Genomic DNA, 144,179 nt, shown 5'->3' with positions numbered 1-144,179 from the left:
GAATTGTGATGAGTCTGACTTTACCCAAAGCACAAGCTATCCACCCTGCACAGATGCATTGGTGGTGGCAGAAAACACATGACTCCTTGGTAACTGTCAAAGTACTTTTATTACTGACAATAACAGCAATGATCCAAAATATAAACTTATTTTGTTATGGTCATCTCCAAAGTCCCACTTCCCAGGCATAGCACTATACAGCATCTTGTTCTTCTCCCATAAGTAAAGGGTTAAAGAAAGCAAAGGGCTAGGTTTACTTACGAGGAAGTGTCATTATCAACAGTGAAGCAAGAAAAGTGGCCAGAGGGAATAAGACCAATTCAAGGAGACCAGAGTAACTTCCTACTTTACTAGAGCCATGACATCCAGCAAGAAATAAACAAATTTTTCAACCATCTTTTCAGTCTACCACTGGGCCTAAGTAAGATCAAACCACTACAGGAAGACACCTAGATTTAGTTCTAGCAACACTCAGGAAGATTATCATAAAAGTAGGAACACAGGTCATTAAGCAGAGCAATCCTGCCAGGGAAATTAAAACTCTTACATCCATCATTAGTAACATACCACATCCCCAAACCACAAGTTCAACTCTATACTCTCAGCTAAGGGAAACAAACAAAGGATAAATTCTTCTTGCTGGGGAAAGCTAGTTCCCTGGTGTTCTGAGTTCAGTGATGCAAATCATGGCCCTGCTGAGAATGAGCACAACCGTCATAATCAAGCATTTCTCTGGAAAAGTACTTACAAACTTGTTGGGGAATTTCAAGCATGTTTGAACCCCAAAAGCACCCTAATTACTTGAGCATGTGTGTTTTATGGTTCACTAGGGAAGTTATCATCTCTAGATACAGGTTTATAAATTTAGGGCAATGCAAAAACCTTACCTTGTTGCAAAATATGATCTCTATGGAGATTTAAATAGCACTTTTAAAGAAATGAATGGTTGGGAGAAAGAGAATCTAATTGTAGTTCATAAAACTATATTACATGTATATTAACTCATGTGAATAGGTATGTATTCATGCATATATTATTTCATGTGGTTATCTGTATTTAATGATATAAATTATATGTTTCATTAAACTATATTATAGATATGCAAAAAAATAAAAAAAACATTTTGATTCATTTTACACAAAAGAATGATATAAAAGAGCTCACCCAGAGTGGCAAATATGCTGTAAAAGAACTGAACTGGCCACACAAAACAATTTTTACTATAGTTCCTATCTCCCCAAACATCAACTATGAGATTTTTTTTTTAACACATAAGATTCTCCTGAGATACTTTCATGCTCACACGTCATAATATATTTAGTTTTCTCTCAAACCTGCCCTGGCATCACAACTCATTCTCCACTCCCACCTGAAAAAAGCCTGTCTCTCTTTCCAAGAATTACTTGAGCTCTATTGATCCCATAGTCGTGTATGGTAATTTGTTTGCTCAAGCATTTGCCTTCCCAACAGTTTCCCCAGCAGACTGGGACTGTCTTATCTATCTTTGAAGGAAATGGGAGAGTAAGTGCAGAATCAATTCCAAACCTAATAAGACCAGTGAAGAAAATCCCATGAAAAAGAGCACATCATCAGAAAGAAAGCTTTTAATGAGGTTTTCCTTCTAATAGTCGTTATTGCTGCCTTTTATACTGCCTTCCTCCTTCTAAATCAGTTTTGTTGCTGTTTTTCGTTTGAGGGAGATTGGCTGTATCTCCTAAATGCTAAGCAAATAAGCAAGCATTCAATACTGTAGCTGGATCCCAAGAGAAATATCTTAAAACCTCAGATACAGAACCAGCTACTTGACAAATACTGTGGAACCATCAATTAAGTGCTATGCACTCCTGGACATTGTGTGCCACAGAATAAGTAGCCAGTCCAGGCCACCCCAGAATCAGGGAGGATGGTGTCCTGTGTGCCTCAATGCAGTTTCGGAGATTTTGTAAACAGGCTGGAAAACCCCACGGCTGACAGCAGGACTGGTGGAAGTTGTCAACAGCCTGGAAACAAAAACAGAAAAATCTTGGAAGCCATTAAGATCTTTGTTCATCCCTCAATAAAGAACTTTGGTTGAATGTTTTGTATGATTCCTTATTGGTCATTTGATTTCCATAAACATATCGATTCTTACCAAACATTCTTAAAAGTGGGTGAGCCAAACCAGGCAGTGCGCAGGAGCAACTCCTGGCTCTGTGCTCTGAAATGACCCTGATGTTGCTCAAGGAACTAGCACCATCAGGTGTGCTGGGGATTCAAAACAGGGACAGTGGAAAATTCCTACTAATTGTTCTTTTGGATACTGCTGTGAAAAAAAAAAGAAAGGAAGGAAAAGTCAAAGTCAGAATGCTCGCTAAAAGGGGGAGTTAAAGAGTAAGACAGGCTTTAAATGTGAAGCCAAGTGGAAGTCCCTGCAGACCAGAAGCAGTACTAATGCTGAAGAGCCAGCAAACACAGAGGATGCCCGTCTGTCCCACTTAGCCAGAACTGTGCAGGTTCAGGTCTTGTGCTCCTACTTTCATGATACATGGCTCAGTCCACTATTGTTGAAGATTTTTCCTGCCTGAAGGAATGACGCATATTGTCAATTCCTTGTCAGTTTTTTACTAGGTTAGAAGAAGGAAGCCATATTTTCTTTCTTTCTTTCTTTCTTTCTTTGTTTCTTTCTTTCTTTGTTTCTTTCTTTCTTTCTTTCTTTCTTTCTTTCTTCCTTCCTTTCTTTCTTTCTTCCTTTCTTTTCTTTCTTTCTCTCTCTCTTTCTTTCCTTATTTTCTTTCTCTCTTTCCTTCTTTCTTTCCTTCTCTCTTTCTTTCTTTCTTTCTTTCTTTCTTTCTTTCTTTCTTTCTTTCTTTCTTTCTTTCTTTCTTTCTTTCTTTCTTTTCTTTTCCTTTTTTTTTTTTTGGTGAGTGAGAAGGGATTTGGGCCACACTCAGCAGTGTCTGGAATTACCCCTAACTCTGTGCTTAGGGAGCACTCCTGTTGTGGCTCAGGGGATCATACTGGACGGGGCCCACATCAGCAGCATGTAAGGCAAATGTCCTATTTTCCTGTCTGCTGTACTGTCTCTCCAGCCTGAACCATCATTTTCTGCTTATAGCCCTGACACAGAGAATGCCAATTAAGGGCATTTTCCTCTCTGAGCTTTTTGTTTTGCTTTGCTTTGTGGCTGTTTTTCTGCTATAAGATCTTCTGACTGTTTTCTAAATACAATCCAGTCTTCTAAAGTCATCAGAGACAATCTTTGTCAATATTCACATTTCTCACACTTAAAAAAGACCAAAAATTCTCTGAGCAAAAGTGGCAAGGAAAAAAAGATTTTTCATTTAGTTTGTTCTTTTATTTAATGTCTTGATTTCTTTCCCATGTGACTATATGACCTCTGTGGAAAAATAATGTTTACTTTTGTATAACTATTATTTTTAAATAAAAATACTTAACTAGGGGCCCAAGAGATAAAGGAATTGAAACCTAAGCTTTGTATGTGAAAGCTCCAGGATTAGTCTTCAAGTACTACCCCCAGCCCCTAACTCGAGCACCAATGACCGTTGCTGGGTGTGGCTCCCAAATAAAACCAAAGCAAAAATTTCTCAAAGAAAAGAAAGTAAGGAATATTTTCCATACAAATAACAACTTGCTGTTGACATTGTATTTACATTAGAAACCCCATGTCCACATAAGAAACTCTACATCCACATGAAAAGCCTAATAGGCTTGTAGCAATATTTAAAGGGTCCGACAAACCTGTTGTCATATCCCAGACAAGGCCACATGTGCTACCGGAGTGGAAATATTTTTATGGGCTGTTTGTTGTTGTTTTACATTCACTTTACAACTCTAAGGAAAACAGAGGGAGAGATTAAAGGTTCGTAATAAATTTTACAAGCATGGGCAGTGAAGAAAAACTCTAGAATGTTATGAGGTGTTGAATAAATTGAATTTGAATTGACTCAACTTTCTTCCCCATTGTCAGGATGGCCTTTCCACTTCTCGAAATGTGGAGACAATTAGGTGTTAGCCTGGCTTGGTAAGATAAATGTCCAGCTTCCAGACAAGAGTGTTGATTTAGCATGTGTTTGGTGGGCTACACAGTTCTTAATCTAATTGATTCTGGCTTTAATGCTTGCCAGAATGTGTGTAAGAATAAAGAAGAGGATGAATTAAAATGGTGGAAAATTTTAATTTGAAATGCAAATATTTTCATTTCCTTTCTCATTATTGACATTTTCCTGGAGGGATGCTCATAAAAGGACCCTAGAAGCAGAATAGAACTGATGTAGCTGTTTTCAAATACTACTAAAAGGATGGCCTTTTGTGTATATGTGTATATCAAATTACTGCATAATTTTAGTGCAAAATTCTTTTTCCAAAGGAATTCTTTCCTATTCATTATATAGTCTCCTTATCACCATATAAATGTATGTGTTATGGAGAAGTTTACAGCAATAACTGAAACAGCAGTCACCTTTCATGCATAGAATTATTCCAATTCCATCCAAATCATAAAGAACCTGAGAGTAAAGACTTTTGGTGGAAGAGAGTATAGTGAATACATCCTCACTCTGAGTATCAATTCATACACACAAATACAGGTAGTTCAGAGTGTTCCAAACAGGATAAACACAAACAGAAGAACATTAAGACATGTAATTTCTAAAACAGCAAGAGTCAAGTCTAAACCAGAGAGAGATAGTACTGGATATAAAGCACTTGCCTCACGTGTCTGACCCTGGTTCTAACCACGGGACTGCACAGTCCCCAAGCACTGCCAGTAGTCAATCCTGAGCACAAGCAGGAATAGACTCCCTGGTCATCACTAGATTTGGCCCAATGTCCCCCTAAATAATTAAATAAATAGTGGAAAGAATAAAAGATAGAGATACAGGGCTGGAGAGATAGCACAGCGGGTAGGGCTTTTGCCTTCAACGTGGCCGACCCAGGTTCAATTCCCACCATCCCATATAGTCCCCCAAGCACCACCAGGAGTAATTCCTGAGTGCAAGGCCAGGAGCAATCCCTGAGCATTGCCAGGTGTTACCCAAAAAGCAAAAAAAAAAAAAAAAAAATAGAGATACAATCCCAAGACCAGCAAGAGCAAAGCAAAAAAAAAAAAAAAAAAGCTTTTAAGGAATTCATAATGTTCATAGAAGATCTTTTAATCACCTGTGAACTAGAAATAGTAGTACTATGCATGATAGGCACCCCAAGAAAAGTACTTTTTATTCAACCAGGTTATCATTACAATTCAAATGAGCAACATAAAACTTCAACTGACAAGTGACAACTAAAGAAGTTCTTGGGCTGCAAGATGCACTAAATGTCTCATATAAAGGTAGACATGGGAGGATAGCTAGAGGGGAATTGAGAACATTGGTGATGGGAAATGTAAACTGGTAAAGGGAGGAGTGTTGGAACATTGTATGACTGAAACCCAATCATGAACAACTTTGTGACTATGTATCTTATAGTGATTCAAATAGATAGATAGATAGATAGATAGATAGATAGATAGATAGATAGATAGTAGGATAACATTGGGTTTGTCCTTTCAGACTTGCCGCAGAGAACTTAGTTTACCTTAAAGCAATGTCCTTTGTGTATGGACACAGGAAGACAGTTAATATTATACTTTGTAACTTGGAATTGATTGACTCCAATAATATTTACTCCCGGGCATCTGTTTTCTCAACTCAGTTGTCCTTAGTTCCTAGCACCTGAAAAGCAGGGTCCTGACAAAGGACGGAATGGACCCAGGGCAAGTTGTGAGCTACCCTAGCATTGAAATGGGCCAGGCCAAAGCGCCACAATACTCAACTATAAGTTGAGAACATGGTCATAGACAAATGCTGTCATGATCCAAAAGTAACAACGAGACTAGGACCCTGCTGGGGTTAGGAAGACTAACCTGGCCTGAGGACTGTGATCTGGAATATATAGTGAATGTCCCCGGGAAGAACCAAACTTTAAGTTTGATATATCTCTTACTGTGCTCATACAGAATAACATTGCTAGAAATATTAGAAGTAAATTTACTATAACTATTTAAGTGGATTACTAGCTGAGGAAAGAAGAAAGCGACATGCCCTGGATGGGATCCCACCCTTGAGTGGATCTCCTAGTAATCCGGAGTAATCTCCTTAGATGAGATCTTGTTAATCTCCTGGAGGAATGGTCTTACCGCTCTTTGTTGATTGTTAATGTTCAACTCACCTTTGTGTCACCACCCTATGTGATTGCTATATAAACTAAGACTGTAAGAGAAGTAGGGGAGAAGACACAGAAGCAGAGCACAAGGTGAAAGAGAAACAGGGAATCATCAAAGCCAGAAGCAGGGGGAAAAAGAGCACAAAGCGAGTGAGAGACAGAGTCAGAAGTAAGGAACAGAATCAGAAGTGAGAGTAAGAATCAGAATAAGGGTCAGAGTCAGAAGTAAGAGTCAGAGTCAGAAGTGAAAGCGAGTGCAGCTCCAGAGAGAGAAGCAGAGGGCTCCTGAGAGAGAGATCCGGAAGAGAGATTGGTAGAGAGATCCAGAAGACCAAAGGAGAGACCACAGAGACAGAGAGAGGTCAGAAGAGATCAGAGGAGAGACTACAGAGACAGAGTGAGAGATTGGAAGATAGAAGAGAGCACAGCTGCACACACAGAAGCAAAAGCACAAAGGAGGAGTCATCCCGATCTGGTCCATACACAGCGGCTCAATAGCACCAAATGTGAGCAGCGAGGAAGAGAGAGCACCCTCAGAGAGCCTGTGAACAACACACACATCGTCCCTTCTGTGCGCACGCATTTGTATTTTATACAATAGATAAAAGTGAAAAGGGGGCCAGAGCAATACTGCACTGGTAAGGAGTTTGCCTTGCACATTGTCAGCACAGGTTTAACCCCAGGCACCACATATGGTCTTCAGAACCCACCAGGAGTGATTCCTGAGCACAGAGTCAGGCATAAGCCCTAAGCCCGTACTCTGATGAGGCCAAAATAAATAAAAAGCAAATAAAAAGGGAACAAAGTCTATTTACAGAAACATCTGGAACCCACACAGAAAGCTGATTTTTAATCCCATTATTTTAATTATTTTATTTTATGACCTAAAATCACAATCAAAAGACAGGGAGTGACTAGATGGATCAGAAAACTGAACTTAACCTGCTACTTACAAAAAAAAACAAATTTGAAATGTCAAACACAAAGTCAAAGTAAAGGACTAGAAGACAATCATACAGGCAAATAGTAGCCTAAAATGGCTGGATTTGATCATACTTACATTACACAAAATAGATCTCAAATTAAAGAAAAGGAAAGGAGAAAATTTGGACTTTATATAATGATCAACGGATCTATATACTAAGAAGACTTATTACTCATTAACATATATGCACCAAGTAAAGGTTCAAAGCATAAAAATATGTAAACAGTATTAACAGGCCTGAAGGTAAAAGTCAACAGCAATACAATTATAGTAAAAGATTTCAATGCCACTCTCTGATCACTGAATAAAACAGAGACTCAATAAAGAGAGTCTTTAAAGAAAGAAATAAAGGACCTGGACTTAAAAACCATTTGTAGAGCTCTCCATCCCCAGAAGTTCAGTATATGTTTTTACTCTAGCACTCATGGTACATTCTGTGGGGTAGACTCTATGCTGGGACATAAAACAAGCCTCCATAAGAGTCAGTAAAATGGAAATCATATCAAATATCCTCTAGGATCACAATGTTTTTATGATGGAATTAAATGACAGACAAAAATCTAGGAAAAACTCAAACACTTGGAAGTGAAACAACATATTATTATTGTTAGATCAAAGAGGAAATCAAAGAATAAAAAGATTCTTGCCTACAAATGAGAATGAAGATATAAACTACCAAATTATATAGTGGCCCAGCTAAGTTGCATTAAGACGTAAATTCATTGTAGCATAGGATGTCATCAAGAAAAAAAATAGGAATGAATAAATGACCTAACATCAGTACAAGAAAGGAATTAACAAAAATCCAAGTGTAAATAAAAGCACAATGCAAAAATTTAATCAAATCCAGGGCTGGAGCTATAGTACAGTGGGTAGGGCGTTTGCCTTGCACGTGGCCAACCCGGGTTCGATTCCCAGCATCCCGTATGGTTCCCCAAGCACCGCCAGGAGTAAACCCTTGAGTGCAGAGCCAGGAGTAACCCCTGTGCATCGCCGGGTGTGACCCAAAGAGAAAAAAAAAATTAATCAAATCCAAGAACTTCTTTCTTGTATGAATTAAGATTTACAAACTCTTGCCTAGAATCATGAGAAAAAGAAAGAAAACACTGATAGATTGTAAATTACAGGGAAGAAGCTAAAACAGATAACTCAGTAATATAAACAAACAAATTGATGCCACTAAATTAGAGAATCTGAAGAAATAAATTAATTGCTAAGGTTTTATAACCCTCCCAAGTTGAGTTGAGAGGAAGTAGACAATCTGAACAGACTTTTACTATTACTGAAGTTAAGACAATAATTAGAAAAACTTAACTCTCAAGATAAAAGCCCTGGCTCAGATGGGTTATACTAGAAAGTTTTTCCAAACCTTCAAAGAGGATCCACTATCCATTCTTCTCAGGCTCTTCCAGAAAATGCAAAAAACAGGAATCCTCCTAAATAATTTCTGTAAGATCAGTTACCGTGATATCAAAAACAAACAGATATCACTAAAATAAATAAAACTACAAACCAGTTACTATTATAAATGTAGATGTAAAGGTCTTCAATAAAATCCTAGTAAATCAAATAAAACAATACATTAAATGGATCATACACCACAATCAAGTTGAATTTTTTCCAGGAATAAAAGGATGTTTCAATATATGCAAAGCAAGTAACATTAAAAAACAAATTAATGAAAAGGAAAGATTAAAAACCATATGATTATTTCTACAGAGGCAGAAAATGTATTCAATGAGCTTCGATACCTATTCATTCATGACAAAAAAAAATCCAATCTTCAACAAAATGAACATTGAAGGAACTTACCTCAGTATAGTAAAGTTTATGTGCAATAAACCCACAGGGAGTATCATACTTAGAAAAAACTGAAAGACTTTCCTCTAAGATCAAGCATAATTCAAGGATACCCACTTTAAAAACTCTAATAATAATGCTGGAAGTCTTAGCCACAGCAGTATGGCAACCTAATGGCAAGAAGATAAATAAAAGGGATTCAAATTAGTAAAGAAATCAGGCTACCACTATTCATAGATGACATGATACTGTACATAGAAAACCCTAAAGACTCCACTAGAAAATCCTAGAAACAATAAATCTATATAGCAAATTCACAGGCTACAAAATTATTGCATAGGAAATAGAAATCTTGTGAATTCTTTTTTTTTTTTTTGAACACAGAGAAAGTTTCTTTGATTTATTTATGCCCAAAGAAAAACAGTGCAGGGGCTGGAGCAATAGCAGAGTGGGTAGGGTGTTTGCCTTGCACGCGGCCAACCCGGGTTCAACTCCCAGCATCCCATATGGTCCCCTGAGCACTGCCAGGGGTAATTCCTGAGTGCATCGCCGGGTGTGACCCAAAAAGAAAAAAAAAAAGGAAAAAAATAAAAAGCAATGCAAAAAAACATTTGGAATTTCAACTATATTGCCACATATTTGCTTGTATTATGGTTTGGGGGCCACTCTCACTGGTGCTTAGTTGTCACTCTCCATGGTACCCAGAGAACCAGGATATTAAACCTGGGCCCATGCAACATCTTGTGCTTTGGTCCTTTGAGCCATCTCTGTGGTGTCACCATTATTTTAATCGATTCATTTGATTTATTTAGTCAACATTCTCTTTTTGAGTGACAGTGTTTCCCCATTATCTCTGAACTGACCTCTACTAATATCAGGAATGGGAAAGATATATGAATTGCCAGGGAAGGTTATTTCCACCTAGGGTTTCACCTGGTGCCACTAATGAAGACCCCTTTGGGGGCTAATGAAACAGGCTTGTTGGGGATGATACAGAGAATGTAACTGTATATGGCCTTAAATTAATATCTGTTCACCTTCATGTTTGATTTTGATGTAACCTAATGTCATCCACATACGCAAAAGGCAGGAGGTGGTCTTAAATCATTATCTGAAAACACTATGTAAGAAAAAGTCTAGCTTTAAGCTCATTAAAGATACTGCTGAATACTCTAGGTTATCAAATTAACCATTAAAAATCTTTGAAAGTTGAGTCAAAAACTAGAACAGTTTTTTAAATCTTTTGATATTTGGTTTTTGATATATAAAGCTTAGACCTTTTTAGTTTCCCCAGCCATGAAGAGAACATTAAAGGGTGTTTGCTTAAACTACTTACATCAAGTCTTGGACAGGAGTTTAGAGAGAGAACTTCTTTGGCAGTGAAGTTATTTTTTGAAGAAATTGTATGTGTGGTCCAGATGAAGTTCACAGATTCAGTTGTGCGAGTTTCAAAGGAAAGCGTGGAGGCACACCAGGGACTCTAGTGTTTGGTGACCAAGACCCGCCTCCTCAGGCTGGCCCACGGTGACAGATAAAGGACCAGAGGAACAGAGAAACAGGAACTGCCTCCCAGGCTGGTTGGTAGTCAATTTATTTCTCTCTCCTTCCCAGTGTAGTCTGATATTTCCCTTACAGCACAATCACACTTGTAGTTTTGGTCAGTGTCCCAGTCATCATAGTTGTCATCATTCTAGTCTCCTCATAGTCCTGTCTTCCTTATGTTTCTAGTCTTCAATGTCCCCCTCTTTCCCCTTACAGTATAGAAATTATGAAGGGTTGGGGTACACATAGGTGGGGTTGAACATTGTCATAACAACAAACAGAGGTAAAGACACTCCTTCAGGGGAAGTTCTAAGGGATTAACTCCAGAATAAAATCTCATCTGAGGGTTCAGCACTCCAGATTACTAGGAGATCCATTCAAGGGTGGGATTCCATGTAGGGTGTATTGCTTTCTCCTTTCCTCAGCTAGTAATCAATTTAACCAATCATGGTAAGTTTACTTCTCTTTTTTTAAAAAATAATTTATTTGTTTTTTAATTAGTGAGTCACAGTGAGGGTACAGTTACAGATTCACACCTTTCCGTGCTTGTGTTTCCCTCATGCAATGTTCGAGAGCCCATCCCTCCACCAGTGTCCATTCTCCACCACCAATGAACCCAGTATCCCTCCCACCCCTTGATCCCATCTCCCCTACCCCACCCCGCCTCTGTGGCAGGGCATTCTAATTTGTTCTCTCTCTCTCCTTTTGGGTGTTGTGGTTTGCGACAGGGGTATTGAGTGACCATCGTGTTCAGTCTCTAGTCTACTTTCTGCACACATCTTCCTCCCTGCGCAGGATCTCCAATCACATTTTACTTGGTATTCCCTTCTCTATCTGAGATGACTTTCCCCCAACATGTGAATTCTTATATGCAAACATAGAAATAGAAAAAATAAATTTTACAAACTACCCCATTTATAATTCTGTTCAAAAACTAAAGTATCTAAGAACAAGTAATGGGGTTAAATATCTATTGATGGAGAGTATGACCCACTACTGAAAGAAATAAAATAAGACACATGTTCATTGAAGGATTGGAAGAATCAATATTGTTACCAAAGTTTAAATATTCAGCACAGTCCCCATCAAAACCCACATGACATCCTGCAAAGACACAAAAGAAAATCTTTTAAAATTTACATAGAACCATAAAACTCCCAGAATACACAAAGCAATAGTAATAAAAAGAAAGATGGGTCAGGCCGGGGCGATAGTGGTGCGCGCTCTGCCAAGATGCGACTCGAGTGGCCACATGTTCATTTGTGCGGCCGCTCTGCTGCTGATGACCACAATCCAGAGGCCAGCTAAACTACTTTTGGTACCAGCAACTGCTCCCACCAATGTCTCTAGACTGTGAACTAAGCCAGAGCCCCATGCTGCCCCAGGAAGGGAAATGATGCAATTTCTAACATAAATCTCACTGGACTTAACTACTAAACTCCTAAAATGCAGAAATCCTAAACCGCGTGGCCACGATAGTGGCCGCGCGACTTCATATCTCTTCATTCTCAGTAATGGAAAACTATCAAATGCTTCCTTGTCAGCAGGGCTTTTTTTTTTTGGAGGGGAAACTCCAACAACAATAGTGAATATTATGTTGAAATATGGAATGTAATCAAGGTAAAGAGAAAATGAAGTGAAATTTACCAGCTATGCAAGCGGGGGTGGGGGGTGGGGGGGTGGGAGGTATACTGGGGTTTTTGGTGGTGGAATATGGGCACTGGTGAAGGGATGGGTGTTCGAGCAGTGTATAACCGAGATAAGCCTGGAAACTGTAACTTTCCACATGGTGATTTAATAAAAAAAAATAAAAAAAAAAAGATGGAAGACATTTCACTTCCTGATTGCAGAGCCAGAGAGACAGTACAGGGGAAGAGGCACTTTCCTTTCCTTGCCCCCAGCTGACCAATCATTCATACGATCCCCAGAGAGCACTGTCAGGAGTGAGCACAGAGCATAGGAGTAAGCTGTGGGCACCAGCAGGTATGCCCCAAACCTCCCTTCCTCCAAGAAATAAAGATCCATATCAAACAAGAACTAAGATGCACGCCTCCATCCCCAGTACTCTCCTCCATTATTTCTGCTGAGTGTCCCCGAGGTTAACAATTTATCACATCTTCATTTTGAGCACTCAGCAGTTTCTACGATTCACCACTTCACCATGTACAGTGCAAATCGTCAGGCCCTCCGATGGAGAAACTAGTTAGAAAATGCAAATGCATTTTTAAAGAAACATTCACCATTTGGGGTTGGGACTGTGGTTCATTGCTAGAGTGTATGCGTTGCATGTGGAGGATCTTGGTCCAGCTCAGCATAGAAAAGGGGGGAAAGGAGTAAGGCTTTCAGTGTCTAAGCCTTATGAGAATTGTTTTCTCTCTTAAAACCTGCTAGCAATGGCCACTATGGTCAGGAACTTGGATTCCAGGCATTGCCACCCATTTAGGAGGGGAGTTGGAGGGAGTAGGAAAGTGGGAAGCTTAGACCACTCAAAAAAATAAAAGAAATAGATAATTTCCGTGCCCTCTCTTTAGACCCCCACTCTCTCTTTGCTTGAAGGAGTACCTTTGTTAGTTTCTCTTTTCCTTAACTAAAAACTTCATATCCTCGGGGCACAGCAGGTAGGGCGTTTGCCTTGCACGTGGCCGACCTGGGTTCAATTCCCAGCATCCCATATGGTCCCCTGAGCACCGCCAGGAATTTCCTGAGTGCAAAGCCAGGAGCAATCCCTGAGCATCGCCATGTATGACCCAAAAAGAAAAAAAAAAAGAAAAGAAACCTGCTACAGAATCTCTCTACTCTAAATTTAAATCCCTGTTCTAAAATCTTTGGGGAATGTGGTGGCTGACAGGTGGAGGGGCTACTCCTGGCTCTGTGCTCTGTGCTCCAGAATGATTGCTCAGCAATGTATTCATCACAGGGGATTCAAACCAGAGTGGCTGCCAGTGGCCACCTTACCTCCCACACTACATCTCTGCCTCTGAGGCCTTTTCAAACATAAATAAAATGCATTTTCTTCCATATCCTGCTTGACAGGAATCTAAGTCAAATTTAAGTCAAATGATAATCAGTACAATGAGAAGCATTTTAATGTTTCAGGTTTCAGAGCAACTCAGAATAGCTGCAACAAAAATTCATCTCAAACCTAATTCAGGGAAATGGCAGGATAGTAAATAAAGCTCTCCAGGCACCTAACTTTCTATGAAATGGTTTTCATTGCTGGTGAGAATGCTAACTAAATTTATTTTTGTTTTTGTTTTTATTTGTTTTTTGTTTTTTTCTGAATTTATTTTAATAAAAATATATATATGACTTTAGTAAATATGTGACTTCAGTAAAAAAGCATTATTTTCAGTAGATGAATTTTACCTGTTTGCGAATCTAGAATACAGGATTAGAAGAACAATATCTAGAATATACTGGATCTTTGTGACCTTCGCACTTCTGAAGTAAGTGTTACAGAGAAAAACATGACAGGATTAATATGGGCATATAGAAGTGTGACCCAAGGCATAAAATTAATGTTTTTGAATCAGTATTGAAAAAATTAAGTAAATAAATGAGGGAAGAAAAGATGGATCTCACAGGCAAAATTCTAAACAATTCAGTTAAAAAAAAAATTTAGAGACACACACAGAAATCTCGGACCCAAGCAGCTTGCGGCAGAGATGGCCCGGGACTTTGCAATAGGCCTTCTCCCCTGGGCCACTCCAGACAGGGCAGGCGCCGTCCCACCACCTGCCCTCTAAGAGCTCCAGCGGCGCCATTTTCTAGAAGCCAGCAAGAAGCACCGGCTCCCACATGGCCACAATCTGGAGACACACACAGGAATCTCGGATCCGAGCAACCTGTGACAGCAATTTCTTCAGACTTAATAATTAAAATCTTAGAATTCGTAAAGTGACATTATATTATATCCATAACAAGCAATACAAAACACATTGTCTAGCAATTGTATTTTTGGCAGGTATGAGGGGAGGTAGGACTGGTCTTGAAATATCAAAGGTAACTAAAGTAGAGAAAGGATACCTTGCAAATTGTCTGCCACACAGGCAGGGGGAGGTGTGGAAAGGTGTGGGGGGGAATACTGGGGGGTTGGGTGGTGGAAAATGTGCGCTGGTGAAGGGATGGGTGATGGATGACCATATGATCAAAGTTCAAACATGAAATTTTGGGGGGCTGGAGCGATAGCACAGCGGGTAGGGCGTTTGCCTTGAACGCGGCAGACCCGGGTTCGATTCCCAGCATCCCATATGGTCCCCTGAGCACTGCCAGGGGTAATTCCTGAGTGCAGAGCCAGGAGTGACCCCTGTGCATCACCGGGTGTGACCAAGCAAAAAAAAAAGCAAACATGGAATTTTTGTCACTATATTTCATGGTGAATTAATTTTAAAAAAAAGAATTTTTTTAAAAATCTACCCTTAGCATAAGTTCCTTCCCCATAGATTTGGACAGACAAAGTAACCCCCCTTGCAGTGAGCAGTGCAGGGAGGAGGGTAGGGGGCAGCAGGCAGGGGGAGACACCTGATAAACACTCTTTCAACCAGGAAAGCAAAGTCAACAATAAGGCTGGTAATCCCCGTGGATAGTAAATATATTGGATAGGATGTGTTTAAAATCACTGTCGCACTGTAGCACTCTCGTCCCATTGTTCATAGATTTGCTTGAGCAGGCACCATTACGTCTCCATTGTGAGACTTGTTGTTACTGTTTTTGGCATATCCAATACGCCACAGATAGCTTGCCAGGCTCTGCCGTGCGGGCAGGATACTCTCAGTAGCTTGTCGGGCTTTCCGAGAGAGGCGGAGGAGGAATCGAACCTGGGTTGGCCACATGCAAGGCAAACACCTTACCCACTGCGCTATCGCTCCAGCCCGTGACTTATCAGATCTCGTCTGATTTAAAAAAAAAAAATGCTTTCCCTCTGTGCTCTTCTCGGCAAAATCCCATTACGTCTCTAAGTAAAAGAAAAACACCAGACAAATCATGAGTAAGCGACATTCTGCTTTACTGCCTTACCAGTAATCGTCAAAACTGAAGATCACCAGAAACATGTCAGTTGTGAAAACAGTCACAGTCAAGAGAGTTAGAGAACATGATGCCTTGATGTAATGTGCCTTCTGAGCTGGCATTCAAGGACATGAGAAAGATAGAAGGTAAAAACTAATGAAATCTGCATATGTGTCAATTTTGGTTTAAGATAATGCTTTACCATTGGTCTGTGTGTTGTGGCAAACGTCCTATCCCAAACTAGAGTGATATTACTAGGGCACACCAGTGTGGGCTAAAGGGAATTCTACACTGTGAAATGTTTTTAAATCTGAAAGCATTCTAAAAGTTAAAGTTTATTTTAAAACAACAAAAAGGAAATGCATTATGTCTTCTTCTCTGTTTCTTCAATAGCAGCAGCAGGTAAAATGATAAAATAGAAGCTTGGAACTTAGAAATTTAATATTCATTAGATAATCTAATATTCATTTCATTTAAAAAAACAGCTATGATTGTAGAATTTTACATTGCAAATTATTTCCCATCATACATTTGAAGACATTTCTCCATTGTCTTCTAGCTTCCAGCATATCTGTTATGACATTGATGTGATTCTAATTTCTAAACCTGTTTTTGTATCTCCTCTCTCTCCTCTCTCTCTCTCTAAAAAGTTTATAGCATTTGTATTGTTCCTGGTGTCCTGGGATTTTATAATTATGTGCCATTTGGTTAAGTTATAGTGATTCTTCATAGAAGAAATTCATGCCTTTCCATTTTGGACACTTCTATGTATGTGTGTTTCTTTGCATGTATTTCTTCATATATATAGGAAGAAGACATATATATACATATATACATACCCCCCAAATTTTCTCTGTTTCCTCCATCTAAGACTCCTTTTATTTTGTTGTGTTTTATTTGGGAGCTTCTTCCTTTTTCCCTTCCTTTATTATTGTAATTACCGGGAATCAAACATACATTCTTTTTTTTGAGGGAGGTTAAGGGTCCACACACAACTGTGCTCAGGATTTACTCCTGGCTCTGTGATTAAGGACGGCTTTTGGCGCATCTGAGGGGTCCACATGTGCTATGGGGGATGTGAACCACAGGCAGACATGTGCACTGTACCACTGTACTATCTCAGCGGCCCCACAAACATACTTGCACTCACATATTTACTTGTAGTGCTCAGGAGGGGTCACTGGTGCTCACACACAATTTCACCAGATGGAGCACTTGTAGCCATGATGCTCAGATGAAAATCACAGACTTTGGGGACGGGAAGGAGGGGTGTGGGAGAGAGGATTTGGTTCACACTCAGTCGTGCCCAGGTGCTATTCCTGGCTCTCTACTCAGGAGTGATCGGGTGCTATTCCCGGCTCTCAACTCAGGAGTGGCCCTTGGCAGGGCTCAAGGAACCGCATGTGGTAAAGGGGATTCAGCCCAGCATCTGCCCAAATGGCTGCATGCAAGGCAAGTGCCTTGCTTCCTGTACTATCCCTGTGGTTCGTGACCACACTTAAAATGCGGTGCTCACACACACCTGGCCAATGCAGTCCTCTCCTCATTGCATTACCCGTTGCAGCTGCAGAGGTCCCAGACAGCCAGATGCCGGGGCAGGACTGGTGCTGCCTTCCTCAGACCAAACTCCCAGCAGTCTCTTGCTTTCAGAGCCAGGTGCTGTACTGAGCCAACCCATGCTTTTGGATTTGGGGTTTTCTGACCTGCTGCCCTTAGTTCTCTGACTTTCCATCTGGCTTTCCTGTCATTGGGGGCTTTTTTCCTACTTTCTGAGCAAGTTTCTCAGCTAGTATTTCTATCTTGTTTTTGAGTTCTCCCAAGAAATCTTTTTGGAATTTTTTTGTTCCTTTTCTTCTCCTCTTTCCCTCCACCTCCCTTTATATCACTGTCACTGGAATGACCAGCAGCTGTGCACACACACTCCACTGTGGCACTCACACACTTACAATTGTGGTGCGTGCCGGGGGATGCACTTCAAGCTGCAGTGCTCATATAATCAACCAGGGTGCTCGCTGAGGTTTGCAGTCCTGTAGTCACTGTGCTTGCACAAATGCTGACCAGGACACACTGTTTGTTGAGGCACCCAGGTTAGAGTTGTAGTGTTTTCAGGGGTCTCCGCAGTGTTCACTAGTCCCACGGCTTGGCCCAGGCTATAACACTCACACATCTTAGTTACAGTGGTTGCCAGGCATTGCACATCTTTTTGTGGTATTATACTTACACATCTGACTGTCTTGTACCCAGAACACCCACATAAAAGTTCTGGTAGCTAACTACACAGGAGACGTTAGATCTACATCTGCCTGTACCTCTGATATACTAGTACATGGTCATAAAAATAGAATAACGGAATCAGTGTATAACAATGAGTCACATCAGTACTCAGATAACTGAAAACTCAAGTTTTACCACTGGCACCCACAAAACTCTTAGAAACCAAAGAGTTCAGCTGCACTAGCACACAGGCATGAAGTCCAGGTAAAATTTGAAGTTTTTGCCTGTATTTCAAAAACTTGAGTTGACTATAATACTAGGGTCTGGTTAAGAAGAACCTCAAACCAATACTCCTTACATGCAATAGCAATGGAAATTAAGCGATCACTGGAAAAGAAATTCAATCAACTCAAAAGAAGAATTGGAATTGTTCTGTTTGTGTCAATTTTGCTTGGATTCTTTGAGCCTTTTGAATATGTGCAGAAGCCTCCCTATGAAGGGTGAGAAAGTTCTGAGTTATTATTTCTTCCACATTTGTCCTTCATCTCTACCTTGTTCCTTTACTTACAGTTTTTTCTTTAGTTCAGAGATTATCCTTCCTGCTGTTTTCCATTAAGTATTTGATGTTCTTGTTCATTATTTTACTTATCTTTTCTTTTGCTACTTCATTGTTGCTATTGACTTTTATTTTGTCTTCAGACTCACTGATATGGCTCTTTGCATCAAGATTTCTTTACTGTGGCTTGTATTCTTTAGTTCCTTCAATTCCGTGCCTTGCCACAGATAGAATCCAGAGACCTCTCACAGGAAAAGCATGTGTATACCAGCCTGTTGAGTTACCTTCAAAACCCCTGAATTTTCGGGGCTGGAGCGATAGCACAGCGGGTAGGGCATTTGCCTTGCACCCGGCCGACACGGATTTGATTCCCAGCATCCCATATGGTCCCCCTGAGCACCGCCAGTAGTAATTCCTGAGTGCAGAGCCAGGAGTAACCCCTGTGTGTTACTCCTGGGCCAGGTGTGACCCAAAAAGAAAAAAAAACCTGAATTTTCTCTCTTGACTTATCTACATAAGCAATCATATATCATATAAATGAGGTCATTTTCTTCTTACTTTCCCATCCTATTATCTTTCTTTCTTACAGAATGTATTAACAGATGTCCCAGGCCAACATTTTGACGCCATTGTTATCTATTTTTGTAAGTTATTGGCAATGCTTCTGTCATGGATCTTTCCCATGTCTTTGTTGTTATTTACATATGGATAACATCTTTCATCAAGTGTATACATGACCAGATTTAAGGATGAGTTGAAGTTGAAATGCTCCAAAATGCAAGCAGCCTTTCTTTGTCTAAATGTCAAAACCAAGCCAAACAATGATACCTGGAAGTCCTTGAGTGAACTGTTTGACACCTAAGAATAAACTATTTGTAAAGCTCAGCTCGTCTGACGTGAACTGCAATCTATCATTCAGTATAAAAGTTTTCAAATACATAGTTCCTTGAGATACAAAAGAGAACATTCCCCCATCATCCTAAGTAAACTCCAAATAAACATGTCTCCAGAGCAGAGCAGTCTGTTTCCTATTCAAATGTGTCACCACTGTGCATGATGCTGGCTGTGAGTCTGACAGATGTTCTTTTTTTCATAGCTTTGCAATTACATTTTATCTAATGGTAATGTCTTTCACTCCTTGAAAAAATCAATTTAAGCGTGATGCAGTTGATCATGATAGGCACATGAGAATTTTATATGCGATAATTTTACATCTCTGTACCCAATTTTCTTTTCCTTTATTGTCCTTTTACCTTTTTCTTCATTTTGGAGACATATCCAGCTGTTCTCAAGACTTGCTGGCTCTTGGTTCAAGGATCACTTCTGGCAGGGCTCAAAGGACCAAATCAGGTGCCAGGGATCATACTGGGTCAGCTATGCAGAAGGCCGGCATCCTATCCACTGTACTATAGCTCTAACTCTAATACTCAGTCATTTTGGGGGATTTGTTTTGGGGGGTCACACACGGCATTGCACAGGGGTTATTCCAGGATCATGCACTCAGGAATCACTCCTGGTGGTGCTCGGGGGACCATGTGGGATGCTGGGAATCAAACTTGGGTCTGCTGCATGCAAGGCAAATGCCCTACCTGCTGTACTATTGATCCAGCTCCTTGGTCATATTTTAAAAGATAAAACTGTGCTTGAGAGAAAAAACATAGATGAATTATGGTAAGTGATATAATTAAGGAAGTGAAGGAATTACTGGATAATTTCATTAATAAGTAGAAATTCATTAAAATAAATGAAATGGCAAAAAAATGACCTACCCACTGTACTATCTCTCCAGCTCCTGTCCCCGAAAAACTATTTTTTATTATTATTAAATCACCTTAAGACACACAGTCACAAAGTTGTCATGAATAGGTTTCAGTCATATAATGTTCCAACAACAATCCCTTCACTAATGTACATTCCCCACCACCAATGTCCCCAATTTCTCTCCTGCCATACCTCAACCCCAGTCTGCCTCTATAGCAGGCACTTTTCCTCTCTCTCTCTCCCTCTCTCTCTCTCTCTCCCTCTCTCTCTCTATATATATATATGTACATATATATATATATATATATATCTTGCTTTCTCTCTCTCTCTCAACCATTCTTTCTCTCTTTCTCTTTCCTTTTGGGCATTATGGTCTGCAATGTGTACTGAAAGGTTGTTATGTATATACCTTAAACTACTTTCAGAACTCAATTCTTGCCCAGAGTTATCATTTCCAACTATCATTGTCACAGTGGTCCCTTTCTATCCTAAATGCCTTCTCCCAACACTCCCCATCTACTTGTGGCAAGGTTCCAACCATGGGCCCGTCTTCCTGGCTCTTGTTTCTATTGTCATTGGGTAATATTCTCATAATATAATTTTATATCCCACAAATGAATGCAATCATCCTATGCCTGTCACTCTTCTCCTGACTCATTTCACTCAGCATGATACTTTCCAGATACATTGATTTATAAGCAAATTTCATAACATTTTTTCCCAGTGGTTATATAGTATTCCATTGTATAGATGTACCATAGTTTCTTTATCCAGGTTTTGTCCAGGTTCTATCATAAATAGTGCTGCAATGAACATAGAAGACATAGATGGCATTCCTGCTGTGTGTTGTTGGACCCCCGGGGTATATTGCCAGAAGTTGTATTACTGGGTCATATAGAAGTTCGATTTCTCTGCTGGCAAAACTGGACAGCCATATGCAAAAAATAATGGGCTTAGACCTCCACCTATCACCATGTACAAAACTCAGATCAAAATGGATTAAAGACCTCAACATCAGACCAGAATCCCTAAGGTACATTGAAGATAAGGTCGGCAAAACCCTCCACGACATTGTAGCCAACAGTATCTTCAAAGCTGACAAGCCACTGGCCAACCAAGTGAAAACAGAGATAAATAAATGGGACTACCTTAAACTAAGAAGCTTCTGCACCTCAGTGACCAAAGAACAAAGATAGATAGAATGGGAAAGGATATTTGCCCAATACCCATCCAATAAAGGGTTGATATCAAGGATATACAAGGCACTGGTTGAACTCCACAAGAAGAAAACTGCCGACCCAATCAAAAAATGGGGTGATGAAATGAACAGAAACTTCCCCAAAGAAGAAATCCGAATGGCTAAGAGGCACATGAGAAAATGCTCGACATCACTAATCACCAAGGAGATGCAGATCAAAACAACAATGAGATATCATCTCACACCACAGAGACTGGCCCACATCCAAAAGAACAAAAGTGATCGGTGTTGCCGCGGATGTGGGGAGAAAGGGACACTTCTTCACTGCTGGTGGGAATGCCGACTTGTTCAGCCCTTTTGGAAAACAATATGACGATTCTCAAAAAATTAAAAATTGAGCTACCATTTCACTCAGCAATACCACTCCTGGGAATATACCCCGGAGAGGCAAAGAGGTATAGTAGAGATGGCATATGCAGTTCTCTGTTCATTGCAGCACTGTTTACAATAGCCACAATCTGGGGAAAAAAAAAACCAGAATGCCCAAAAACAGATGACTGGCTAAAGAAACTTTGGTACATCTACACAATGGAATACTATGTAGCTGTCAGAAAACATGAAGTCATGAAATTTGCATATAAGTGGATCAACATGGAAAGTATCATGTTGAGTGAAATGCGTCAGAAAGAAAGAGACAGACATAGAGGGACTGCTCTCATATGTAGAATATAAAGTAGCTGAAAGGTACGAGCTAGCAATGATGCAACTTCTGGCAGATATCCCCTGGACTTAGTTACTAAAATACTAAAATACAGAAATCCAGAACCTCACGGCCGCTATTGTGGCCACACAACCTCATATCTCTTCATTCTCAGCAACGGAAAACAAATTATCAAATGCTTTCTTTCCAGCATTTCCGACTCTGGGGTGGTGGGGAAACTCCAAAAAATAATAGTGAGTATTTTGTTTGTATGTAATCAAAGTAAAGAGAAAGTAAAGTGAAATTTATCAGCTACACAGGTGGGGTGGAGGGCTGGGAGGGTGGGGGGGAGGTTTACTGTGGTTCTTGGTGGTGGAATATGAGCACTGGTGAAGGATGGGTGTTCCAGCATTATGTAACTGAGACTTAAGCCTGAAAGCTTTGTAACATTCCACATGGTGATTCAATAAAAAAATAAATAAAAAAAGAAGCTCTTTTTTCCTCTGAGAACCTGCTCCCGGCTGAAGATCGCACCGATTTCCCCCACGTCTGCAGTTTGGGGACCAGAGCCCCCCAGCCTGTCTCGCACCTCTCAGTTTCCCTGCGGTGGCCCTGAAACCTCACTCCCCACCAGGTTGTTAGGGGCGTGTCCACACGTCAGGGGGCCTGGCCTCAAAAGGGGGCGTGGCCTCCTTCTGGAGCGGAAGATATTTTTTTCCCACTCAATGCATTGTGCTTTGGCCATAATCGATAGAATCTATCCCTCTGAAGAATACCCTGTTGATCTTAGTCACTATATGTTAATAGTCAACTGACCTAACCTATCCTCATTTCACAAAAACTGTCAATGAACTCATTAAGCCGTACATAAAGTCCTTTGTAAAAAGATCATAGCCCCAAGCTTTCTCTTAAGACCCCTCTCAAGCTAAGGAGAGCGCCTAATAGTAAAACCCATAACAACAAGAAGAAACAGCGAAAATCCTCACCACCAACAAAGATGGAAGGGAGAATCTCAGCAACCCCAACAATAACCTCCCAAAAATACAGTCTCCTCTCAGATAAAGAATTCAGAGAGGAAATCGTGAAGATGGTTGAAGAACTCAAAGCAACTATGGAGCGAACATCCAATAAGTTAAGGGAAGATATGGATGCAGCATTGGAACGATCCACCAAGATAATCCAGGAAGAAATGAGAGCAGAAATTTCAAAGCTACGAACAGAAGTCACACAACTAAAAGAATCAGTAGATGAAATAAAAAACTCGGTAGGAACCCTTAACAGTAGAATGACTACTGCCGAAGAAAGAATCAGTGATCTTGAAGACCAGCTGCAGAAAGCATATAGGCAACAACAAATAATGGCAAAAGACCTCAAAATGGCTCTAGAGCGAATTAGAGTCCTAGGAGATGATCTCAAGAGAAACAACATAAGAATCATTGGAGTACCAGAAGCACAGGGAGCCAATCTCAATGAAAAAAACACAATTAAAGACATCATCGCTAAGAAATTCCCAGAGCTAGAAAATATGGACATCCAGATCCAAGGAGTCCGAAGGGTGCCAGCTAAAAGGGACCCAAATAAAAAATCCCCAAGGCATATCATAGTCAGAATGATGGATGCTATGGATAGAGACACAATACTGCAAGCAGCAAGATCAAAGAAGGAGATCATATACAAAGGAGCACCCCTTAGATTCACAGCAGACCTATCAGAAGAAACCCTCCAAGCCCGAAGACAATGGTGGAATATAGTGAAAAAACTCAATGAAATGAATGCCTCACCAAGAATACTTTACCCGGCTAAACTCTCAATTAAACTTGAAGGAACCATACACTATTTAACGGAGAAACAACAGCTCAGGAACTTCATAAACTCAAGACCAAATTTAAAAGAAGGACTCAAAGGGCTACTATAAGACAAGGAAAAAAACCTATAAGAAAAACAAACCCTACAGAAAAATGGCACAAAATCCCATGACAATAATTTCTCTCAATGTTAACGTACTAAATGCACCAATCAAGAGGCACAGAGAGGCAAAATGGATTCAGAAACTAAACCCAACTTTCTGCTGCCTACAAGAAACACATCTGAATAGTCAGAACAAACACAGACTCAAAATCAAACAATGGAAAACAATCCTGGAAGCAAACAGCTCCCAAAAAAAAGCGGGGGTGGCCATACTAGTATCCGACAACATAGATTTCAGGCTGAAAAAGATTAGAAGGGACAGCGAAGGTCATTTCCTATTCATCAAGGGATATGTACAACAGGAAGAAATCACACTCTTAAATGTATACACACCTAATGAACGACCAGCTAAATACTTAAAAGAACTCCTAACAGAATTTAAGGAGGACATAACTAACACCACGATAGTAATAGGAAACTTCAACACTGCCTTATCACCTCTGGATAGATCGACAAGAACAACACTCAGTAAGGAAACAATGGCTCTGAAGGAAGAAATGGAAGAGACAGGGCTAATAGACCTATACAGGGCTATACACCCCAAAAGAAAGAATACACATTCTTTTTCAGCGCACATGGAACATTTTCCAAAATAGACCACGTTCTGGATCACAAATTATACCTTAATAGAATCAGGAAGATAGAAATTGTATCAACTATCTTCTCAGACCATGATGCACTGAAGATGGAAGTTAATCACGCACAGACGTGGAGAATCAAATCAGACACTTGGAAATTAAACAACTCACTATTGAACAATGAGTGGGTCATGAAGGAAATCAAGGAAGAAATCAAGAGATACCTCGAAATAAATGAGAATGAAGACACAAGCTACCAGAACCTATGGGACGCAGCTAAAGCTGTGATAAGGGGAAAATTTATAGCTCTGCAAGTTTTCCTCAGAAAGGAAGAAAGGGCCTATATAGATAGCTTGACTTTGCAGCTCAAGATCTTAGAAGAGGACCAGCAAAAGGAACCCAAACCAGATTGAAGGAAGGAAATAATAAAACTTAGAGCAGAAATTAATGATATGGAAACCCGAAAAACAATCCGAAAGATCAATGAAACAAAGAGCTGGTTCTTCGAGAAAATAAATAAGATTGATAAACCGCTAGCAAGACTCACAAAGAAAGAGAGAGAAAACCCTAATAAACCGAATCAGAAATGAAAAGGGGGGCATCACAACAGAAACCAAGGAGGTTCAAAAGATCATCAGAGACTACTTTGAAAGTCTGTATGCCACGAAACAAGAGAACCTAAAAAAAATGGACGAATTTCTTGATTCCTACAGTCTCCCAAGACTGAACCAAGAAGACTTGAAATACCTGATAGGCCCATAAATATCAAGGAAATCGAAACTGTAATCAAAAGCCTCCCCAACAACAAAAGCCCAGGTCCAGACGGATTCACTGGCGAATTCTTCCAAACATTTAAAGAAGACTTGTTGCCAGTTCTCCTCAAGCTTTTCCAGGAAATTGAAAAGACAGGAACCCTTCCGAACAGTTTCTACGAGGCGCATATCTCCCTAATACCAAAACCAAACAAAGACACCACTAACAAAGAAAACTATAGACCAATATCCTTAATGAACACGGATGCGAAGATCCTCAACAAAATACTAGCAAATAGAATCCAACAACTCATCAAAAAGATCATACACCATGACCAAGTGGGATTCATCCTGGGGATGCAAGGGTGGTTTAACATTCGGAAATCAATCAACATAATCCATCATATCAACAAAAGTAAAGATAAAAACCATATGATCATATCAATAGATGCAGAGAAAGCATTTGACAAGATCCAACACCCATTCATGATAAAAAAAAACTCTCACCAAAATGGGTTTTGGAGGAACTTTCCTCAAGATAGTCAAAGCCATTTACCACGAACCTATGGCAAGCATTATCATCAATGGAGAAAAACTAAGGGCCTTTCATCTAAGATCGGGGACAAGACAAGGGTACCCACTCTCACCACTTCTCTTTAATATAGTACTGGAAGTATTAGCAATAGCCATCAGGCAAGAAAAAGATATTAAGGGGATTCATATCGGAAAGGGAGAAATCAAGCTCTCACTATTCGCAGATGATATGATACGATACCTAGAGAAGCCTAAAAGCTCTAGTAAGAAACTCCTAGAAACAATTGATCTGTAAAGTAAAGTCGCAGGCTATAAAATCAATACCCAAAAATCCATGGCCTTCCTATACGCAAACAATGAGACAGAGGAAAGGGACATGGAAAAAAAAGCAATCCCATTCACAATCGTGCCCCAGAAAATCAAATACCTTGGAATCAGCTTAACTAAAGAAGTAAAGGACCTCTACAAAGAAAACTATAAAACTCTACTCCATGAAATAAAAGAGGACACGAGGAAATGGAAACATATCCCCTGCTCATGGATAGGGAGAATCAACATTGTCAAAATGGCAATACTCCCCAAAGCATTATACAGATTTAACGCGATCCCTATAAAGATACCCATGTCATTCTTCAAAGAAACAGATCAAGCAATCCTGAAATTCATATGGAAGAACAAACACCCACAGATAACTCAAACAATTCTTGGGACAAAGATGATGGGAGGCATCACCCTCCCCAACCTTAAACTCTACTACAAAGCGGTAACAATTAAAACAGCATGGTACTGGAACAAAGGCAGAGCCGAAGACCAATGGAACAGGGTGGAATATCCCCAAACACAACCTCAAATGTATGATCATCTAATCTTTGATAAGGGAGCAAGAGATGTGAAGTGGAGCAAGGAAAGCCTCTTTAACAAATGGTGCTGGCACAACTGAACAACCACATGCAAAAAAATGGGCTTAGACCTCGACCTGACACCATGCACAAAAGTCAGATCAAAATGGATTAAAGACGTCAACATCAGACCACAAACCATAAGGTACGTTGAAGACAGGGTCGGCAAAACCCTCCACGATATTGAAGATAAAGGTATCTTCAAAGATGACATGGAACTAAGCAATCTAGTAAAAACAGAGATCAACAAATGGGACTACATTAAACGAAAAAGCTTCTGCACCGCAAAAGATACAGTGACCAGAATACAAAGACTATCCAAAGAATGGGAAAGGATATTTACACAATACCCATCAGATAAGGGGTTGATATCAATGGTATATAAAGCACTGGTTGAACTCTACAAGAAGAAAACATCCAATCCCATCAGAAAATGGGGCGAAGAAATGAACAGAAACTTTACCAAGGAAGAGATACGAATGACCAAAAGGCACATGAAAAAGTGCTCTACATCACTAATCATCAGAGAGATCAAAACAACCACGAGATACCACCTCACACCACAGAGACTAGCACACATCCAAAAGAACAAAAGCAACCACTGTTGGAGAGGATGTGGGGAGAAAGGGACCCTTCTACACTGCTGGTGGGAATGCCGACTAGTTCAGCCCTTTTGGAAAAAAATATGGACAATTCTCAAAAAATTAGAGGTTGAGCTCCCATTTGACCCAGCAATACCACTGCTGGGAATATATCCCAGAGGAGCAAAAAAGTATAGTTGAAATGACATCTGCACTTATATGTTCATCGCAGCACTGTTTACAATAGCCAGAATCTGGAAAAACCCGAGTGCCCTAGAACAGATGACTGGTTGAAGAAACTCTGGTACAACTATACAATGGAATACTATGGAGCTGTTAGAAAAAATGAGGTCATGACCTTTTCATATAAGTGGATCAGCATGGAAAGTATCATGCTAAGTGAGTCAGAAAGAGAGAGACAGACATAGAAAGATTGCACTCATCTGTGGAATATAGAATAATAGACTATGAGACTAACACCCAAGATTAGTAGAAATAAGTACCAGGACGTTGTCTCCATGGCTTGGAGGCTGGTCTCTCATTCTGTGCAACTCAGAGAAGGGAACACCAAGTAAAATGTGGTCGGAGGTCATGCAGGGAAAGGGTGATGTGTTCCGAATATAGACTAGAGACTGAACACAATGGCCACTCAACACCTTTATTGCAAACCACAACACCTAATCAGAGAGAGAGATCAAAAGGGAATACCCTGCCATAGTGGCAGTGTGGGGTGGGGGGAGACGGGACTGAGGAGGGTGGGAGAGATGCTGGGTTTACTGGTGGTAGAGAATGGACACTGGTGAAGGGATGGGTTCTCGAACTTTGTATGGGGGAAACATGAGCACAAAAATCTATAAATCTGTAACTGTACCCTCATGTTGATTCACTAATTAAAAATAAATAAAATATTTTAAAAAAAGAAGCTCAATTTCTAGTTTTTTGAGGATTGTCCATATTGTTTTCCAGAAAAGCTGGAGCAGTCAGCATTCTATCAATAATGAAGGAGAGTCCCTTTCTCCCCACATCCATACCAGCACTGGTTGTTCTAGTTCTTTTGGATGTGTACCAGTCAGACCTCTTCCAAACACCAGGCACAAAAGTCATATCAAAATTAAAAGAACTCAATATCAGACCTAAATCCATAAGCTTTAAAGAGGAAAATATGGGAAGAACCCTCCATGACACTGAAACTAAAGTCATCTTCAAAGATGAAACGCCACTGACCAAGCAAGTGGAGGCAAATATCAACAAATGTGACTGCACTAAACTAAGTTTAAATATCCAAAAGCAAAGGGTAAACAGATGCCAGGAGGTCTGGTCAATGGTTGGGATCTGGAAGCTTGCCACAAGAGTGCGTGTGTGGGAGGGGGGTCACGGGTCATTTAGGATATAGAAGTGATCAGCATGACAATTAATAGTTGAAAATTATCATTTTGAATAGGAACTGAGTGTTGAAAGTAGGTAAAGGGATAAACCTGATAACCTTTCATTATTTATACTTCAAACCTGAAGTATAAGAAGTATAAGTATAAGGCTGAAAAGAAAAGACAAGAGAGAGAGAGACAGAGACAGAGAGTGCCTACCGTAGTGGCAGGTGACGGGGACAGAGGGTAGGAGGGAATTGGGGATGATCGGTGGTGGGAAAGTACACTGGTGAAGGGACAGATGTCAAAACATTATATAACTGAAATCCAATCAAGAACAACTGATTCAATTAAAAAACATTATTTTAAGAAAAATGTCTGAGTCCAATTTATTGGATGTTATTTCTCAGTTTTCCCAGAACTGCTAGTTGAAGAGGCTTTCCTTACTCCACTTGATATTTCTTACTCCTTTATCCAAGATTAAGTGATCATATAACTGAGCATCAATGTCAGAATATTTGACTCTGTTCCATTGGTCTGCAGGTCTGTCTCTATTCCAATACCATGCTGTTTTAATTACTACCACTTTGTTTTACAGCTTGAAGTTTGGGAAGACGATGCCTCCCATCTTCTTTTCCCCAAGGATTGCTTTAGCTATTCTTGGGTGTTTTTTGTTCCATATGAATTTCAGAAGTGTTTGATTTATTTGAAAAATGTCATAAGTATCCTTATAAGGACCACATTGAAGCTGTACAATGCTTTGGGGAGTATTGCCATTTTGACAATGTTAATCCTACCAATCCATGAGCAGAGGGTGTGTTTCCATTTTCTGGTGTCCTCTTTTATTTCTTCTAGTAGTGTTCTGTACTTTTCTTTGTATAGGTCCTTCACCTCTTTAGTTAAACTGATTCCAAGTTACTTCATTTTCTGAGTTACAATTGTGAACAAAAATGTTTTTCTAATATTTCTCTCTTCTCTTTCATTATTTGTGTATGGAAAGCCATGGACTATTGGGTACTGATTTTGTAACCTGCCACTTTACTATACAAATATATTGTTTCTAAGGGCTCTTTTGTAGATTCTTTGGGATTTTCTAAGTATAGTATCATGTCATTTGCAAATAGTGAAAGCTTGCTTTATTTCTTTCCTATCTGAATGCCCTTAATATCATTTCCTTGCCTAACTGCTATGGTAAGTACTTCCAGTACTATATCACTAAAAGTGGCAAGAATGAAAAAATTTGTCTTGTGTCTAATCTTAGGGAGAAAGCATAGTTTTTCCCCACTGAGAATAATGCTTGCTGTGGGCTTGTGGTAGATGACTTCAACTATATTGAGGAAAATTCCTTCAGCTCCCACCTTGTCTAGAGTTTTTATCATGAACAGGTGCTGGGTCTTGTCAAATGTTTTCTCTGCATATTTTGATATGAGCATGTTGTTTTTATTTTTCCTTTTATTGATATAGTGATATGGTGTATTATGTTGATTAACTTGTGAATGTTAAACCATCTTTGCATCCCCAGGATGAATCCTATTTGTCATGTTTTTTTATCTTTTTGATGAGTTGCTGGATTCTATTTGTTAGAATTGGTTGAGAATCTGTACATCTGTGTTCTTCAGAGATATTTTTCTGTAATTCTCCTTTTCTGTGGTCTCGGTCTGCTTTATGTATCAGGGTGATATTTGCCTCATAGAAACTGTTTGGTAGTGTTACTGTTTCTTCAATTTCCTGGAAAAACTTGAAAAGAATTGGCAGTAGGTCCTCTATAAAGATTTGAAAGAATTCACTAGTAAATCCATCTGGGCCAGGGGTTTTGTTTTGGGGGAGGGTTTTTTTTAATTTATTTATTTATTTATTTATTATTTTTGGGTCACACCCAGCAACGCTCAGGGGTTACTCCTGGAAGTGCTCGGGGCACCATATGGGATGCTGGGAATCGAACCCAGGTCAGCCACATTCAAGGCAAATGCCCTACCCACTGTGCTATTGCTCCAGCCCCTGGGGGAGAGTTTTAAATGCCATTTCAATTTCCTCGATGGGATATGTCTGTTTGGGTATTCCAAATCTTCTTGGGTAAGCCTTGGACAGTTATAGGTGTCCAGGAATTTATCCATTTCTTCTAGGTTCACTCGTTTTGTGGCATATAGTTTCTCAATGTAATCCTTGATGATCCTTTGAATTTCTGTGGTTTCTGTTTTGATGTCCCCTTTTTCTGATTTGGTTTATTAATGTTCTCTCTCTCTGTCTCTGTCTTTCTGTCTCTGTCTCTCTATCTCTCTGTCTCTGTCTCTCTGTTCTGTCTCTGTCTCTGTGTGTCTCTGTCTCTCTGTCTCTGTCTCTGTCTGTCTGCCTGTCTGTCTGTCTGTCTGTCTGTCTGTCTTTCTCTCTCTCCCTCTCTCTCTCTCTCTCTCTCTCTCTCTCTGTGATTCTTGTTCTTGGTTGCTGCATCCCGCATGGCTAAGTCAAACATGGTACCTGAGGCGGAGGGAGACGGACAACGGGATAAGGAGGGCTGACAAGCAATGCTCATGCGGCATCTTCATTGAACAAGCAACAGACTTTTATAGGTCTCTAGAAGGAAGCATACATTGGAAAAATATTCAGGAATGTTCAGGATACATACGTTTAGAATGTCCTGGACTTCTAAACATTCATGATGTTGTTCTATAGTTACATAGTTTCATGATATTTTCCTTGGTTATATATTGATGGCAGAGCCTGGCAAGCTCCCCGTGGCATATTCGATATGCCAAAAACAGTAACAATGATGGGTCTCATTTCCTGACCCTGAAAGAGCCTTCAACGCAGCACCGTTGAGAAGGACGAGTAAAGAGAGGTTGCTAAAATCTCAGGGCTAAGACGAATGGAGACATTACTGGAGCCCACTCGAGCAAATCCACAGGAAGACAGTGATATAGTGATACAGTGATATATATTGATTCACTTTAGCAACATGTTCTGCCATAAGAACCAGGAAAGAGCCAGCTAGAAAAACAATAAAATCAGCCCTTTAAATTGTGTAACCCCAAGACAATGGTTTCGACAAACCAGCCTTTAGACAACAGGTTTCGATAAACCAGGCTTTAAAGGTCAGCTTCCCAGCCGTGGAGCGATCCTCCTGGTCCTAATCTCTAATATCCTTGGGTGTTAGTTTCCCATTCTGTTTCTTTATATTCCACAAATGAGTGCAGTCCTTCTGTGTCTGTCCCTCTCTTTCTGACTCATTTCACTTAGCATGATACTTGCCATATTGATCCACTTATATGCAAATTTCATGGCATCATCTTTTCTAACAGCTTCATAGTATTCCATTGTGTAGATCTACCAAAGTTTCTTTATCCAGTCATCTGTTCTAGGGCACTCGGGTGTTTCCAGATTCTGGCTACTGTAAACAGTGCTACAATTAACATACAAGTGCAGATGTCATTTCTACTATACATTTTTGCATCTCTGAGATATGTTCCCAGAAGTGGTATTGCTGGGTCAAATGCACCCCAGCTTTTTTGAAGGAGTTGTTTGCTTGAAGAATTTATTTTACAGCCTTTGACTTTGAGTCTGTGTTTGCTCTTACTATTCAAAAATGTTTCCACTGTCCTTTCCACTGATTTTCCAAGCTCACTAAAAATCCTCACCAGGGGCTGGAGCTATACCACAGCGGGTAGGGTGTTTGTGTTACATATGGTTGACCCGGGTTTGATTCCCAGCATCCCTTATGGTCCCCCGAGCATGCCAGAAGTAATTCCTGAGTGCATGAGCCAGAAGAAACCCTTGTGCATCGCCAGGATGTGACCCAAAACAAACAAACAAACAAAACAATTCTCACCATTTTATCTCTGAATTCTTTATCAGAGAGATTATGTATGTGGGTATTCCTTGTTAAGGATTCAGGGTTCCTACCTTCATTCACCTCTTCTGGTAGGTTCCACAGTTTCCCCATGGTGCCTGTGCTTGTTTGGAGGTGGTTCCTTCCAATACACTATCAGCATTCCCCACGTCACTGCTGGAGAGGACTTCAGGAGAGCTCAGTGGTATTGGTTTCTTCTTTCTCCTTCAAACATATTCTCTTTCTCTTTGGTGTTCCTGTGTAATTGTGTGCAGCCTCTAGCACTGATTCAGAGAATATGTTCTTTGTCTGGAACTTGCTGTTAACCAATGATTAAGGTTGTTTTGTTTATTTTGTTTATTTTTTGTGAGTTTGGAGAGAATGTAGATTGGAGTAGGGGCTAATGAACTACATGGTTGGGGTAGCCAGCCTGCCCTATTCAGTACAGGAGGCCAAGAAATAGATCTTATGAGATACCAGGGAGGAGTGTAACTGCTGCCTTTGGGAAAGCCATGTCCAACCCTCATCTGACCTATGGAAAGAGCAGGGGTAGTGTTCCATCACTGTGTCCATTCAAATCCCCTGGGTGCTGTCTTGCTCTTATTAGAAAGAAAACTTTTTTCCCTAAAAGCATTTGTTCAAGGGCCTTCTATGGGGACTGCCCATACCTGTCCTGGAATTCCACATAAATTGTAAATCAATGATAAATTCATAAAGACCCCACAAAAGAACTTGGTGTTATAGTTTTACCCTATTTTAGAGGGTGGAGATAACATGGGAGCTTGGACCCAACAGTGCTTGAGGGCAACTCCCAGATCTATGCTTAAGGGTCATTCAAGGCTTTAAGGTCAAGATGTGGGCGTGCACTGTGTTCAGTGCTGGAGAACCACTCCACAGAATTCCCTAGCAAAGGAACAAAGACATGGGGAATCACGGACTGATGGTCTGTTTAATGCAGAGCTGTTAGCATACTTATAGCACATCTGTGGGGGTTCAAGGTATAGGACTGCACGTGTGATTGATCATTTACAAAGGTAAAGCATTTCTACAGAGGCAATTCTCTTGGGGGGTATTAACTCAAGGAGACCCTCTCTCTCTCCAAGGGCCTATATGTAGAGATTCGCCCGGGGCCAACAAGCTTTTCTCTCTCCCTAGCTACTAGTTAATATTAAACAATTAAGTTTACTTCTTATTAATGTTTGCAGCCATTTGGATAAACACAGTAAGAGACTGCCCTGGGCTCCAAGGGCAGTCTCTTGCCCACGCACCTGGCTGTCTTCCCCAGGGCCCCTCAGAGGGGGCGGGCTCCAGCTTCTCTCCCTGCTCCTAGCAGTGCTCCCGAGGCCTAAGACCTCCGGAGCCTTAGCCACAGCCATACTCAAGGCCCCTCTCCACACATTCAGACGAGCCTCATGCATGAAGGTACCAGCAGAGGAACCCAGGTGTGTGGGACTGGGGCTGAGACCTCCAAGCCTGCTCGGATCAGGACTGGGCCTCTTCCACCCAGATTTCCCATTTTCCAGTACCTAGACGGTCACACCCAGGGACTACCCCCCCCCCCCCGCCCCGCGCCGTGTAATCCCACCAATGGCCCACACCCAGAGACTTAATAGCAAGCTCCCAGAAGTGACATCTTATAGCCTACTTCTCCCTCTGGGAGAACCTGGCTAGCTACTGAGAGTTTCCTGCCCACATGGGAAAGTTTCACGAACTCCCCATGGTGTATTCATATGCCAAAACCAGTAACAATGCTGGGTCTCATTCCCCTGACCCTGAAAGAGCCTTCAATGTGGCATCGTTAGAAAGGATGAGTAAAGAGAGGCTTCTAAAATCTCAGGGCTAGGACGAATGGAGATGTTACTGAGACCGCTCGAGAAATTCGACGATCAACAGGATGATGATGATGATGATGATGATGATGATGATGATGATGATGATGATGATGATGATGATGGGCTCCAAGGACAAGCCCGCTGCCCTAGAGTAAATCTCAGATTAGGTCTTCAGGCTGGTTCAGCTTTTCCTTCCCCATGGGGATCCTGTCTCTTAAGTCATAACAGCATGCATCAAGATCAGACTTTTATACTTTCTAGATTGTCCCATTTTGATGCCAGGGTAGCTTTACCACTTGTCCCAGGTCCATCCAGGTGCCATGGTGGACCCCTCTTTTGGGGTTTTAAGAACTACAGCAACCAAAGCCTGAGTCAAGTAATTATGATGGATGCCCAGGAGAAGATATATTTCAATCAACTCCCAAATATTAAGAGCATAACATTAAAGGTTTTCCGTGTTCAAGCAAAAAACACTGCTCTATAGTAAAACATGAAAAGTTATAGGGACGATACAAAAGCAAGTAATTCACTTCATATACAGAGTCCAAAGTCACCTGTGTGAAAAAGGATTTGGGGAATTGTGACAATAAGAAGTAAAAACAAAAGAAAGATTAAAGAAAAATTCAGAAGATTCGAGGTGCTCACAAGAGCATTGTAAGTTTCTCTTTGGGGAGAGGAAAAGGGGCAATTCGCTCATGAAGCCTGAAACATTTAGGTCAATATCCAATACCAGGCAATGCTTGGAGGCGGGGGTGGGTAGCACAGATCAAATCTTATGGTTGCATGCAAGGAAAAGACCTTGACCTCTGGACAGTCTCTCTGGCGCAAATTTTGCCCTACTTTAAACACCATTACCTCATCTATCAAAAATTTAAAAGTATGCCATATGCTTTTGTACTCATAATTATTTGACTTTTAACTACATATTTACTAGTGCCTTTGTTTTTGTTGAACCTTACATTTAACACTTTTCTGAGTTTAATCTTAGTGAAATGTATCATTTATCAAAGGAGTATTCATGCAAATTCTTTTAAAATATTTTTGTAAAGTACAGAGAAATTCACTAAGATAAAGCCTGTTACTTTTGTTTTTCAGATTAGAAGTTCCTAAGCTTTATAGATGGTTTAGTTTCCAAACTATGTGTGGGAGGTTCATTTCCTAATATATTTTTTCTTCAAGCAGGCAAAGGAAAACAATCTTGTAATCATCTGGACTGATTGATGCCATCTCCTTGCATCCATTCTATGATAGAAAAGAAAAGCTTTGTAGGAGTGTGAATTCCAGTTCCCCACTTTGCATGGGTTTGATCTTCTCTTGTTCCATCCAGAGATTAAAATTTCAGTCTCTAACTATGACTCTTATGTCTGGGTCACCACCTTAGAGACACAGAATTCTCCTGCAAATTTACACTTGTTATTTTCAATTTTCTCTTTATTCCTTATTTGTGAGTTTTTGTCATAAATGGGCTACTATTTCAATTTACTACTTTCTACATGCAGAAATTCTCCTTAAATCTTTTTCAAAGTATGCCTGTATTTGTTGGTCTTTAACAACAGCAGTTAGCTGCAAGGGTTTTTTTTATAAGAACTGAAAATTCCAGAGAGAGAGTACGACTTCTCAAATAGCTCAATAACTATTTCACTGCTGCTTTTCTATGGTTTTTATCATGTGCTAGTTTTGAAATCAGCTCTCTTTCTCATTCAGGCAAGATGATTTACAGCAGTGACATAAGACCATTAGCATCAGTCCCCTATTGAAGAAAGAGATAAACCCCACCATTGCTCAACAGTACCGAGTTTCTTGATGTTTGGACCACCTCAGAAACAATCCCTTTGGCCTGCAAAATAAAACACTGGTTGGCTAAAGATTCCTGAACCAATGACAGAAGCAAATCAGATAGTGTGACCTCAATTGTATTAGGTACTACATCTGGATTTCTTCTAAATCAGACAACAGCTATGGGAGGGAAGAGAGATGCAATGAAAGTCAGACACAAGAATAAGATCTTTGTCACTCATTTCAAGTTACATCCCCCACCCCCGCAACCACCAGCCACCACACACACACATACACACACACACACACACACACATGCACAGAGACACACACACACATACGCACACACACACATGCACGTTACTTATACAGACTGTTCTGTGAACATCAAAACAGAAATTCACATTAAGTTCTGCTGAATTTCATCAAATTACTTGACCAAACTTAGGGGTCAATTATTGCTACTGTTTTGCTTCTTTTTCCTCCAGCAAATTTAGGGATTACTTATTTCTATTGCTTTGTTTTCATACATGAGTCCCTATTTTTGTTTTCCTACCATATAAGAAAATATTACCACATCTTCTAACATTACTATGTTAAACAAAAAAGATCCTAAGTAGACTCTTATTCAATTAAGTTATGTTTTGAATCACCTCAACATCAAAAATAAGCTCTATGTAAGGTGGGAAGGTGCTGCAGCATGTAGGGCATGTGCCACGCACAGAGCTAATCTGGGTTTGGTCCCTCGCATCCCATATGTTCCCTTCAACCAAGCCGTGAGTGATTCCTGAGCACAGAGCCAAAAGTAAGCCCTGAACAAAGCCAGGTATAACTCAAAAATAAAAATTTAAATATTCTGTATGGCCAGAGATGTGATTTAAGAAGTAGAGCTTGTAACCAGTATATGTGAGAATATAGGTTCAATCCCCCAAACCATATAGTACTCCTGTACTTCTGGGAATGAAACCAGAACCCCCAAGCGCTGCTGGTTAAGGTTAGACAATAATTTTTTTTAAAGTCAGTATGTAATATTCATTGCATGTGTTTGTAGAAAACCAAGAAAGCACACACAAAAATACAGACTATACCACATAGCTAAAATTGAAACATAGGCTAAAATTGAAACATAGGCTACTTGGTTGAATAATAACCTGAAAAACATTTTATACATGTTAGAATATTCTGAACAAAGAAAATAAATTATAACTTCTAACTTTGACCATAAATTAAAAGTCATAAAGGCAAATTGTATAAATAATTAAGCACTGGTTTGTGTCACGTAACCACACTATAAGTTGTGCTCTAAGATGTAACCACACACACACACAGCTGTGCTCTAAGATGATTAAAACAGGCATTTATTTATTTGGTGATTATTAAAGATGTCCCTCGTTGACATGAGTTAGTTAGAAAACACTAAAACACAGTTATTTTTCACTATTACATATTTTCTGAAATGCAGCTTTTCATTTTTCTAATCTTCAATGATCTATAGTGATATAATTAGTTATATCATATTATGTGCTAGTGCATAAATCACACATCAGTAGTTTATCCCTAGAGCCAAATTTTTTATTTTGCTATATTAAGTGTTAACATAAATTTTAGTGAAAATTATACTGCAATGTAAATTGCTCTGGTTAAAATTAATTATCATTTAATATCCATACTAATTAATATGAATGTAGAACCAACATGCTGCATTTCATTATAGTCAATATTTATTTTCTTCAAGACATGGGTTTTCTAACTAAAAGAATATGCGAAACAATTCAATAAAATGAGACTTCAAGGTATCAAAAACTGAATTAGTTGAACTAAATCAAAACAACTTCACAGAATGTACATACACATGCGCGCATGCACACACCCACATACACACATGCACACACACATATCAATATATCCCCCAAACATGTATTTTATATATATTTTATATTTGATTCATGTACTCAGGAATCAATTGCTATGTAAATAATAACACTGTCTACAAAGACCAATAGTGCTTTATGTTGTCTAGGGACATCAGGCAATAAATTCCATCTAGGCAAGATGCCATTAGTAAGTTTATTTTAAAGGAAATCAATAAGTTCCTTCCTACTAACTGTCTCTTCCACAGCAAGAAACAAAAATAGAAGCATGAAACAAAATAGATCTAGTTAATGTACAAAAGCTGTGCCTTGCTTTTAAATGTTACTGGTCCAGAAGAGAAACCGTTGTTATTTCAGCACTTTCAAGTCCTTAAAATAGTTCCTTGACCCACTCTGTATAGTAATTTATATTCCTCATATGTCAGAGGGGGTCTCATTATATAAACATATCCCAATTATTATTGTAAAAAGAAAAAGCAAAGCCTTCAACTCAGAATGCCTGGATTCAAGCACTACCTCAATCTTGGTCCATTTATTTAATTCCAAATGCTCTAGAATAAAGATAATTATATTCATCTCTAAAGACAATTATAGTATCTTTTTTCCTAGGTTCAATATTACAAACTGATGCAAACCAAATTGGTCATTCAGGCATCATCGGTTCTTTTGATAAATAGCAAAAGCCTTTTTGATTGACTTCACAGTTAGAAAAAAATCTTCTTCACCTTCACCAGTCTTCTTCTTAATGAACTATTATATCTATTTATCTAAACCACTGTTCCAACAACACTGAAAGCACAAGACCCAATATACAATAAACAAATTGTGCCCATCAGGGGCTATAGAGATAGTACAGCAGGTAAGGTGCTTCACCTGTACCTGGCCGACCTGGGTTCAATCCCTGGTACCTCATATGGTCCCCAGCGAGCTGAAGAGCCAAGAGAGCACTGAGCATACCAGTGTGACCAAAAAATCAGGAAAAAAATATTTAAATGTTCCTGTCAAAGAGGCAGGCTGGACAGTGGGTGGGGACCTAGGGACATTCATGAAAGGAAGTTAACCCTGGTGGTGGGATTGGTGTTGGAACATTGCATTCCTGAAACTCTATTATGAATAACTTTGTAGACAATCACAATGCCTCAACTAAAAATATAGGGGAAAATATGAGGCCAATTTTACCAAATGCAAAAAGAATTGCCAAAAAAACCCACATTTTTAAAAGTCCCAAATTTACATAAGGACATTGATTCCCAGCACCACTCTTTTATAGCCACGTATAATCACCAGCACTGCCATTATGATACCTGATGTCATCAACTCAAGCAACCTTAAGATATTCCTACAATGGGAAGGAAGGAGGAGGAGCCTCAAAATCTACTGAGTTTCTTTTTTAAATTTGGGGACAGTGTAGGGCCACTTCCAGTGGTACTTAGGGCAACTTCCAGCTTTGTGTTCAAGAATCATTTCCCATGGTGCGTAAGGGACCATGTAGTACTAGGGATTGAACCCAATCCTTCCACACAAAAAGCATGTGGTTAGCCCTTTGCACAATCTCTCTGGCTCAAATCTATAGGTTTTTCAAGTCTGAGAAAGGCCGATTCTGTGTTCAATCTCACTAAAAATTACCTAGCATGAAAAGCTCACTATCAGACCAATGCAAAACTCCTGACTACAGGATGCCAACCATCTGCTCAAGGGAAGCAATAAAGTCCTCCATAAGCAAAAGGACAAGGAACAAACTGGAAGGCAGAATATATAGGTAAGTCATCTGAGACAAGTATGTACTGGGTGAGAGTTAACTCTTATAGCAGCTCTTATAACACTGCTAAGAGAGCTGTTTATAAAATTTTAAATCATGGGATTAAAGCACAAATTAAGATAAATTAGCTTTGTAGTGGATTATCGAATGAATCTGTATAGAAGTCTCTATTGTTTTTCATGTAAATATCAAGTTAAGATCTAATTCTTTACATATTATTTACATTTTAAGCAGAAGTCTCTGAAAATTGGGGACCCCAAACGAGAACCTCCAAATGAAACATTCAAAAAATATTCCAAATGAGACTGTGAATATTTATTTGACATCACCAGGTATTTAGTATCCTGTTAAGTGTGATTGAAAATTCAAGTGAAACATAATCATTTTCCTACTTTCAGAAAGTTTGTAATTGAAATAGGGATGCAAGGAAGTCATAACAAATGAAGGTATAACAAAAAAACTAATATTGTATTTATGTAAATATAGATATAAAAGTTGTGCGCAAAATCCACAAGAGAGGAATATGCAGAGAAAAATCAAAGATGTTACCATCATCAGAGGAAATCTCAGTTCAGAAGCAAAACTTGAGTATGAACCTGGAAAAAAAAGCAGAATTAAGAGGAGCCAAAGAACAGACATCTCCTGTGATAGAGCCAATGCATACAGAGGTAGCAAAATTTAACTAAACCCAGCCAAGTGGAATCTTGTCATGAACAAGGTTAATTAGAGGGGAGAAAGGACTAAAAATAGAAAGAAGGGATGATCCCAAATATAGAACTCTTTAAAGAACTTTAAAGAAAAACTGGATTTATGAGAGTAAAAGCAGGAGGCCATTGAAGATGTCTGAAACAATTGAAGCATTTAAGTTTACTGTGAGCACGTAGGTGGTAAATTAGATAATGACCCAGAAAAGATGTCCCTCCCCTAATCCCGAGAACCTGTGTGTAAAAAACTAAAGCTCGCCAAGGGGCGTGAGCACTCGCGGGCTCTCCGGGCGGCTCTGTCTCACCGCCCAAGTCCGGTGCCCCGGAACCGCTGTGTGTGCTGTCGGTCAAGGGCAGGCGACGGAAGGAAGAAGGCCAGACTGGTTGCTCCATCAGTTTATTTCATTCTCTCTCCCTGCTTCTCTCCCGGCTCTCGGTCTCTCTCTGGATCTGTGGATCTGGCCCCCATGGATCTGGCCCGTGGATCTGGCCCCCGTGGATCTGGCCCCCGTGGATCTCGCCCCGTGGATCTGGCCCCCCAACCCACTCTTACAGCCTAGTTAAATCTCCACAGCATGAGGGGGTTGGGGCGTACACATAGGTGTGGTCACCATCAATAGGGTAAGGTTCCTTTCCCTTAGGGGATCCTTCTTCTAGGACTTAATTCTCTTTCAGCAGGAGGATCCACCCAAGGGCAGAGTCCCATGAATGTGTTTCTCTTCTCCTCAGCCAACAAACATATAAGAAATCATAATATTAATTATTTTGTATGGACACAATAAGAGATGCATTAAGGCTTATGGAATTGCTCTCCTGGGGCCATCTCAATCTCAGACTACAGTGCTCAGGCCAGATCAGTCTTTCCTATCCCTGGCAGGGTCCTAGTCTCATAATTACTATTGGATCATGACAGCATTTGTCTATGATCAAGCTCTTAACTTATAGTTAAGAATTAGGCACTTTGGCCAGGCCCATCTCGATGCCAGGGTAGCACATAAGTCACCGCTTGCCCTGGATCCTTCCTGTCCCACGTCGGGGACCCTGCTTTGGGGTGCTAGGAACTGAGAGCAACTGAGGCTTAAGTGGAGAAAGCAGAGGCCCGGGAGGGAATAATATTCGAGGCCAATTAATTCCCAAGTTATAAAAACATAATATTGTCTTCTTGTGTCTATACAAAACAGACATAGCTTTAAAGTAAATTATTCAAAAGGCACAAGAAGAGGAGAAAGGCAATATTAACTTATATAATATAAATTCAGTATCCTAGGAAGGTCTGACCTTGCAAATTAGCAGAGTCAGATTAAGGGAAAGCCGCGGATTAACTCTTTTGGGGAAGAGAGCATAGAGAAGTGATTATAACTAAACAAAGGGATGGGAGAGATTCGGGAACACCTTGATGGGTGAGACTGGGGTAAACCTAAACTCCGGGAAAAACCGGGACAAGCTACTTGTGGCAAGCAGGGAGAGGACAAAATAATGTCATCCTACACCTGTGAATACCTTAAGGAACTTGAGGTGGACAGATTATTGTAAATTTTTCAGCTCTTCCCAATGTAATCAAAGGGGTCCTTACAAGAGAGAGATGTAAGCAGGCCTGAGCCAGAGACACAGCTGACAAAGATAGCAGTGGTCAGAATGCTGGGGCACCACGGGTCATATCAATTCCTAAAGACAGAGGTCTCTAGAAACCGGACCGCATGGAGTCTCTGGGAAGAATCAAACTGTCAAGGTCTGGAGTTGAGCTTACTAAGGTTTTGTTTCTGATGGTTAGAACTCTAATACATCTGGACTGCTGTAAGCCACTAAGGAGGTAGTAATAAATAGTAAGAAATAATAAGAAGTTTAACAAGGTAGATATGGTGAAAACATGAACTCAGGAAGGTCAGATTTTGTGTGTGTGATGCAGAATACCCACCACCGTGGTTATGTGTGTCTAGCCTCTCTGTCAAGAAGTAAAATATGATTTCATCCTATTTCCATAGGAAATCTGCAATCTCAAGTTTACTTGTTGCCACAAAAATATATAAAACCTATTAAAAACTTCTTTTAAAACCCAAATTCATTTAGAATCCAAAATCTTGCTTACATGAACATGTTTGGGAAATTACAGATTGTTTTTGAGAATTCCAAAATGTCTAACACTAAGGAGAAATTATGCCTGCAGTCTGTAATCGAACATGTGAACTAAAAATTTAAGTCCAAAATTATAAAATGAAGGGATTTAATTTTTCTTTCAAGGATGCGCTAGCATGCTTTTAAAAGAATAAAAAAAATTACTTACACAAAACTACAAGAGTAGAACAGATTTTCATAACTGAGTCCAGAATTTTAAAAAGACACCAAATCATACATAAGATGTGAGCATGTTTGCAAATATATTTTAGATGAGCTGTCATATAATGTGACTTATTTTTTTGATCACCATATTGAGCGTAGGGAAGAAAAAACAAAACAAAATTCTGGTTCCAACTTCTAGAATCTAGACTGTTCATCTTACCTCTCCCTTGCTGTGTGTAAGCAAACTTTAATAGTACAAGTAAGGTGATAAATCTCTGCTCTAATTTGGCATCAACCCCACCAAGAAAAAAACTCAAATTTAAATTTGAAAAGGGTGATCTCAATCAGCATTACAGTAAGGACAACAGAAGACAAAGGGGTAGCCAGTTGTTTGGCAAAGTAGCTAACTTTGCTGCTTTACTAAAGGAGCTCAACTCTGATCTCACGAACCTCCAGGCCAAGATGAAATATTCTGAAGTTACAAGACATGGGTAAAAGTCAATGCTGATTAGAATGAGAATAAGATCTATTGTTAGTGAACAACAATATGATGCAATATGATTATCTCTAGTAGGATGACTGGGCATTGAATTGAACATTTTAATGCCTTTTTATACTTAACCTAAACATAATCTGAACCAACCCAAGAATATTAAAATGATAGCATAACATGGTAAATGTGAAATACTTTGCATACTTCTTGGTACTGAGTAAATATTCAATAAATAGTAACAATATGGGTTTTGATTGTGACAATTGTGACTAATAGCATAGAGAATAGAAGGTTCCACAGCCTGGAGCAGAGGTTCAAAGACTTATTTGGCCTTTTCAGAAAAATATCAGTATCACTCTGGAAGTCTACCTCTTTAAGTGAGCAGACACTGAATGGTCCAAATTGCACCTGAGGTTTCAGCATCCCCCAAGGGAGGTATTACTCACTTTGGAACACTAACCTTTTCCAGCAATCTACCCTCAGAAGGCATGAACTAAGCCCGAAGCAAAATTTTCATGGAAGTCATTGACCCCTACAATTCAACTTGGTCTGAGCTAATTTCCCACCCTAAATACCATAAAAGTTCAACTACAATTATCCCAGAACATGAGCTCTGGTCTAGGAGAAAGATCAGCAAAAGTCCTACCCTCTTTTCTTTATTTCATTCATCACCACCCAATGTATGTGGAAAACAAACAGACAAGGACTGAACCCTATTTAGCCCTGCTAATATCTCCTTCAGGGCTAGACATACAACAAGTATTGGGTATGTACTAAATGAAGGTATATATAAGCAAGTAAGACTAAGATAAGACAGCAACAAAACACCAAAGGGGAGGAAAAATAGAACATAACATTTAGCTTAAAGACAAAATAATATCTGTTCAAAAGACTTTTAGATACAGAAAAACTGATTATTTATTATAGATAGTAGAACAACTTAGAGATGTATATTTGAATCTTGTGTATTTTTCCATGAAAAAAAAACTGACAAATAAGCTGTCAAATAGACCAGTATAGTAAAGTGGCAGAATACAAAATCAACTTACAGAAATCAATATTAAAAAATCCTTTCTACATGCAAATAATTATAGAGAAGGGGCAAACTTAACAATCATAAAATACCTCTACAATTAAAACTATAAGGTACTGTTACAGTAATACGATACAAAAAATGGAAATATATTCTATATGTATGCACTGGAAGGATTAAGATTGATAAAATGACTGTCCTACCTAAAACAATGGAAAAGAAGGCAGCCTCTGTTTGCATTAAAGACTCCACCATAAAGTTCTTAAAAAAAAAAAAAAAGATTTATATAGCAAAGTAACAGGCTACAAAATAAATGCACAGAAATTCATGGTTTTTCTGTACGAAAATAATAAAACAGAAAAAAGAAAAATTTAAAAATTGTACCATTACAAATTATGCCTCAGAAAACCAAATACTTAGGAATTAGTTTAGCAAAGAATTGAAAGACGTACATAAAAAACTATAAATCACTTCCAAAAGAATTAAAGGAGGCCATGAGGAAATGGAAATACATCCCCTGCTCATGGACTGGAAGTATTAATATGTCAAAATGTCAGTCTTTCCCAAAGCACTTTGCAGATTTCTTTCTGCAAAGCACTATGCAGATTCAATGCAGTCCCTATAAATACCCAATGGCCTTTCGGGGGCGGGCACATCTAGCAGTGCTCAGGGCTTACTCCTGGCTCTGTGATCGGGGTGGTGCTCAGGAGACAGAGCAGTGCCAAGGACCAAACCCAGCCTTCCTGTATGCAAAACATGCTCTCAACCCGGTGAGGTATCTCTCTGGCCTGAGATTTGGAGTCTAGGAGTTTGGACTTTGGGAGTTGATATTTTTAGAGATATTACACTGGAAGTGAAACTATTTTACATGCAGTAAATAAATCTTTTAGGAATCCAGAAAGTGGACTGAGTAGGTAGCCAAACGGCACCTGAAATGGCCATCATAGTCCTCGAAACCTGTGAACATGTTAGATGGGGGCATAAGCCATTTTGTAGATGCAATAAAGTTAAGGATCTTGAGAGGGAGGAATTATCTAGATTATACGGATAAGTATTATTTCTGGTGGGGTTAGAGCAACACAAGAACTAATACAAGTACATAATTTTAAATACTGTAAGTCTGAGATCTTGGTGTTAAATTGTTGTATGGCATCAATTGTTTTCTAACTGTGAGTCCCATCTTTAAACAGAACTGACTTTAAGCAGTAAAGCCCTGAATTTATTTATTTTTATTCATGTACTAATTATTTGGGGGCCATACTTGCAAGCACTCAGGGATGAGTCTCAGCAAAGTGCTTGCAGTGACTCCTTATAGTGGGTGCTCTAGGAACTACACAGTGCCAGGGATGGCGCCTGGGGCTCCTGCATGCAAAAAATATATATATATATATATATATGTATATGTATACATATATACATATATATATATGCCAGCCCTTTGAACTATCTCCTCGCCCCCAAACATTCAAAATACACTATAACATCCTGGGTGCATTAATTAATTAATTAATTAATTAATTAATTAATTGTATTTAGATAGACAGCAAGTGTCTGTCTCACAGTGTAGTTTCTTACTGCAAACCCATTTTTGGCACGGTCCTCCCACAAGCAGGAGCCAAATTGCAAAGCTGGACGCCTATTTCAAGGGTTAAACTCTGTATCCAAAAGCAAAGGAAAATCAGAAGCCGGTTGAACATGGAGTCAATGTCAAGGATTCTAAGGAAAATAAAGCTGCAATTTATCTTCTCATATCCAGAATGCCAATCATCAAATGCAGGGGAGAGAAAAGTCTGCATAAAGCAACTTTACTCTTTCTTACAACACAGAAGAAAGCCCTGTCATTTGTTAGGGTTTTCCTTTCACTCTGAACATAAGGTCCTGGCAATAAACATCTGGAGTCTTGTCCACTGTAATTGTTTGCTTTTTACCCCTGTTTCATGACGCCAGGGTGATATTATACACGCTTCGAATTCCTTCTTTCATCTGTTTCCTTTTCACTGACAGTTCATAAAGGATGGTGCACATTGGGAATAAAGCTAGGCAGTTATTTTGTGAAATACCAAGAGAATTTCGGTTTTGTGTGTCTATAAGTGGAACCAGGGAGAATTTTTCCTAAGCTGCAGTAGTTTCAGTTTCCTGGGACTGCACCCAAATTCCCATGTGACCATGTAAGATCTGATCTAATGATTTGGGAAGCCCTGGGAAAGGTCCAATAGCAGCCAGATGTAGAAGTTGCATGTGAAACTGTTTCTACTTTTGTTATTTTTAATTAACAAATGGTTGGGTTTGTTGTTGTTGTTGTTGGTTTTATATAAGGGCAGAATCTCTTTGTGCATGCTCTCTATACATATTTTTATTTAATCATATCAAAATATTTTAGATATTACTTCTGCTTTGTACATAAGAAACTTAAGTTCAAAAATCTTAACAAATTAGTACCTGGTCACTACTAAAATGAAACACAGGCAGATAGGAACACTGGTATGTCTAGGCCTAGAACCCACATTCTTCTTGTTTTGTTTGGGATCACATCTGCTGATCAGGACTTATTCCTGGCGCTGTGCTCAGGAATCACTCCTGGCAGGTTCAGGGATGATATGGAGTGTCAGGGATTGAACTTGGGTGAGACAAGAGCCCTACCTGCTATACTATCTCTCCAAACCCAGAACTCACATTATTAACTATTTCCCTGGCCCATTTCTATATGACGAACATTTGGGTCCATTTACAATTAAAATTATTCAAGCAATATCACAAAGCAGCATATTTCAAGATATAATGTCGTACATCCACTCTATTCTCCCCAAAAAAGCCCGAGGAAAAGGCTCAAAGCACTGGTGAAGAATGAAAAGATGGGTTTTAAGTATTATCAAGATACTATTATCCCACCTAACAAAATTACACAATAGTTTCCAAGTGAAATCTCTAACTCCTGTTCACATTTACCTAGCTGTTCCTACGACATCTTTTAAGAATAGTTTGCTTGAATTAGGACCCAAAGATCTAAATGTTCTATTTAGATAATAAGTCTTTGGGGTCCCCTTTCATTTGTAACAGTTTTCCATCAGAAATATGTGGCTTTGGGGATGGAGCAATAGCACTGCTGGTAGAGTGTTTGCCTTACACGAGGCCGACCTGGGTTCGATTCCCAGCATCCCATATGGTCCCCTGAGCACCGCCAGGGGTGATTCCTGAGTGCAGAGCTAGGAGTGATTCCTGTGCATCGCCGGGTGTGACCCAAAAAGAAAAAAAAAGAAAGAAATATGTGGCTTTAAAATTTCAAATGCATTTGTAATCGTATCTGTGGACTAAGATGAGCAGTAATTTCACAAATTCACAAACTGACCTAAATGTGTGCTAGACAAAGAAGAATTCATCAGAAAGGCATCTGGCTCCCTCTAGTGTGCTTTCACAGTAACTGTCTCGTTTTCTCAAGTCAACAGGAAAACAGTCCTGATGTTAATGGCTAAGTTCTGTATGAGCTTGTAGCAATTGTTTACTTTTACATCGTTCAACAATGAGAAAAGAATAATTTTCTTCTCTTTAGTAACAGAAGACAACATACACCTGATGCATGTTAAGTACAGAGTCGATTCTTTGGGATGGAATGGAAGGTGTGTAGTCCAATATTTAAAGTAACTTTAGCATTCTTTGCTCCAGAATATCTTACTACAGTTTCAAGAATATCTCTGTTGTTCTAAATGCTCTTCTATTTCAAACTGCTACTGATTAATTTTATTAATAGCTGTATTGGGGAGATAAGATTTTTAAAAAGCGATTTAATGTCATAATTGCTTTTGTCGTTACATATAGAACTACAGAAGATAAAATAGAATGATAGACCAATGATACCTGATAGATAATGAAATAGGGAGAGAAAAGATGGAAGAAAAACATACACACAGATTACAACAATCCTTAACACTGGGGTATAAAAATCACAAGAGACAACAGTGTAAGCATGTAACCAAACCCCAAATAAAAGAAAATGTTAATTTTCAAAATTGTTTTAGTCGGGGCTGGAGCGATAGCAGAGCGGGTAGTGCATTTGCCTTGCACATGGCCGACCCGGGTTCGATTCCCAGCATCCCATATGGTCCCCCAGCACCGCCAGGAATAATTCCTGAGTGCAGAGCCAGGAGTAACCCCTGTACACTGTTGGGTGTGACCCAAAAAGCAAAAAAAAAAAAAATCGAGAAAAAAATTGTTTTAGTAATAAATTTTTAGTGAGTTTGATTTAGAAAGAAGGTAGGAGGAGGGCAAGAATCTTGGGTCACTGGTAGAAGGACACTGACACTGGTGGTAGGTTTGGAATTCGAGTGTTGAACGCCCAAAACTCATTTTTTGTAAATCACAGTGACTGACTAAGTAACAAATTTAAAAGACTGTTCAGGGAGCTGGAGTGATAGCACAGCAGGTGGGGCGTTTGCCTTGCATGCAGCTGACCCAGGTTTGATTCCAGCATCCCATATGGTCCTCTGAGTGCAGGGCCAGGAGTAACACTTGAGCATCGCGTGTGACCCCAAAAAGCAAAAAAAAAAAAAAAAAAATTGAAAAAAAAAGGACTGTTCATAGTACCAGGAGATAACAAAATAAAAACATAGTTTCTATCATGTATCATCAATATATGATAAATTAATATTTTGAAGCTAATAATTTATCACACAAAGCATAATTTATAACTAGTATAAAATTACAAAGTTATAAATCCAAGTTTTATATCTATTATAAGATTTTCATAAAACCATAATTTGTGGAAAATGAGAAAACATTAGTAAGAAAAATAGACACCTAATCTTGCAAAATAGGTTTATCTTTGATTATATTTTTGGTGGCAGGTGGTGAGTGAGGAAGGTATTCCCAGCAGAGCTTATGGCATTCCAGGGTCTCACCTAGTGATTCTTGGCCAATTGGACCAGCATTTGAATGACACGCAGGCCCTGTAGTACTGGGGACCACCTGGGCCATCCCAGCAGTGCTCTGGAGCCACCAGGATTATACCCAGTGGTGCCAAGAACGGGAATCGGTTCATGTGCTCTCCACTGCAAGGCATATGTTAGATCACTGAGTCACATCCCCACCCTTACCTAGAATAACTGTCACATCTATGAATATGGATATGAGTGCATTTTCTGCCAAAGCTTTAAACTTTAAAGCTATTTTTATTTGTTTCCTTAAAAAGTGTCATTATTCTGTCATGAGCCATATTTCCAAGTGCATTCCTTAAAGAAATAAAACTTTTTTAAAAGGCAGAGAATAAATTGTACCTATTGCTGGAATGCCTTAAGGGTCTTATTAAATATTTAGGACCCCTAATAGTAAGCACCCCTAAAAATCCCTCACAGAGAAATGCTCTTGGTAGCAATCATTCAGTTGTCTATGACCAGTCTCTTACACATGTAAGAAATCTTTTAAACTGTCAAAAAGAATGCTAAGTTTAGGAGAGCAGTGCCACCTTTGAATTTTCCCCTCATAGTTTAAGTACAACAATAAAATCCAACATAATTTTTGTTTAAAGGTGAATTCAATCTTCAGCCCAGCTGAAACCTGACCAGATTGTGTGCAGTGTTGATTTACTCCTCACTTACCGGTAAAGGATCGCGTCCACTCTGGGCATGATATAAACAGGACCCACAAATAATAGTGTTTGTATCGCTCTATCAAGATGACCTTGGCCGTAACTGAACAGCTCTGATTCTTGGGAAATGTACCAGTGTCAGATTGTTTTATATTTGCAATTACACATTGGGGGTATTAGTGCAAAACAGCATATAGTCCCACTATAAATTACAGTGAGTCCAAAATGAGGAACCTTCTGCACATGTGGATAAAGAATATAGGAATACAGGTGGCTTGAGAGAATCCCTCGAGTTGCCCACCAGATTGCACCGCACCACCTAGTGGCCATGGCCAGGATGGCAGTTCCTCTTGTAGAAGAACTCAAAAGTCAGGAATGACCATGTGGAAAATAGGCCTGTCTGGTCTTTCCTCAGGTGGACAGAAGGACAACTTCTAACTCTTTGTCCCTGCAGCAGCATAAGCACATCTTAGAGCAGTAACAGCCTATGTTGTTGATTCTCATTATTCATGGTAGTTATTCATACAAAGTGGTTGGAAACCCAGAATTAGCTAGTATGAGCCGCTGTTCCGAGAGGAAATCAGGCTTCGGTTCCCACGAGCCTCTGGTCACAGTATTTTCAGCAACCCATCGACATTTAGCCTTGGTTTATGCGTGCTTCTGCTTTAAAATGCCTTGGTTGCTATCTATTGTTGATTTACTAACATTGAGCTCGTGTCCAATGGCGCTGTAACTCATGGCTGAATAAACTTTTATCACCACATGTATTTTATTGATAAAGCACATCTCAACCTTTTCCATTAAGGAACTTTAGCACTCCACTTGGGGATCATTTTATGTTCCTTATTTATTTATTTTTTTTAAAAGCCACCATGATTTACAAAGTTGGTCATTAAAAAGTCATTTCAGGTAGTTAGTGTTCAAACACCACTTGTGTGACTTTCCTTCCACTAATGTCCCCATTTTCTTCCCATCCCCAGCCTACCCCCTTAGGCACATAACAATTTTACTTTATATTACTCATTCCAACAAAACCTTAAGAAATGGTGAATAGAATGATCAAAAAATAAATTAGTAAAAGCCAATTTGTGATTGCTATATGATGTTAACCTATGTAAATAAGAAAATTAAACTCTTTAATACAATATAATAAAATGCTTAGTCTCATTTACATAAGTAAGTTCTCAACTCTGGAATCTAAAGTATATTTGCATTGAATTTTAGTTTGTATTTGGATCTTACTATGATAATAATCATGCCCTATATGTCTTTAATAAAACTTTTTTTTATTTTATTAAGTCACCGTGAGATAGTTACAAGCTTCATGTTTGGGTTACAATCACACAATGATCAAACACCCATCCCTCCACCATTTAATAAAACTTTTAAAGAAATTCTGTGCTGATATATTTTTGGAGTTTACATGAATTTCTTAAACAGCAAAATCACCTCCCCCTCCTCAAACAAAAACACAGAAATGTGAAAAACAGGACACTGACTATCAAGAACAGAACACTTGCTCAGTGTGAGAAAATGGGGGGAAAATCAAAGGTCACCTATTCCATCTCAGCTGAGAAGTGTTGGTTGGATAATTCAATGATTTTTTTTTGGTGGGGAGAGGGGTGTTTTTTGGCTTGTTTTTGTCTTTGGCATACATTCAGGAATAGTTGTTAGCACTATCCTAGGCTGTCAACCAAGGAAGGTTTGGGCGGACAGGGGTGCTTTTCTAATGCTCTAACAGTTCTAATGTTCTAACAGTTCTAATGGTTCTAATAACCCGTTGTATACTGTTGTATAGTGATATGAAAAGCCCAGGCAGAAAAAACAAAAGGATCCTGGAATAAGTATCCATCATAGTCAAAGCATAGCTGTGACCATTCGAAGTGGTTATAGGAACACTATCATTCACTTTCCATACCTGTGGTGGACATCTTCCATGTACCTAGTTCCTATCAACTGTGGATAAGGCAGCTGTCTCAGCCAGGGAACATTTCAAACACATTTGGGAGATTGCTGATATGCATCAGCATGCCAAATCAGAGGCACGTGACTGTCGTGTATGTGGACCCACATGCGCACATCTGCCAAGCAGTATCCCACAGCCAACGTAGTCCAAACCTGAGCCAGAGCCTCAATCACATTACTATCCAGAGATTGGAGCTGCCATTTCCTTGAGATGTCACAGTTACTTGCTTTCTTCTTGGTGCCTTTTGTCATCAAATGTTCACCTAAGCTTCTTCTGCTTGAGGGGCATGAGCCAACCTGCCACCCCTGAGCGAAGCATTGGGGTAACTACGGTGTTAAGCCTCTGTGTGCAACCAACTTTCTGTGCTGATTAGCAGGCTTGGCTCATGCATTGTAACTAGCAACATAGCACAGTGCTCAGTGGCTACTCCTGTGTTTAACTGATTCCTACCACATACCTACAAAATATCTTCTGTATCAACCACTGTCCAGCATCGAGGAAGGGTCCCTTACAAGGGAAAGGGAGAGAATTCCCTGTATTGGACCCATCAGTTACTAGGCCATCCTGTTATATGCGACAAGCCTTCCATGTGGGAGCTACAGAGGAAAGGAACCAATTTCTCCTAAAAGGCTGGGGAGCAGAATCAACTACCTAAGTTACTGTGAATAGAATGATCAAAAAATAAATTAGTAAAAGCAGAATCGAGCATAACCTCTGTGGTAGGGAGCTGGCATTTAAAGCAACCCACTGCTCCAAATTTTACTTTGCCATAGTGGGGAGCTGGGCTTGCCCTGTGTGTGGTTTTGTAACCCAAGACTCAAGACCAGAGTCGAAGGTACTTCTATCCTTTGAGAGCCTGTTATGGCCTCACATGCTTGCAAAGCATGACGGGAAGCACCTAATTCTTACTCTATCTTGCTGTACCTAGTCTCGGAACCTTTCTCCGGTTGGGACCAAAAGCCAATGGACATCTTTCTTCCTTCATGGTGGTGCCATAGCCTCAGCACACAACCATCAGGGGCAACTGCAATGTCCAACAAAAATGGTGTGGAAGGGGACTGGAGAAATAGCATGGCTGACCTGAGTTCAATCACCAGCATATGGTCCCCTGTTTACCACTAGAGGTGATGCCTGAGTGCAGAGTCAGAAGTAACCTCTGAGCACTGCCAAAACACAAGCAACAAAATGAGCAAACAAAAATGGTGTGGAAGGTCTGCAACTTGCAAGATCTGTGCTTAAACAACAGATCATTGAGCCTGGGAAAAAAATCATTTCCTGCCCAGTCCCTGCATCCTGCGTGGAAAGAAAAGACACTTTTCTTTACTAACGGGGCAAACAACCGGTGCCATACAGTATAAACCATACACCACCTGTATCCCAATAAATCCAGAAAGAGTTATAAATATTTCATTGCTGCAAGGCAAGGATAAGCCTGAGATTTCTGGGAGGATCTTTGTCTTACTCAACCAAAGAATTTGAAAGACTAACCAGGTCCCTGGACCTTGTATCATTCATGACCTACACCCAAGTTGCAAGGACTTGTCACAGACTGGTTGCTGAGGTCTCTGAATTTGAAAAAGAACCACAGGTGAGCAGAATGGCATCCGTATAGGGGAAAAAAAACAGACTATGCAAGACAGGAACCAAGCAATCAGGTCCTGCACCAACCCAAGACAAATAGTAAGGTATATCCTCGGGATGACACTATAAAAGACCATTCCAAGTGTAGGCAAACTGCTCGTGGCTCCCAGAAGCAAGATCACTAGAAAAAAGGGAATTGGCAAAGCCAGAGAGATAGGACAGCAGGTAGGACGTTTGCCTTGCACTTGGTCAACCTGGGTTCAATCTCCGGCATCCCGTATGGTCCCCTGAGCACCACCAGAAATGATTCCTGAGTGCAGAGCCAGGAGTAACTCCTGAGCATTGCTGGTGTGACCCAAAAAGCCAAAAAAAAAAAAAAGAACTGGCTACATAATGATACATTCCAAGAGACAGTGAGTTGGTCCAACAAATTTGCTCTGGAGAGCACTGTTGAGACAAAGGTGTCTCATCTTGTTTAACTCCTGATAACCCACAGTCACACACCGGGTGCTTCCGGCTTGCAGACTAGCCAAATAGGGGAGTTACATGGACTCCATGCTGATTGCACTATTTCAGTCTTTCCAAATTGCTGAACTATTTGTCCCAGAATGGGACAAAACTCCGGGGAGCTGGTACTGCAGCACACATACCACCTGGTATGAGGCTGGAACATCACTTGTGAATGGTGGCATTGGGCCCAGATTATAGCCTTTATCACTGTTACTGAATGGCGAACTTCACCTTGAGACTAGAGTGAGACCGTGAGGCACATTAATGCCCAGGATACACTTCCCAATGCCAGGAATGTAGATGGTGTAATGGCAAGGGACAGTCGACCAATCCCCAAGTGACCATCATCTAGTGAAGATGCATTGCAGATCTTGTCACCCATTAATTAGGAATACTGGCTGGGAATTTTCCTGGATATATAAGAGGGAATACTTGACCCCGTCAACTAAGGCAAGGGTATGCTACACCTTCCTGGGAATACAGGAAATGACTATTTATTGGCATCTAATGCCTATATTTCCTGTTGGACACCTCCAATTCTGGATCTGTTAACTAAATGATGAGTAGGTCGTAACAAAACCCAACTGCATCATGACACTTGGAGAGAATTCAGCGTTGTCTACACAAACACTTGTAGTCTCTAAGGCACTGCCTCCACCCCTACTGCCATACCTGCCCATGGAGGTCACATGGCCATTTCAGTGTGTCTGGATAGTACCCTCTTGTACCTGACCTTGGGCTCCTCCCCCAGGAGCCAGAGTTTGGCCGTGCTCCCACTGCTGCTTGATGGTTGGTCTGGCCACCAGCATGGGAGAAGCTGTGACCATGAGAGACCATGTGACCATGTGACCATGGTTCTGCACAGCCAAAACACAGGCCACTGCATCTCCCAGGCCTCCGTTTCTTTTCCTAATTGGATTGAACTTCCTGTGATTGAACTTCCAATTCCTTCTGTTCCTGGGCTGGGCAGCTAAGACTCTCTTCGTGTTACCACTTTACCTGCTGAGTAACAGCGCACTTTACCCACTGCAGCCTGCTGTGGTAGAGAGGCGCCAGCCCCAATCCTTCCTCCGGGAACCACAACAGGACCATAGGCTACTTAACAGTCCACTGAACCCTTCTCCGGCATCTGCAGGAGCTGTTGGGCTACTCACTGCATCCTGTGACTATGACTATGCCAGCTACCAGCACCCTGTCCTGGGCTCTCAGCCAAAAAAGGTTCAGGTCAACTGAGGCTAGGGAAGAATACATGAGGAGCCATGAGCAATTAAGTCGTGTGGGAGCTCACTCACTCGCTCTCTCTGTGTCTTTCTCTGTGTCTTTCTCTGTCTCTCTATGTCTCTCTCTCTCCCTCCCACCCCCTCAATGCAGTGCCCCATGACTGTTAAAGTTCAGCAGAATGAAGGAGAGATTGCCAACCTCTCCTAAGCATGCAGTGTAACTCTTTTCCAATCAGAGGCATAGATGGGACTGCCGGCTGTGTCATACTGAGGAAAATGATCAGCTGAGGCAGGGGGCACAATCATCCCTCAGCACATGGCCTAGAGGCAGTGCCACTCCTCCCAGGGATGACCTGAGATTTCATGTTCATGCTGTTCATTTCCAAATAACCAAGTATCAAAGGCATTTCAACAAGTGTGTGTGGGGGGGAGGGGGGGCGGGATTCATAGACTTTCTCTAAGTAATGGCAACATTATCTCCAAGGAATGCCCATTGGTATGTTGTCAGGTGGAGCAAGAGGAAGCACGGGAGTACGGAGTGCGTGTAGGGGAAGGAGTAGCCATAAAAGAGAGGAAGTACCTGCCTCCTGCACTACCAGCCTCCTATTTGGCTCGCTTGTTGTGAACCGCCCAGGGAGGTGTGGGCTGTAAAGCCCTGCAGGAGCTCCAGTGAGGCCTGGGCACTGAGGCATCACCACAAAGGCAGACCTTAGGCTGCACTTGAGACCCACTTGCTGTACCTTCCCACGAAGATGATTCCCAGGAAGTAAGACATGGTAAGACTGAATAAGGCCAGTTCAAATGTAAAACAGGGCAGATTCCCTCAGAGGGGAGAAACTTTAGCAAGGACAAATCTGGAATGAAAACAACCAAAAGTTCAAAGTCCCTTTCCCCTGACATCCCTCTAGCAATGGGGAGAGGAAATGAACAGGCACCTCTCTGAGAAAACAGACACTTGCCAAATGGCACATGAAAACGTGCTCATCTTCTTGAAGTTCTTTTATTAGTTAACTCTAACTTCAAAAGCATCCAAAGTTTTGTGTGCTCATTTTACAGACAAAACTCAGGAATAAAACCAGTTTCTTTTCTCTTAACTTGATACTTACCATGTTGATCCAAGTATATGTAAATTTTATGACTTCATCTTTTCTAACTGCATAATATTCCATTTTGTAGATGTTAAGTGAAAAGAGTGAGAAAGAGAGGGATAGACATAGAAAGACTGTACTCATTTGTGGAATATAAAGTAACAGAATGGGAAACAAACATCCCAGAATAGTAGAGATGAGTGCCAGGAGGATTATTCCACAGCTTAGAAGCCGGCCTTGCATGCTGGGGGAAAAGGCAGCTCAGACAGAGAAGTGACCACCAAGTAAAAGGTGCTAGGAGATGCAGGCTGAGAGTAGACTATCGACCGAACATGATGTCCACTTACTACCTCTACTGCAAACCACAACACCCAAAAGGAGAGAGAGAGCAAAAGAGAATGCCCTGCCACAGAGGCGGGGTGGGGTGGGAGGAGGACGGGGTGGGGGTGGTAGGAGGGATGCTGGGACCATTGATGGTGGAAAATGGGCACTGGTGGAGAAATGGGCACTGGACCACTGTATAATTCAAATGCAAGCACGAAAGTTTGTAAGTCTGTAACTGTATCTCACAGTAATTCACTAATAAAAAAAATTTTTTTTGAAGTTTCTTGGTAATAAGATGATATGATAAGTTTGATGATAGCACTGTAGCACTGCCATTCCGTTGTTCACTCTCATCCTGTTGTAGCACTGTCATCCCGTTGGGCACGGTCATGCTCAATTTGCTCAGGTGGGTACCAGTAACATCTCTATTGTGAGAATTGTTGTTACTGTTTTTGGCATATTGAATATGCCACGGATAGCCTGCCAGGCTCTGCCATGCGGGCGAGATACTCTCGGTAGCTTGCCGGGCTCTCCGAGAGGGACGGAGGAATCGAACCCAGGTCGACCACATGCAAGGCAAACGCCCTACCCACTGTATTATTGTAGTAGGCTCAAGATATAGCACAGTGGGTAGGGAGCTTGCCTTGCATGAGCCAACACCAGTTGAATCCCTGGCACCCTGAATGGTCCCCTGAGCCTGCCAGGAGTGATCTCTGAGGACAAGAGGGTGTGACCCAAACCTCTCCCCTCAAAAAAAGTGTGATGAAATGACAGGCTTTATACTCAGGATGAGACACCATATTAAACAGAATGGGATCCATCACCATGTGTGCAGGTTGGCCCCGTTACTTTCCTTCAGGCCCGACCCTATTGCTGAGAAAGCATCCCTGGAATTTAGAATTCATGAGCGGGAACCCCAGAAAAAAGAAAGACTTTCTCAAAATAGGGAGAAAAATGTGATAGGAGTCAGTTAAATATTTAAATAGGATGCGATCTGAGCTTATACTCCAAGATGATAAAGCAAAACAGACAGGTTAAGGGGATTTAAAGCAATTTCCAGGCTGTATAGCATTATTTACAGCATATCTGCAGAAATACATCCCACTGTTTCATGAGTTCTTTGTCCTGGCAAAAATATCAATAGGGAAATTTGGAAACTGCAGGAATCTAATCTTCTCTGATCCAAGAGCCTGGAGGTGGAAATCTACATAAAATCAAGCCCTTAACCTAAACATCTAGGGTCCTACCCTCTTTTAGAGACTAAGAGGTGAGGTCACCAGCTGCAGAAACTACAAACTGCCTCTCCCTCATGCCTCAGGCATGAAAAGCACCAAAACTTCCTTCTCTAATGTACTCTCAATGTTATACTCTGAAACATAACTTACAAAGCCAAGTTATACTTGTGAGGCGGGTCTACCTTTGCTAGCCTGGGGAGGGCCATTGGAGACATTCTTCTTTATAAGCATCACGCTTTGTTTTATAGCATCAAGCTTTATTTCCTTTATCATGTGCTTCTTTTAGATAAATACCAGAAGCAAACACAAGTATAAGAAATTCTTTTCAATTTTAATAGAGTTACTCTGAACCTTGACAGCTCTCTCCAGTTACATCAATGACAAGAATTGCAGTCATTTTCTACAAGGAACTCAGACCAGACTGAGGATTATATCATTATATCATTACTCCAAAATTCTATGGCACATATTATTCCATTTTGTTCCTGTAGAAATTTAAGGTAAATGTTGCTAAAATTTCATCTTAGAGTGTCAGATTCTAAAATCTCCCTTCTCTGTCTCTATACTATCTATACTATATGAAGCATAGCATATGCAACCACGTAAAGGGTCACCAATAAGCAAATCATACTTTCTAACTTGAAAAAAGTAAGTACTTCAGAAAATCATTTATTCTCATCTAAAAATTGGACCCCAAAAAACTCAAAGCACACTAGTTAATATAGGATAAAATGCTAAAAATTTTTTATGAGCATGAGACAGCTGTACTGTTCAGAAAACATGTTGTAAATGTATCCATTTAAGCATGAGCATAAGATTAAATGTGCAGTAAAATTTCAGGATAGAATAATTAACACCAGCCAGCCAATTTAAGCTCTCAAATACCACTAATCATTTCAGACATGTTCATTTGGTAGTAGGTCACAGGATAAAATGCAGACATGGGGAAGGCCAGGTATGGGATTACTGTTATAATGGATATGAGCAATTTCGAAAACGAGTATATAGCCTGGACAAGAAAACATAACGCAAGGAATGGAGATAAAACTCAAAAATGTTTGGCAATCTCTAAATAAGAAAGAAAATCTGCACTCTGGCACCATGCAGAGAAAGAAGTGGATAAACTGTCTACTTTGGTTGATACTTTTAGTGAACTCTTGACAGCTAACCCATGAAAATCTAGACTTCACCAAGAGAATATTGTTTCTTCCAACTCTCTTACACATCAAAAATGTTGCCCTTTTACATTTTAGTTTTTATTTATCAGATAAAAAAAAGTGTTGTTATTGTATCTCATTCATGGCCTTCCTTCTCAAATCGCATTACTTTAACCATACAATTACTTTTTTAAAAAGAGAGAGAGAAATGAAGAAACAGAGCTGAAAAAAGCAATATATTTTCTTCATAATTCTTTATAATTCTAACAAAAGAACCAATGTTTGATGGACATAGTTGGTTAGATAACTAAGCAGCAGTACTAATATCCACTATGTCTAATAGGTTTCTCCCAATGTAATTTTGTAACCATTACCTGCACCAGGAATACTTTTTAACCTAAGTAACCTCTTTAGTGAGTTTTGCCAACATTCCAATTGTCTTTGCGGTAGATACCAATTTCACGAATGTTAAAGAAACTGCCAATGACTTAATAAGAATGTTCCAAACTTGTCATGTGCTAGAATTAAGGCTATTTCTTTTTCTAGGAATGTGGGATTCCAGGGAAAGTGAGATTTTCTTAGTTTAATATGAAGGTTCCTTGCACCACCAATAATACCCTCAATATTATCTTCCCAGTGAGAGTATGGGTTTAGCCCTTGTCCATTCCCTGCCAGCTGGGTAAACACAGCCAGTTGTTCTGATTTCTCCAAGTGTTCTTTCTGTCTAATAAGAAAGAGCAAAGGCTCTAACAGAAGAATTATATGAAGGACTTGAGTACGGCTGATCAGGCTCTTGCCTGGCACTGAGCCGACTCAGGTTCGATCCCTAGCTCCCCCCATATGGTCCCCTGAGCCCCCCAGGAGTGATTCCTGAGTGCAGATCCAGTAGTAACCCCTGACACTCCCAGGTGTGGCCCCAAAACCAAACAATATAGAAAACAAAATAGCGATTAAATAAGATCACGCATGTAAAGGTAGCATTGTGCAGACAATGCCCACTGCTCAGTAAGCAGAAGCAGCCACTGTGATCTTTAATTCTGCAGAGATTTTATGGTCTAACCCTGTGTCCTGTTAATTCTGAGACCTCTCTCTTAAATAAATAAGTGTCGGAAGAAGGCCCAATAATGTCAATGTGTGTTTCGTAACAATTAATCAGAACCTGAAGGTACTTAGGATGTAGTTTTTGACACGCCAAACAAATTTTTTTTCTCTCTCTATTTTCCTTTCCTGCCAAAACAAATGTCTCTTTTCTAAGTTCATCATGAAGACTATGTGAAAACTGCTCAAGGAGCTCTTTCACATGTTTTTCACTGTCTGGCTGAGTACCAGGTCCCCTGCTTTTTATATAAATTGTGGTAATTTCACCATCAACTCTCTCCTGACAGAGAACATGGAAATTTTTTACCGTATCTTCATAAATTTGGCACTTAGATTTCAGGTAAAGGAAAATATCGGTGTGGAGCACAAGCGTTTCTCCTCGCACGGCAGGCTCGGGCCCTGGGGGTGGGAGTGAGTCTGCAGAGCCACTGCTTCTCCGTACACGCCTCTGAGTGCTCTGTTGCTCACGCTTCTTCCCCTCACTGAAAAACCTCCTGCTTTGTTCTTCAAGAGACTTTGCTTCTGACAGCAAAGACTGCTGGAGCGTCTTGAGGGCCAGGAATGATCCTTGAACGGAGACCTTTCCACTCTGCAGAGCGCTGAAGCATAAAGTCGGGATCTTCCGTTTCAGGCCCCTCACCAGACTTTCCAGCCTGTCTTGGCTCCCAAAGACAGAGAGGTCCAGGATGGCACTTACACAACTAAAGACCTAAAATTGAAGAGAGAGGAGTTAGAGCATCCATGTCCAGGGGAACACAGGCTAAGCACCTGTTCTTCTGCCACTCTCCTTCTCCACAGCAGCTGTCCCACACTAGGCCGGAAATGCCCGGCCACACTTTCCTCTTGCATGATAGCAGCTCCTCCCAGAATCCCTCAATACCACAGGGCCATGGTGTTCTCTTTACAAATGTCCTTATCACATACCACACATACAGATTATTAAGGTGTTCGAAGAGACACAACACTTTCTGAGAGAAAACCTACCAGGGGCCAGAGAGCGTAGTGGGTAGGGTGCTTGCCTTGCAAGAGGCTGACCCAGGTTTGATCTCTGGCATCCCATGTGGTCCCCTGAGCACCTTACCAGATGATGCCTGAGCACAGGGCCAAGAGAAAGTCTTGAGTACTGCCAGGGAGTAGGGATGGGAGAGAAAGGGAGGAGAGGAGAGGAGAGGAGAGGAGAGGAGAGGAGAGGAGAGGAGAGGAGAGGGGAGGAGAGGGGAGGGGAGGGGAGGGGAGGGGAGGGGAGGGGAGGGGAGGGGAGGGGAGGGGAGGGGAGGGGAGGGGAGGGGAGGGGAGGGGAGAGGAGAGGAGAGGAGAGGAGAGGAGAGGAGAGGAGACGAGAGGAGAGGAGAGGAGAGGAGAGGAGAGGAGAGGAGAGGAGAGGAGAGGAGAGGAGAGGAGAGGAGAGGAGAGGAGAGGAGAGGAGAGGAGAGGAGAGGAGAGGAGAGGGAAGAAAAGGGAAGGGACCAAGGGGAACATAAACATAAAAACAAACTACACAATTGGGTCCAGAGTGATAGCACAGCAGGGAGGGTGTGTGCCTTGCACGCGGCCAACCCGGATTAGATTCATGGCACCCTATATGGTCCCCCAAGCACTGCCAGGAATAATTTCTGAGTGCAGGGCCAGGACTAATACCTGAGCATCGGGGTGTGGCCCAAAAAACAACAAAAATTGACCAGAGAGTACTTGGAATTTAACAGCTGAGATGAATTAAAGTTTAATTTTCTTGCACAGGTGTCCAGAGGGAAGAATATTTATTGTCTCCCATATAAGGAGCATTTGGAGAACAAACAGAATCCAGAAGTTTCAATACCTTCAACATCACACCTTACCTTTTCACTAAGATGCCAGACAGTGAGGTGAGCTCCTCCCATTCTCTTTGCTAGATACTGACTCCTTTGTCTGATGCTCTCAGCAACTAAGTAGAAACATCGTCATTAGAAGTGCTTGTGGCATGATCTACCAATAATTATCTTAATTCAAACTAATAACCATGTTCAACTCTTAGATTGAACTAGATTACTTATGTTGCCTTGAATTTTATTTTACACTTTCCTCTAAATTCAGCATATCCTACTTCAACAAAATAAAATTAATTTTATATGTAAATATAACCTTAATTTTACTTTTAAATTGTACTTTTAATACATATGTATCTATATATGTCTTAAAATATGAATTTATATATACATATGTAACATTTTTAGGGGACACCAGGGAAAGAAACAGAGGGTTAGGAACAAAAACCTACAGGTCAGTATCTCTGATGAATTCAGATGCAAAATTTCTCAATATGGAGGTGAAAGGGAGAGATTTATTTTTTTCAACAAAATCATAGGAAACAACAATACATTAGCGGGATCATATATCATGATCGAAAGAAATAAATTCCAGGGATACAAGGATGATTCAACGTACACAAATCAATCAATCAAATGCTCTATATCAACATAGGGTATATAAAAATTATACAATTAAATAGATAAATAGATGCAGAGAAAGCTTTTGATGAAATTCAACATGCATTTATTACTAAAAAAACAAACTCAAAATGGCGACAGAGGGAACATATATCAACATAATAAAGGCATATTTGATAATAGAACTAGCATCATCATGACAGAAAATTGAAAGCATTCCTTTTAATAACAGGCACAAAGAAAGATGCCCACACTTACCCTTATTATTCAACATAGTATTATAAGTCATAGTCAGAGCAATTGGTTAGAAAAGGATATAAAAGAAATCTAAATTGGAAAAAAAAAGTAAAGCTATTCGTATTTGCAGATGACATGGAACTTGTACCTAGAAAAATCCTAAAGATTCCACTAAAAAAAAGTTTTTAGGAATGATAAACCAATACAGTAAAACCAAGCTACAAAATTAATAAGCAAAAATCCTTCTGTTTTGATTTGTTTGGGGCCAGACCTGGCTGTGTTTCCTCCTGGGCTCAGGGATTACTCCTGCCCGACTCCTGGGCCACAGCACAGCCGTACCTGCTACAGATACTTTCGTTTTCATGTAAGCAACAATCAGAAGAGAACCATCCAGAGAACAATGTTATTCACGACTGCGTCAGAAAGAATCCGGAGTCTAAGAATAACCACAACAAAGGAAGGAAATACTTATACATAAAAATATTGTTAAGAGTCCCACCAGGAATGATCCCTGAGCTCAAAGCAAAAGCAAGATCCAAGCCCATGCAGAAGCAGCTCAAAAACACAAAACAAAACAAAAACTTATTCCTAGTCATTTATCTAATTGCAGAATTAGTCATTCAGTTTTATCATAGGCCATTTTCACATATATTTTTCTAGTACATTACTGTGTCATTTTCATATTCAGCATAGAATGATTTTTAAGCTGCTTTAAACTATCATCCACATGGATTGTTCTAATGAAATCCTATTTCCAATTTCTTTAAATTAAATAAGTATTGCTAAAATTGTAGAAATAGATTTGAAAATACCTTTTTTTTCTCTGAATATTACATAGGCAACTCCCTTGGTTCTTGTTGGATATATCACAGCTTCAACAGCTCTACTTCCACATGCCTGGTCTTGGAAGTAACTTTTCACTAAGGTGGTCAGTTCCTTATCACCAACACGATCATATGGAAGACCAGCAACTACAAGTGTTCTTTCAGAAGCTCTGAATTTCTCGATATTCAAAACTGACACCTGTAAAAGAAATAGCGGGCTCAATAGATAAGGTTCCTGGACATCATAATAATCTGGACATCATAATGATCATCATCATAACGTCTAAAACAACAGGAAGGGGGAAGGGAGAAATGAAGAGAAAAGATTACACTTAATAAAAGGCAACGTAACAGACCACTGAGGGAGGCTGTTTCCGTCAGTTTGTTTGTTTGTTTGTTTGTTTGTTTGTTTGAGACACACCTGGCATAGCATGATTTTTAAGTTCAGGGCTTATTCCTGCCCAGGAAATGCACTGCCATGGTTCTCTATGCCCAGCTTGGTGGAGTCTGGAATACTGTAAGCCAGGAATAAACTCTGAGCCGTTCTCAATGGTAACTGTGCAAACAGATCTGCAGCGCAAGGAGAGGGTGTGCGTGGCAGTGCAGGGAATAACCCTGCCACCTGTTGTCAAGGAGACCATAGGGTGGCAGGGACCAAACTCAGGTAGGACACATGCTAGATGGCTGTACTATATCCTGGCCCTAGCTTTTAACTTTTACATTCATAGGTTAAGTGTTTCAAATACCAAAGACTTAAATGTGCTTGCAAAATAAAACTCTGCCCAATTTTAACACTGCCAATGTAAGAATGAGGGCAGGACTTGAGGCAAAGACAGAAGAATAATTACCCCTTATCTTAAAGATAAATTACTATCCAAAATTTAAAGTATACTAGATATGTTATAAACATAATTTCAAAGATTTAAAATAATATTGAAGAATTCAAGCTTGTACAGGATAAGTCAGGGATTAAAACCTTCAGATTTTTTTTCAGAGCATAAGTTTGTAGAAAATGACTAAAATTGGGGCTGGAGGGATAGTATAGTGGATAGGTCATTTGCCTTGCATGTGGCTAACCCGAGTTCAACCCTTAGTACGGCATATGCTCCCCTCAGCACCATCAGCAGATATCCCTGAGTGCAGAGCCAGGAGTAAGCCCTGAACACCACTCTCTGTGGTCAAATAAAAAAACTAAAATTAGTGATGCCTGGCAACAGGACATGCATTCTTTTAGTATTTCTTTGGTACCTGTGAAATAACTAGCTGACTTTAGTACACGGCTGACTGCAGTTTAATCCCCAGCATGGCATGTGGTCCTCCAGGGCACAGCCAGGGTCACTTCTGAACACAGAGTCAGGAGTAGCCCCTAAATACTACTGGGAATAGCCCCCAAAACAAAAAGCATACAAAAAGAAAGCAACCCAATTTACAACCATTTTTCTTTTCTTTTTGGGTCACACCCAGCAATGCTCAGGGGTTACTCCTGGCTCTGTGCTCAGGAATTATTCCTGCTTTACAACCATATCAAAAAAGAATTAGGTGCCTAGGAACAAATTTTACAAATGAGGTAAAAGAGCTGTGCATTGAATTCCTTAAATCAAAAAAACAGTAGTCACGAAGATATGGGAAAATATTCAGTGCTCAGGTGTAGAATTAACATTCTTAGATGAATATCTTATCCAAGGTGTTATATAAATTCAACAGAATCTCTATCAAAAACCCAATGGCATTCTTCAAGGAAATAATACAAACATTACTGGAATTTGTGTGGAACTACAAAGTAGTCCAAAGAAACAAAGCAATCCAGGAAAATGAGGAGAACAGAGCATCACATTCCTTGACTCAAAACTGCTATGAAGGCGCAAGAGACAGTACAGGGGTTAACAGCACTCTCCTTGTACAGGGCCGACCCCATTAAAGTTCCCACACTGTATATGGTCCTTTGAGCACTGCCCCCACTTCCCCCAGCACAGAGGCAGGAGAAAGCCCTGAGCACAGCCAGCTGTGACCATAAAATTTAAAAAAAGATAAAGAAAAACTCAGAAAACTCAGAAATAGTTGCTGACGCAAACAAAGCTACAGCGGTCAAAATGTCATCATATTAAAATCAACATAGATGTAACTGTACATCACAGTGATTCTCTAGTAAAAAATTAAAAAAATAAAATATAATAAAATAAACATAGATTCATACATGTATGAGAATTAAGAGTCATAATTAAATCCTCAGTATGCACAGATCATTTAAAGAAAATGACTTAAGAGAATAAAACAGCATAAGTCTCTTCAATAAGAGATGTTAGGGGAAAAAAAGTAGATTCTAGTCACATGCAGAAGAATTCCAACAGATTTATCATCTTGCATCATGCACAAAAATTCACTCGAAATGGATAAAGCTTGGATGTTAAACCTGGAAACCATACAATGAAGAAAATGAAGGCAAAACACTTTATGATGGTGCTTTGGGGAGGTGTTTTCAAAACTTAGACTCCAGTAGCAAAAAAAAAAAAAAAATAGTAAAAGTGAACCAAAAAGACTGCATCAGACTAAAAGGTTTCTGCATAGTAGTGGAGTAAGGATAGACTCTCAGATCAGTGGAAGTGGACTGAGCCCAGAGAAAGACCCTGAGGTATATGGACAGTTAATCTTTGATAAAGGAAGAAAAAAAATCAATAAATAAAGTAGAGCAAGGAAAGTCTCTTTAACAAATGGTTTTAGGAAAATTGGTCAGTTTCATACCAAAAATAAATAAATAAATAAATAAAAATTCTCAGATTCCTTTCTAACACCACACACAAAAGTCAGATCAAAATGGATTATAGATCTCGGTATCAGGCCTGCATTTATAAGTTATACTGAGAGAAACATAGGTAGAATACTTTATAACATTGAAAATAGATGCATCTTCAATGATTCAATGCCATTAGCCAAGCTAACAAAAGTAAAGATAAACAAATGGGACTACATCAAACTAAGAAGTTTGATGTACTCATTTCTTTTGCACTCTAAGGTGCAAAAGAAATGAGCACAGAATAAAAAAGATACCCATCAGACTGGGAGAAAATATTTTCCCGCCACTAATCTGATAAAGGATTAAAATATAAAATATATATAGCACTAGCAGAATTTTACAAACAAACAAAAAAAGGGGGGAATCCAACCAACCCCATCAACAAATAGGAGTAAGACATAAATAGAAACTACCTACAAAAAGACAGACACATGGCCAAAAAGCATATGAAAAATGCTCTGCAAATCAAAATAACAATGAGATAGCATCTCACACAGTGAAACTACCACACACATCACAAAGGGAAAAACCAAACAGTGCTGGTATGGATGTAGGAGAAAAAGAACCCTCATTCACTGTTCAGCCTTTTTGTTTTTGTTTGTTTGTTTTTGCTTTTTGGGTCACACCCAGCGATGCTCAGGGGTTACTCCTGGCTTTGCACTCAGGAATTACTCCTGGCAGTGCTTGGGGGACCGTATGGGATGCCGGGGATCGAACCCGGGTCGGCCGCGTGCAAGGCAAACGCCCTACCCGCTGTGCTATCGCTCCAGCCCTGTCCAGCCTTTTTGGAAAACAATATGGACTCTTCTCAAAACACTAGAAATTAAACTGCCATAAAATCCAGCAACTCCACTTCTTGGCATCTATCCCAGATGCTCAAAAATTCTATTTTAGAAAAAATACTTTCATTCCTATGTGCATTGCAGCACTATCCACAATAGCAAAAGTCTGGAAACAATCCAAGTATCCAAAAACAAATGACTGGAGAAAGAAACTTTGGTACATATGCACATGTAATATTACATAGCTATAAAAAAGATGAAAGATTGTAATTTGCTACTATGTGGATATATTTGGAGAGTATCACGCTAAATGAACTAAGTCAGAAGGAGAGAGATACAGCATGATCTCATATTCATATTGTGGGACAAGAAGAAATAAAGTAGAATTATAACAAATACCTAAAGACAACAGAAACTGAAAAAACTAGTCTTCAGAAGGAAGCTTACTTGCCCCAAGGGAGGACAGGGGAAACTAGCAAAGAAATGCGATTGTGAGTGGGGACACTGGGACAACAGTAGAGGGAAGTGGACACTGGTGGAGGCTGTGGTCATGGACTTTGTTATATACATGAAACCTATCAATCATTAACCACAACATCTAAAAGAAGCTATTTTTTTAAGTAGCACTGTAGCACTATCATCCTGTTATTCCTCGATTTGCTGGAGCAGGCACCAGTAATGTCTCCATTGTGAAACTTGTTGTTACTGTTTTTGGCATATCGAGTACACCCTGGGTAGCTTGCCAGGCTCTACTGTGCGGATGGGATATTCTCGGTAGCTTGCCAGGCTCTCCGAGAGGGATAGAGGAATCAAACCTGGGTCAGCCACGTGCAATACAACGCCCTACCTGCATAAAAAAATAAAACAAAATAGTATACCCCCCCCCACCAAAGTAATCCAAGATTAGGAAGCAAAACTACCTCTGAAGAGAGCAAAGATGGCTGAGGTAAAATATTAAAGACCTAATTTAATTAAAAATTCAAGAAAAGGAACCAGAGAGTTAGTACAACAGTTAAGGTGCTTGCCTTGCACATGGAACCTGGGTTCGATTCCTGACAGTCAATACGGACCCCGTGGACTTTCAAGAGTGATCCCTGAGCACAAAGCAAGGAGTAAGCCCTGAGCATCACTGGTTATGGCCCTAAGACTGGAAATAAAACAAAAATGCAACCGGAAGGAGGAGGTGCAGCCACAACACCTTCTCCAGATGGAGCCCTGGGGACACTGAGCAGCAACTAACACGGCTCCGGGATTCGGGACTGGGACACATCCAACCTTTTCTAAAACCTGAAAACATACAATCTTTTAATGGAAAACTAATTATCAAATGCTTCCTTAATAGGGTTATCTTGTTTGGGGGGTATAACTCCCACAACAATAGTGAGTTTTGTGTTGAAATATGGAACGTAATCAAGGTGAAGAGAAAATGAAGTGAAATTCATCAGTTATACAGTTGGGGTGGGGGGCGAGGGGTATACCAGGGATTTTGGTGGTGGAATATGGGCACTGGTGAAGGGATGGTGTTTGAATACGTTATAACTGAGACATAAACCTGAGAACTCTGTAACTTTCCACACGGTGATAAAATAAAATTAAAAAAAAAAAGATTATACCTTGAGCCTTCACAGTTACACTTACTTTTTAACCAATAATTAATTTTCTTAATAAAAGTAACATCAGAACAATAAAAAAAATGCAAGAGAACGACCTCCTCTCTCTTTCTCTCTCCTCCCTCCCTTCCCCTCTCTCTCTCTCTCTCTCTCTCTCTCTTTCTCTCCCTTGCTCGCTCTCCACACACACACACACACACACATACACACACACACACACACACACAATTTTCCCATGACAAAACATCTGCATTGCAAATCGGAAGCAGCAAATTCAAAACTTCACTTTAAGCCATGTAAGAAAATCATAGCAATTTTGGAACGCCTTGTAAATCATGGAAGGAATTATTTCAATGAATATGCTCAAGTTTTTTTCTTAACTTCGCTGTAACTTAAGACTGTATGGAAAACATCCTTTTATTGAGGTCAGTTAAGACAATGATGACTTAGTCTCTTTTATTTTATTTATTTATTGTCTTCTTGGGTCACACCCAGCTATGCTCAGAGGTTACTCCTGGCTCTGTGCTCAGGAATTACTCCTGGCGGTGCTCAGAAGACCATGTGGGATGCGGAAGATCGAGTCTGGCTTGGCCGCGTGCAGGACAAACTTCCTCCCCGCTGTACTATGGCTCCGGGCCCCCGACTTAGTCTCTTTTAAACCACGATTAAATATATATTTTTAATGCTGATAGCCCTTTCAAGAGACCAATACAGGGTTCAACCACATGCACAAGCGCCTTACTTACCCCCGTCCTACCTCTTGGAACCCACAGTCGCATTGGGCGGGAGATAGGTCAGCGCTCAAGGTACTAGCCTGCGGCATCACAGTCTCCCAAGCTACGCCAGCAAGAAGCCCTGAGCACAGCCAGGTGCGGCCCCAAACTTTAATAGAAATAAAAGTCTTCAGTGGTGGCATTTTATCAAATCTATGTTCTATGAAACTTCTGCTGACCAGTGAGAAAATGAGAAAACTTTGTTTTGGTCAGGCACTAATGAGAAACAGTCTTTCACTCCGTCCACTCATTCATAATCTTTAGTTTAAAATCCGTTTTAATCGCCGAGGTCGCGCTCCTGGCCCTGGGGGAACGACGGGGCTGCCCCTTGCACCAGACAAACGCTCCTGCAGACCCCCGCGCTTGCACCCGCGCGCAAAGCCCGCGCCGCTGCTCGCAGAGCTCAGATGGCCAGCGAGAACAGGCATCTGGAATTTGCAGCTTATCCCAGCCAGCACAGATGGTGAAAACACAAGGGCCCTTTGTGTCTGGAGAAAGAACAAAGGCCCCAGGGGAGAGGAAGGCCCCCTGCGCAGGCTGCAAGTCCGTGGCCCGGCCTCCATCCCCTTACTGACTTTCCCAACTAGAAACTGTGGCCTGCCTCCCTAGCGCGAATTTTCGGCTGCAGTTCCCTCCGAGGGGGTTACTGAAGCCCCCAACTAACCGGACTCCAAGCCATGACGCCCCCGAAAAGAGTCAGGGTGCGGGGGGCTGTCGGGGCGGGCGCTCAGGCCGGTGCAGCCGTGCTCTCGCCCCCCGCACACCCCGCGCGCTGGGTCCCAGGCGCGTCCTGCGCCTTTGCCTCCCTCGCCCATGCCCAACCTGCTCCAGATCCCTGCGAGGGGTCGTGGGCACGGGACCAGAGCGAGCCAGGCCTGGACCACCCCAAACAAAAGCAACTTGCCATGGTAGAGCAGAGACGCGCCCTGGGCGGCGAGGTGGACGCGGACGTCAGGGAGCGCCCGGGGCAGGGCAAAGGAGTTTTGCTTTCGGTTTGGGGCTCCACCTCGCTGGGTTCCTCCCGCTCCCCACTGTTTCTGCTGGAGCCTGGCCTCGCGCCTCCTAGGTGGGGTCTCGGACCTGCGGAGACCCGCTGCCGCCGCCTGCCAGGCGCTCTCCAAAGTGGACACAACATCTCATTGGAGACTTGAAAGCACGCTGGCGGAGGGCGTGGGAGTTGGGGGCGGGTGTGGGGGGCAAGGGGAACGGTTCTGATAGATGCTCTGGGTAGATTGTCCGGCTGCTGGGACTGTCTTGTGCCAGGTGTGTCTAGGTGTGTCCCCTAAAGGATGCTGTCCAGTCTCCTGCCCACGGGACCCAGACTCCTGAGTGCAGGGCTATTAGTGACGTGGGGATTCTGTGTCAAACTTCAAAGTCCAAAAAAGACCTAACAGGGCAAGCAAGGGGCTGCAGATCTACGGCGACTCGGATCCACTCGAATAAAATCCATGCAGAGAGAAAGTAGAATCACGCGTGCTGAAACCGGTGGTGGGAAGAACATCAACTGAAATCAACAGGAGCCTCAGCATCCACACTGGAATCTTTTCCCGGGAATGATAGGTGAAGGATTAGGGCCAGGATTAGGGCCAGGAGTGCAGATCCACCCATCTGTGCCATGGAACCTGACTTCAAGGGACTGTTCAACTTTTAGGCAGTCAGTAAAAAGGTTTTAAAGGACCAATTTGGCTCTGCTGGGTCATGTGTGTGTGTGTGTGTGTGTGTGTGTGTGTGTGTGTGTGTGTGTGTGTGTGTGTGTGTGTTTAAGGCAAAGTGAATTTGTTTAGGGTCAAAGAATTGCAACTTAGGGTGACTTAAAATTGGCTCCGAAGAGAGTTAAAAGATGCTACGGAACATGAATAGCACCTTCCTCCCAGCCAAGCTTGAACAGGTCACCCAGGGCCTGTGTCCCACATTCTAGGAGGTTTCCCTAGAATAGACCTGACCCACCACCTCCCAGCCCAGTAGTCTGTCCCAAGAAGTCCCATCTTAGAGGCACATGCCTCCTGTGGCATGAGATCCATGTCTTGATTGCACCAGGAGGGAGTCCGGACATCTCCAGCGTTGTCAGGCAGTTGCTGTGCTTCTCAGACCTGGGACCAGGCACAGTAGGGCCCTGGTCCTGACCACTGTCTATTTAAATAATCATGTTACCATTTGCACCAACCTTTTTTTTTTTTTTTTGCACAGTAAAAATCATTGCAACTATGTTCTACTCTCTAAAGCATTCTGTCAAATGAACTGATTTCCTGGAACCCCACATAATTTCCTCTTGGGCCAAGCTCAACTCCTAACAAGCACATGTTAATGGAAAGTGGATGTATTCCTAAGCTCCTGGGTTCTTGAGAATTGTATGAAAGATTTGCCTACAAAACTCAGATGCTTAGGAAGTTTAAGTTTACTGTACAGTTCAAGTAGTTGCTCCGGGTCCCTCTCCAGTATACACTCTCCTTCCTTTCCTGATATACAACTTCACCCATGCCATCCCTTGATGCCCACACCAATGTACAATATCTTAAGTCCCTCGTTGCCTGCTGTGTCCCTCTCCGTCTGCTCATCTCTGGCATGGTGACCTGTTCCCGTGCCTGCACTGGTCTCTATCCAGCATATACTTTCCTTAGTCTGAGATCCTGAAAGCTTGTGGCTTTCCGCTCTGTACCTTTGTCACTGGGTCTCTCTGGGTCTGCACCCTAGCAGCTCCTTCCCCTCAGTTCCTTAGTCTCCAGCCACGGCCACATGTGCATGGCTTACACCCCAGCTATTTTATCATCAGTCTGGGGAGGGGTAGGGAGGAGTGGAGAGGGCTTCCTCTTATCTGCTGCTGTCTCCCACCCTCAACAGTCCCAATATCTGTTTTCACTAGAAGGCACCTTGGCTGGCAAAGCTCAAAATACAAATCAACTAATTTACATGGAGATCACGTGGCAATCCAACCTTCCTTGCCGGTGTATCATTGTGAGTAGCAGGACAGCCCCAGTGACTACCACCAAGATGTATACACATTCCATGATCCAAAGGAGTGTGGCCCGGGCTAGTACCACTGGCAAGTGTACAAACACCACAGCTAGACCTGAGTTATCACAACAGCAACACCAAAAGGAAGGGAAGTGGGCTGGCATGAAATGAAACTACAGTATCATCATCATCATCATCATCATCATCATCATTGACAATCATTGATCGTCGATTTCCTTAAGTGGTCTCAGTAATGTCTCCATTCTTCCTAGCCCTGAGATTTTAGCAGATTTAGCAGATAGAAATTTTGCTCGTCCTTCCCAATGGGGCTGCATTGAAGGCTCTTTAGGGTCAGAGGAATGAGACCCATCATTGTTACTGGTTTGGGCATATGAATATGCCACGGGGACTTGCCAGGTTCTCTAAGAGGGAGAACTAGGCTATAAGATGTTACGCAGCCATGAATCTTGGTTTTATAGTCTCTGGATGTTGGACATTGATGGGATTATATGGCGCTGGCGGCAGTTTGTGGGTGTGACTGCCAAGCTACTGGAAAATGGGGGATCTGGGCGTAAGAGGCCCAGTCCCAATCTGAGCAGGCTTGGAGATCTCAGCCTTGGGTTCTGCACACCTGGCTTCCCCTGCCAGTTCCTTCATGCGTGAGGCTTGTCTGAACCTGTGGAGAGGGGCATTGAGCATGGCTGTGGCTGGGTTCCAGAGGTCTTTGACTTCCAGGGCTCTGTCAAAGCAGGGAGGGAAACTCAACCCACCCACTCCAAGGGGCCCCAGTGAAGACAGCCAGGCATGGAGGCAAGAGACTCAACTACAGTATATTAAAAGGAATGAAGAAAGAAAAGATGGAGGGAGGGAAGGAAGATAGGAAAAACTTTAGTATGGTTTGGTTAAAGAAAATGAGTGTGAATAGGTTTCAGTGGCCTGGAGAGATGGTGCAAAGGGCTAGTACATGTTTGAGGCCTGGGTTTGATCCCTGGCACTGCCTGGTCTCCTGAGCACTGGTGGGAGAGACTTGTGAGAGACTCCTGAGCACTTCACTGTGAGTAATCCCTAAGTTCCACCAGGCATAGCCTGAAAACAAACAAAAAAGAAAAGTTTGAGCCGTTCTTGCTTAAAAATAATTGGGGTCAGAGAGATAGTTAGTGGGCAGGGTGCTTGCCTTGCATGCAGCCCACCCTGTTCTTTCTCACCAGCACCTGTTAGAACCAAAGTACAGCCATTTTAGGCATGAACCAAAGTACAGCCATTTTAGTTGTTAGTAGCCATTTTGCTGTTCTGTGTGATTATGTAACTGACAGCTGAACTGGGCTGAACCTGAGACCACAGCTTGGGAAAGGGAACAGAATGAACAACAATAAAAAAAATGCTTGCAGACAGTGTCAGTCAATTAGTAAAAAAGAAGGAATCTAGTGGTCGGCCAGACATGGAAAGAATAGAACAAAGGTGGCACTAACCAATCAGCTTATATGTCAGTTAGGAAGAAAGAACAGTGTGGTATTAGGGTACTTAAACCTTTCCCCGCAGTTAATGGGGGCCTTATCCATTCTGTATTTTCTGTGGGCTGTGTGCCTGGCTGGTCAGTCTAACACCTCTCTTTAATAAAATCTTTGAACTCCTCATGGGTCTTGTGTTTGAATCACGGACCCTAATAACCCTCTGTGGTCCCCTGAGCCTCACCAGGAGTGACTCCTGAGCACAGAGACAGAAGTGAGCCTGAGCACCAAGGAAGGAAGGGAAGGAAGGAAGGAAGGAAGGAAGGAAGGAAGGAAGGAAGGAGGAAGGAAGGAAGGAAGGAAGGAAGGAAGGAAGGGAAGAGAGAGAGAAGAAAGAAAGAAAGAAAGAAAGAAAGAAAGAAAGAAAGAAAGAAAGAAAGAAAGAAAGAAAGAAAGAAGAAAGAAAGAAAGAAAGAAAGAAAGAAAAGAAAGAAAGAAAGAAAGAAAGAAAGAAAGAAAGAAAGAAAGAAAGAGAAGTGAGTGGAAGGGAGGGGAGGGAGGGGGGAGGGAGGGAGGAGGGGAGAGAGGAGGGAGGGAGTGGAAGAAGGAAAGTGAAGAAGAAAGAAAGAAAGAAGAAAGAAAGAAAGAAAGAAAGAAAGAAAGAAGAAAGAAAGAAAGGAAGGAAGGAAGGAAGGAAGGAAGGAAGGAAGGAAGGAAGGAAGGAAGGAAGGAAGGAAGGAAGGAAGGAAGGGAGAAAGAGGGAGGGAGGGTGGAAGGGAGGGAGAGAGGGAGGAGGAGGAAGAAGAAAGGAAGAAGAAAGTAAGAAAGAAAGGAAAGGAAGGAAGGAAGGAAGGAAGGAAGGAAGGAAGGAAGGAAGGAAGGAAGGAAGGAAGGAAGGAAGGAAGGAAGGAAGGAAGGAAAAGTAAGAGAGAGAGAGAGAGAGGGAGAGAGAGAGAGAGAGAGAGAGAGACTCTAATTCTATCCTGTGGCAAAAAGTTCACGCCTATGAGCCCTGAGGTCAGGAGATAGTGTCTTGTTTCTTCCTCAAACAGCTTATGAAGCAACTGCAGTTGAGCGTAGTCCAGAGGTCTGGCCCTGTTTGTGACTTGCTCCAGTGACCTCCCTTACCCCGTTCCTCCATATGTCAGCTTTCTACCTTGCCAACGATTATAACTTGTTTTCGCTGATGGGGTTCAGGACACATGACTCCAAGAGTGTCACTGAGCCATACTGTGACATTTGAGCAACATTTCAAGCAAACATTTCAAGGTGAACTCACGTCATGGGTCCTGTGGGCTGGGCAGGACTTCTCCCCGCCAGCAGATCATAAAACTCCAGCGGTAGGTATGACTATCCACGAGGAGGACTCTGGAGAAACTGACCTTGCAAAGTGACCCCCACTTTATTACCTGAATCTCGCGTAATCAAACCCAGTGTATAAACATTGAGGTTCCACCATTTCTTCAGGTCTTTCTTTATTAAGGCCCCTGTGTCCTATAAAACTTACATTAAATAAATGTGTGTGTTTTTCTCCTGTTAATCTGTTTTGGTTTCACTTCCAAAAAGGAACTTAGTTTAAGACTCAAATAGGTACTTTCTTTTCTGGCCTGGCTGGGAGTGAAGAATGGGGCCACCACACCCAGGAATGATCACAGGCTACTCCCAGCTCTGTCTTGAAGGAAAGAGGGTCATTTCTGGCACTCTAGGACATCATGATGCTGGAGCTTGAACCCCGACCTTCTGCATATAAAGCACATGCTTACTCTGTTGAGCTCTCTGGCCCGCCAAGGAATTCTAGACAGTGTTTAATGTGGAACTAGGGAGAAAACTCAAAGAACTAGAATTCATCTCTGCAGGCATTCTGTGTTTGATCCCTGGCATTTCAGGGTTTCCAGAACCCCCAGGAGTGACCCCTGAGAAGTGAACCAGCAGCAGAAAGCAGTGTCCCTGAGCTCTGCTGCATGTGGTCAAAAAAAAAAAAGTAATAGAAAATAAAAAAAGAATATTCAGTAAAACCTTTTCCTCCCCTATATTGCCAAATTTCCTTAGGAAAACATGACTCCAAGTGTGGCAAAATTTAATTCCAGAAGCATATTATAGAAGTGCTTCCCCCCAAATATAATTGATCTCTTATAGCCTGGGTTAAAAGATTTTTATTTCACTCTACTTTGTTCCCCTAAGTAAAATCATGTTGGTCAACAATCATGTTGCTCTAATTATGTACGGAACTCTATTACTACATGTTTTCCTTATATCCATATTAAAATGTGAGATATACATATTTTTGTTTCATTTTTATTTTAGGCACCATGATTTACAATGTTGATACTGGCAGAGTTTCATGCAAAAAAAAAAAAAAAAAAAAAAACCATTCCAACACCCTCCTCCAGAGTGTCATTTCTCCACCATGCCCCAGTGTCTCTGTACCATCACCCTGCCTCCCACTCCACACATGTTTTTTAAAAATAAGATAAAAGAAAAATCAGTTTTGGTCACACTGACAGGCTTAGGGACTATTCCTCACTTGGTGTTCAGAGGACCAGGTGGTATGGACAATGGCCTTAGGCTTTCAGCATGTGAAGAATGTAACTCTAGCCAATTGAGCTTTTTTAGTCTCCAGGAGAATAATTTTTAAAAGACTCATACTAAATGCCAAAATGAGCAAAAAGACAGTTTCGTTCTGTACTATGAATAAAAATACAGATGAAGGGCCCGAGAGATAGTACAGTGGGTAAGGCACCATAAACCCCACTAGGAATGGTGCATTTCTCTCTCTTTCTCTCTCTCTCTCTCTTTCTCCCTCCCTCCCTCTCCCTCTCCCTCTCTCTTGCTCCCTCTCCCTCTCTCTCATATATATAGATATATATGCATATATATAAAGCCATTGTAGTGAACATACTGAAAATCCCTAAAAGAATTTCTATTTTTCAACCTGTCAACCTAGTAATTCCCACCTCGCAATGTGATCAGTAGTGCAGAAAAAAGATTTGAAAAGCAAGATATTCTGGATTTACGTGTATCAGACCAGTGAAAATATTTGTAATCTTTTGTTTTGTTTTGTTTTCTTGGCCCATACTTAGTAGTGCTCAAGGATTACTCCTGGCTCTGTACTCAGGAATCACTGCTGGCAGGCTCAGGTGACCATATGGGATACAAGGGATCGAACCACATGCAAGGGTCAGCCACATGCAAGGCCCCAAGATTTACAATCTTAATGCCCATTGATAGGGAAATACTACTTCGAATGGGGGCACAGATTCAAAAGATGCAAAATCATGTGGTAGAAAAAAACAACTTGAAGAAAGGACAAGAGAATGTCACTGGCTCTGGTTGTGGTTTTTCCGTGGCTTTTATTATCTTATTGTTCTTTAAATATTTTTCAAGAACGCACATCTTTTCATATTATTTATTGGGTTTGTCTGTGTGTGTCTGTGTGTCTGTGTGCGCGTGTGTAGGGGGGACATTCCCAGCAGTGCTTGGGGGCTACTCCCAATGTGGTTCTCCGGAGGTGGGGGAGAGAGGTGGGGGTTGGGGGGATCACACAAAGCTTGGAGAGAAAAATGCAGTGACACGGTTGGAATCTAGGGCTTGTGTGCTCTAGTTCTTTGAACTCTCTTCTTGGCCTCCTTTCCTTTTTAAACACCTACTAAATATTATTAATGCTGTTCACTATGTAGTTTTAGCTTTCCACCTCCCAAGTGTGTGGTGGGATTGCTCCTTTGTGTTTGATAGGATGAGGTCATATATTTGATTCTGACTCAGCTGTGAATGGAAGGGACATTTTTGTTTTTGGTTTTTTGTTGCTATTCTTTTCATTTTATTTCCCCCATTTTATTTTATTTTTAGAAAATTCACAATAATTCATTACATTCAATATTCCAACACCAATCCCACTACCATTACACCTTCCCATCACTGTTATATCAAAGTTTCCAACCATCACCCAAGCCTGCCCCAAAAGAAGGTCCTCAATAATTTATTTTGCATCGCTTGTTATGAATAATCCATTAAAAATGATCCAAAAATGTTTCCTTGGAGGAAAATGTGTGAAGATTGTTGAATCTGGAGCCATTAAGTGGAAGGGACATTTTGGACCAAGAATTTAATTGTTGATTCAAGGAATACCCTGGAGAGTTCTTTTCTTCTGTCATGTTATCCAGGACAAGGATGCTGACAATTTTAACATTGGGCCCCTGAGTGGTCTACCTAGAGCTGAGTGTTATTTGTTAATCCATCAGAGACGTGTTGCATGAGCAAGGAATAAACTTTTATTTTTTTGTCCAGGACTTTATACTTTAGAGGCAGCTTGCCATATAAGCATCGCATAATCTATCCTGATTGATACAGAAACTGATATTCTGAAATGGACCATTGCACTAACCAAAAGGGGAAAGCAAAAGACAATATACAACAGTCTAAAATGTGTGACTTGGGCTTAGGGATCAAGTGACAGGTAATTAGACAACAGTTATCATAGAGTAGGTGGATAATTATTCACATTATGTAGTGGGAAAAACATTTGGCAAAACTTCACTTGTGACCACTTATGAGGCAGATCATGTAGCTTGTTAACTTCCAGAGTTTAAAAAAAAATAGTGTGGAAAACAAAATAGTGTATGTAATTACTGCGTGCTTTTGACAAAATAATAAGAAATTAAGAAATAAGTATGTTTGCATAAGTAATGGCCAATTTGGAAGAAAGAATAAAAAGGAAATTTTAAAAATCCATAAATATGGAAATTTACAGGCTTACATAAATAAGAACACTTCTCATTCTCAAAACTGACAAGAATTTTTAGTAACAAAATCTAAAAGAACCTTGCTTTATGCCAAGAATCAAATCAAGGTCTACATCTCTGAAAAGATTTACAGCTAAAAAAAAAACACCAATTAATAAACCCTTTGGTTTATTAAATAAACTCTTTCAACTGAACAAATTGATTCCAAAAAAGTAAGGAAAAGAGGCCTACAGGATTCAAATTAACCCAAATTTAGTGAAGAGAAGGAAAGAAGAATGAGGCCAAAAATGCAGAAAATTCTAGCAACTCTAAAAAGCAACCTAGAAAAAAATATGTGGACAGGGGTATTAGCATATGTACTTGTCAAATTAAAATACATAACAAACCTACTGAAGTTTTAGACTATAGCATATAGATAACCAATCACCCAGAGTAAAGAGACTGATTATCAAAACTTTATGAGCTTTGATCCTGGATATAGATGATTAGAAATTGCTATGAAAGTTTCTCAGCCTTTAAGTACATAATTCAAATGTCCATTCTAGATGTTTCCAGCATAACTAAGAAAAACAAACTGTCCAAAAACTATAATTATAATGAGAAAAGAAGAATATTTCAGGCAGTAGAATCAGGACCTAATCAACATTCCAGTTCTCTACTTGGCAGCTTACTGGGCACACATCTACTCAAGGAACTTTGGGACGGCAGTGGTTCAGTGATAGTTATGTCTCCAGTCCTTCCCTTTTGCAGATGAGTTTATTGCAGTTTTGTTTTATTCTGTTCCACCACTGTAAGTGTTGCCTCTAAATAGAGAAGAGTAACATCCTGACCTTGACCTGTTATGAATTTATCACAAATCACCTGGCATTCTTATACTTTGAGTTGGATGATATGATTGATGGAGTTTTTCATTTGGGGGAATACTCATAGTTTGTGAAGAAGAATGATTCAAATATTTCTGGCCAATAGGTAAGGGCAGACTACACTAGATTTTATCTGGGAACTAAACCCAGGGCCTCAGGCATGCAAGGCAAGGGCTCTACCACTGAACCACATCGTTGGTCCTATCAAGTTCAACTCTGTTTCTCCCTAGTTCCCTAGGCATCTGTAGGTATGGTGATTTTTCTGGTTACTGAGATATAAAAGGAAAGGACATTGGTCACTTCTGGGTCACTGAATTTAGTTACTGTTTTAAGACTTCCCAGACTTTACTCTGTGATTCTAGAAGCCTCTCTTGGCATAGGACCACTAAGTGGTCAGGGTTAAGTATTCTACTAACCTGTATTTGACATTCATTATGAGTGAGAACTAAACTTGTGTTTTGTTCAACCTCTGATCTTTGAAAATTGTGTGACTACAGTGTAAGTTAGTTGGTCTTTTATTGAGGGGGGCTGGGGAGCAACCACATCCAGTCATTCTAGGGATCAGCTGGTGCTGGGGATTGTATGTGGGGCTCCCACATAGAAAAGATACACTTCTGCCCATTGAACCAAGTCCCCAACTCAAGTTAGTTGTTCTTGACTGACAAATCTATAGACAACAATGGAGCCTTGTAAGACCACAAGTCATCATTCCTGACCCAGCATATGGGACAGAGTTTCTTTACAGATCAAATGAACCTACTTATTCTTGGGCTTTTTAAAGCCCCATATTGCAACATACAGTATTTTAAACAGTCAATACAGTATCTTCTGGTAAATTTTCAAAGACAAATTTCCTCCTTTAAAATCTCTAAAACTAGAGCCAGACAGATGGAATAGAGAAGGGATCACTAAGAAAATGATTGCTAGAGGAACCAGTTGGGATGGGAGATGTGTGCCGCAAGTAGATAGTGGACCAGACATAATGACCTCTCAGTGTCTGTGTTGCAAACCATAATGCCCCAAAATAGAGAGAGAGTATGGGGAATATTGTCTTCCATGGAGGCAGGGGGAGGGTGGGAAAGGGGGGATATACCTGGGATATTGGTGGTGGGAATGTGCACTGGTGGAGGGATGAGTGTTTGATCATTGTGTGATTGTAACCCAAACATGAAAGCTTGCAACTATCTCACGGTGATTCAATAAAATTTTAAAAATTAAAAAAAAACACCTAGAGCCAGAGAGATGGCATAGGCATTGAAGCACTTGCTTACAACATGGCTGACCCAGATTTAATTCCTAGCACCTCAGATAGTCAGTCCACTAAGCACCACCAGGAGTGATCTCTAAGCACAAAGAGTCTTTGGGTGGTTTTTGTTTTGTTTTGTTTTGTTTGTTTTGGGGACACTCCCAGCATTGCTTAGTACTTCAGGGTTTACTCCTGGTTCTGTGTTGAGGGATCACGCTTGGCAGAACTTGGAAGACCATGTGGGGTTCTGGGGGTAGAATCCGGGTTGGCAGAGTGCAAGGCAAGTGCCCTACCCACTGTGGACTAGCTCTCCAGGCTTTTCTAAACACTTTCAGCTTCTACCAGCATAAATATTCATTTAATATGAATTGAAATCTGCTGTTGGGTCTTCATTATACATATTGTATTCAGATAAAATCTGACCAAATATTTAATCTTACCAAAGATAGAAGTCTTGAATTTAACCATCCTCCGTTACTGCAATTTACCTCTCCCCCCAACACCACTGGGCCCGAACTCCCAGCCAGAGGCTAAATGAATGAATGAGTGAAGAAATGAATAATAAAGAAGAAAACTTGTGTCACCAGTCATTTTGAAGAGGACATAACCAGGAACAAACACTTGGTCCTCTGGGTAAAGGAGCGGTCAAGAGAAAAGATTACTCTGATCTCTGAGAAATACCTTTGGAGAGGTAGAGTGAGTGAGATGCTCCACAAAAGGGAAGGTCCTGTCAAATCTGAAGTGGTCACAAACTGGTCAGGTGTTTTGGAAAAATCTTGAGTGAAGTCTGCATGTCTGTAAGTCTGGGCCAAACAGAATCAGGTCACATGACCAGGCCAGACAATTCCGAGCAGTAGGGAGGGCAGTGAATCATTTAAGGCTGTTTTCCCCAGACTGGGCACCAATCCACATAATAGATGAATGAAAATGTTTTTAATTTAGTGCACTTTATTACAATTGAAAACAGCACCATTTTAAACAATTCAAAATCATGTACATAGGCATCTTAGAATAAATGGATGCTGAAGAAAAATAATTATTTTGGTTAACTATTGACAGTGATTTGGGCTCAGAAGCTGTCATATGATTCCCTGAGTCTGTTCTTCAAAGTATGCCATGTAAGGCTGGTTGAGACAACACTTAACGACTTCTACTTCTCCTCCTCCATTCTTCTTTCGCTGAAAGTGAATGTTCACTGAATCTTCCACAGATTCCTCATCATTTGTTGGAATGGCTTCCATTCCGGTCAGCAGCACCGTTCTCTTTGACAGTCCAGAGAACACCTAAGAAGATAGATAAAAATTTTTCTAAGATTTGGAATTGCAAAGTTTCATTTTTATAAACTCGGCTGAACATGCTGGACTTCATCTTAGGACAGTCAAGCTGCAGCAGGAAGATTTTTCAAAAGTTAAAAAAAAATCCTTGTCAGGTCAGAGTTTCAGGAGGATCACGCTGGTGACACTGTAGTGAAGAGTGAAGAGAGGCAAAGAGGAAGGGAACGACATCTCAACTTCTGCAGACAGCAGGTCCAGTCCAAGAGCGAAGCAGAGAGGAAAGAATGAGAAGACTCTGGGCTCACAGGAAAGCTAGAAGGAAAATGTGGAGTTGAGTCAAAAGTTTTAGCTTGCCATCTATTTTGTTAGGTAGAAAGTGATGGCCTACAGCACCCGGTATTCCCAGGCAGTCCCCCAAGTACTAACCAGGCCCGACCCTGCTTAGCTTCCAAGACCAGACGAGATAGGGCATGTTCAGGGTGGTATGGGTATGGGGCTGGAGCAATAGCACAGCGGTAGGGCGTTCACCTTTCACGCGGCTGACCCGTGTTCGATTCCTCTGCCCCTCTCAGAAAGCCCGGCAAGCTACCGAGAGTATTGCATCCGCACGGCAGAGACTGCAAGCTACCCGTGGAGTATTGGATATGACAATATGCTTATTGGATATGCCAAAAGTAGTAACAATAAATCTCTCAATGAGAGATGTTACTGGTGCCTGCTCGAACAAATCGATGAGCAACGGGATGACAGTGACAATGACAGAAAGTGATGCCACTTAGCACCCAAGGAAAAAAAGGAAAAGGAAGAAAATTGGTGGGTAAGACTGACACAGGCAGGTAGGTTAGGGAAGGCCCTCCCCCCCCCCCCCCCCACACACACACATGATGGCAGTGAAATTTTTGGAAGTAATAAAAGCCACTAGCCCTGAATCTGACACACCTTGTGGATACAGAAAGCAAGATCTGATAAGACCTTCTCCAGCAATAGACCCTGAGGAGGCTGACATTCTCCCTATAGAAAAGGCGTGAAGGAAATTACTGGAGAACCCTCAATTCCTTCCTTTAATATGATTAATTCTCAGCTAGCCCAGACCAGAGAAAGCTGGACCCATCCTCCAAGAGAAGATCCAGCAGGACCAAAGATCAAAGGCTGCACCCAGTACTTAGCAACAACCCTTGCAACAGACTCTTATCTAGGTAGAAGCCCCACATGAGGGCAGGTTGGACAAACCCTATAAAAGCCACCTTGAACAGAGGAAGTGCGTACATATGCTGTGTCCATGTGCTGCTTGTGCCCACATGGCCAAGCAGCCCGAACACATGTATCACCCACATTTCCCCTCAAGACGTGGACTTTCATGCTTTTATGTCTAATGCTGGATGTCTTCTGCCCTTGGAGAAGCCTGGGTGCTCCGTTGAATGCATTACTCTCCACTCTCTCCCACTTTCTCTTCCTCCTTCCCTTCAAAAACCTCCAAATAGAATCTGTTTTACTTCACTGCTTGTTTACTCCTGAAATTCTTTTCTGCAAGGCAAGGCAAGAATCCAGTAACCCTGGGTCCCAGGTGGCACAGCTGTATACATTTATCTGTTAAGCAACCCTGGGTCCCAGGTGGCACAGGGAGAAAGGGACCATTTTTCTCCTCCGCTTCATATAAGCCACCCGTGGGGTCTACTGACATCAAGATAAGAATTTAGAAAAAATGAACAGGAAAATCATGTTCAATGACCAATGAGAGTAGATGCGTGAGAGAAATGTAGTTATGTTTCCACAAATGAAAATAAAGACTGTGTAATTATCAGAGTCATTTCCATTTAAAACAATTATGTAATCAAGATACAGTGTTTTCATGAGAATATTTCAAAGAAGACAAACATCCTCCATCAAGCAGGAAGGAAAGAACCCTGTTGATATCCCTCTCTGAGAAGGCTCAAACAATAACAGACTCACAACTTTTTATTGTTTTTGAGGTGGCGTTAAACAGAAGGTTCTCAAGATGGAAGAAAAGAGTTGACTTTACCTGGAACTTCTTCAAGTACGTTTCTACATATGGAGAGACAGTCACTTGATGGCAGTCCTTATTTAGATAAAGAAGATGGTCTTTCTTTTTCAAAATCCTATCAACAGCTAGAATTAAATTCAAAAAGAAATTATAACCCTTTTTAATAAATAACAGTTTTAAACAAAAGCTAAAATTGCTCTCAAGAATAATGACATTCTTAGTAAATGGTGAATTGAGGATTGTATTTTTTAATATTTATTGTTTTTTACAATAGCATTAACATATATGCATTCGGTATGTAAAGTTATCCACATCCACCACCACTTTTGTGCCCCAAACCATTTGCCACTGCCCTTACATGACTTCTAATTCACTTTCCCGCCCTCCGTGCCAGAGCACCACATCCATCTTGCTCCCCACCTTATACTCCCTTCGGTAAAATCAGTTTTGTTGTCAGAGTTTAAGATTTTGTTTTTACTTACCATCATCCATTCCCTTTCTTTTGTTTTACACTTTTTTGGGGGGGTCACACCCAGCGATGCTCAGGGGTGAGTCCTGGCTCTGTGCTTAGAAATTATTGCTGGTGGAGCTTAGGGGACCATAAGGAATGCTGGGGATTGAACCCGGGTCAACCACATGCAAGGCAAATGCTCTTCCCACTATACTATCGCTCCAACCCCATCTTTTGTTTTTGTTTATACACCCCATATGACAGAGATAATCTGACATTCATTGTTCCCCTTTCAGACTTTTTTCACTTAACATAACACCCTCTACTTCCACCCCAGTGTAGCAAAAGACAAGATTTTATCCTTTTGTCTAGTTGAGTAATATTCCTTTGTGTATAGATACACAATTTTTGTATCCATTTATCTGTTAAGTGATTAATTTTTAAGAAATATATATGGGATTCATTACTAATTCTCGTCTACTTCAATTTAGCAGAAACTTTCCCCTACAGGGAAAAAAGGTAGTGCAAATATTGCATAATACTTAGCAGAAATATTCCTTAAGAATATCAAATAACAACCCTCTGCACCTAAAGACTTTGATTCCAGAGACCTAACACATTCGGGCATCCAGCGCAGCTTCTAATAGCAATGCACTGGGACTGTGAACTGGGCTACAACCCCGTGCTGCCCGGGGGTGGATCTTTCCTCCCCACCCTGTCTTCCTGCATGGAAAATGGCGGTGGCAGCAGCATCCACATAGCAGGAGCCATCTTCTAAGACTCCTAACCCAGAGGTATATGATTTTTATACTTGGGGCTCCTAGGGAATCATGGGAAGTGGGTGTAATGGGCACACCCTCTGCCCAGGTAAATTCGGAGCTGCTGAGAGTGAAACGGACCCTCTGTGCCTAAAGACTTTGATTCCAGAGACTTCTTACAGCAATGCACTGGGACTGTGAGCTGGGCTATGCAATTTCTGGCAGAATTTTCCCTGGACTTTATACAGAAATCCAAAACCTGATGTTATAGACTTAACATCTATAACTGTCAGCAATGTGAAATGGTTTCTTTTTAACAGGTCTGACTTGGGGGGAAACTCTAAATAATAACAGTGAGTTTTTGTTGAAATATTGAAGGTTATTAAAGTAGCAGCCATTTCTCTGGACTGTGAACTAAGCAACAGCCCCACGCCGGCCAAGAAGAGGAAATATCCCTCTTTCCGGGTTGTTTCCCATTTTCATGGAGAAACGCGGCGTGGCGTTTACCATACTATGAGGCGCGGGATGGGGGATGGGCGGGGGGAAAGGAAAAGGAAAAAGGAAAAAAAAAGAAGAGTTATGTACTTGGAGTAGTGGGGCTACATATCTCTTCATTCTCAGCAATGGAAAACTAATTATCAAATGCTTCCTTAGTAGTAGGGCTGTCTTTCTTGGGGGGAAACTCCAACAACAATAGTGAGTTTTGTGTTGAAATATGGAATGTAATCAAGGTAAAGAGAAAATGAAGTGAAATTCATCAATTATACAGTTGGGGGTGGGAGGGCGGGGGCGGGGAGTACACTGGGGTTTTTGGTGGTGGAATATGGGCACTGGTGAATGGATGGGTGCTTGAATATTATATAACTGAGACATAAACCTGAGAACTTTGTAACTTTCCACATGGTGATTCAATAAAAATTTAAAAAATTAAAAAAATTAAAAAATTTTTTAAAAAAGAATATCAAGTCACTTTTTTCCCTTTTTCCCTTCCCCTTAACGACCCACCCTCTCAACAACCTACCTATTATTGGCATGGTGCAATGGTTAAGAATAAAAACCCTTGTGGGTAAGGCTGTGGAGGAGTTGGAACCTGGTACAATGTTGGGGAAAACATACAATGGTGTAGCCACTGTGGAAAGCAGCGTAGCAGTTCCACAGAAATATTAAACATAGGATTACACCATCCAGCAATTCCACTTTTAGTTACAGGCACAAAAGAATTGAAAGTAGGGACTGAGTTATTCACACTTCATTGGGAGCATTTGGCAAGAGTCAAAGGTAGAAAATAACAATGTTCATCAACAAATGATTAAATAAAATGTGGGATATACAAACAATGGAATATGATTCAGCCTTAAAAAGATTTGTTTTTCTGTTTCTGGGCCACACTTGGTGGTGCTCAGGGCTTACTCCTGACTCTGTGCTCAGGGATCACTCCTGTGCTCTGGTGGCACTGGGGACAGAACCCAGATTGACCACATGCAAGGCAAGCACCTTACACTCTACTATCTCTCTGACTCTCAGCTAAATAATATACTACAGTTACACATTCAAATACAGGAAAAGCTTAAGAATATATTAACAAAAGCAACTGTTAAATCTGCTATTTATAAATCAAAAAAATCTAAACCTCTATATAATGGCTTGGTAAAAATTCATTTAAACCTAAAAGAAAATAACACATAATTGTATTTTTAGTCACCCTAATAGTCTCCTCTGGAGTAAAGTTCTTCCCTCCTAAAATACCCTTCTTAGTCATGATAGGTGAGATAAAAGACACAGTTAGTTCAATTACGTGTACACACACACACACACACACACACACACACACACACACACACACACACACACACTTGCTCTGTCATATATCCACTATGTGATCTTCGATACATTACTTATCTTTCCTTTATCTCAGTTACCTAATCAGGAAAGTGAGCATAACAACTACCTCCAAAGATTCTGTGGGTCAGAGGAGACAGAGCTAGAGGACACTTTGTTCCTTGCCTGATATGACACAAAAATCACTGTATCACTGTCATCCCGCTGCTCATCAATTTGCTCGAGCAGGCACCAGTAATGTCTCCATTGTGAGACTTGTTACTACTTTTGGCATATCAAATACGCCACGGGTAGCTTGCCAGGCTCTGCCATGCAAGCAGGGTACTCTCGGTAGCTTGCCAGGCTCTCTGAGAGGGAGGAATTGAACCCGGGTTGACAAGGCAAAACCCTACCTGCTGTGCTATTGCTCCAGCCCAACACAAAAATAGACTAATAGAAAATTATTTGTAATTTTGTCATTATTTGTAATTTTGTCATTCTCAGTAGCATTCATGGAAATAATTTTCTGGACACGAGTTTGTAAGATTACTCTAATTAGTATGGTAATAAATCATCAATAAAACGGGGATGAAGAGATGTATAAGGATTAAAGGCCTTGCTTCATATGCAGTTGACTGTTTCCATCCCTGACACTGCATGGTTCCCCCCACCGCCAGGAGGGAGCTCAGAGCAGAGATTTAGGAGTGAACCCCAAATTCCAGTTTACCAGGCACAAACCCATATATCCCTTCCCCTCCCCCCAAAAAAGGTAAAAGAGGAATACTTTGAGAAATTCAAAAACATAATTTAAATGGCAGAACACTTCTTTAACTTTAACTAAATGTCTGAGTACCTCCACTCTCCACAAATGTGATGACAGCACTCCCGGACTCCTTGTCATACTCCACGTGATCCACCTCTCCGCCTCCACTCCGGGACTTATAAAAGGTTAGTTCTAGCTTGTCTCTCATGATATTTTCAGGCAGTACATCAGGAATTCCAGTGATCTTGATCTTCATCTTAGAAATTTCCACATGAAACTGGAAAATTGTGCTTATATTCAGAAATACAGATGAAAATGCCTTTGTTTCAAAGAATCTTTTTGTTTTGTTTTGTTTTCTGGACCAAACCCAATCATGCTCAGAGGTTACTCCTGGCTCTGTACTAAAGAATGAATTTGGTTGGTGATCTTGGGAATATATGGGGTGCTGGGGGTGGAGCCTGGGTTGGCTTTATACAAGGCAAGTGCCCTACCCACTGTATTATCTCTCTGGCCCCAATTAACGGAATTCTTAAAAGCTTTCCCCGTGTTACCTGGAATCTGACTCCAGAGCTTAATGGAACAGGACCAGCCATCATCTCCACAGCTACACCATCAATCATCACTTGATGTTTTCCTATGCTGATCACATTTTGGGCAACTGAAAAAAGGTTGAGAAATATGAATTTCTAATATTTGAAGTTTTTACACTTTCAGTTTAAGATCAAATTGTTCTGGACATTCATAATTATCCCCTCTTTTCTCTCACTCTTACATATAAATATATCTAAGTTATAAATATAAATATATCTAAGTATACATCACTGTATCACTGTATCACTGTCATCCTGTTGTTCATCAATTTGCTCAAGTGGGTACCAGTAACATCTCCATTGTGAGACTTGTTGTTATTGTTTTTGGCATCTCAAATACGCCACAGGTAGCTTGCCAGGCTCTGCCGTGCGAGCAGGATACTCTCGGTAGCTTGCTGGGCTCTCCGATAGGGACGGAGGAATCAAACCTGGGTTGGCCGCGTGAAAGGCAAATGCCCTACCCGCTGTGCTATATTATATATGTATATATGTGTATATATATATACATATATGTGTGTGTTTATATATATATACTGTGTGCGTTACCAGGGATTAAATCCAGTTCTTCACACACATGGAAGCAGACAGGCTCTCTACCATTGAGCTCCATCAATTTACTCTAATTTTCAATAACTTAATTTTCTATTTTTTCTTGGATTTACCCAGTGAAAATGGTCTTGCTATGATTTAGGGCATAATTATGTCAAACCATATTAGCAAACTTGAAATGCAAAAATTCTCAGGAAATTTTAGTTTTATTTTTTAAGAGATAAGCCTCACAATTCTCTGGAAATTCATAATTGTTTCAGTGAAACTGCATATTCTTTCCTTCCACGTCTTAATAAATTATCAGAAAATTACCCTAACACCTTAGCAGAGCCAGAAATTTCTTCCATGTTTGGTAAGCTGGGAAAATATTAGAATGTGGTGTCATCTGACAATTAATCTTATTATCAATCATCATTCCCCTTTTTTCATATTTGGGAGGCCACACCCATTGGTGCTCAGGGGCTACTCCCAGCTCTGAGCTCAGGAATTAAGGGTCACTTTCAAGGGTGCTCAGGGGACTATGCAGGGCCAGGAATCAAAACTAGCCCTCCTATTTGAAATGTGATTAGCCCACTCAGCTATTTCTCGGGCCTCAATCATCACTTCTCTTTACTATGTTATAAATGCTAGAGAAATAAATATCCATTTTTGTCTCTGACTTTCCCAAAGATAACACAGGCTTGCTTATCAAAAGAGAGGAGTTTGGAGGACCATACTTAATGAGCAATTCTACTTTTGTTCTATTGCCCTTAAGGACATTAATTTAAGAGTTGGCAGTCTTGCTATAATCACAGAGCTATCAATTTTTCCAGGAAAATGGGAGAGGCTCAGTAATCTAATTATCCCCCAAATAATAAAGTGACATTAGAACTCTAGACATCAACTACATATCAGGTCAAAATGCATGTAGATAGGACCATCTGTTAAAGAGTTGACATCCAAAATACATAAAGCACTGTTACTTTGTTACTTATAAGAAACAACCAACCCCATGGGGTAAGAGAAAAATAGAAACTTTGTCAAAGACATGCAGATGGCTAATAGGAATATGGGGGGAGGGAGAACGCTCTGCATCACTTACCATTAGGAAAATGCAAATCAAAACTGATATGAGCTATCACCTCTCACACCAATGAGACTGGAATGCATCACAAAGAACAAAAACAACCACGGTTGACGTGATTGTGGGGGAAAAGGAACCCTCATCCACTGCTGATAAGGGAATCTGGACTGGTCTGACCTCTTGGAAAACATCAAAATAAATGTGTCTGAAAAAACTAGGAATTGAGCTTCCCTACAATTCCTCTCTCTTTTGCATCTACCTCAAGGGGCCAAAAACGCTATTCAGAACAACAACAACAACAAAAAACAAAAAATTTCTCCTATGTTTATTGCAGCACTATTTGCAATAGCTAAAATCTGGAAACACCTCAAGCAACCAAGAATAGATGACTGGATAAAGCAACTTCGGTACCTATATACAATGGAATACTACTCAGCTGTAAGAAAACTTGAAATCATGCAATTTGCTGCCCGTGGATGGGTCTAACGAGTGAAGTTAGTCAGAAAAAGAGGGTCCAATACTGAATGGTCTCTCTTATATGTGGGGATAAAGAAATACATTGAGTGCTCAAAAGCAACAGAAATTAAGAACAAATTTACAGTAGGAAACTTACCATAGAGGAGAGAATGAGAAGAGAGGGAAGACTGGCACAATTGAGAAGGGAAGCAGACATTCTGGTAGAAGGTGTGACACTGGGATGTTTTATGTATGAAACCCTACCAAGACCAGTTATGGAAACCAAAGTTCCTGAATTTTTTTAATTAAATGCATATTTATCTATGAAGATTTATTTCTAATTGTGTGTCAGGAGAGTTTAAAACATTCAGTTGTTACTATTTGTAGCTGCTTAAATATGTTATGACACTGAGAGATGCCTCTTCTGATCTCCTACACCGCCCATGTGTTTATGGCAACCAGAGAGCCCATCACCACAGCTGAAGGAAGAGAGAAAGAGGGTGAGAAGGCAGGGCGTTGTCATGTGGGAATTCAGTGGGATCCTACCACTTTATGACTTGAAAACTTGAATCATGACTTCCTTTGTGTTGTTTATGACAACAGGCAATAATAACAGAGAAGCCCAGTGAAGTAATACTCAGATGATTTGCCTTCCCTCCCGCTCCCCCAAGCCTCCAACATCTGGCCATCTGACGTAGCTGAGGGGGACTGGTTCAAAATTTGTGTGACTCTAGAAAAAGCCAACTTCTCTTGAAAATGTGTCTAACCCAAAGATGTCCCCAGAGGACAGGCTTTCAAAGCCAGGCCAAGGGTGCAAACAATGGCAGGGCTGCTTCGGAAAAAATCAGTTGCATCATTCCCAGGTACTCCCATGCAGAAACCGTGCCTCCCAAATTCCCTCTTCCTCTTAGTGGTATTCCAAATACTCCATTTGGTTCTTTCTATTCTGCCAGGGAGCACACCCATCAGTATCATCTCCCAGCATAGGGTGAAGGGGGCATTCCTGCTCCAGCCCTTTAACTACCTCCCAACCCAGCAAAGCTCTTGTTCTCCTCAAAGACCCTCAACTGCAGGAGTGGGCCTCATGCAGTGAACAAATATCCACTCATTTGCTCAAATGCCTTTCTTTTTAATGTGATTTTCACAACACTGTGAGAGAATGGCTATCAGAAAGTGTGGGTTACAACCACCAACTCCCCAGAATCGGAGCTCTGGGAGGGCTTGTGAAAGATAGTAGTCCTAGCCCAGAACTTGACAGTATGAAAGGGGAGGCCTACTTGGCTCACCACAAAGGAACGTTGCAGAAAATAATGGCACTCAGACTCAGCGTTTGGCTCACAGCACGGCAACTTGTAAACTTGTACAACTCAAGCCAGTCCCTTATCCAATTTGTTTGTTTGTTTGTTTTTAATCTGAAAACATGTCATTGCTAATGTTTACAGTAAGAACAAAAATTTATTTTAAAAATTTTATTTATTAAAAAAGTGTTTAATATGTGCCAGACACTGTTAAGTATTTTATCAGCAATTCTCATGGGATATTTAATGCAACTCTCAGAGGCAGGTAATACCACAAAGACCTGAGATCTAAAGATTCCAAGGGAAATGACACTTCTAGGAAGGGCCAAAGTTGTCCCTTGGAGCCAGAGCATTCTCAATCTGCTGTCCCCAGCTCTGAGCATGATCCTACACCATTCATCTGACAAACACTTGGCCCATCCCAAACCTCTGACTCCTCAACCCTCTGTATTTATTGGTCACATGCTCTTGACAAATCATTAAAACATCTAGAAATTAATTCATTTTCCTGACCATAACATACAAAGAGTAACTCTCCTGTGCTCTTGGGTTTTTTGTTTGCTTGTTTGTTTGTTTGTTTTCACGGGGCCATGTGAGGCTGAAGAGATAGTACAAGGGTATTTTGCCTTGCACGTGGCCCATCCAGTTCAATTCCCAGCATCCTATGTGGTTGGTGCCCCAAGTACCACCAGGTGTAATTCCTGAGTACAGAGCCAGGAATAATTCAGAGCATTGTCAGGTGTGGCCCAAAAACAAAACAAACAAAAGAAGAGTCATGCTGAGTACAAAATGAGACATATCTGTTAGAATGCTGAGAATTGTGTAAACCTCTAATCCCTCCAAATATCATTACTAATACTATCATTTGGAAGAAGCCAGTGGTGTAGAAAGATACTGGTACTAGACATTACAATATCCAGACTTGAGTCTTGGAGATCATGTTCTGAATGAGTAATACTGTTTAAGTCAACTAACATTTCTCCCTGATAAAATGGGCTGGATAAGCATGCCCCTCTCAGGGTGTCATGGGGAGGATGAGGCAAAATGATCAGTGTGAAAAGTGTACAGTAATAGTTAGAAAACTCTTTGAGAGTCTAAGTGCTTCCCAGAAGTAAGAGAGACAACACTGTAAACATTGGCTATACCTTCTTCGTTTTCAAAGGTGATAAGCGCTTGTCCTTTTTGTAGCTCATAAGAAATTTGCGAGTTCACTTGAAATGAGCAGGAGACATTTAAAAACCTTCTGGTATTTTCAGGATTCTCCACAGTCGTGAATTTCAACTTAAAGTCAGGAATATCCTCTTTAATCTAATCCAAACAGAAATGTTCAATATAATCAAGACAATAAATAAGTCCTTCCAATGACAATCTCATTTAATCACCCAGTAATTCATTCTCCAGGATTTTAGAACCCCTCAGAACACTGAGTATGGTCTTATGTAATATTTATAGTACATCTTTTGCTCAGCTACACACACAGCCTTGTAATCAAATGCTGATCCTTTAATATGAATTCAAAGATGAAATTTTAAATATATAATCTCCTACCTTTTCAAATCAGTGTTTAAATTAGCCAATACTTTATTATATTTAATTCTAGAGCTTATGTCATTCCTATAGTTAAGTACCTTTTAAACAGGTATGCCATTCTCACAAAGGAATCACAATCAGACAATATATTTATTCTCATACGGTCAGGTGTTCTCTATGGTTATTTTAGTGGCATTCCCAGATAGTTTTTTCAAAATGACGGGGTTTTAATATGATTTGAAATTCATTATATTAAATTTCTCCATTCCCCAACTTTTAAAACATGACCACAGATCACGTGTGTGCCTCACCGCGGCTGCACGAGCATGATTCCACTAAACTACTTTTAATACTGGCAGCTCTTTGCAAAATGTCTCCAGACTGAGAACTAAGCCGAGACCCCATGCCTGCTCAGGAGGGGGAAGGTTTTTCTCTCCCGCCTTTTCTTTGCAGGGAGTGGGGGGGGGGGGGGGGAGGGGTGGCGCTAAGGGTGTGGCGACCGCCATATTATGAGGACCACTAATGAGAGATACAAGCTTGCAATGATCCAATTTCTGGAAGAAATTTCCCGGGACTTACCTGCTAAAATACAGAAATCCGGGCACCAGCCCCTGCTGCCGCTGCTGAGATGTGATCCCAGTGGCCGCACGTGTGTGCGGCCCCTCCGCAGCTGCACAAGCGTGAATCAAGACCCAGCTAAACCACTTTTGACATGGGCAACTACTTGCAGAATGTCTCCAGCCTGAGAACTAAGCCGCAACCCCATGCCCGCCCAGGAGGGGAAAGGTATTTCTCTCTCTCGCCTCTCCCTTCCCGGGGATGAAGGGCGTGGGGACGCCATATTATGACGACCACAGATGGGGTTTACAAGCTTGCAATGATCCAACATCCGGAAGAAATCTCCCTGGACTTAGTTGTTAAAGTACAGAAATCCAAAACCGCGAGGCCGCAGTAGCTCATTTCTCTTCACAACAGGTCTGACTCTAGTGGGGTGCTCCTAACAATAATGGTGAGGTTAGTGTTGAAATATTGAATGTAACCAAAGTAAATAGAAAGTAAAGTGAAAATTATCAGTTACAAGGCGAGGGGGGGTGCGGGGGTGGGCGGGATGGGAGGTATACTGTGGGTTTTTTTTTTTTTGGTGGTGGGATATGGGCACTGGTGAAGGGATGGTTGTTTCAGCATTGTATGACTAAGACTAAAGCCTGAAAGCATTGTAATTTTCCACATGGTGATTCAATAAAATAAAATTCTTATTAAAAAATAATGCAGAAATCCAAAATCTCATATCTCTTCACAGCAGGTCTGACTCTAGTGGGGAACTCCTAACAATAATAGTAAGTTTTTTGTTGAAATATTGAATGTAACCAAAGTAAAGAGAAAGTAAAATGAAATTTATCAGTTACCCAGGCGGGGAGTGGAGGGGTGTGGGAAGAAATACAGAAAGGAATATCTGATATTAGAAATCTCAATCCATGTTTCAGAAATTTTTCTTTATAGTGCAATACCTTAAGCATTTAAATAATGTGAAGACAAAAGAAAATAAGGACTTCAGTGCGAGGGATCATAGCCAGGGCCTCACACGTGCAAGGTAGGAGCTCTGTCACTGAGCTACACCTTCCATCCCAGGTAGTATTTTTAATAATATGACATTATGAGGAAACAAGGGATGAAAGTCAAATTCAAGTTTATGGAAAAGTAGTAGATAACTTAAAAATTAATATATATTCAATTTTATTTTAAACTATGGAATTCATTGAAATTAAGGGGAGTTGGCAGTTTGAGCTGCATCCAGAGGTGCTTAGGGCTTATTCCTAGCTCAATGCCTCTCCACTCACACCTGGCAGTGTCGGGAACCATAAGTGGTGCCAGGGAGCAAATCAGGGTTGTCTTCAGCCAAGCTAAGTGCCTTGACCCCTAAACTATCTCCATGGATCACTAAAATTATTATATATATTATAATTTTTTTCAGTAAAATTATTATAGCTCCTTGGTGCTATAATAATTTATTTAAAATAATATAATTTATTTGTTTAAGTCTTGGTGAGAAAAGAAAAGAACTTAGTGAGACACCTAATAATTGATCAAAAAATGATGAATAGGGATCATTTTTTAATTTTGCATTAACATACATAAATATTTAAAGTTACATTATTAAAGTATACTGTCACTGTCACTGTCATCTCATTGATCATTGATTTTCTCGAGCGGGCACTAGAAACATCTTCATTCCTAGCTCTGAGATTTTAGCAGCCTCTCTTTACTCATTCTTCCCAGCAGTGCTGTATTGGAGGCTCTTTTTGGGTCAGGGGGATGAGACCATCATTGTTACTGTATTTGGCATATAGAATACGCCAGAGAGCTTGCCAGGCTCTGCTGTACGGGCAGGATGCTCTCCACACCTTGCCAGGTTCTCTGAGAGGAAAAACTAGGCTATAAGAGAAGCTTCTGGGAGCAATGTTTTATAGTCTCTGGATCTTGGCCGTTGATGGGATTACACGGCACCGGGGACAGTTTGTGGGTGTGGCTGCCAAGCATACAAGAACATAGCAAGATACAATTTTACTGAATTAAATTAAAAATTTTTACAAATTTTTACAAGTTTTATGCTCACACATGACCAGCATCAGATCAATAATCAGAAGAACATGACCAATACTCAAAAACTTCTCTTTGACATCAGAACAGGTCTTCAGCAGAAAGCTTGCCACTGGGTTGAGGGTGGGGGTAGGCAAAGGAAGGGAACACTAAGACAATGGTGACAGCAAGGGGCCTTTCTTGGAGGAGGAGGTAAAATGATGTGCATGATACCCTATCAGTAACAAAATTGCAAACCACAGTGCCTTAAAAAAAAAAAATCTCCAGTCACAGAGACAGGAAGAAGGGGTGGGGGGGAAACTGGGGACACTGGTGCAGGGGTTGGGTTGGAACATTGTATGCCTGAAACACAATTATAAATTCACAAATAACTTTGTAATCGATCATGACTCAATAAAATTTTTTAAATAAATAAGAATAAACAGTTCTCTCTGGGGTCCCTGGCAGCTCCTACCTGGCACCCGGGTGACTGGTGCACTAATCTTGCTTTCTGCTTTCTTTAAATGGAAGCAGATGGTCAGTCCCCTTTTGTTTGTTTTTGGCTGAACATTTTGTTTTTATGAATTTTTATCCATGTTGTTGCATATAGTTGCAGTCTACTCATTCTCATGGCTGTGTAGTTTTCCAATGTCTGAGCACACCCCAATTATTAATTTATTCTACCGTGGGAACAACATCTGGGTGATTTTCAATTTGGGCTATTACTAACAGTGGTGCCAAGGAGTATCATAATCTTTTATTTTGTTTTTATTTTAGGGTTTGTGGGTCACACCCAGCTAACTCAGGGCTTACTTCAGGATCTGCCATCAGGGATCACCCCTGGTGGTGCCGGGAGTGGAGAAAGATATGTGTTGCTGGGGACAGAACCATTGTCAGCCACATGCAAGGCAAGCTTCTTATACACTGTGCTATCTCTCTGACCCCTGATCATAATCTTGTAAGGGTGAGTTTAATATAACCAAATCGTTTCAATCATTTATAATGATTGGTTATAACCACTTATGAATATAACCAATCATTTCAATCGAAATGATTGAAATTAAATTAAATATGAAAAATGGTGTTCTGTCCAAAAATGCGATACATAAAATAAAAAGGTACCTGTGAATTTCTTGCAGCCTCTTGTAACTCAGATTCCAGCTTCTGGATCTCCTCTTTTAGTTGAATATTTTCCTTTGTAATTTCATCAATTAATTCCTAAAATATATCAAGGAGTACTAAAATATTAAACAATCCCAAGCTCATTTTCCTCAATGAATTAAAGAAACTAAATTTCTTTCAGCGTGAACAAAGAAAGACAAAACACTAGGCAGTTTCACAATAAATATAAATAACTACACAAATGGTATATTTGGTGAAGGGTTTTTGGTTTTTTGGTTTTTGGCACTTTGGATCACACCCGGCAATACTCAGAGGTTACTCCTGGCTCTGCACTCAGGAATTACTCCTAGCAGTGCTCCGGGGACCATATGGGAGCCAGAGATCAAACCCGGTTAGCAGCATAGAGGACAAATGCTCCACCCACTGTACTATTGCTCCAGCTCTACTTGTTAAAGTTTTACATCATCATCTGTTAATTTTCCTAGCACTGACCAGTATGATTCCCCTTGTACAAACAGAAAACTCTCTAGTTCAAAGTCACAGAAATGTTTGTGGTAAAAAAAAACAACTAGATCTACATCTTGAGTCTTGGTTCAGTGTTGTAACTGTGGATGTGTTAGTCTGTGGGTAATACATTTATTCATTTATTTATTTATTCATTCATTTATTTTTGCTGGAGCCCAAGAGACAGTGTAGGTGGTAATGTCAGGTCTTGCGTGTGGCTGCAATGGCACCACCCTGCTTAAAATTCCCCGCACCACATATGGTCCCTGTGAACCACCAGGAGCATTGCTAGCTGTGGCACAAAACCCGACATTTTTGTTGTGTTCTAAGGTACCATTGTGTGTCCTGAAAGATAACTGCCTTGAGCAAATGATTTACGCTACCTTACCCTAATGGGTCTGGGCTTGTAAGTTTTATACGAAAATTAAAGATGCAACTGGCATTTTAAGTTTTGTAAGGACAGAATAGAAATGTGATTATTCTTATAAGGTTTAAATGAAGTTAGTCAGAAGAAGACTAAAGACAGGATAAAATAACTTATATGTTATCTTTAGAGTAACTGGGCAATTTACAGTAACATTGCATGAAGAAATGCCGTGGTTCAATGGGGATGGAGAGGCATAGATCACCCTTGGCCCCAGAATGTAGGGAGAAGGAAATAAATAAAGTGAAGGAGAAGGGGAGAGGAGATAGACGAGAAGCAATGGGGTATGGGTCAAAAGGACTCGGGTACATAGGTGGTACTAAGGATTGGTAGAGTTAAATATCCAAGCCACAGAGTTAACAACACTGAAATCATGAGACTCAACTTTAATAACCAAATTTAAGAGGTGTCTGTCAAGATTCCTCTGCCCCTCTTGGAGAGCCCGGCAAGCTACCAAGACTATCCCGCTCGCACGTCAGAACCTGGCAAGCTCCCCATGGTGTATTCGATATGCCAAAAAAAGTAACAACAAGTCTCACAATGGAGACGTTACTGGGACTGCTCGAGCAAATCGATGAGCAACAGGTGACAGTGCTACAGACAGTGCTGTCAATACAGCAGCTGGGGGTGGGGTCGGGGGGTAGGAGAGGGAATCTGGAAGCACTGGTGGAGGGAGTAGACACCGGTGGCAGGAACTGGTGATAGAACATTGCATGACAAAACCCCAACTATGAATAACTTTGCAATTCACAGTGTTTTAATAAAATAAAATTTGGATGGAAATAAAATTTGAATAGTGAAGAAGACATCAATATCCTCCCCAGTCTGAGATAATTTTGTACAAAGACATACATATGTCTAATTTCAAATAATTAAAATTTAAGTTTTATTCATACCTAATAGTTTTTCTTATTTACCTTGTATTGTTCATCTTTCATAGGTTCTTCATCTGGCTTTTGCTCCTGAAGAACTGGCTTTTTGTCATTGTCATCATCTGCCATGATTCCTTAACTGTTATAAAAAATAAGCATTTTAAAAAATATATGTGCACATAATTCAAAGAGAAATAAAAGTTTTTACCCTTTTATAGAGGCATCTTTTATTTTCTGTCATGAAAGTTTTTATCATGTGGCGTCTATCTAAACAAAGTCTACATTTCAAATACTTTTTTTGTATATACAAAAAGTCTACATTTCAAATACCCTATATATATATATATATATATATATATATATATATATATGTTTGGTGGCTATACCCAGTGGTATTCAGGGCTTGCTCCTGGCTTTTCATTCACAGATCACTCCTGGCAGAGAACAGGAGCCCACTACATGGGTCCTAGGGATTGAACCTGGGTCAACCACGTGCAAAGCAAGGGCCCTACTCACTGTACTCAGCCTCCATCAAGTAACGTTAATACCTATAAACATATAAAAGTCTCCTAAAATTCTTTTCCTTTTCAGAACAATAAAAAAAATAATAGGTATTTTTAAATTTTTTTTTAATTTTTGCTTTTGGGGCCACACCCAGCGATACCCAGGGATTACTCCTGGATCTTCACTCAGGAATTAATTACTCCTGGTGGTGCCTGAGGGACCATATGGGGTGCTGGGGATCGAACTCAGGTCGGCCCAGTGCAAGGCAAGTGTCCTATCTGCTGTACTATCTCTCCAGCCCCCCAAAATAAGAGGTATCAACATTTCCCTGTAGTTCTCATCCCAATCGTAACATGATGTTTTATTTTAGAAGACTACTAAAATTATTTATGGGGCCAGAATGATAATACAACAGATAGGGCATTCGGTCAAATAAGGTTCAATCTCCAGCAAGTACAGAGCCAGAGTAAGCCCTGAGAACAGCCTGGTGTGACCCAAGGCTCCTCTGCCAAAAAAAAGAATTATTAGTTTAGTCTCTTACTGGTTTTTTTCCCCCAAAGGTTTTGATTTAAATATTCAGCTCTCCCAACTAAACTCCAAAATGTTGATGCAGGTAAAAAAAATTTTAAAAACACATTTTTTATTCAGTTGAGGAAGGGCACACCTGGGGACTTGGGTTGGGGGAGGGGTTCTTCAGGATCTCTGTTTAGGGGTCACTCCTGCTATTCTCAGGAAACCATGAAACCATGAAATACCAGGACTCCTGAAGACTTTGTATGTGCTTATCCTAGTGAACTACTCTCCAGGCCCTCCAGAACACGCCCAACACAGCCATAGGTTCTTACCTGGAGCTTTTATACTCCTTTAAGTCCATTTACTTGGCTTGGGGGGGACGGGGGGGGGGGGGGTGGAGGGAATTACACCTTTACTTCAAACAACTTTTCACTAGTGTTCTCCCTTCTTTTTTTCTTTGTATTCTTTTGTTTTGCTTTCATATACATATGTATACATTTTGAAATAGTGTTCTGTTCAAATATAAATTTATTTTACACAAGTCACATAGTATTTGTAGCACCTGTGACAAAGTCACCAAAAAGTAACAATATTTCCTTTCTTCCTTTCTTCCTTCCTTCCTTCCTTCCTTCCTTCCCTTCCCTTCCCTTCCCTTCCTTCTTTTCCTTCCTTCTTTCCTTCTTTCTTTCCTTCTTCCTTCCTTCTTCCTTCCTTCCTTCCTTCTTCCTTCTTTCCTTTTCTCCTTTCTTCTCTCTTTTTCTTTTTCTTTCTTTCTTTCCTCCTTCCTTCCTTCCTTTTCTCCTTTCTTCTCTCTTTTTCTTTCTCTTTCTTTCTTTCTTTCTTTCTTTCTTTCTTTCTTTCTTTCTTTCTTTCTTTCTTTCTTTCTTTCTTTCTTTCTTTCTTCCTTTCTTCTTTCTCTCTTTCTTTCTCTTTCTTTCTTTCTTTCTTTCTTTCTTTCTTTCTTTCTTTCTTTCTTTCTTTCTTTCTTTCTTTCTTTCTTTCTTTCTCTCTTTCTGTCTGTCTTTTTGTCTTTCCTCCTATTTTTGGCCAACACCCAGTGGTGCTTAGGGCTTACTCCTGTCTCTGCACTAAGGGATCACTCCTGACAGAGCTCCAGGAACCGTATGTGATGCCCAGGATTGAACCTGGGCCAGCCATGTGCAAGGTAAGCCCCCTATTACAGTTCCAGCCCCAAGTTAGAAATAGTTTCAAAATAGAAGATAGTCTACACATATGGCTCTCTTTCCCCATATATACCCTAAAATATAAATTATACAATTCTTATAAGTGCTCTCAACATTCATCCAAAGTCTTGCACAACCTAACCGAAATTTATAAAAATTCTAGTTTTTTTAGACCATTGCTGCACACGCTATGCACATAAACCCACTGAGCCCCCTCCTCCTTCCCCTTCCTCTCTTTCTGGATGGCACATTCTTCCTCTATTACCAACCTCAATTTTCACTTAATAAAATCTTACTATTCTTCAAGGTCCATTCAAAATGACACACATATACCCCCAGTTCGGAGCCCTTTCTGATTCTCCCAAAAGGCATTAGTTCTCCCTCTTTCGCCTTTTTTTGGGATCTGTGACTATTTGCATGTCATATTCCATGACTAGGTGATCATGACCTCAAAAACAAGGGCCATATCCACTCTTCCTTGCATCTATTCTCAGCACAATACAAGGTGCTACAAGGGAAAATCCAATATTTGTGGTATTGTGTAGTTTCCTAACCTGTGTTTGTTCTCTGGACATCTAATGTATATGAATTACTCACTACCTTTCCAGAAAGCAGAAACTTTAGCATTGTTTTTTTAAATGTTAACATTATTTTGAACTTCTAATAAAAGCTCATAATATAGTTAATACATGAAATGTTATACATCAAAATAACCCCCAAGAATTTCCTCTAGCATGATTAGTAGTATCTAGATTCTTTCCCACTGTATATGGAATGTACAACGCAATCAGAGAGCAGACAGTATATGGGTTACCTTAGAGAGAACCCACATGCCACTTCCCAGAACCTGTGAACAAGTTGGGGCTACACTGCAAAGGAGAACTTTGTAGATTGAAGCTGTGGTCAGCTGATTTTACACATGGGGATCAAGGGCTGGAAATCTGGGACATGTGACACAACACGTCAGTGCGTGACTCTCTTTATGTGAGGCCCCAGTTCCATCCCCCAGCACTTATCACCCAAAAAGTAAAATACAAAGATGATTCTGCATTATCTACCCCCCCACCCCCAACTTACTAGGTCTCTCTGGGGTAAAGAAAGCTAAAACACTGGGAGAAAGTCATCCCAGATAGAGAGGGGAACACCAAGTAAAATGTGATTGGAGATGCGTGCTGAAAGTAGACTAGAGACTGAACAGGATGACCACTCAATACCCTTATTTGGAACCACAACACCCAAAAGGAAAGAGAGATATCAAATTGGAATGCCCCGCTACAGAGGCGGGGTGAGGTGGGGGATAGGACTGGGGGGGTGGGAGGAATATTGGGTTCATGGGTGGTGGAGAATGGACACTGGTGGAGGGATGGGCTCTTAAACATTGCATGAGGGAAAAACAAGCACGAAAATGTGTGAATCTGTAACTGTACCCTCACTGTGACTCACTAATTAAAAAATTTTTTAAAATAAATAAATAAATGAAATGACAAGAAGGAAAAAAAAAAAGAAAGCTAAAACAGGGCTGGAGTGATAGTACAGAGAGTAGGTGCTTGCCTTGCACATGGCAGACCTGGGTTCAAGCCCTGGCATCCCATATGGTCCCCTGAGCACTGCCAAAAGTGACTCCTGAGTGGAGGAGTCAGGAGTAAGCCCTGGGCATAATGAGTGTGGCCCAAAAGAAAAAGGAAAAAAGAAGTTCAAACAAAACAAGAGAAGAGGCTTAAACAGGACAGAGTTTCAGCACATGCTTTGCACGCAGGAAGAGGCTTGGGTGTCAGTCCCTGCACGGCACGGTCCCCCGGGTACCAGCCAGCGTAGTCTCTGAGCTATAAGTGGTCTGGATTTAAGGCCCATGTTTTGGAGGGTGTGTCAACCCCTACCTGGGAGAAATCCCTTTGTTTCATTCATTTGACTCTGGTTAAATCAAGACTGAACCCAAAAACAATTGAGTGGAGACTGCGCAGAGGGTCTGGCTACACTTCTCCTTTCTCTATACCATAGTTAAAAGCACACCCTCTATGACGTTTGACCTTCATCTCGGTTTCTGTTCATACCAGGTACTGCCAACGTATACTCCTCAACTGCGCATGCCCACCACTACCACTGACAAATACATGAGTTTCCTGGAAAGCAACTAAACATGAACAGACACACACACACACACACACACACACACACACACACACACTCAACAAGAAAAAAAAACCCTCCTGCTCCTACTCCAGCACTTCCTTTCTTGGAAGCTTGCTGCACAGCGTTTTAATCATGCTTCCCACCGTGAATATTTGTTTTTCCCCTACTTTTCTATTCAGTTGTTGCTATGATTTTTTTTTAACAACACAACCTACAAAATTTGAAGTTACACAATGTATGGAGTCTAATCTAATTCACTTGGTAACTTACAATGGCAGCTAATGGACTTTAAATGCCACTTTACCACCCGTTTCCTCAAATAACCGCCCGGTGCCAGGCCCTGTACAGCATGCAATCTTGCTTTGGGCAAGTCTGATCACAAAAGAGAGGAAGAATGAAGGGAAGAAATTTGGGGGGATTCTAAGATGCTGATACCCAGTTTCAAAAAAATAAATAAATAAAACAACACCCCGTCTGCATGCTCCACGTTCTGACGTTCCTGTTGCCACTGCAATACTCTGTGGATGGCTCGGGAAACCCCAGCGCGCGTTGAAAAGCGACGTTCCCCTGCCAAACGCTGCGGCCGCCGGCTGCGCGTAAGGAAGGAATCCCGGTCTCCCGGGACGCTCAGGCCCAGTGGGGGAAGGAATCGCGGTCTCCCGGGACGCTCAGGCCCAGTGGGGGAAGGAATCCCGGTCTCCCGGGACGCTCAGGCCCAGTGGGGGAAGGAATCGCGGTCTCCCGGGACGCTCAGGCCCAGTGGGGGAAGACAACCCGGGTTAAGTTTCGGTTTCCGCGGAGCAGCCGAGCGAGCTAAGAGGCCCGGAGGGCAGCAGACTGGGAGCCGGAGAGTCCGGGGAGGGGCGAGGTGCACCCACCCGGACGACTGGGGGTCGGTCTGCAGGGACCGGGGTGGGAACGGGCGCCCAGCCGGGTGCGGGCCCGGGAGCAGGGTTTGAAGGGGGACCTGCCTGCAGTCGGGGCGCCCCACTCACCCTCCTGCTGCTGCGCGCCGCACGCACTTGGCAGGGGGACTCCCGGGAGCTGGTGGGCTTCGCAGCACCCCCAGACGTCCCCTGCCCCGCGCTCCGACGCACGGCTTGCCTCCTTTCACGGGAAAAGAAGAAAGGAAATACATAAGTGCTCGAATGGGAAGCGAAGCCGCCAGGCTAGACTGGCCAATGCGCCCGCGGATCTGGTGGACGTTGGAACAGGACCTCGCCCACGCTGCCCTTCAGTGAGAATTATTTTCACTTTCGATTTTTTCAAACCTTTCTTCTGCTTTTTTAAGCTATCCGCCCTCCCATATTCCTGAAGTTTTCCATCTACAGAGATTCCAGGACACTTTTATTTTTAAAATAGTGCTTTATCACCAGACATGATAACTAATACAGGGATCCCAAATAACAGGACATAAAAGTCTGATTTTCTGGGGCTGGAGCGATAGCACAGCGGGTAGGGCGTTTGCCTTGCACGCGGCAAACCCAGGTTCTAATCCCAGCATCCCATATAGTCCCCTGAGCACTGCCAGGGGTAATTCCTGAGTGAAGAGCCAGGGCATCGCCGGGTGTGACCCAAAAACCAAAAACAAAAAAAAAAAGTCTGATTTTTCTCTACATCAAAAATATCGATGGGACGGTGGAATATAGAACAACAAAGTACAAGACTAATACCTAAGAATAGTAGTATATAATACTAGGAGGTTGGCTCCATAGCGTGGAAGCTGGCCTCATATGCTGGGGGAAAGTCATCCCAGATAGAGAAGGGAACACCAAGTAAAATGTGATTGGAGATGCGTGCTGAAAGTAGACTAGAGACTGAACAGGATGACCACTCAATACCCTTATTTGGAACCACAACACCCAAAAGGAAAGAGAGATATCAAATTGGAATGCCCCGCCACAGAGGCGGGGTGAGGTGGGTGGATGGGACTGGGGAGGTGGGAGGGATACTGGGTTCATTGGTGGTGGAGAATGGACACTGGTGGAAGGATGGGCTCTTAAACATTGCATGAAGGAAAAACAAGAACAAAAATGTGTGAATCTGTAACTGTACCCTCACTGTGACTCACTAATTAAAAATAAATTTTAAAAAATATCGATGGGAATCAGTTATTTATTTTATTTTATTTTTATAGAGTTGTTCACAATAATTGATTCCATTCAGTATTTCAACACCAATCCCACCACCATGACAGCTTCCCACTACCATTATTCCAATTTTCCCACCATCACTCAAGCCTACCCCACAGGCAGATGCTAAATAATTTCTCTTTATTGCTTGTTATGAATAATCTGCTAAAACTGATTGAAAAAGGAAGTTTCCTTAAAGGAAAGTGTGTGAAAATTATTGTATCTCCCTTAGGCACCAATAAGTACCCGTATAAGAGATCACTACATGTTGTTACAGATTGAGCCTTGTGTGCATATATATATATATACATATATACTTATATGTATATGTATATATTATATATATTTTATCAAGATTGTTTGCCTTCTACTTTGCACCCCATCAAATGCAGTGTACATCAGTGGCATAAAATTTTAAATAGGGTGTTGAGCTGGAGTTAAATTTATGACAGGATGGTTTTAAGTTTAAAGTGGCCTGAGCCTGCCAATGCCCAAGACTTACTCTTGAGTCTGTGCTCAGAGATCAGTCCTGGCAGTGCCCTAGGGACTGTCTGAGGTCAGGGAGGTCCAACTGGGCTTGCTATGCTACTAGCAAGGCAGGTGCCTTAATAGCTATACTATCTCTCTAGTCCTGGGAGAATTTATTCTCACTTTCATACACAGGAAGTAGAGCATCCTGAATGCTTTTTCGAGTAATATCTAGATTTTATATTGTCAATGCTGAGAATGGCACCTCACATAAAAACATAGTAATCAATGGCATAAGAAAATTCAGGGCCATTTCAGAAATTGACTGAATTTTTGGAAATTCTGTCCTCATTGTAGCCTAATTGCAAGCCAAAACTCATTTAATCATTTTCTTAGGAAACACCAGTTTTAAACATGTCTTTTTATAGCAGATGACTGATGTTTTTTATTTCAGTTCTTGAGCATCAATCAGGTAGATGACTGATGTTTATTTTAGTTGAGTTTTGTTAATCTAACTTAATATTTTAGACAGAAAACTTTAAGAGATAGATGTCTGAAACTTTCTCTAGGCACTTCAAATCACTGATTTACCCCCCCTTTTTTTTTTCTATTTTATTGAATCACCATAAGATAGAGCATTACAAAGCGGTTCATGATTGGGCTTCAGTCATACAGTATTTCAACACCCATCCCTCCACCGTGTAATTTCCCAGCACCAGTGTCCCCAGATTCCCTCTTACCTCCCCAAATCACCCCCCGCCCCCGCCTGCCTCTATGGCCGGCACCTCTCTTATAAGAGAAAACTTTATAGATAAAATTACTGATTTTAAATTTTAAAATTAAACCTTGGTGGAGAGGTGGTTCCAGTGATAGTATAACAAGGACCCTGGATTCAATCCCCAGTACCCTTGTGGTCCCCTGAGAAACACCAAGAGTGAGCAAAGAGCCTTGAATAAGCCCTGAGCATGATTGGGTGTGGAGCAAAATCAAGAAAACTTTCAAATACAAAAATTTCAAAAAAGATTTTTAACTATGAAATCTCAGATAGCTATAATCATTTCTTAAACATTTTTCTACCTACTCTTTCATATGTTAATATTTTAACTACAACTTTATTTTTCTTCTCTTTTTAAATTTTTTTATTGTTTTTTTCTTTTCAAACAGAGGCTATAGTTTACATTACAATTTTCCTGAAATGTTTAAATCATGGACTGGAGAGATAGCACAGCAGATAGGGCATTTGCCTTGCATGTGGTGAACCTGGGTTCAATTCCTTCGTCCCTCTCGTCCCTCTCGTCCATCTCGGAGAGCCTGGCAAGTTACCGAGAGTATCCCACCTGCACAGCAGAGCCTGGAAAGCTACCCGTGGCATATTCGATATACCAAAAACAGTAACAACAAATCTCACAATGGAGATGTTACTGGTGCCCGCTTGAGCAAATTGATGAACAACAGGATGACAGTGATAGAGTGATACAGTTTAAATCATCAAACTTTAAATATATCTGATAACACAGTTCTGAGATCCATACGTCATGAAGTTATTAAAATCATATTTCTGCTTAGTCAAAAATATAGCAACCTTATCTTTCAATTTCAAAAATCTGTCTAAGGCTGGAGGTATAGTACAATGAGGGGGTGCTTGTCATGCAAGCAGTCAACAACAGGTTCCATGCCTGGCATCCCATGTGATCCCCCAATTGTGGCCAGGAGTGATCCCTGAGCTCAGAACCCCTGGGTGTGACCCCAAATCAAAAACAAACAAAAATCCCGTTTAAACTACACCCTCTTGAGACCTACTTTACCTCTGCATGTATATGAAAAAGTGTTTGTAATCTGAGTCCTTGTCATTGCAAAGGTTTTGAAACAGACAACCTGTAGGCATGGATTTTAATGAGGTTAATTATTTTTGGTAGTATTGCTTAGCCCAACATCTAAGTGGGTCTTTTTTTTTTTTTTGGCTCCAGGATCATGCAGTAAATAAAACCATTATGTTCAGTGCCACCAGCTTTAACTTTTGCTACAAATCCAACATTCTAGTCCACCATTGTGCCAGACTGTCTGTACACATTCCAAAGCAATTTTTATGTTGCAAACCTTCATTTATGAAAAATTCACTGACTGTAAAATATACATCACCCCCTCTGGTATAACTTCCATTATACAAAATAATAATTCTTCATACATGTGAATAATTCTTCATAAATTTATATATGAAGGGACTCTGCGCCAGGCTGTTTTCACTCAGGATACCCCAGAGGGGGTGGGTGAGAACCCTCCCCGCCCCAAAGGACACAACCCCGGCAGCCAACCTCCACTACCCAACTGCCATCATGATCCGGGCAGCTTTCTGGGCTGTGCAGCCACTTGCGGCCGCACAACACAATATTAGACACTTCCTACCCATTTCCATAATTACCACATCATATTTGATAAAGTTCAATCAGTAGGCAACAAATCATAGAGAGTAATATATATTATATTATGTGTATATATGTATATATACGTATATATATATATATATACACACACACACACATACCTCTCAGAGAACCCGGCAAGCTACCAAGAGTATCCCACCCACACTGGCAGAGCCCGGCAAGCTACCCATAACGTATTTGATATGCCAAAAATAGTAATGATAGGTCTCATTCCTCTGACCCTGAAAGGGTCTCCAATAGTTGGGAAAGATGAGTAAGGAGAGACTGCTAAAATCTCAGGGCTATGAGGAATGTTATGGTGAATGTTATGAATGTGTTATGAATGTTATGGCTATGTTACTGGTGCCCGCTCAAGTAAATTGATGAACAATGGGATGACAGTGATAGTGATACAGTGAAATTTATATATAGACACAGTTATGCCATTAGAAATAGGATGAACCGGAGCCACAGCACGAGAAGCAGACCCTCTGCACCTAAAGACTGTGATCCTGAGGTCTCCTAACCCATTTTGGCCCCAGAGCGGATTCTTGCAGCCATGCATTTTGACTGCGAACTGAGCTACAACCTCGTGCAGCCCGGGGAGGGATTTTTCCCTCTCCACCCCATTTTTCTGAGCAAAAATGGTGGCAGCGGCAGCAGCCACATGGTGAGAGCCACCCTCTAAGACCCCTCAACCCGGAGGTAGGACTTTCTTTAAGTGACGTAATCTGTAGGTGGTCCTGGGAGTGGGGGGCGTTCCCGGCATGCCTTCCGCCCAGAGATGAACCGGAGCCACAGCACGAGAAGCAGACCCTCCGCGCCTAAAGACTGTGATCCTGAGGTCTCCTAACCCATTTTGGCACCAGAGCGGATTCTTGCAGCCATCCATTTTGACTGTGAACTGAGCTAAAATATTAGAAACCCAAAACTCAAAGTCTTCACTCTCAGCAATGAAGAGAAATTATTAGCTGATGCCTATTCAGCAGGCCTGATTGTTGGGGAAAATTTCCAAACAATAATAGTGAGTTCTGTATGGAAATATGGAATGTACTCAAAGTATATAGAGAATAATGAGAATATCATTAGCTACTTAGATGGGGGTGGAGTGGGAGGGGGGTGTATTGGGGTTCTTGGTGGTGGAACAGGTGCACTGGTGAAGGGATGGGGTTTTAATCAGTATTTGACTGTGACTTCAACCTGAAAGCTTTATATTTTTTTCTTTCTTTTTTTCACGGTGATTCAATAAAATATTTCTAAAAAAAAAAAAAAGAAATATCTGTTTCCTATCGCTAAATTTGGACACTCGTAAGTCTGGTAACAAGCTGCTGGAATTGGTTGTTACTAATTCCAGAAATTCCTTTGAAAACAGTATCACTTGATGAAGAAATTTCATGAACTCCATCCATATACTTTTTCCCAAGAGCTATTTCTGATCTGCTAACTGCAATGGGCAATATGAGATTGCTCCTATCTTGTAAGACTTTTCAGGTTTTGCAAGTAAACAGAACTTTGTAAGATGCCCGTAAAAACCTTTTTGTTGCTAGTAATAAATTTCTCAAAACTTTCTTTTTCTTTGAAGTTTTTAAAAGTTGGTCTAGATATTTCTTGTGTTTATTACAGTTCACACTGCAATAAACAGTGTGATGTTGTTTTTTGTTTAAGTGGTTCCTTACTCTCTGCCATCAAAACCTCATCACACATTAACCAAAAAACTTTTTCTGCATCATCATGATTAATAGAAGTAAATCATATTGCAAAACTTACTTAGCCTATTTTACTTTTCTTCTCAATGAAAGAGTACTATAACCTGGTGTGAAGACTCTGCCCATTGCCATCAGTATTTTTCCCTCTTCTGTTTAAATGTAAGCACTTAAAAAGTTTTTGTTATAAATACAAATGTTTTTGTCATAGGATATAAGTATTATTAATATTTTTTCAATTAAAGACTAGTTTTACCTTATGAAATTTATTTGTTAGTACCTAATTAAAAATGTTGATGTTCATACTGATATACACAAATAACTTGGTGATAAAGAAATATTAGAAAACTTTTGCCTGGCTAAAATTAGCTCTTACATTTCTTATATCCTACGTGAAAGAAGGATATAAGGGCAACTTTTTTCTCTTTTAGACTACACCAGGCAGTACTCAGGGCTTACGCCCCTCTCTGCATTGATGGGTCATTCATGGTGGGCCTTGGGGAACTGTTTGGAGTACTGGGATCAAATCCTGGTTGACAGTGTTCAAGGCAAATGATAGTACCTGCTGACTACTACCACAGATTTTTTAATTAACATTCTAACACTGTACAATCCAAAGATAGACATATTAAAAAATTATGGCAGGTAAGCGCGGAACGTGTTTATTTTTTTATAATCAGAAAAAAGTATTTCTGCAGGAGCAGAAAACTTTACCCGGGCAGAAAACACACTGCAATTCATAGCACGCAGCGATCTCAAATCTTAGACAAGGTGTTCCAACCATGTTCAGTGGAGCTATGTGTCGGGGTGGCAAGTGTGATGCAGAGTGCTCGTGCTGTGTGTTCAGAAGCAAGGCTGCAGGGATGTTGCACAATGCAGCCTGAGAACTACCAGAGACATCATCAATTCATTCCGTGATTGATTTCTAAGTAATTCCTAGTTACTGCACATTCAGAAACCTTTTATTGTTGCCAATTTTTTTCATGATTCCCATATTCAGTTATGTAACCACATATGGAGTCATGAACCACAGTTTAAGACCAGAAGAATCACTACACTAAGTTTTTACTGCCATTTCTTTTTGCAATTATTTTACAGCAATATATCTCATGCGAGCAAAGTATACACTCTACTATACACTTACATTGCTAGCAGTTGTATTTCAGGTAGAGGAAAGATGGCATTGAGTATATGAAGTATATCTCAAAGTATAAAGACAGCCCTCGTTATCTTTTGTTTTTTTGTTTGTTTGTTTGTTTGCTTTTTGAGTCATACGTGGCGATGCACAGGGGTTACTTCTGGCTTATGCACCCAGGAATTACTCCTAGTGGTGCTCAGGAGACCATATGGGATGCTGGGAATTGAACCGGGTAGGCCGCATGCAAGACAAAAGTCCTACCCATTGTGCTATCACTCCAGCCCCCACATTATTCTTTGTATCTTCAAATCAGAAAAGAGGTCTCAAAGGAGGTGAAGATGCAAACGGCATGAGTCTCAAACTGATCACTGGAATTTAAAACTGTTGGCATGGCAGCATTAGATCTAATTATCAGAAAACAGAAGTTCTGACAAGCAGACCAGAGCGATAGGACAATGGGTAGGGCATTTGCCTTGTATGTAGCCAACCCAGATTCAATCCTGGAACCCTGTATGGTCCCCCAAGGCCTGCCAGGAGTGATCCCTGGGTGCAGAGCCAGGAGTGAGCCCTGAGCACCACCAACAGTGACCCAAAAAACAAAAAGAGCAACAAAAGAGATGTCTGGCAAACACTTTGAAAAGTTTTCTTAAACACAGTTTAAGCTAAATACTTAAAACACTTAAACAAAAATATTTTGTAGATCTGATTGATATATTGGCGCCCTAGTGCCTGGTATGCTTGGCTCCCAATGAATAATTGGATTGATTTTAAACATACAAGCTTTTTTTTTAAGATGGGAGAATTAGTTATGAAAGGGCAAATATGGGTAACACAAAACAAAACTTTAGGTTAGCACATGACACTTACAAAACACTCCCATTTTTATACACAACACAAACTTCATATTTATAAGCATAATAGAAAAAAGATCACTGTCATCCCATTGCTCATCGATTTGTTCGAGCGGGCACCAGTAAAGTCTCTCATTGAGAGACTTATTGTTACTGTTTTTGGCATATTCAATACGCACGGGTAGCTTGCCAGGCTCTGCCGTGCAGGCGCTATACTCTCGATAGCTTGCCGGGCTCTCCGAAAGGGGCGGAGGAATCGAACATGGGTTGGCCGCATGAAAGGCGAAAGCCCAACCACTGTGCTATCGCTCCAGCCCAATGGAAGAAAACCTCCATGAATCTAAGTAAGTGCATTGACAATCGCCAACCATATTCAACAGTTAATACTGTTGTCCCTGTTCCCCATTTTCTAAATACAGACGGAAATGGTAAACACTATCCCAATAGATGTGCGTGAGTTGTTCCACACCCATCTGGGCTTCTTCAGAGCTGGACTGAGATTCCAACTTGCTCCAGGGCAAACTGGCCCGAGAAAAGCCGCCCAGCGCTGTTGGAATTTTAATGGTACTGAACAAACACCCTGTGGTTTCAGGGCCATAATTCATAGTCTGTGTTTCTATAATGTTCACTGAACTTAACTTTTAAGAGCAGGTTTCTCTTTTAGCAGCAGAAAATCCTTCAACTGGGACAATCCTTCAATTTGTGTCAGATAAATTGGTACATATAAGAAAGGTTGAAGTGTTTCAGAATACTTCTAAGAGTCACTTGAGAGTGACTATCAAAAAGGAGTTGAAAATCTGTGTCAAACATTTCAAGCCTAAGGAACCAGAATCACCTCTACAACTGTAGACTTGGCAGAGGTGTCTGCAAGTGAGGAGTTATTTTGTGTCTCATTGTTCAGCAATTACAAGATTGGCTCAGCGGTCATGACTTTCATTCTCTTCCACTCGAATTTGGATACTGGAAGAGACTGAAGGAATTCTATCCATAATGGTCAAAATCAGTCCAGAGAGATAGCACGGGAATTAAGATACTTGCCTTGTCCCTCACTGACCCTCATTCAATTCCTGGCCCTCCATATGGTCCCCTGAGCACCACCTGGTGTGATCTCTGAGTACAGAGCCAGGAATAAACTCTGAGCACTGCAGGAAGTGACACAGAAACAAATACACACACACACACACACACACACACACACGTCGAAATCAAGTGCAGGGTTCTAGGGTTGTGTCAAATATGAGTTGGGTGCCAGATGCAGTTTCTGTGTTAGACAGAAGACTGAGATTATCCAGTGTCTGACCAGACATTTCTTTTCTTTTCTTTTTTTTTTTGCTTTTTGGGTCACACTGGGCGATGCACAGGGGTTACTCCTGGCTCATGCACTCAGGAATTACCCCTGGCGGTGCTCAGGGGATCATATGGGATGCTGGGATTCAAACCCAGGTCAGCCTCATGAAAGGCAAACGCCCTATCTGCTGTGCTATCACTCCAGCCCCTGATCAGACATTTCTTGACAAGCATTTTGTTTGAAGTATTTTAGAAATGCATGGCTCAGATCTGATTTTCTGCCCTGTTCTATGAAAGAAGCATGCTATTCGGTGTGCTAAAGTTTGTAACTGGTGCAAATTTCTTAATATTTTGATGTAAGGTCTTAGGATGCTTCTAAGGTAACAAAGATCAGAATCAATCTCTGCTGACATTGTTTATGCAGTGGTTTTCCACTTTTTTACATCTGTGAACTATCCACAGACAGCTGGTGGAAAACCACTGATTTACAATGCTGCCTGAGGCAATTGTGTGTTAAATGAACAGTCTTAAAACGTCTCCATAAATTACAGCTTGGTCATCTGTGCTCAGTTATCTGTTGGACTTTGTATTCCACTAATTTGCATTCCTTGGAGATTCCTCCTAACTGAAAAACAAGTCTCCATGAACACATCACTATGAGTAGCCGGGGGGTGGGGGTGGAGGCTCTCTTGGTGGGGGCTGTGCCATGGGGCTGTGCCATGGGGCTGTGCCGTGGGTTCCACCCATCTCGCCATTTGTGGTGCAACTGATCTTTTCTTTGCTTCCTTATTTCCACACTGAAGAAGTCTGTGCTCCCTCTCACATACTTTCTTTCTCCTCACGTTTTCCTAAATAAATTGCAATTAACAACTATATTGGTTGAAAGAGAGAAAGAAAAAAAGAAAGAAAAAAAGAAAGAAAGAAAGAAAGAAAGAAAGAAAGAAAGAAAGGAAGGAAGGAAGGAAGGAAGGAAGGAAGGAAGGAAGGAAGGAAGGAAGGAAGGAAAAAAAAGGAAGAAAGAGAGGGGAGGAAGGAGGGCAAGAAGGAGGGAGGGAAGGCAGGAAGGCAGACAGAAAGAAAGGCAGGCAAGCAGGAAGGAAGGAAGGAAGGAAGGAAGGAAGGAAGGAAGGAAGGAAGGAAGGAAGGAAGGAAGGAAGGAAGGAACAAAGAAGGAAGGAAGGAGGGAAGGAGGAAAGGAGGGAGGAAGATAAGAAGGAAGAAAGGGAGGGAAAGTATGCATTAAAAGTACATTTGACACTGATATAAATTCCAGTACCTAACTAAAAAGTGGTTCAAAAAATTAACTCAAAATCTACTGCTAAATAAATTCAAAGCATATCTGGCAGTCCTTGCCCTTGCTTTATTTCTTAGGTGAAAAGGCATCACTTAGTGGAAGAAGTATAAAACCCTGCTGTTTTCTCCAAATTTTAATGTCCACCAAATCTGCTGTGGGTGTTGTAAAAATACAGCTTCTGATTCCGTGGGCTTAGGGCAGAAGTTCTAAGCTCAAATGGTCATTCCAATGGAAGGTAGGTACTCAGCATGATGTGGCTCATTCTGCCCTGGCTTTAGAAAGGGGACACAGGGTCTTTTTTCTGATGGCATTTCTGGTTGGTGGGATGCAACACAGGGAATACAAGAACAATAGCAGCTTCATCTTCTGAAGCTCATTCAAAAGGGATGCCCCTTTGTAGGGAAGACAGCCTTTACAGTTATTCAAAAATAAAAGGAAGGGAGTGAAGAACCCTGGCCAGCAGGCACTGCAAGCCGGAGAATGCACTGGACCCCAGACCGGGCCAACAACACCGGGGTGCCCCAGAAGAAGGTGCAGAGTCCCCGCCTTCTCCAGATGGAACCCCTGCGACACTGAGCTTCTACTAACATGGCTCCAGTATGTGGGGACCAGGACTATTTTCCAAGCTGCGCAGCCGTGCATCCTTTCCTGATATACAAAATACCACTCAGGAACGGCTCCCCCGCCCCTGAGCAGCCATGATCCCAGAGGCACACAAACCAAATCTGGGAACTAGGATAACATAGCCTCAGGTAGTTTAGGTTTATTAGGTTGTTCCCATCAAAGCACAGTGCTCCCTTTCCTCTGTGCTTATTTGTAACTTCTTTCTTTGTGCTCCGTTGACTTGTAAATATTGTTTTTCTCTTCTCCTTAAATGCTTTGTATAGTATATTCAGAGCCATGTCCTTTTATATGGGCACAGGAAGATAGTAGTAAGCTATGCTTTTTGTTATGTGGGAGTCATTTGACTCTACATGATACTTTCCTCCTGGGCAACTGCTTTCTCCACCTAAGCCTCAGCTGCCCTTACTTCCTAGCACCCCCAAAAGCAGGGTCCCGACAAGGGACGATGGGAAGGACCCAGGGCAAGTGGTGAGTTATGTGCTACCCTGGCATCGAGATGGGCCTGGCCAAAGTGCCTAATGCTTAACTGTAAGTTAAGAGCTTGGTCATGGACAGATACTGTCATGATCCAAAATGTAATTACTAGACCCTGCTAAAGTTAGGAATGATTAATCTGGCCTGAGCTATATAATCTGAGTCTGTGGCAAGATGTTCTCAGGAGAGCTGCCCTACAAGCTTCAATGTATCTCTTACTGTGTCCATACAAAAATAACTAAAGGAGAAAAACACCTTAAGTGGTATTTTGCCCCTGGGCATCAGGAAGGGCTTCCTTATTTTGTTTTTGCTTCCAGACCAGGTGGAACTTGGGCCTGGAGTGCACGGTGAAAAGATACAAATAAGGGTGGAGCGGGAATCAGGCGAAGCAGAATCCAAGAGAAGTAGTGGGGGTCAGAATCCAAGAGAAGTGGTGAGTCTGAATCCAGAAAGCCGGGAATCGAGGAATGAGGAGCTAGGAAAGAAGAGTGCGAGAGATGAGAGAGAGAAACGAGAGATTGAATAAACAGTAACTAATCAGCAACCAACCTGGTCCTCGTTCTTCCTTCGCCTGCCCATCACCTATAGAGGTCTTCATCCTGTCTACACACAGTCGCTTGAGAGCAATGAACGTGGGCAGTGAGAGAGAGCCGCCCGGAGAGCCCGAGAACACACATCCCTCACGCATGGGGGAGTAGCTCTTTATAGGAGCGCAGCGGCTGCTGGCAGAAATACCTCTGGATTTAATCACTAAAATACCAGAATTCCAAAACCACATGACCACTTGTTGTGACCGTGCAACATCATATGCTCTTCATTATCTGCAATAGAAAACATATGATCTAATGATGCCTTTTCGGCAGGTCTGATTGTTGGGGGGGGGGGAGTTACAAATAATAATAGTGTGTTTTTTGTTGAAAATTGAATGTGGCTGTGCCCGGGTCGCGGCAGCGAGCTCTGGACCCAACTGCGTCCCCACTATGGCGGCGCCCATGCAGCCCACCGCGTCATCATGGGCGCCCGCCGGGGTCCCCCGCGGCTGCCGCTGTCGTTGGCGCCCTTGCCTTCGTCTCTCCGCCTGCGCCGGGCCGGGCACCGCCTCCCCGCTGCCTCCCTCTCCGCTGCGGTCATGTAGGGAGCCGGAGACCATGCGAAGATGGGGCTCCTGGTGTTCGTGCGCAACCTGCTGCTAGCCCTCTGCCTGTTCCTCGTCCTGGGATTTCTTTACTACTCGGCGTGGGAGCTGCGTCTGCTCCAGTGGGAGGACTCCAATTCAGTGGTTCTTTCCCTTGACACCGCTGGACAAACACTAGGCTCAGAGTATGATCGATTGGGCTTTCTCCTGAAGCTGGACTCGAAACTGGGCAGGCACAGTCTGTTCCTTCCCTTTTCCAGGTATCTGAACACTGTCTGGGACCTGGTAAATATTTGTTCAATGAATGAACTGGTGGAATCACCCTTGGAAGGAAGTAGGATTGGAGTGGATTTCAACTAGGGAGAGAGTAACTAAGTGTCCCCTGTTAAACCCAACCCCCTAGCCTTTCTGCCACCACACGAGCTCGACCCCGGAGGCAACTTAACTACTTTGGACACGAGCAGCTCCCCAAAAATGACCCCAAACTGTGTGATCGGAGCTACTGGCCAGCGGGGCAGGGCCTTTTCTCTCTCAACTCTTTCTCATTGAACGCAGCGAGGCGACTGCCGGTTTTTAGAGAATGCAGGTACCCACGGGAAGCCCGGGACAGCCCAGGGGGCGGGATTTCTGGATCCGCCCTGCGCCGATATTTAAGCACAGCGCCACGTGGGTACGTTCCTTTCTGCTGCCGCACGAGCTTGACCCCAGAGGCAACTGAACTACTTTGGACACGAGCAGCTCCCCAAAAATGCCTCCAGACTGTGTTATCGGAACTACTGGCCCATGTACCACCAGCAGGGCAGGGTTTTTCTCTCCAGGCTTTTCCATCATATGAGCACCACAAAAGGGAAATAAAAGACCACAGTGATGCAATTGCCAGCAGAATTTTCCCTGGACTTCATATAGAAATCCAAAACTGCGCGGCTGTGACAGCAGCTGCGTGACATAATATCTCTTGATCCTCAGCAACATGAAAAGGTTCCTTTTTAGCAGGACTTATTGTGGGGGGAAACTTCAAACAATAGTACTGAGTTTTTTGTTGAAATGTTGAAGGTAATCAAAGTAGCAGCTATTTCTTTAGACTGTGAACTAAGCCAAAGCCCCACACCGGCCGAGGTGAGGAAATATCCTTCTTTCTCTGTTCTTTTCCCTTTTCTGGGAGAAACGCGGCGTGGTGTCCACCATATTTGAGGTCTATTAAGCAGGCACAAACTTAGAGCCGCGGGAATGGGGGGGGGGGGGGAATTATGTACTTGTAACAGTGGGACGCTTGGGAAGTCTCTGGCCGATACCAGCACATGCTCCGCCGAGACTCAACCCAGGTGGCCACACTTTTGTGTGGCCGCGATGCTGCTGATCAACCAGAATCCGGAGCCTAACTAGACTACTTCCAGCTCCAGAAACTACTTGCAACTATGTCTCTAGACTGAACTAAGCCATAGCCCCACACCGGACAAGGACGGGAAATATCCTTTTTTCTGGTCGGGCGGCAAGGTGTCAACCATAATATGAGGACTATTCATTAAGCAGGCAAGAACTTGGTGGCGCCGGAAGGAGGGGGGGGGAAATTCTATGTACTTGAAACAATGGGACTTCATATCTCTCCAGTCTCAGCAATGGAAAACTAATTTTCAAATGCTGCATTGGCAGTAGGACTGTCTTTCTTGGGGGAAAACTCCAATAATAGTGAATGTTGTGTTGAAATATGGAATGTAATCAAGGTAAAGTGAAAATGAAGTGAAATTGCAAGACTCACAAAGAAAGAAAGAGAAAGAACCCTAATAAATCGAATCAGAAATGAAAAGGGGGACATCATAACAGAAACCAGTGAGATTCAAAAGATCATTAGAGACTACTTCGAAAGTCTATATGCCACAAAACAGGAGAACCTAAAAGAAATGGATGGATTCCTCGATTCCTACAATCTCCCAAGACTGAACAAAGAAGACTTGGAATACCTGAATAGACCCATCAATGTTAAGGAAATTGAAACTGTGATCAAAAACCTCCCCCAAAACAAAAGCCCAGGCCCAGATGGTTTCACTGGCGAATTCTTCCAAACATTTAAAGAAGACCTGCTGCCTGTTTTCCTCAAACTTTTCCAGGAAATTGAAAAAACAGGAAATCTCCCAAACAGTTTCTATGAAGCACACATCTCCCTAATACCAAAAGCAAACAAAGACACCACTAAGAAAGAAAATTACAGACCAATATCCCTGATGAACACCAATGCAAAGATCCTCAACAAAATACTGGCAAATAGGATCCAACAACTCATCAAAAAAATCATACATCACGACCAAGTGGGATTCATCCTGGGGATGCAAGGACGGTTTAACATTCGGAAATCAATCAACATAATCCACCATATCAATAAAAGCAAAGATAAAAACCATATGATCATATCAATAGATGCAGAGAAAGCATTTGACAAGATCCAGCATCCGTTCATGACGAAAACCCTCGCCAAAATGGGGTTTGGAGGAACTTTCCTCAAGATAGTCGAAGCCATCTATCACAAGCCTACGGCAAGCATTATCCTCAACGGGGAAAAACTAAGGGCCTTTCCTCTGAGATCAGGCACAAGACAAGGATGCCCACTATCACCACTCCTCTTCAATATAGTACTGGAAGTACTTGCGATAGCTATTAGACAAGAAAAAGAGATTAAAGGCATCCAGATAGGAAAGGAAGAAATCAAACTCTCACTATTTGCAGACGATATGATACTATATCTAGAGAAGCCTAAAACCTCTACTAAGAAACTCTTAGAAACAATAGACTTATACAGTAAAGTTGCAGGCTACAAAATCAATACCCAAAAATCCATGGCCTTCATATATGCAAACAATGAGGCAGAGGAAAGGGACATAAAAAAAGCAATCCCATTCACAATCGTGCCCCAGAAAATCAAGTACCTCGGAATCAGCTTAACCAAGGAAGTAAAAGACCTCTACAAAGAAAACTACAAAATGCTACTCCATGAAATCAAAGAGGACATGAGGAAATGGAAACATATACCCTGCTCGTGGATAGGGAGAATCAATGTTGTCAAAATGGCAATACTCCCCAAAGCATTATACAGATTCAACGCGATCCCTATAAGTATACCCATGACATTCTTCAAAGAAATGGATCAAGCAATCTTAAAATTCATATGGAACAACAAACGTCCAAGGATAGCTAAAAAAATTCTTGGGAAAAAGACGATGGGAGGCATCACCCTCCCCAACCTCAATCTTTACTACAAAGCAGTAACAATTAAAACAGCATGGTACTGGAACAAAGGCAGAGCTGAAGACCAATGGAACAGGGTGGAATACCCTTACACACAACCCCAAATGTATGATCATCTAATCTTTGATAAGGGAGCAAGAGATGTGAAGTGGAGCAAGGAAAGCCTCTTTAACAAATGGTGCTGGCACAACTGGACAACCACATGCAAAAAAATGGGTTTAGACCTTGACCTGACACCATGCACAAAAGTCAGATCAAAATGGATTAAAGACCTCAACATTAGACCACAAACCATAAGGTACATTGAAGACAAGGTCGGCAAAACCCTCCACGATATTGAAGATAAAGGTATCTTCAAAGGTGACACAGAACTAAGCAATCTAGTAAAAACAGAGATCAACAAATGGGACTACATTAAACTAAAAAGCTTCTGCACCGCAAAAGATACAGTGACCAGAATCCAAAGACTATCTACAGAATGGGAAAGGATATTTACACAATACCCATCAGATAAGGGGTTGATATCAATGGCATATAAAGCACTGGTTGAACTCTACAAGAAGAAAACATCCAACCCCATCAAAAAATGGGATGAAGAAATGAACAGAAACTTTACCAAAGAAGAAATACGAATGGCCAAAAGGCACATGAAAAAGTGCTCTACATCACTAATCATCAGAGAGATGCAGATCAAAACAACCACAAGATACCACCTCACACCACAGAGACTAGCGCACATCCAAAAGAACAAAAGCAACCGCTGTTGGAGAGGATGTGGCGAGAAAGGGACCCTTCTACACTGCTGGTGGGAATGCCGACTGGTTCAGCCCTTCTGGAAAACAATATGGACGATTCTCAAAAAATTAGAAATTGAGCTCCCATTTGACCCAGCAATACCACTGCTGGGAATATATCCCAGAGAGGCAAAAAAGTATAATCGAAATGGCATATGCACATGTATGTTCATCGCAGCACTGTTTACAATAGCCAGAATCTGGAAAAAACCCGAATGCCCTAGAACGGATAACTGGTTGAGGAAACTTTGGTACATCTATACAATGGAATACTATGCAGCTGTTAGAAAAAAGGAGGTCACAAATTTTTTATTTAAGTGGATCGGCATGAAAAGTATCATGCTAAGTGAAATGAGTCAGAAAGAGAGAGACAGACATAGAAAGATTGCACTCATCTATGACATATAGAATAACAGAGTGGGAGACTAACACCCAAGAATTGTAGAAACAACTACCAGGAGGTTGACTCCATGGCTAGGAGGCTGGCCTCACATTCTGGGGAAAGGGCAACTCAGTGAAGGGATCACCAACTATAATGTAGACGAAGGCCATGTGGGAGAAGGGAGTTGCGGGCTGAATGAGGGCTAGAGACTGAGCACAGTGGCCACTCAACACCTTTATTGCAAACCACAATAGCTAATTAGAGGGAGAGAACAGAAGGGAATGCCCTGCCACAGTGACAGGGTGGGGTGGGGGGAAATGGGATTGGGGAGGATGGGAGGGATGCTGGGTTTACTGGTGGTGGAGTATGGGCACTGGTGAAGGGATGGGTTCCCGAACTTTGTATGGGGGAAGCATAAGCATAGGTGTGTATAAATCCGTAACTGTACCCTCATGGTGATTCATTAATTAAAAATAAATAAATTTATTTAAAAAAGTGATTGAAAACTAATATCAAGAATAGTTGTTGTATTCTCAAAGAACGTAATAAATACCATCATTTACTTGTTTAAAGTAAATGAATAAATGAAGTTTGTGTTAAAAAAAAAATGAAGTGAAATTTATCAACTAAGCAGGGGGGGATGGGGGGCGGGGGGTGGGAGGTATACTGGGTCTTTGGTGGTGGAATATGGGCACGGGTGAAGGGATGGGTGTTTTAGTATTGTATAACTGAGACATAAACCTGAGAACTTTGTAACTTTCCACATGGCGATTCAATAAAATAAAATTTATAAAAAAGAAAATTGAATGTAATTCAAGTAAAGGGATAGTAAAGTGAAAATCATCTGCCACACATGTAGGGTGGGGAGTGGGAAGGGGGGTATACTGCGGTTCTTGGTGCACTGCGGAACATGTGCACTGGTGAAGGGATGGGTGTTTGATCATTGTATGACTGAGACTTAATCCTGAAAGCTTTCTAACTGTTCTCATGGTGATTCAATTAATACATATATGTATATATTTTTTCTGAACCTAAGCAAAATAGACTAATGTAATACCATGTTGACCATTAAAAATAAAAATTTGAAAACCCCTCCAAAAATAAAATAAAAGGAAGGAATAACATTTAGGGTGAAATCCCCAACCTCAAACTTTACTACAAAGCAGTAACAATTAAAACAGCATGGTACTGGAACAAAGGCAGAGCCGTAGACCAATGGAACAGGGTGGAATATCCCTACACACAACCCCAAATGTATGATCATCTAATCTTTGATAAGGGAGCAAGAGATGTGAAGTGGAGCAAGGAAAGCCTCTTTAACAAATGGTGCTGGCACAACTGGACAACCACATGCAAAAAAATGGGTTTAGACCTTGACCTGACACCATGCACAAAAGTCAGATCAAAATGGATTAAAGACCTCAACATTAGACCACAAACCATAAGGTACATTGAAGACAATGTTGGGGAAACCCTCCACGATATTGAAGATAAAGGTATCTTCAAAGGTGACACGGAACTAAGCAATCTAGTAAAAACAGAGAACAACAAATGGGACTACATTAAACTAAAAAGCTTCTGCACCGCAAGAGATACAGTGACCAGAATCCAAAGACTATCCACAGAATGGGAAAGGATATTTACACAATACCCATCAGATAAGGGGTTGATATCAATGGTATATAAAGCACTGGTTGAGCTCTACAAGAAGAAAACATCCAACCCCATCAAAAAATGGGGCAAAGAAATGAACAGAAACTTTACCAAGGAAGAAATACGAATGGCCAAAAGGCACATGAAAAAGTGCTCTACATCACTAATCATCAGAGAGATGCAGATCAAAACAACCATGAGATACCACCTCACACCACAGAGACTAGCACACATCCAAAAGAACAAAAGCAACCGCTGTTGGAGAGGATGTGGCGAGAAAGGGACCCTTCTTCACTGCTGGTGGGAATGCCGACTGGTTCAGCCCTTCTGGAAAACAATTTGGACGACTCTCAAAAAATTAGATATTGAATTCCCATTTGACCCAGCAATACCACTGCTGGGAATATATCCCAGAGAGGCAAAAAAGTACAATCGAAACAACATCTGCACGTGTATGTTCATCGCAGCACTGTTTACAATAGCCAGAATCTGGAAAAAACCCGAATGCCCCAGAACGATGACTGGTTGAGGAAACTTTGGTACATCTATACAATGGAATACTATGCAGCTGTTAGAAAAAAGGAGGTCAAGAATTTTGTAGTTAAGTGGATGGGCATGAAAAGTTTCATGCTGAGTGAAATGAGTCAGAAAGAGAGAGACAGACATAGAAAGATTGCACTCATCTATGGTATATAGAATAACAGAGTGGGAGACTAACACCCAAGAACTGTAGAAATAAGTACCAGGAGGTTGACTCCAGGGCTTCGAAGCTGGCCTCACGTTCCGGGGAAAGGTCAACTCAGAGAAGCGATCACCAACTACATTGTAGTTGAAGGCCATGTGGGGGAAGGGAGTTACGGGCTGAATGAGGGCTAGAGACTGAGCACAGCGGCCACTCAACACCTTTATTGCAAACCACAACAGCTAATTAGAGAGAGAAAACAGAAGGGAATGCCTTGCCACAGTGGCAGGGTGGGGTGGGGGGGAGATGGGATTGGGGAGGGTGGGAGGGACACTGGGTTTACGGGTGGTGGAGAATGGGCACTGGTGAAGGGATGGGTTCCCAAACTTTGTATGAGGGAAGTATAAGCACAAAAGTGTATAAATCTGTAACTGTACCCTCACGGTGATTCTCTAATTAAAAATAAATAAATTAAAAAAATAAAAATAAAAATAAATAAAAAAAAAACACTTAGGGTGAAGTGGTCAAAATAATTTTTTTAAGTGGAAAGAGGAAATAGTTGGGAAACCAGAAAAATAGAGGTTTGTTTAGTAGGTCTGAAAATTTTTAAATATTCTCTTCACTTTTACTAATTTTTCATTTCAATTTATTCTAAATCATTTGGCCTCATGTACAATGTAACAGGATAAGATTATCTCATTAAAGTAAGATTTTAATAACAACATATCTGCATGGGGTAGTTTGATGATGTTGGATTCAAAGTCAAAGGTAATTTAACCTTCTCACAGCTTAAATTTCTCCAGAAATATTATAAATAAAAATAAGTTTCACTCTCAATAAAAATAAAGCAAAGCAAAAAATTATCCTTCAAATCTCATTGCTTGGTTACTTTATAAACTGGGATGGAAACATTATTGCCTTTTGAGAGGTTGACATCAACTGTTTTTCAACCATTTGAAAAACAAGCTAATTTGGGTCCCAACACTCAAATCAAAATTTTCTCAGGTGGAAGTACAACAGTTGGTAGGTTAAATTGCCTTGGGAACTGTACCATCATAAAATTGATAGGACAACTGGCTTGAGTTTCTCCTTCAACCTTGACTATTTCTGTAGACTTGGACATATGTAATGTATCTGGCACAAAATAGACACTTCAAAAAAAGTCTGACACTTCAAAAAAAGTCTGTCCCTATAAGTTTCTGGGCTCATTTTCTCAGTCTTCTCAAATGGAAAATGAAGATAGTAATGTTTACCTAACAGGCATATGGTGTCTGGAAGGAATCAGATGATTCAGGTTTATTCCTGGCTCTGTGCTCTGGAGAGATCCCTGGTCGTGCTTGGGGGACCTTATGCGGTGCCAGAAATTCTAACTAGGGTCAGTCACATGGAAAACAAGTGCCTTGCCTCCTATTCTATCTCTCCAGCCCCCAAATAATATTTTTAATATTAATATTATCCTATTGATTTTCAGGGCAACTGTGGAAGAAAAAAAGATAGCTAGATAACTAGTAAAATTCAGTGTCCATGGGTTTATCAAGGAAGTTTCATACAGCAGAATAACACCATAACAACGTTTCCCCCACACACACACACAAACACCACTGGGCTGTTCCCTGAAATTGTACAAATCGTACTAGGGAGAGGTTTTGGCTGTCAAAATCAGATTCACTTAATTGCTGGTCTCGAACTATCTGGGAGGAGTAATCTGGCCAAATAATAAGTTCCAGAATCATTCTTCCTCTTTCATAGAACTTGATGAATGTTAAAACACCACAAGATTCATCAGAAAGGAATAAACCACTGTGGAGTGTCATCCTATTCTCCTCAGTCACCTTAGCAGTATGACACTTCCTTACCTCATAGAATTCTGTCTTGTGCCCACTAGTTTGGCGTGACCTAATGTCCTCCTAAGGACAATGGAATAAATGAGCCCTGAGGGTCCTTAAAACTCAAAGTAGAGACAAGCACCAGGAAGATTGCTCCATGATCAGAAGCCAGCCTTATGAGTAGGGGGAAGGCAGCTGGGATAGAGCAGGGATCACTCAGTCAATGATGAGGGATCGGTCAGGATGGGAGATGTGTGCTGCAAGTAGATAAAGGACCGAACATGATGGCCTCTCAGTATCTGTACTGCAAACCATAATGCCCAAACGTAGAGAGAGAGTATGGGGGAAATTGTCTTCCTTAGAGTCAGGGGGAGGGGTGGAATGGGGGAGGAGGATGGGGCCCGAGGGATACTGTACTGGGGACATTGGTGGTGGAAAATGTGCACTGGTGGAGGAATGGGTGTTTGATCATAGTATGAAGCTCAACGATGAACTTTTTGTAACTATATAAAAAAAAACCCACAAATGTCAGAGTAAGTACTAAAATGAGTTAATAAAAGCTAAAATAATAAAGTTAATAATGAGGCTAAAGATGTTATGATCATAATAATAATAAAAAGACTCAATGTCAAATATTCTGTTCATTTTCACTATGTGTTGTAATGTTTCTTTTCTTCCAGATCCCTCTGCATTAAAAATGTGTAGTTAATGGTTTCATTTTCACAAGTCTTTCTAATTGCATCTGGGATCTACCTGCCCATGATTTTTTTTTTCTTTTTTATCCTCCACACTGCTGACAGATTCTTCTTCTAAAAATGCTATTTTCAACATATCATTCCGCCTCATAAACACTTGCAGATAGTATTTAAGATAAACAGCCAACTCTAGAGAACAAGACACACTTTCCTTCCCATGCTCCTAATTACAAACTGTTCCCTAACAGGTTACCTTATTTGGTATTATTAGTGACGGTGTCAGAAATTGAACCCAGGGCCTCACATAACAAGGCAATTGCTCTATTGATAAGCCATAACACAGGACCCTAAAACACCTTCTTTACCTTATGTTTTTTGGCGGGGGCCAGAAGACCTCCCAAGCAGTTCCCAGCAAACTGGGGAGGCCCCTCCCAGCAATTCTCAGCCAGAAATACAAACAGTTCAATGTACTGGTAAAAGACACAATACTTGGGGCTGAAGCGATAGCACAGCGGGTAGAGTGTTTGCCTTGCACGCGGCAGACCCGGGTTCGATTCCCAGCATCCCATATGGTTCCCTGAGCACCAATAGGGGTAATTTCTGAGTGCAGAGCCAGGAGGAACCCCTGAGCATTGCTGGGTGTGACCCAAAAAGGGGGAAAAAGATGCAATACTGGACCATGTGGTGCCAGGGATTGAATCTGAGTCCACTGTATGCAAAGCATGTTTCTGAACCTTTATTTATAGCTCATATTTGGGATAGAGTTCTCTTCTCTTCTCTTCTCTTCTCTTCTCTTCTCTTCTCTTCTCTTCTCTTCTCTTCTCTTCTCTTCTCTTCTCTTCTCTTCTCTTCTCTTCTCTTCTCTTCTCTTCTCTTCTCTTCTCTTCTCTTCTCTTCTCTTCTCTTCTCTTCTCTCTTCTCTTCTCTTCTTCTCTTCTTTCTCTTCTCTTCTCTTCTCTTCTCTTCTCTTCTCTTCTCTTCTCTTCTCTTCTCTTCTCTTCTTTTCTTCTTTCTCTTCTCTTCTCTTCTTTCTCTTCTCTTCTCTTCTCTTCTCTTCTCTTCTCTTCTCTTCTCTTCTCTTCTTCTCTTCTCTTCTCTTCTCTTCTCTCTTCTTCTTTCTCTTCTCTTCTCTTCTTCTTTCTCTTCTCTTCTCTTCTCTTCTCTTCTCTTCTCTTCTCTTCTCTTCTCTTCTCTTCTCTTCTCTTCTCTTTCTCTTCTCTTCTTTCTCTTCTCTTCTCTTCTCTTCTCTTCTCTTCTCTTCTCTTCTCTTCTCTTCTCTTCTCTTCTCTTCTCTTCTCTTCTCTTCTCTTCTCTTCTCTTCTCTTTTCTCTCTCTAGTGAAGATGTTGACACATGCATATGCAGGTGAGTAGAATGAATCTCCTGGAATTCCACAAAATTGTCGATGAAAAATTAATAAAATAATTTTTTAAACACAAGGCATATTTTACGGGTTTGTAAATTTTTAAAAAATAATTATATGGATAATTCTTCCTATTTGAGTCTGTTTTCACTGGGACTCTCAGACCTCTTGGATCTTAGTACCTGTATTCCTCAACTGAGTCAAATAAAAGGGGGATGCCCACAACATATGCTACGTAAGTTCAAATAATTAGGGATTACTATGAATACCATGTAATTAGAGAACACAGAAGAAATGAATAAATAATTGACTCCTAACTTCCCAAGACTAAATCTAGAGAAAACACAACACCTGAACAGATAATTACTATCAGGTAAATTTTAATTATAAATAAGAGTCTCCCCCCCCCCAAAAAAAATGCTGTAATGAGCCAGAGAAATGGCTTAAAAGGCTGGGCCCAAGTTCTGGGTTCAGTCCCTGACAGCACTGCTTAGTCTCCTGAGCACCGCCTGGATGTAGTCCCTAGTCACTTCCAGGTGAGATCCAGCAGACAAGCAAACAAATGAATAAATTAAACACATAGGTAAGACAGGGGAGAGGGTGTAACTTAATGATAGAATATGCCTTGCATGTGCTATCTCCAGGGTTTGATCCTTAACACAAGGAAAACATCAGCACCTCTGGTGGGTCCAGAGCATCACCAGGCAGGGCTCTTGAGTACCAATATCACTGGGAACCCAGACCCCCAAGCACTGTCTGGCATGCCCCTCTTCCTAAAACAATCAAATACAATGGTGATAAAAATACAAACCACGTATATGATCAGCATAACGGTTTGATGGTTCTAGCTGGAGCGCTTCACCATTGTCCAATAAACCCTTTTTGAATTGTGTGTTAATGCTTCAGTTGGTGGATCATGGAAGAGTTGGGGAAAGGGATGGGAAATCTGGAAGAACAAGAATAGCTAAGGCAGTGAAGCATTGGGGTGGACAGAGGGAAGACTAACCAACTTGTGCAAAAATATTTCATGACCTAACATTTAATATGAGTATCCTGAGCGTAGGCCAAACAGCAGTGGAAGGCTTTGCTGATGCATCTCCAGGCTCAATGGAAGTTTCTTATCCAAGGGACATAGAGGCAGTGACCCTTCTTAATTATTTAGGGATGTTTTGTTCCTGTCATTTATTTGGCACATTTGCTGCCTTCCATTATTAATTGTTTGGGGGTAGCTATTGCGCAATTCAGCCCAAAAGAAGAAAATATTTTCCTAAACAAGAGCTCTTTGGTAGGCCCCCGAGAGAATATACAGCAAGAAATGCACCTATATTGCATGCAGCTGACCTGGGTTCAATTCCTACCACTACATATGGGTACCTCGAGCCCCACCCGAAGTGATCCCTGAGCACAGAGCAAGAAGTAAGCTCCAAGCACTGTTAGATGTGGCAAAATAAGTTACCCAAAAAAAGTTGCACTACATTCTTGTCTTTAAATATCAAAGTGCCTTTCTTAGGAAGTAGTTTATATTTATTTCTTAAGAGAGTCTCTTGCCCGTACGCCTGGCTGTCTTTCCCGGGGCCCCTCGGAGGGGATGGGCTCCAGCTTCCCTCCCCATCCCGAGCAGAGCTCCCAGCGGCCGAAGACCACTGGAACCTAGCTACAGCCATGCTCTAGGCCCCTCTCCACACGTTCGGACAGGCCTCACGCATGAAGGTATCAGCAGAGGAACCCAGGTGTGTGTATTCCTATCAATGGCCAACATCCAGAGACTTAAAAACAAGCTCCCAGATATCTTGTAACCTACTTCTCCCTCTGGGAGAAACTGGCAAGCTTCTGAGAGTTTCCTGCCCACATGGGACAGCCTTGCAAGCTTCCCATGGTGTATTCATATGCTAAATCCAGTAACAAGCTGGATCTCATTTTCCTGACCTCCGGTAAGACATTAAGACATTGTCGGGAGGGCGGAGTCAAGAGAGACTTCTAAGATCTCAGGGAAAGTACGAATGGAGAGGTTACTGAGCCTGCTTGAGAAATCGACAATTAACGGGATTTCGTGATTTGTGGTTCTTAAGAAGTTGCTTATAATATATTTATAATTAAAACTGATTTTTAGAAATTTTATCAATGTTTGGGGAAGGCTTGGCATACCAGACAGTGCTCTGTACTCAGGGATCACTCCTGGCAGTAATCAAGAACCATGTAATGCTGGGAATCAAATTAAAATAGACATCTGCAAGGCAAGTACACTAACTTCTGTACTATCTCTCCATGCCAATGATTGTTAGAGTTTTAAAGTTTTGTTTTATGCCATAATAAATATATACACATACAAGTGTACAGGTTTGTACCAATCTATATAGCTTCCTTGAACTTGAGCCTACAGCCACACTGACATTCCACCCAGTGTGCTGTCACTCCTAGTAAAGGTGATGAATATCATGAGCAGGCACAAGACCAGCAGCTTTCAAGTTTAATTTCTTAAAAACAACACTCTGAATTCTACAGAGGGTTTCATGAGACATCCAAATATTTTTTAATAGGACTTTGAATTATCTTAATAGAAAATAAATGGATCAAGTTTCACCTAAACCCATGGCCATAGGGATAGATCAAATTTAAGGTACCTACCATGTAACTAGCCCCATTCCATCTCTACCACTATATATGGTCCACTGAGCATCACCAGGAATGAACCCTATACAGAGCCAAGAGGAAGCCCTGAAAATTGTAAGTTGTGGTGCAAGAACATTAATTACTTAATTAAAGGCTCCATCTAAAACCCACAGCCAACTACTAAAGATTAGCCTTTGATGTTATTTCCAGAGGTTGAGAAGGAACCACTTTAGAGAACACAGCCTTTTTTTAACTCCTTGGCTCTTGGTATGAGTAAGTGCCCTTCTCTTTGTCTTTTGTTAAGAGGCAGAAGGGCGGCAGGACACATGTGCTGCGATGGCCCAATCTCTTCCAAGAATTTTGCACTGGAAGGTTTCCCCTAAAGTGCATTGTTTGTCTGTTATTGATTATGTTGTGTCAACCAAGTGTAGGTAAAATCTTGGGCGGTCTTTGACCTTTCGAACTGATGAATAAGGACCACACGCCCAGTCTAAAGTGTGTGATGCGAATCCAAATGGAAAAGGGGACATAGAAAATGTAAGACCCGTATTTCTAAGACAGGAATTTTGTACACCAGGGAAAGTAATCCTGGTACATAAACTACAGCACAGACGTGAGGCATAATGGGGTGAGATCATTGTCACAAACACTCTGTGGAATTGACTCCCACTGAGTTACGCAGCATGACTCAAAGAATCGGGACTCTCGTCAACTCCCTGACGTAGTTAACTCGACTCCTTGTAATAAACTTCTTTCTGGAAGCAAGAAGACAACTGAGTCACCAGGGAGACTCCTGCTATGGTGAAAACATGAAAATCTAGAATCTAACACTTTCACATATTTCATACTGATTTACTTTTTTCTTGGGGGGGAGAAATATCTCCAATTGGCTTGTTTTATTATCTGAACTTTCTTCTTGGAGCTAACCACTACTACAGAAACATTGGACATGGATAGTTAAGGGAATGCCAGTAGGAAACAAAAGAGGAAAATGGTTCGATAAACACTAATTAAAATTAGAGCCACCCTAGGCATCTCTGGCTGTAAACTAAAATAATATTATTCGAAGACATGCCCAAAAGTCAGTTTTTTTAAGAAATCTTTGGAGAAAATTGCATCAGATTTGTGAACATACCAGAGAAAAGTGTGAGATGAAGGAAGCTGAAACACAATGTAGCCCTATTGCCAGGTGTGGCACCAAACCAAAAAAAAAAAAGAAAAAGAAACAAAAAATTTCAAAGAACTCTAGGCTCTCAAATTAAATGTGAAAATGTTGGGAAATTTTCTAAGGAATAACAAGTTTTGTAAGGCCAGACCTTATTCATGTGATTTTATTTTTCAGAATTATCATCCAAAAAAATGTTAAAGAGTGAATAAACTCAGTATATCTATCACTGTATCACTGTATCACTGTCATCCCATTGATCATTGATTTGCTCGAGTGGGCGCCAGTAACGTCTCCATTCGTCCTAGCCCTGAGATTTTAGCAGCCTCTCTTTACTCATTCTTCGCAGTGGTGCCACATTAGAGGCTCCTTCAGGATAAGGGGAATTAAACCCATCATTGCTACTGTATTTGGTATATCGAATACACCACAGAGAGCTTGCTAGGCTCTGCCATGTGGGCAGGACGCTCTTGGTAATTTGCCAGGTCTCTGAGAGGGAGAACTAGGCTATAAGAAGTAGCTTCCAGGAGCATTGTTTTACAGTCTCTGGATCTTGGGCGGGGGGCGGGGGGATTGGGTGCAATTTGTGGTTGTGGCTGCCAAGATACTAGAAAATGGGGGATCTGGATGGAGGAGGCCCCATCATGATCCAAGCAGGCTTGGAGATCTCAGCCCCAGTTCCACACACCTGGGTTCCTCTGGTGGTTCCTTCATGTGTGAGGCTCATCTGAACGTGTGGAGAGTGGCCTTGAGCATGGCTGGGCTGGGCTCTGGAGGTCTTCAGCTGGCAGGGCTCTGCTTAGGCCAAGGAGGGAAACTCAACCCACCCCCCTCTGAGAGGCCCCGGTGAAGACAGCCAGGTGCGGGGGCAAGAGACTGCAGTATATCTTTATCTATGTATAATTGAATACTATTCAGTTTAAAAAGAAAGGCAATCTAATATATGCTACAACACAGATGAACCATAAAAGATTATACTAGGTGAAATAAGTCAGATACAAAATATGACATGCATTACTGCAGAATTTCATTTATATGAAGGACCTATTTAGTCTGATTCAAAGAGACTGAAAGTAAAATAATGTGGCTATAGATGGACATAAGTTGGGAACAGGGAATTATTGTCTGATGGATAAAGAACTTCAGTTTGGGAAGATGGAAATACTCTGGACTTGGATGGTGGCCCTGGTCGCACAAGTTGAATTACTTAAGACCACCTGACTGTACATTAAAAATGGCTTATGAGAAAATCCATTATTATGTGTATTTTATCAGAACTGAAAAAAATATAACGAGTCCTATATTTTATCCCAATAAATAAATAATAAATCCCAATAAATTAATACTATTTTCAGACTCAATGGACAAGAGAAGACAGAATTTTTTAAATCTGGAATTGAACTTTCCATCATTATTTGGAAAGTAATATGGGAATTGAGGAGATTACCGAGAAATTACAGTGGACTTGGTTATTCCACATAAAGGGAAATAACAGGGGAAAGAGAAAAGAGAAGGAAGGAAAAGCATCCTGATGTTAGCCCTCCATTTGTTCTGTAATGTCAAGCCCACATGGTTTACCCAACACATACTCAGCTTTGAATCCGAGACACGAATGCTATCAGGTGGAAATCTGACTTTTCAACTCAATTTCTCCACATTTCTCCATTAGTTACTTAATTCACAGCAGGTAGGGTGTTTGCTTTGTACGCGACCGACCCGGGTTCAATTTCTCCGTCCCTCTCGGAGAGCCTGGCAAGCTACAGAGAGTATCCTGCCCACATGACAGAGCCTGGCAAGCTACCTGTGGTGTATTCGATATAGCAAAAACAGTAACAACAAATCTCACAATGGATTACTGGTGCCCGCTCGAGCAAATCAATGAGCAACAGGATGACAGTGGTACAGTTACTTAATTCATTTCAGTCAAACTAGCCTTATGCATTCCTGTCTCTTGTCTTCATTCACAGAATCTCATCATTGGATAATTCAAAGATTATCTGGACCCATGATCTGCCAGATGCTTGAATCCTCAACACAGTTCTTCTTTAACTAGTTGACATTTTTACTAGAGAGACAGCTGCTTATTTTTATCATTTTGATTCATTAAATAATTTTATATAAAACATTATATTTAAACATTTAAATAACATTTAAAGTGTTCTATATTTAATATATAGAACATTTTAAAATGTAAAAAGCATAAAAATCATATTCTAAATATTAAGTTCTAAATTATCAATTATATTTCAAAAATATTTAAATTTCAGGGCTGGAGTGATAGCATAGCAGGTAGGGCATTTGCCTTGCACGCAGCCAACCCGGGTTCAATTTGCAGCATCCCATATGGTACCCCAGAACCTCCAGGAGTAATTCCTGAGTGTAGAGCCAGGAGTAACCCCTGTGCATCACTGGGTGTGACCCGAAAAGCAAAAAAAAATCTGTTTAATCTAATTTCAAAGTCTAGAATTATCTCATTTTTATATCCTCCAAAATATATGTTTATATACAATGCTTCACAAAATGGTAAGTCTTAGGACAGGAGAGATAGTATAGGGGTAAGGTATCTGACTCTGGTTTGATCCCCAGCACTAAATATGGTCCCCTGAGCAGTGCCAGAAGTGAACCCTGAAGCACAGAGCCTGGAGTGAGCTCTAATTATAGCCAGATGTGACCCACTCAACTTTTTCTCCTCCCAAATAAGTCATTTTGTAAATATATAACATTTCTTTGGAAATAAAGTCATAATCAAACTCTTATTTTCTATCTTTGTTTATTTGTATGCTCTAACTTCCATTCAATTAAGTTCTATTCTTTAATAAGTAAAAGTATAAATTATGTTGGGCTGGAGCAATAGCACAGCGGGTAGGACGCTTGCCTTGCACGTGGCCGACCTGGATTCATATTCCTCTGCCCCTCTCGGAGAGCCCGACAGCTATGGAGAGTATCTCGCCCACACAGCAGAGCCTGGCAACCTACCCGTGGGGTATTTGATATGCCAAAAACAGTAACAACAAGTCTCACAATGGAGATGTTACTGGTGCCCGCTCAAGCAAATTGATGAGCAACAGGATGACAGTGATACAGTGATACAGTGATAAATTATGTCAACCCACATATGTAAATAGAATTAAGGAAAAGTTTATCGAATAATATAAAATTTAAAACAATAAAAATTTAATTTAATTTAATTTTGAAATTTGCTTTCGGCAACTGTGTTTAATCAGGCAAATGTGGAGAAGAAATTGATTATGAGCTCATCTTTCTGAAGAAAGATGAAAATGAAATGAAAGTCAAAATGCAACATATGAAAAATTTGAAGTTGAGGTTGTAAAACACAAAAGATTGGGATAACATCCAGAACAATTGTTATTTTCACTTTGTTTGAACCTCTGCCTGGATATCATGCTATTAAACATGTTTATCTTGGGTACAAAGTGATAGCACGGTGGGGAAGGCACTTGTCTTGCACACAGTCAACAGGGTTCAATCTCCAGCATCCTAAATGGTCTCCTGAACCCACCAGAAGTGATTCTTAAATATAGAGCCAGAAATAACTCCTTGAGCACCACTGGATGTGGTCCAAAGTTTTTTTTTAATGTTTATCTTGGCAGGGCTGGAGCAATAGCACAACGGGTAGGGCGTTTGCCTTGCACGCAACCGACCCAGGTTCGATTCCCAGCATCCCATATGGTCCCCTGAGCAACACCAGGAGTAATTCCTGAGTGCAGAGCCAGGAGTAACCCCTGTGCATCGCCTGGTGTGACCCAAAAAAATATATATATATGTTTATCTTGGGGTTTATTGTATGTCATTAATAACATACGTTATAATAATTGTATGTTATTGAATACGTGCTGTCATTAATATTATTAATGTTATTGAATAAGTATGTAATTAATAACATATGTTATAATAATTGTATGTTATTGAATAAGTGCTGAATCTTGAATAAGAATTCAAAGATTAGTAAAATACAGTGCTTGTCTTTAAGTCAACCATACGTTTCCTATTTGACTACAATCTAGCTGCCCAGAGATGAGGTTCATGGTGAGGCAAATACTTCCTATGGAAGAGGACCAGAGTTTGATCCATGGCACCTCCTCTCCAAAGTGCTCTGGTGGTAGCCTAGTGCTTCTATTCTGCATGTTCTCTTATGTCTTGGGTATTTTCAGATTTTGGTCTGGAGCGATAACACAGCGGGTAGGGCATTTGTCTTGCATGTGGCCGACCCAGATTCAATTCCTCCATCCCTCTCTGAGAGCCCAGCAAGCTACCAAGAGTATCTCAGCTACACGGTGGATCCTGGCAAGCTACTCATGGCATATTCGAAATGCAAAATACAGTGACAACAAGTCTCATGATGGAGATGTTATTGGTGCCTGCTCGAGCAAATCGATGAGCAACGAGATGACAGTGATGACAGTGACAGTATCCATGTCAGATAGTCATTCTATCAGAGTCAATGCACCCGAAAGGAATATCCAGGAGACCTTTCATGTTGATGTGGTTGAACTTCTGCTATTGCTGACATAGGTGGAGTCCGTACACCTCCTATTGTCTGTGTGGTACATTGCTCTGAGTATATTAAATATGATAGCCAGGGCATTCCCTTCCTCACAGAAGCACTCGGTGTTCCCATGGACAAACCTCCATCTGAGGATATATTTCCACATTTCTCTCCATTTCATTCAACAGCCATAAGCACATTCTTTAAAGCCTCCTTCTACAACTTTTATTCTCTTGACAAATACAAAATTTCTGGTTACAAAGGTAAACTATTGGGCTCATCAAACTTTTTAAAAATCTCTTATTTATGCAAAAGGATCAAGTGCAAACTTCCAAAATGTTTCATAATCGATTAAGTGCTTCTCCTTCTCCGTTTCTACTTGCTCTAGCAAGTAGATGCTAGTCCATACTAGCATCTTCTCTGTACACCCCAGAAAACTGCAGCAGCCTTCTCAGGTGTATGTTTGTCCTTTTAACATACACACTAGTAGTTACTCTGGATAAATGCCAAAGCTGTTACCAAAATTGTGGGTGCATACATGGGTACACAAAGTGGAATAGGCTTGAAAAAAGGATGAAAATTCTATTTGTGAGAAAGTGAATGTGTAGCATCTATTGGAAAGTCCTGGACTATTCGTATTTCTCTGCATTCTGCTTGCAAAGGAAATGGTTGTGTTTAGTTCATCTCTATTTGAGAATATCTTTATATCTAAAGCTGAAAAAATTTACATGAAAACTCAAATATTCTCATATTCTGTCCCTCTTGGTATTTTCATTTTCTATTTTTCAACTTACTACAGGTGACAGGTGACTCATTTTCCACCACCATATTATGCCCACTGCCTCTTTCTCAACCTCTTTGGGGATTTTTCTTACTGTGATTCCAACCTCCACTAGCAGTCTTCTGAAGGCTTTTCCAGCTCAGCCCAGCCTGACTCCAAATACACTACAATTTCTGTTTCAGTAACATATTGATAGATTAGAAAGCACCCCAAACTACTCTACTTAAACAATAATTATTTCTTCTGTATCTGCTCCTCATAATTTTTACCAGTTCCACTGCTCTCAACAAAACGCTGCGCTACCAATCACTTGACTCTGTTTAGAGGATGCCAGGCTGACCTGCAATACAAGATGCTCTCAGGTACATTCCTGAAGTCCTAGTGCTAATTCCTTCCTGGTTGGGAGCTTGGTTTCTCTTCTATGAAGTTCAAAATAGCTTCAACTGAGTGTCTTGGGGCTGGAGCAATAGCACAACGGGTAGGGCGTTTGCCTTGCACGCAACCGACCCAGGTTTGATTCCCAGCATCCCATATGGTCCCCTGAGCACCGCCAGGAGTAATTCTAGAGTGCAGAGCCAGGAGTAACCCCTGTGCATCGTCAGGTGTGACCCAAAAAGCAAAAAATGTAGCACTCTAGCACTGTTGTAGTCCCATTGTTCATGGATTTGCTCGAGCAGGCACCGGTAACATCTCCATTGTGAGACTTGTTATTACTGTTTTTGGCTTATCAAATATGCCACGGGTAGCTTGCCAGGCTCTGCCGTGTGGGGGGAATACTCTCGGTAGCTTACAGGGCTCTCCGAGTGGGACAGAGAAATCGAACCCAGGTCAGCCACATGCAAGGCAAACACTCTACCCGCTGTGCTATCGTTCCATCCATAAATAATTTTTCTTAAATCTGTTTAAAAAAACTAAATGTCAACCCAGGGTCTAGTGGTTGGAGTTATAGATTTGATAAGTTAAAGGTCACCTTATGTAGTGGCATAGACAGGCATGACTCACTGAGGACCATGATTATGATGATCTGTTGCACCCCCTTTTTCCCTAACTGAAATCAGCTGTTGCAGCATCTGTCTTGATTGACAAGAGAAAGATTATCTTTAAACTGCAGAAGAAGGGAAGACTAAAAAACTATAATCCAAAGTATCCCCCCAAAATCATAATCCAAAGATGAACTTAAAATAAATATACTTTCAGGCAAAGTTTGAAAGAATTTGTCCCCAAATTTGTACTGCAATAAATGCTAAGAGAAATTTCTCAAGCTAAAAGTTAGAATCTTGAATTTTTAAGAGAGAATAAAGAATGCCAGAAACAGAAGATATCTAGCTAGAATAAAATGCCATGTTAAATTAAACTGTATTTATAAATATGATCTACATTTGCAATGCATCATCATAATTTTTTGTTTTCAATATAATATACCTTATTATTTTTAAGAATATTTAAAGAAAAAGGATGGGGCTGAAGCGATAGCACAATGGGTGGGGCATTTGCCTTGAATGCAGCTGACCTAGGTTTGATTCCCAGCATCCCAAATGGTCCCCTGAGCACCACCAGGAGTTAATTCCTGAGTGCATGAGCCAGGAGTAACCCCTGTGCATCACTGGGTATGACCCAAAAAGCCAAAAAATACATATATTTAAATAAAAAGGAATAGCCACATATTATAGAAGAAACAGATAAGAAAAGAACACACAAGATGGGGTAGTGAATTATATTTACAGTTTGTTAAATAGCATAATATTATTTAAAGCAAGTGTAAAGATGGATCCTATAATAAATAGAGAAACCATTTACAAATAGCATTAATGTAATGTAGCTAGAAACATCAATATATCTGAATCTCTAAGGTACATGGAGGAAAATGTAGGCAGAACCCTCCATGACATTAAAACTAAAGGCGTCTTTAAGGATGACCAAGCAAGTGGAAACAAGATAAACAAATGGGACTACATTAAACTAAAAAGATTCTGCATCTCAAAAGAAACAGTGAAACCAAAATAAATACAGAGAGAACCCACTCAATGGGAAAAATTATTTACCCAATACCCTTCAGATAAGGGGCTAATATCCAAGATATACAAAACATTAGTAGATCTGTACAAGAAAGTAACCTCCAACCCCATCAAAAAATGGAGGGAAGTAATGAACAGAACTTTTTCAGAAAAGAAATACAAATGCCCAAAAGGCACATGAAAAAATGCTCTACATCACTAATCATCAGGGAGATGCAAATCAAAACAACAATGAGATATCATCTTACACCACAGAGACTAGCACACATCAAAAAGAACAAGAACAACCAGTTTCAGTCACAGATGTGTGGAGAAAAAGACTACTCTGTTTCATTGTTGGTGGGAATGCTGACTGGTCCAACCTTTCTGGAAAACAATGGGCATTCCTCAAAAAACTAGAAATTGAGCTTTCATATGACCCAGCAATATCACTTCTGCTAATATACACTGGGGGTGCAAAAAAGCACAGTAGAAATGACGTCTGCACCTGTATGTTCATTGCAACACAGTTCACAATAGCCAGAACCTGAAAGCAACCCCATTGACCAAAAACAGATAACTGGTTAAAACTTTGGCACAACTACAAAATGGAATACTATGCAGCTGTTAGGAAAGATGACGTCATGAAATTTGCTTATAAGTGGATGAACATGAAGAGCATCTAAATAAAATGAGTCAGAAAGAGAGGGACAGATATACAATAACTAGATTCATTTGTGGAATATAAATAGCATAACATGAGACTAATACTGAAGGATAATAGAGAAAAGGGCCGGAGGATTGCTCTGCAGTTTGGAAGCCTACCTCATGAGCTGTGGGGAAAAGGCAGCTGGGATAGATAAGGGATCACTAAGTCAATGATGGTTGGAGGGATCGCTCAGGATGGAAGATATGTGCTGAAAGTAGATAAATGACCAAACATGATGGCCTCCCAGTATCTGTATTGCAAACCATGATGCCCCAAAGTAGAGAGAAAGTATGGGAAAAATTGTCTACCATAGAGGCAGTGGGTGGAGTTGGATGAGGTGGCAGGAGGAATACTAGGAACATTGGTGGTGGAAAATATACACTGGTGGAAGATGGGTGTTCGACCGTTTTATTACTGAAACTCAATCATGAAAGCTTTATAATTGTATCTTCACTGTGATTCAATTAAAAATCAATAGAGAGATAAAAAGAAATACTGAGAAATCATTGATAGCCCAAAACAAAGGCAAGAAAGATAGAAAAATAAATAAAAGAAACAAGTAGAAAATAAATAATAAAATAGTAGGCATAAACCCGTCCATATCAATAATTACACTATATTCAAATGGATTAAGTACTGCACCTAAAAGTAGAGACTATTAAAGAAATAGGTGGGGGGGTGAGGAAGAAAGACATGACATCATGCTACTTCGGGCAAACACATTTGCTTTCCTGCTGGGGTCTCCCCTGTATTGTTCGTGATCCCAGGGCCAATCCCAGGGCCAATGCTGGTTCTATGCTGGGCGAGGTGCTGCAGTGTTGTTTGGTCTGTGGTGTTTGGAGCCATGGATGGCTGCCCCAACCGTGCCTAGCAGCCCCATATTGTTGAAGAATAAATTCTGAGCCTGAGCAAGCAAGGCGTGGACTCCAGCCCTCTAAGCAAGCCCTCAACCTGCGAGGCCAAAACTCATATGGTCCCTGGAATCTCAGATGGTCCCCTAAGTCCACCAAGAATGATACTTGAGTGTGGAGCCAGGAGTAAACCCTGAGCACCACAGGTTGTGACCCCAAAAAGAAGAAAGAGGAGGAGAAGGAAGAGGGGGAGGAAGAGGAGGAGGAGGAGAATGAGGGGGAGGAGGGGGAGGAAGAGGAGGAAAAGGAGGAGGAGGAGAAGGAGAAGAAGAAGAAGAAGAAGAAGAAGAAGAAGAAGAAGAAGAAGAAGAAGAAGAAGAAGAAGAAGAAGAAGAAGAAGAAGAAGAAGAAGAAGAAGAAGAAGAAGAAGAAGAAGAAGAAGAAGAAGAAGAAGAAGAAGAAGGAGAAGGAGAAGAAGAAGGAGAAGGAGAAGAAAAAGAGGGAGAAGAAGAAGAAGGAGAAGAAGAGGAGGAGGAGGAGGAGAAGAGGAGGAGGAGGAGGAGGAGGAGGAGGAGGAGGAGGAGGAGGAGGAGGAGGAGGAGATTCCTAACAGTAGTAGCCAAATAGAAAGTATTCAGAACTTTATTGCAGTGGCCACTCTTGCATAACAAAACTGCCAAATTTCAGTGGATTCAAACGATATTCAGTTGGGGCCAGGGATATAGCTTTGTGGGCTGGAGCTCATGTTTTGCAGGCAGCAGTCCCCACCCTCTGCAATCCACACTTGATCCCTGGCATTGCCAGGTCCTCTGAATACTGCTGGGAGTGACTCCCAACCACTGAGTTGAGGAAGGCCCCAAGCACTTCTAGGTATGGCCAAAAAAAAAGCAAAAAAGACAAACATTGAGGGGCAGAACATTACTTCAGGGGTAAAGCACATGCCGCTCATGTGCAAGACCCAAAGTTTGATCCCAGTATGGTACGACCACTCCACTCCAGCACTGCCAAATGTATTTCTGGGAGTTTCACCAGCCATGTACTCTATTGATGGCCCTATCCCCACACCATTCTACCAAGTGTCATCACTATAAAATATTAAATAAATCAAACATCTTGTAATCTCTGTGAATCAAGAAGGACAACAAAGAAGTTGTTTCTTCTCTCCCAGGTCTTCAGTCATGGTGTTGATTGGAGCTGCAGTTATAAAAACGCTCGACCTAAGGAATAATCCATTTCAAAATTTATTCTATAGCTTGCAAGACTCAGATCTTCACAGGTGATAAGGACAGGCTGAGCTCTTAGTTGGCTGCTGGTAGAAGGTCTTCTTGAGTTTCCTTGTCAGAGGGATTTCTCCATAGCACAGTTTCCAACATCGCTTCCATTGAGAGGAAAAGAGCAAAAAGTCAATCCAAATCTTGGAAGCAACAATCAGCAACAAATGTGAATGTCCATCACATTTGCCATTATTCTGTTCACCAGCACAAAATCACCAGCTCTAACCCACACTCAAAGGAAGGGAATCACGTATGGATATAAATATCAGGAAGTGAGAACCATGGGGGCCACAACAGGAGCCATGTCCACAGGTAACAACAGCAAAAGACATTTTTTGAATAAAGTATACTCCCATTCAGTAATAAATAAAAAAACAAACCACTAATAAACAAGCACAGATGAATCTCAGACATAGATAAATAAATGGGTAAAAAATGTACCAAATTATGTCGAACAAAAGAAAGTAACTACAGAAGCTGGAGCCATAGCACAGCGGGTAAGGCATTTGCCTTGCATGTGGCTGACCTGGGTTTTGATTCCCAGCATCCCATATGGTCCCCCAAGCACCGATAGGAGTAATTCCTGAGTGCAGAGCCAGGAATAATCCCTGTGCATCAAGGGATGTGACCCAAAAATAAAAAAGAAAGAAAGAAAGAAAGAAAGAAAGAAAGAAAGAAAGAAAGAGAGAGAGAGAGAGAGAAAGAAAGAAAGAAAGAAAGAAAGAAAGAAAGAAAGAAAGAAAGAAAGAAAGAAAGAAAGAAAGAAAGAAAGAAAGAAAGAAAGAAAGAAAGAAAGAAAGAAACTACAAAAGAATAAGCATAAAATAATTCCTTTTATTCAAGGTCCAAACATGCAGGACTGAAGAATGATGATAGAAAGCAAAACAATTCATCTCTCTTATTTTATTTTTTTAATAGATAACTTTTTATCTTTGTTGATTTAAGTACTCTACTGTGAGTTACAATACTGCTAATGATGGTTTTATGTATACATAATTTCAACACCACACCAATCACTAGAGCACTCTAAGGTAAAGAAGACCCCTCCCTTTCACTCAGACTCCCCATACACCCTTAATACAGTAGCGAAGATATGCCAACAGCCCAAATGCCCAACTACAAATAAAAGGATCAAGAAATTGTGGTGTACATACACAGTGTAGTTGTGTAGTCACAACTCTTTGAAAGGACAAAATCATGTAATTTGCTACAAAATAATGAAACTAGAGGGTGCTATGCTGAGTGGAGTAAGTCAGAAGGGAAGGGATAGATACAGAATGATCTCCTCATATATGAGACTTAAAGACACACAGCAAGGTAGCAACAAAGGGCTAATGGTAACTGAGTGCTTAAAGGGTACTGTCTGGAAAGAAGTCTGATGAAATAATCTCATTTTTCATCAAAACCCATTGAAGGAAAGATGCAGTAAAGACTCATTGAAGTGAATACATTTAAGTAAAGTCTATGTTTTATGTGAATTGCACCTCCATAAGAATTACGATAGGGGGCTGGAGTGATAGCACAGCAGATAGGGCGTTTGCTTGCATGCGGCCACCCTGGGTTCGAATCCCAGCATCTCATATGGTCCCCTGAGCCAGGAGTAATTCCTGAATGCAGAGCCAGGAGTAACCCTTGTGCCCTTGTGCATCGCCGGGTGTGACCCAAAAAGTAAAAAAAAAAAAAAAAAAAAAAAAAAAAAAAAGAATTACGATAAATAATAAAGACTTAGAAAGTAATCCAAGGTTGGGGTTGGAGCAATTGTACCGGGATAAGGGTGCATTTTTTAAAATTTATTTTATTCTTTAATTAGTGAATCACCATGAGGGTACAGATACAGATTCACACATTTTCGAGCTTGTTTTTCCTTCATACAATGTTCGCAAACACATCCCTCCACCAGTGCCCATTCTCCACCACCAATAAGCCCAGAATCCCTCCCACTCCCCAATCCATCTCCCCGCCACCCCACCCTGCCTCTGTGGCAGGGCATTCCCTTTTGTTCTCTCTCTCCAATTGGGTGTTGTGGTTTGCAATAGGAGTATTGAGTGACCATTGTATTCAGACTCTAGTCTACTTTCAGCACGAATCTCCCTTCCCATGCGGGATCTCCAACCACATTTTACTTGGTGTTCCCTTCTCTATCTGAGCAGCCTTTTTCCCTAGCATGTGAGACCAGCTTCCAAGCCATGGAGCCAACCTACTGGTACTTATTTCTACTATTCTTGGATATTAGTCTCCTAGTCTGTTATTTTATATTGCGCAGATGAGTGCAATCTTTCTATGTCTGTCTCTCTCTTTCTGGCTCATTTCACTTAGCATGATACTTTCCATGTTGATCCACATATATGCAAAGTTAATGACCTCCTTTTTTCTAACAGCTGCATAGTATTCCATTGTATAGATGTACCAGAGTTTCTTTAACCAGTCCTCTGTTCTCAGGCACTCGGGTTTTTTCCAGATTCTGGCTATTGTAAACAGTGCTGCGATGAACATATAAGTGCAGATGTCATTTCGACTATGCTTTTTTGCTTCTTCGGGGTATATTCCCAGTAGCGGTATTGCTGGGTCAAATGGGAGCTCAATTTCTAATTTTTTGAGAAGCGTCCATACTGTTTTCCAGAAGGGCTGAACCAGTCAGCATTCCCACCAGCAGTGTAGAAGGGTCCCTTTCTCCCCAAATCCTCTCCAATAGCGGTTGCTTTTGTTCTTTTGGATGTGTGCCATTCTCTGTGGTGTGAGGTGGTATCTCATAGTTGTTTTGATCTGCATCTCCCTGATGATTAGTGATGTAGAGCACTTTTTCATGTGCCTTTTGGCCATTCGTATCTCTTCCTTGGAAAAGTTTCTGTTCATTTCTTCAGCCCATTTTCTGATGGGGTTGAATGTTTTCTTCTTGTAGAGTTCAACCAGTGCATTATATACCCTTGATATCAACCCCTTATTGGATGGATATTGGGTGAAAATCCTTTCCCATTCTGTAGACTGTCTTTGTATTCTGGTCACTGTGTCTTTTGTGGTGCAGAAGCTTCTTAGTTTAATGTTGTCCCATTTGTTTATCTCTGCTTCCTCTTGGTTGGTCAGTTGCATGTCATATTTGAA

The 144,179-nt window shown here is 41.1% G+C and overlaps 2 protein-coding genes and 1 pseudogene across 4 annotated transcripts; all 3 read right to left on the bottom strand.

Annotated features, from left to right (window-relative positions):
- Window positions 1–58,076: 58,076 nt before the first annotated feature.
- On the bottom strand, window positions 58,077–70,081 carry RBM43 (RNA binding motif protein 43). The gene is made up of 4 exons (XM_055127007.1): window positions 70,067–70,081; window positions 63,435–63,645; window positions 61,798–61,883; window positions 58,077–60,671 (listed from the first exon to the last, which is right to left on the bottom strand). The coding sequence occupies exons 1-4, from the start codon at window positions 70,079–70,081 to the stop codon at window positions 59,913–59,915; spliced, it is 1,071 nt and encodes a 356-aa protein (XP_054982982.1). The 3' UTR covers window positions 58,077–59,912.
- An 11,506-nt stretch (window positions 70,082–81,587) lies between these two features.
- NMI (N-myc and STAT interactor) lies at window positions 81,588–104,226 on the bottom strand. 3 transcript variants are annotated; one of them, XM_055144331.1, is made up of 9 exons: window positions 104,028–104,226; window positions 103,337–103,404; window positions 98,747–98,840; window positions 96,902–96,997; window positions 92,818–92,980; window positions 88,268–88,374; window positions 87,807–87,993; window positions 83,945–84,051; window positions 81,588–81,933 (listed from the first exon to the last, which is right to left on the bottom strand). In XM_055144331.1, the coding sequence occupies exons 3-9, from the start codon at window positions 98,828–98,830 to the stop codon at window positions 81,730–81,732; spliced, it is 948 nt and encodes a 315-aa protein (XP_055000306.1). In that variant the 5' UTR covers window positions 98,831–98,840; window positions 103,337–103,404; window positions 104,028–104,226; the 3' UTR covers window positions 81,588–81,729. The 3 variants fall into 3 exon arrangements, with proteins under 3 accessions (XP_055000306.1, XP_004619437.2, XP_055000313.1); XM_004619380.2 differs by lacking the exon at window positions 103,337–103,404; XM_055144338.1 differs by lacking the exons at window positions 81,588–81,933; window positions 103,337–103,404 and adding an exon at window positions 82,009–82,236.
- Window positions 82,306–82,420, bottom strand: LOC129401471 (5S ribosomal RNA; annotated as a pseudogene).
- Window positions 104,227–144,179: the final 39,953 nt, after the last annotated feature.

The sequence above is a fragment of the Sorex araneus genome, chromosome 1 (genome assembly GCF_027595985.1).
Source record: "Sorex araneus isolate mSorAra2 chromosome 1, mSorAra2.pri, whole genome shotgun sequence".
Lineage (NCBI taxonomy): Eukaryota > Metazoa > Chordata > Mammalia > Eulipotyphla > Soricidae > Sorex > Sorex araneus.
The sequence above is the reverse complement of the archived record's forward strand: the minus strand, read 5'-3'. Positions and strand labels throughout refer to the sequence as shown.

Excerpts from the sequence above, each read along its gene's own strand:
- RBM43 (XM_055127007.1), bottom strand. Across the intron at positions 61,884-63,434 it reads AATATTCAGAGAAAAAAAAG|TTGCTGAGAGCATCAGACAA; the intron begins GTATTTTCAAAT and ends GTTTCTACTTAG. Across the intron at positions 60,672-61,797 it reads TCTGGCATCTTAGTGAAAAG|GTCTTTAGTTGTGTAAGTGC; the intron begins GTAAGGTGTGAT and ends CTTCAATTTTAG.
- NMI (XM_055144331.1), bottom strand. The coding sequence starts at position 98,830 with ATGGCAGATGATGACAATGACAAAAAGCCAGTTCTTCAGGAGCAAAAG. Across the intron at positions 87,994-88,267 it reads GCTCTGGAGTCAGATTCCAG|TTTCATGTGGAAATTTCTAA; the intron begins GTAACACGGGGA and ends ACAATTTTCCAG. Across the intron at positions 84,052-87,806 it reads CACATTTGTGGAGAGTGGAG|CTGTTGATAGGATTTTGAAA; the intron begins GTACTCAGACAT and ends ATTTAATTCTAG.